Genomic DNA, 130,596 nt, shown 5'->3' with positions numbered 1-130,596 from the left:
GCTTTTGATTTTGCACTCCCTCTGATCCAAACGATTCTATGATCCATGCAGCTGTGTCAGCACAAGAACAACTATTCACTGTATGCATACTATTATGACACAGTGCACCAATGTTTAAACCACAACATGTTTACCCAGTAATGCATCAACAATGACTTGTAAGGGCGGCTTTGCAGGTGTGACACACACTGCAAAACATTTACACAGTACAGGCTCTACCCTCATGTTTCATAGATGTAAAAAATAATACATTTACTGTACATCCCAATTAGTAAGCTAGTTCATAAGAAAGTTGTTCTTATATGTGCAATGAGGTTTCAAAAGCAGATGTTCAGTGAACACAAATGATGTGCGCTGGTGAGCCATACAGCTTGATTAATAACCGTGCAGGTGAAGGAAAGGACTAAGGACATGCTGTCTCAGCCGCAGACAGCCAATAGGTCAAGTAGGTGATGGTGATGACTCACACAATCCAGATGTACAACCTTTTCATATCTCAGTAAATAAAAACGTATAGCTATCTACAGACATTTAAAAAAAAAAAAAAAATTAAAAATAATAATAATAATAATTCAAAAATAATGAAAAAACTTGTTTTTCTTTCAATTAATTTTTTTAACAACTAAATAACATGTAAAATAATCCTGAAATATGTATCAAAACATTGTTATATCTTAATATATATTATGTATGTAGATTTAGCATTGTCCATATTGTCAGTTTACATCTGTCTGTTTTATTAAATTAAGTTAAATTCTAAGAAATTAAATATTCTGAATTAGTATAAAAATCATATCTAAACATCATATCTAAATAAATAAATGTAAAGTTAAAAAATAGACATTTACCATATTGTCAATTGAAATCTTTTCTAAATTAAAGTAAATTAAATCCTGAAATCTGCATCATCTAAACACATAAATTAAATGTATAGCTAGAACATACACTTTCCATATTAACAGTTAAAATCTGTTTACTTAAATTAAAAATCAAATAAAAAGGACAACAAAGATGGTGTTAAAAATTTTTAAATAGATGTTTTGTGACTTTCAGATTCATTTTTCTTCATTTCAGAAATACATGTATTGTTATTCTGTGCATGGTGGCATTAAATTGCTTATTTTAGGTATTTGAGATCTTCATGATGCTTTCCTTCACACCCATAGATGGAGCTACAATCATACTGTTCAGCTGTTATTAAAGAGTCGTACCGCCTGACCCAACAGTCTACATTTGGACAGATAGAGGGATGGTAGGGAAATGATGGGGATGTGTTTCTGCAGTTCTGTGAGTTTGAGGGGTGGGAGAGCACTCTCAGTATGAAGGGAATGTGAGGACAGGAATCACCCTCTGCTAACTTCACCGGCCTGTTTCAACTGTGGCTTATACGCAAACATCAATAAAGCCTTGACTTTCTTAGAAAAGAGACGTACTACACCTGCAATGACGCAGACAGGCAAATGCCTCCTAAAACTATGGCAACAAAAATATTTTCAGTGTGAAATGAGTCTGGGGTGTTTTTCCTTTGACCTGGAACGTTTGTTTTCACTGCAAATGAAGCATGCAGAAATGTACAAACTTATATATTTTGGAGCACAAACATAAAGAGTTTTGTTTTTGTTTGGATTCATTATTATTTTATTATACATTTTGTTATGCCTTAAAACGGTATGTACACAGAAATATGAAATTTAGACCAAATGTCTTTTATGTGCACAGATTCCTTGGCTCATGATCTAGACATCCCGCATACCTTCATTTATTTCTGCCTGGAAAAGTTTTCTGCCATATTGGATTTTTTTGAAAAACATACTTTTGCAGACCAGTCCTAGTTTTTTTTTTGCCAGATCTGCACCAAATTTGGCATCCCATTAAGAGTGCCTGTATAAACAGTCATGAAAACATGCTGAACTTTTAATTTAACATGACTGCCAAACACCAATAAATAATGTTGGGGGTGGCTTATTTTGTTACAATGGATAATTAAAAAGTAACTGTAATGGAATTTAGTGCATGTATGTATAATTTATAAGTCAATTTGTAGTGCCAAAATAATGATAAACATTAATGTCTGTAACTGGGACTATTGGTTCAGTTACCCTGACATTTTGCATGCAATCATTTATCGAGATCTCAGAGAGGTACATGAGGACAACCGAAAACAAAACTTGGGTTTTATGTAAGGACAAAAAAAAATAAAATAAAAAATAAATAAATAAATAATAATAAAAAAAAATCAAAGTTTCATCTCATTTGAACAGAAGGCGGCGCAATAACAGTGGACGACAAGAGATAACATGATTGCGATTAATGTTTATGAATTTGTTTAAACATTAAGTGTCAGTAAAAAAAAAGACAACATCTTTAGAATATGAACAATACTTGACTTTTTAGCTTAAGTGGTGCGTATTCGGACCCTGATAATTTCTTCTTGCAGCTTTATATCATTTAGCTCACTGTCAAAACTAACATTCGTTTTTTTTATTTATTCAGGAATGCAACAGGCACCGTGTAAACCCTTCTGGAAAGGGTCCACATTCAGAAACGCATTAAACTTTCAGCATTCCTCACTGTTCCCTAAGGTCCGTCATTATTTTAATTAACGTCTTCTTGCGCAGTATGTGTTCACTCTTGATTGATGGCTAAATTCAGATAAGTGCAGATGCGACGTGCTGTCAGGTGCCGGCACACGGACTGCACTTTTTATGGCTGCACTCTTTCTCCTTTTTTTTTTTTTTTTTTTTTCTCCAGCCGTTTTTTTTTAACTCATCGCTAAAAATGGATCCCGGTTCCTTCCTCATCACAGGCCTCATCATCAGCAGATTGGAGAACGGGCGATGAGCCAGGATTATTCATCTCTTAAAGGCACCCAGCCCTTTTCTTTTTGTCGCTCTCTCTTTCTTTCATCGTTCACTGTTCTTTCACGCTCAGGTGTAGGCTAATCACGCACAGGAGCGTCTCCAGCCATCAGTAACTAGCACAGGCCCCCCATCAATGTCCCCATATTTTGATGGGTGTTTAAATATCCTATAAATAAATAGCCTAACTTTACCTGCTGTACAGTCCCTCATAAACCGCGTGCACAAAACTGCTTAGTCGCTGACAAATTGATTGACATTTGAAAGTTGTTTCCTACATAGGCCTAGATCGTAAATATCCACTTACTCCAGCGCCCACTTTATTTCTGATTTAAAAATGATTTGGCTGAGAAACCACTGCAAACGAATCAGTGCGTGCGTGAATCGAATGAATCAAACTGAATCGCGAACAATTTCAGATCCCTTTTACAAACCAGATCAAAAGATTGATTGATTCGCGATCAGAAATCGCTAATTCTACACAGCTGATAGAAAACACATTGGTTGCTGAAATTAGATTATATAATCTCCACACACATCCCAGTGTCTTACTAAATGTTATTAGATCGAATGTGAAGAATTCTGGGCTGAGGACGAATTGATAGGCTATAACAAACATTTCTCTCCTTCAATAGCCTAATTGAAAAAAGAATAGGACAGACTGTTAGTGCCAACGCTGAGCTCCAAGAGAACAGGGTTTATGCCACCATTTCATTACTCCATCATCCAGAGAAAAGTCCATCAATAGATAATTTTGGGGTCATTTGGCTGCTGTCCAAATCAGTGGGTCAGGACTCATATTATGTTTGACAGTGATCTACTGCTGCTGACGACACTGAGAACATTCACAGCCCACACAGAGAAACAGTGTAAAGTTTACAACGTGTAACCAAAGTTGTTTGCCTGTTATTCAATTCACTGTCCTAGACACTCTTAATATCCCAGAAGATCATATGAGGAGCAACCTGGTCCGTTCTAAACTATAATTTAATCGTTTAAACCCTCCAGGTTCTGTGCACAGCAGAATCATTCAGTCCTTTTTGCCATGTTTGCCTGCCTTCTTTCACTGCCTCAAATGTTTCCTATTATGTCTTTCATTTTTCCCGCTGTAAATGCTCCACTCTCAAGAGCCTCTGCCAATGTTTGAAATACTCCAAAGTTTTCATTTTGCATCATTCACCCCCAAAGTATGCTTAAGTCAGTCTCCTTCAAACAGTGCCATGAACTGATTAGAAAAATATGGACAATTACAGACAGCTTAACCTCTTTTCTGAAAAAACTGAGGCTGGTTTGTATTTCCTCAGTCTCTAACCTGAGTCCGGAGAAGAGCCAAGGAAAATAAATGTTAATGGTGTATTCCACAGTGTGGGTTTTATATTATTAACATTAAGGACAGCTTCCAAAAAACATATGTGGCAAAAAAACATAAAAACAATCTCATCGACCATGCTGGCATATCCCTAATGCCTCCAAAGGTCATTTTAGGCTGACTCCAATGCAATATGAGTTTTATTGAAATATTTTCAGGGCTTTTGGTGTAAGGAGAAAGCAAGAACAACAGACAAACATCCATTGCTAAGAATACAAAACAATTTAGTTGCCAGTGGTTATTGGACACTTTTATATTGGTGTCCTTTACCTGCTCAGTGATTTTTAATAATATTATTAGTAAGAATTTCAAAAAGTCTGTGTTATGTTTTCTTACGTGTGTTATCTGTGGAGTAAAGTAAGCCAAGGTAATGGTAATATTTTGTGCAGTGCACACTCATTTTTTTTTTGTCTTCTATTTTAATCCATTTTAAAATATAATTTATTTCTCTTATGGCAAAGATGAATTTTAAGAAGCTATTACTTCAGTCTTAAGTGTCACATGTTTCTTCAGAAATCATTCTATAATATGCTGATTTGGTGAATAAAAGAAATTCTTATTATCTTTGAAAAATATCATTTAATATTTTTGAAAACAGTTGTGCTGCTAAAACAAGTACCTGCTACTGACAATACATATGCCGATACAGTGTGCATTTAAGACACTACTGCTGCACAAAAAGCATATAAAATAACCCATAGCAGATCTATACAGGTGGAGCTGGGGAAGGTGTAGGGTTTCATGGATCTCTGAAAGTGCACTGCAAACTGCTCTAGTGAATGCAAATGTAAAGCAGCAAGCCTATTGGCTGCGTACGCAACACGAACTAGTCAGTTTGTGCCAAGTAGTTAACGCTGTAAATATCATCAGTTTGTGTTAAGGAACCATCAGCCTGCGCCATCTAGAGTTGCATCACAGAACTTGGCATTGATTTAATTCATTTCTGTATATCATCAATTACACACTGATCTGTTAGACCAGAAGTTGTTATACTGAAATATCTTAAAAATGATCTTAATTGATTGGTACTGAATACCTAAAATGGATCAGAGTTATAGACAACATAACTGAGAGGAGTTGGATTGTGTAGTATTTAAAGCTCATTACCAGACACAAGAATAATGATGGCTCCAACCCAACAAGGGTTGGGAACAAAGAAGGGAATTGATTTGAGTTGCCTATCCACAAAAACATATGTGACCCTGGACCACAAAACCAGTCTTAAGTAGGTATATTTGTAACAATAGCCAATGTATGGGTCAAAATTATTGATTTTTCTTTTATGCCAAAAATCATTAGGATATTAAATAAAGATCATGTCCCATGAACATATTTTGTAAATTTCCTATCGTAAATATATAAAAATTAATTTTTTGATTAGTAATATGCATTGCTAAGGACTTCATTTGGACAACTTTAAAGGCTTTAAATAGTTGTATCTCAGACAAATATTGTCCTATCCTAACAAGCCATACATCAATGGAAAACTTATTTATTCAGTCTTCAGATGATGTATAAATGTCAATTTAAAAATATTTTACCCTTATGACTGATTTTGTGGTCCAGGGTCACATATCTTGTTCTGCTGGAATATGTACAGTATACTGAGTTTAAATGACACCTGTTAGTAAATACAGTTGTCAAACACTAACTACGTGAGTAGCAAAAGTTTACCCCCCCCCCCATGTGTCAAGTACACAATGTAAATCATCATGTGTCCAGTACATACAGTAAATCATCATGCTCAGTGTTTAAATTTACACAGTTTGTATGTAATTTAAGTCTCGGGTCACCTCTAGCTTTCTTATAAGAGGATAACCATGAGGTTTCTAATGAGAAGCAAAACAAGAATTTCCTGCTTTCCAGAACATTTTTCTCTCCTAAACAAAATTCCGTGATAATTCTAAACAGCTGTGTATCACACCTCTGATACTGACAGCATGCGTGAGTACACACAATTATGTTTTGCACTGGCCCTGACCCAATGCCCTACTTGAGTGTGCCACCTGATTCAAATATTACCCTGCCAGCCTTTTATTTCTTCTTTACTGAGCAACAGAACTGGTGCAGCAGCAGCAATTCATTTCTCTGCTAAATCGTCAACCAGCTGACCTCAGATCCGCATAGTCATATTTCCTCTATTGTGTGATGTCATGGTGCAGATAAGAGTGACAGTCAGGCAGCATTCAAGAGCTTTTTTGGCAGCACATGCTGCCAGAGTGCTCTCAGGGGAATGGACTCAGCCCAAGTACTGGGAAAGCAAACCTGCAAAACAAAGCTGCCAATTCCTAACCCCTCTTTTATCTGTGGTATAGGAGAGGTAGACAGATTTGTGTAGGAAACACAGACACACGAGCAGGCTCATTTGAAATATTGTGGATAAAATAGATTTTAAAAAAAGTTCAAAGGAGTTAAAATTGACTAAATTACATATTAGACACAATATTGACAGTTACTTTGTCTGTTTGTGCTCCTCCAACTAAAATGAAACCAAAGGAGAATCAGGCAAACATTACGAATCTCCCAAGTAATACAAAGTACAGAATACCTAAGAAATCACTCCCAAAATTAAAATCACTTGTCGCCACCTAATGGCTCAATTATGTAACCTGCAAAATGCCAACCAATGTGCATTTTTTTTATTCTAAAGTAATCTATTTGAACTATGAAAATAATATTTTGATTTGTAAACAGCAAACATTCACTCTTAATCATGCATACTTCTGCCTTCTTGCTTTGTCATATTCAACCATTTTCATGAATCATGTAAATCATACATTTTAAAACCAAAGAAGCAAAATTCAACAAAAATAGAGTGGTTGCATTACTTATTATTTCGACCATGTAACATCTGAATCAAATAATAAATGTTTAGCTTCTTACCTCACACTCTTTCACCTTTCAAAACAACAGTCACGTTGAAATTCTCCTATGGCTACCATCTTTGATTGGCCATCTTAGTCATTTTGACATTAATAATAATGGTAATAATAATAATTATTATTATTATCATCATTATTAGTAGTAGTAGTTTTTAGTAAATGTAAAATGTTTAGTATATGTAAAAATGTTCTTTTCAATAGCTAAGCGCTATTGAAATTGTAAGGTGTGTCTTCTGACCAGCCTCTGACGAGACAGCTGACCTAACACAAAATGTATTTCTTTATGTAGGCCTAGCCTATGTAATTTATGCAAGAAATATTAAACGTGAACATTTGGGGCCTGTTAATTCTTCGTAGGCTTATGTCGCTTAGGCTATTACAGCTGATATGATTTGAAAGATTCCAGATCTTCCAATTGTGATAACTAATCTCTGGTTAATTTGGTTCTTCAAATGAATTTTGAAGATTTTATTAAAATATCTGGATTAAGTTGATTACTGAACGTTCTCATCTCATGATTTATCGATGTTTTTGTATCTTATTTGTATCGATGGCGGCAAGACAGCAACGTAATGACATCATATAATTTAAAAAGACACGTGTTTAAAATCTTGACACATTTCTGGATCTTTATCCACCTGTTTCCTCAACACCGAAGTAAGCCTGTGGGTGAGACTTCCATTTTATTAGCCACTATAGGTAAATAATGAAGAGAATAACAATGTGCAGTAAACGGTAAAACTGTTTGCAGTACAAACCAGTGTGTTCTTAATTAAGATAACAGATTAAAATAATATGATAGGACACATCAATTGTCAATATCAAGCAGTAAAACGAACTGTTTTGTACATCTAAAAATAGCCGGACGCAAATGAGACCGGAAGCTAGACCCATAGAATTTACAAATGGCAGCGTCCATTTTTACGTCAGGAAAAAGGTGGATAAGGAAACAAGTTTACTGACCTGTTGCTATGACAGCAACTCCGGGATGAGCTTTGAAGAACCAATCAATAAAAGATCAAGCGGAATCGTCAACAATCAAATCCAGCTAACTGAGTTAGTGACGTACGAAAAACAGACCCAAGGTATTTGTAGCAACAACAACAACTCAATTACAATATTACAATACAAGCCATATTTTATTGTATGCATCATCTCATAAATAAAACATCATGTTAATAAAGTCCATACAGTCAGCGTTTTGTCTGAATACTGTTATATTTCCTGATTGAGCAACATCTAATGGCTCTTTTCCACTGCATGGTACGGCTCAGTACGGTTCACTTTTGGGGGGTTTTCCGCTGGGTACAGTACCTAGTACCTGGTACTTTTTTAGTACCACCTTGGTTGAGTTTCCAACTGAACCGTACCATTACCAAATTGTGACGTGTAAACCCTGCTGATCACGGATTGGCCGGAGAGAATCGTCACTACCTGCGTCCCTGAACTTGCGACACAAACACAAAAGAACCACTAGATTTAAATCAGCACAGCCATCGAACGCAACTGTTTTGAACAAGCGCACCTTTTTTTAACCACCAAAAAGTTTTGTTGTCTTGTGGAAGTACAGACGTTCTGCTTGTTGATAACAGAGGAGCGGATCCAGTGAGAGCTTGATGGGGCAACGCGGAATGAAAACGTTTTTTTAGGAGTCGTGGCAGTAGAGGCGTTACAACAATAACGACATGTGAATAATCCCGCCCACTCTAAAATGATACTAAACTACAGTGGAAATGCAAACCGAGCTGAGCCGTGCCGTACCGTACTGAAGCTGTGCCGAGGAGAGTCGTACCACGCAGTGGAAAAGCGCCATAAGACTCTTCAGGTATGAATTGCGTTTTACTAGAATTACAGTTTCCTTATGGAAACTAGGCTATAGCCTAAGTGTTATGTATAAGCTACGTTGTTGAATTAATGATTTATATGAACAACAATCAAAATATAGTGTTCCTGTGGCTCAGTGGAATAGCATTGTGTTAGCAGCGCAAAAGGTCCTGAGTTCAATTCCCAGGGAGCACACACACTGGTAAAAAATGTATACCCTGAATCCACTCTAAGTTGCTTTGGATAAAAGCGTCTGCTAAATACAAATACATACAAAGAAATTGTGGAGGCAGCAGAACCCTGAAGGTCCTCATCTACACTGAACAAACGTATAAACGCAACATTTTGTTTTTGCCCCCATTTTTCATGAGCTGAACTCAAAGATCTAAGACTTTTTCTATGTACACAAAAGGCCTATTTCTCTCAAATATTGTTCACAAATCTGTCTAAATCTGTGTTAGTGAGCACTTCTCCTTTGCCGAGATAATCCATCCACCTCACAGGTGTGGCATATCAAGATGCTGATTAGACAGCATAATTATTGCACTGGTGTGCCTTAGGCTAGCCACAATAAAAGGCCACTCTAAAATGTGCAGTTTTATCACACAGCACAATGCCACAGATGTCCCAAGTTTTGAGGGAGCGTGCAGTTGGCATGCTGACTGAAGGAATGTCCTCCAGAGCTGTTGCCTGTGAATTGAATGTTAATTTCTCTACCATAAGCCGTCTCCAAAGGCGTTTCAGAGAATTTGGCAGTACATCCAACCGGCCTCACAACCGCAGACCACATGTAACCACACCAGCCCAAGGCCTCCACATCCAGCATCTTCACCTCCAAGATCGTCTGAGACCAGTCACCCGGACAGCTGCTGCAACAGTCGGTTTGCATAACCAAAGATTCTCTGGTTTTCATTGTACAGGGCAGATGGCAGACAGCGTGTATGGTGCTGTGTGGGTGAGCGGTTTGCTGATGTCAATGTTGTGGATCGAGTGGCCCATGGTGGCAGTGGGGTTATGGTATGGGCAGGCATATGTTATGGATATAAGGTGCATTTTATTGATGGCATTTTGAATGTACAGAGATACCGTGACGAGATCCTGAGGCCCATTGTTGTGCCATTCATCCACGACCATCACCTCATGTTGCAGCATGATATTGCACGGCCCCATGTTGCAAGGAGCTGTACACAATTACTGGAACCTGAAAACATCCCAGTTCTTGCATGGCCAGCATACTCACCGGACATGTCACCCATTAAGCGTGTTTGGGATGCTCTGGATCGGCGTATATGACAGCATGTTCCGGTTCCTGCCAATATCCAGCAACTTCGCACAACCATTAAAGAGGAATGGACAAACATTCCACAGGCCACAATCAACAACCTGAACAACTCTATACGAAGGAGATGTGTTGCACTGCGTGAGGCAAATGGTGGTCACACAAGATACTGACTAACCCCATACAGGAAAACTGCACATTTTAGAGTGGCCTTTTATTGTGGCCAGCCTAAGGCACACCTGTGCAATAATCATGCTGTCTAATCAGCATCTTGATATGCCACACCTGTGAGGTGGATGGATTATCTAGGCAAAGGAGAAGTGCTTACTAACACAGATTTAGACAGATTTGTGAACAATATTTGAGAGAGATGGGCCTTTTTTTGTGTACATAGAAAAAGTCTTAATGAGAGTTTGAGTTCAGCTCATGAAAAATGGGGGCAAAAACAAAAGTGTTGCGTTTATAATTTTGTTCAGTGTAGTAAAGCAAAAATGTCACAGTGAGCATACCAACCTACCAAGTCAAGAGAAGCACCCATGCCTGAGTCTTTCCCAGAGGAAGAACCCATGGTAGTGTGTTCCCCAGAGGAGGAACCCATGGTACTGCCTACTACATGGAACTGTGTTCTCCAGAGGAGAAACCTATGGTAGTACATTCCCCTGAGGAGGAACCCATGGTAGTGTGTTTCTTAGAGAAAGCATCTGAGCCAAAGATACAGGCAGTGATACATTGTAGTTTATATACATTTAGGGGGCAGTGCTTAGAAATTGAGACAAAGCACCTGGGTGACGCATGCAAATGAAGTATTCAGTTATAGCAACCTGCCCCATTTCACCAGTCCTAATCCAATCAGCATAACTACTCAAAGACTGGGGCAGAGGCACCAAGAGCCATTACAAACAAAAGGTGATAGTCTCAGTAATCTGGTTCATTTGACTAACAATAAGAGAACAGGAACAGGCCGGAAACTCGTCAAAGACTTTGCTTAAGAGAATCATTTGTCTGATGTCATCATATTTACCCTAAATGCTCAATACAATGTACTTCACCTTAGTTTTTCATGTGATGCTATGTCAGAATATAGGATCATCATATTTTAAACAGATTCTTAAATTTGTAATTCCACACTATCAATAAGTAAAATTAAGAGTTTATTGAGGGAAAATTTTTAGTTAATAGTGAATGTGTGTCCCCTAATTTTTAACTATTGCCAAACTCTTTTAAATTCAATATAAACATTAGTCTGTATCTAGTATCATACCCTTTTAATTCATAGACCACTCATGTTGAAATGGTTGAAGCATTACATGACTATGTCTGTTTTGTTTTTTCAACAGGACAACTTAGATGTATATAAGCTTAGAAGGAGGAAAAATATGAACAGAGGTCAGAGGATTCTTTAACCAATGTCCAAACAGCCATATTTATTTGAGAAGTCAGCAATAAATAAATGAATAAAGCAATGAAGACAAAAAAAACTTTTGTGTTTCGTCAGCTGCCAAATGCAGACCAAATGCAAAGAGCTCATTCGAACCCTTACCCAAGAGCCTGTCCATGGTCCCAGCCCAGTTTGTGTAGACAGCAGAGCCCTCATGCCCCTCGAAAAGGACCGTTGCAACTGTGGCAAAGTCCAACTGAAAACATTCGTATTTTTTTTTTTTTTTTTTTTTTTATTCTATACTTGTATATGTACATTAGTAAGAAATTATCTGTGCATTAGTAAAAATAAATAAAAAAAACTATTCATTTATCAAGGACAATATACATAAATTGGCATCATTGTTATATAAATATGACAGATTGAGCCATTTTCAGATCAAATATCACTATTTTTACAACAATTAAAAAAAAATTGTGTAAAAAAACAAAACAACAAAACCCCACTGTTTTCTCATGAAAATTTCTTGCCTTTTTTATTAGATGAAAATATTTCACTCATAGCTACACTCTAAAAAATACTGGGTTAAAAAGAACCCAACTTGGGTTATTTGGCAACTCAGCGCTGGGTAAATATTGGACAGAACACATGCTGGGTTCATTTGGGTTAAATGTTTTTACCCAACATGCTGGCTTGTTTTTATTTAAGTCAACTATTATTTAAAAATTACTATATTGCTGGCTTAAAATATTGGCTTAAAATTAAAAATCACACACAGAATTACATGAGGCAACAGCAATAATCAAAAGATGACCATTTATTAATAAGCAAGAACACCCATGAACAAAAACATAAGACAAATTTAATTTATTTGGGTGAATACAGCATAATTTACAATATTACATAAATTAACAAAAACATAAGACAAATTTAATTTATTTGGGTGAATACAGCATAATTTACAATATTACATAAATTTAAAGTGCTGGTGTCACAAAAATCTGAGCCAGTGATTCCCGGCTGCTGTTCGAAAGGAATACCGTTGCCTCGCGTTTCACTCTCAGATCCCCTATGAATAGAATACATGGAGTCATGTCTTTATCTCTGTTTTGCATAGTAAAACTACCACATCTCTGTTGCCTAATATCATTCACAATAGCCCCAATCCTTAAGTACTGAAAGTGGGTTAAAGGAATAGTTCACTCAGAAATGAAAATGATGTCTTTACTCACCCTCATGTTATTCCAAATGTTGTTTACATGAACCGAAAGCAAGCGCATACATTGTGATACTCTCTCCACAATTGCAGCGCACTGTTGCAGACAGGATGAAGAGGAGAAGAATTGTTGAATAAAATCATTATTTTTGTTTTCTTTGTGCACAATAAGTATTCTCGTAGCTTCGTACGGTTGAATCCCTGATGTCACATGGACTATTTTACTGCTGTCCTTGCTACGTTTGTGTTGTTGTCGCCTATGGATGGTCTGAGAGCTCTCGGATTCAATCAAAAATATCTTAAAGGGGTCATCGGATGCAAGTTGATATGATTCTTTATGGTCTTAATGAAAAGTCTGTAACATAGTTTGGTTAAAATTTCTCAATAGTAGTGAAAAATAAACCCTTTTTACCCTGTCAAAACAGCTCTTTTCAGAGCAAGCTGTTTTGTAGCACTTTTCTTTAAATGCAAAGAGCTCTGCTGACCCTGCCTATCTCTTCTGAGCTCCTCTCTGAGGTACTGCTTACTTTAGCCACATTCATTGTGAAACTTGCTAATAAGCACATTATTAGGAAAGCCAATTTGCAGAGATTCATTAAAAAAGCTCATACTCACTTCTTCTGTAGAAGCTGGATCACATTTACATTTATGCATTTAGCAGATGCTTTTATCCAAAGCAACTAAAAGTGCATTCAGGCTTACATTTTTTGACCTAACGTGTTCCCTGGGAATTGAACCCACAACCTTTTGAACTGCTACCACAATGCTCTGCCAATGAGCCACAGGAACACCTATTTCATGAATGATTTGTGCGAACATAGACACATTCAGGGAGATCGGGGGCACATTCCCTTCAAAAACAAACATAATCTACTGTGTCTTCAGCAGCTCAGATGTCAGGAGTAAATGATGACTGCTATGTTCATTATTACATTCAACAACAGAACACCTCAATCGCTTAGGAGACATTCTTGTCTACATCTGCTCTGGTGGTGAAACAATGGCGGGCTGATGACAGCTCACTCAGGGTGGGTCTAAGGTAAGACACCAGTCCAGTCTGTGCTGAAACGCAACTGTCAATCAAACTATCATGGGAGGGGCATCTGAGATCGGCTCGATTTGAGAAAGGGGAAATGATTTAACGAGAATAAAAAAAAAAAACACTGGCTGGATTTTTGTCATTATAGTGTGGTTGTGTACACACACTGCCGACACACATTTCAGTTCAAACAACTTGTAAAAGTGCATGTAGCATCCAATGACCCCTTTAATTTGTGTTCTGAAGATGAAAGAAGGTGTTAAGGGAATTTCTACCGAGGGGAACGTGATCGCGATTTCTACCGAGGGGACCCCCTGGAACTTTTACTCCCTTTGGGGAAAGGGGAGTTTTATTTTAGCTCTCAGTTAGATTGACCCAGCCACTAACCCAACTGCTGGGTAACACAAAAACTACTCAGCAAATCACCCAGCAGGCTCAACCCAGTGGTTGGGTAGAAAAAAATAATCCAGCAATTTTTATAAATGACCCAGCAGCTTAGATACAGAAAAACTCTAGCACCTGGGTAAAAAAATATAAAAAAATAACCCAGTAAAAAAAAGACCCAACAAGCTAAACCCAGCATTTGGGTTGGGAAAACAAAACAACAACAACAAAAAAACAAAATAGATGGGGGAAAAATGATTGAGAAATTCACACCCTTCGCATCAGATGCTTATCATCATTCATAGGTAATGATAAAAGGGACAAAAGTCTGTATTGACTTTAATTAGTCAATAACCCCCATTGTTCACTGCTCTACATTAATTAGGGGTATATCTTGTGCAAATATGTTAACCCAAACACCCTTCAACACATATCTCATTTCATAAAAATGATTAAAAGCATTAAAGTCTTTTTATTGGATCAGAAAATACTTTGCAGTGAAAAAAGACCTAGATCCAGATGTCTTTGTTTCAATCAAAGCCGTCCCAGACAGAGCGATAACTTTTACAGCATAATGTGAGACAAAACAGTGTTGTAAAATATAATGACCAAAATTCTAGAGCTTGTCTCATTAATAAATTGAAGCAAAGTCTTAATTTAAAGTATGCTGTTTCTGTCAATTTGCCATTGTTCCATGTTAGTGACTTTAAAGATGTGTAAAGAAAGGCAAATGGATGTTTGAAAAACTAATTGCTGTGAGTGATCTCCATATAGATCGGTTCTGGAGCATTTCATGGATGTTTGTGTTCCACAAAACAAAGTAAGCCATAAATGTTTGTAACAGCATAATTGTCAACATCTTTCAGCACAAAGAGATGGAGCAGGTTATGTCGTCTGTAGCTGCTACTGTTGCCTCAAAAAAAAAAAAGAAAAAAAAAAAGACATTTGAAAATCATGACTGCTTGGGTGTGATGGTTTTTACTGTTTGCCTTTTTTGAAGGGTCTCACAGGGCTAAACATGTCTTTGGGGATTAGAGAGAGCAGAGAGTGATGAGGTGGTCATGACGCTGGAAAAAATATGAGCTGGTAAGGCTCATTTTTGCTTTAACATTAATGCTGAAATTATACGGGGAGAACTATTTAAGCAACTATGCGAGGATAATGGCCCTGTGTCTTCATCGAGTGCCAGGAGAATTCTGGAAAGTAACACAATCCGCTGGAACCCCAGCAGCAGACCTGCATTGTATTTGGGCTGTTTTTCAGCAGCAGTGAATTCTGCGGGTGTAAGCATAGGCTCATAAAAATATCACATATAGGCCCTGGGTACATTTTGTACCACAAACATCACATTTCACACTAAATGGGGCAGAACTGGTGCTATATGAATTTTTTTTTTTTCCTTGCTTTAAATTTTTAAAGCCTTTATTACCTTTAACCATTACACATTTAGAGTTTATATTTGTATCAGGGAATGTGCATTCATTTAAGAGGCAGCCTCAAATCATTACTGTTTACATGTAGTATATGTTTCAGAAGCATCTAATATGCTGTTCATAAAGCTCGCTTTCTCTCTGCATCTTACATGTCTATATGCTGGAAATGAAAAAATTTAAATTACACAATTAATATTTAAGTAATTTATTCCCCTCAGATTAAATTATTATTAGTCAATTAGTTAAAAAAATATAATAATGTATGTTTTATTTTTATTTATATCAAGCAATTGTCATATTTTAATATTAGGCCTGGGCCATTGGTAAAACAATATACATTCAAAGGCATTTGAAAAGTAGCAAAAATTATGATGAAACCACTAGTTAAAAAAGACTACAACAACAAAAACTAATTAAAAAAAATATTTAATAAATATCAATCCCTAGGAAATAATGTGTTTAAAATATTCTTTGGAATTATTGGACATATCTGATTATGGATTAGTTGGATATTTCATTCATCTGACAAATAATTGGTGTAGAAACAAGTTAAATAAACATTATTTGCTTTAATACAAACATGAAAATCATTTCTGGGTAGTGTAAAATGAAATAATGCCACCGTAGCCAGCAGTCATAATGTTGACTACATGCATATGATCCTCATAAGTTTCCAAGTAAATAAACAGCCTGATACAAATAAAGAAACAGCTATTTATTCTCATTTCCTGTAGGCTTGTTTATAGCACTTGTATTTTCACACTAACCACCAGTCTTTAGCAGTAGTGTTTTCTTTCACCAGTTTCCCCAATTGATCCCAGAACAGAGCTGAAAAATAACAAGCTCCACTGCTCGGTATAATTGTTCACTGCCATTGCCTGAGGTCAAGTGCATTTCCAAAACTGATTTGCTTTTCAGTTTTTCCTCTCTTGTGGAAGCCGGGGGAAAATCCCTCAGTGAAAGAGGGACACCCGCTTTGATTTCAGCTGCTGTCGGGCCTCTGGGTGACCTCGTGTGGCTGGGACTAAACTGGCCGCTCTTAAAACCACAAAGCCGCAGTTGTCTCGCTCAAGCCAATTTTACTGCCTACTCAGAGTGGCCTCCGATCACAGGAAAACACAAACACGGTTGGCTGAAATGGCCGGGGCAAATGTGTTTAACCGACTTACAAAGGCCAATGGAAAAAGGATTGTACACGTTCCATTGTTAATAGCATGCAAGACCCAAATCAGAGTACTGTAAACCCCCCACCCCACCCCCGGAAAATGGACTGGTAATTTTCTGCCCAGACATTATCCATTAATTTTACAGATATTTCCATTAACCCTAAAACACAACACAATTGAAGTGCTAAATTCAAAATACAGGTAAAACACCTTTATATATAGTGTATGTGGGTGAAAACAATATGCTTGATAGATTTTGGAAGTATATACACTGATGTTAATGTTTGGGCTTTTATTATTATTATTATTATTATTATTATTATTATTATTATTATTATTATTATATATATTTTTTTAATTTATTAATTCTTTTTTTTTGTGAAAGAAGTTTCTTGTGTTCAGCTGCATTAATTTGATCAATAAATGTTACTATACTTAAAAAAAGTTTTAAAATTTAAAGCTGAATTTCTCCAGAAAACTGAATTATGACATTTTAATTATTATTATTTCATTAATATGAAACTTGCATGAATAAATAATTTACAAAATGTCAATAAAATACAGTGTATATATTTGTTTTTTGTGGAAATATTTGTGATACATATTTTTCACGATACTGTGATGAATACAAAATTCAGAACAATCTATTTATTTGTTTATTACAATGTAAAAGTCTTTACTGTCACTTTAGAACAATTTCATGTTCTTGCTGAATAGAAGTTTTAATTATAAAAATGACTGACCCCAAACTTTTGAACGGTAGTGTGTGTGCAAGGTTTTTCAGTTGATATTACCCACAAACCTATATGCAATGAATAGTTTGTAATGATGCTTTTTTAAATTTCTAAAGATGTAGAAAAGCAAAACAAAACAAAACAAAACAAAACAAAACAACAAAACAAACAAAAGAATGTTGTGATGATGTTGTTGCATTTTTTTTTTTCTCTTTTTTGAACCTAAAGGCAGCAAGAATAGGCTACTGCTCATTAATTCATCTTAAAACTACAGTTACCATGTAAGCACAAGAACCAGGCAACAAAGGGGTTAATGATGTTTTAGTGAGGTTTCATTATTTGTCCAAAATATACATATACTGTATAAATGGAAATAAAAGTCCCTGAGACAAATAGGCCAGAATATTTTATGACTCTATAAATTTCAGCGGTTAAGGTCCTTGCACACTGTCCTATTAAAATCTTGCTACGGATGGGAAAACGCAGAAAAACGAAACCTGATTCAAGCACTTTGACCTCTGCGCAGTAATGTCATCACTAGGAGTCACTACATTATAGTTATCATTTTTATCTGCTGAGGAAATCGCCACTGTTTATTTTGTGTCACCTACTGATGTAACCGTCATTAAATAGGGAAAGCATGGAAGTGTTTGGTAGCTCCTAAATTCATCCCTGTTTGGATCCTAAGGAATGAATGTTGCTAAGCTAAACGCTAGCATAGTGGCGCCACGCGCTACAGAGATTGAGTGCATGCACTGAGATGGGAGAGGTACGTATCAACTTGGCTAAGTTGAGGGAAGAACATAGTGGAATATGGAAAAACTCTGGCGTGTTCCTTTAACACTTTAGTATACGGACAAAGTCTCACTATTAGTTGCATATGAGCATGCCTATTATTAACCTGTTAACTGTCACCCCGTCCCGTATACGGGACGCCTACGTTTACTTCACTAAATCCTTAATCATGACAAACTATATATCGTTGGAAAGGTCTAAGACTCCTAAATAGATATTTTACCAATGTTTTTTGTTAAAAATTATGTAGGAAAAGTAATAGATTAATTTATGACAAGAGTGCACTCTCAAAAATCTACATCATAACAGGAGTTCTGACCTTGTCAAAAGAAAAGTCTTCTTCGTTGCCCTTTTCTCTGTCACACTTTAGAAATAATCAGAAATTATATATCAACTGAAAACTTTAATCCTTTAAAGCCCATTTTAAAACCAGATATTGCATTACCACGAAAATGGTACATCAATATCATGTTATAAAATGTTTTTGTTCATGAATTATACAAATTTTAGTTTGGAAAGTGCACATGTAAGTCTATGTTCAAAAATGTGAGTGACAGTTAAGGGGTTAACATATTGGCTGTTTATTAGTACTTATAAAGTACATATTTTGCATGAACATATTCTACATCCCTAATCCTACCCAATACCTAAACTTAACAACTACCTTATGATTAATATGCTGCAAATTAGTACTGTACTGAGGCAAAAGTTGTAGTTAATGGTTTGTTAATAACGAGAATTGAACCTTAAAATAAAGTTTGACTATTTCAGCTTATGAAAGATGACTGTCACATTTTTCAGTTCAATCTCAGTCTCAATACTTCAACACTTTTTCTGTGTTTAGAAAAAACTGGACAGAGTAAAGAGAGCATAACACGACCTTTGTGTCAACCTAGGCTCAAATCTCCCTTTCGCACAGAGAAAAGTACAAACAGCTGCTGCTTGATCAGACTTTTCCTCTCAATCAGGATTACACACTGGTATTCCACAACATGATTGGCCTGAAATTCACACTTGACATCACCTAAACTGACCAATCAAGTCCTGTATTATATTCCGGTGCCAAGATAACTTTTACTGCATGCAGTGGAATAATCTGAGGTTTAGGTGCACTACGCTCCTTTATGCAATATACTGCACATATTTTTCATTTACTGTTACATTTATCTCATACCATACAATTATGCAGCAGTGCTATGAATGTACTGTAACATTAGCTTTCATGTAGTATATCCAAATACATAACACTATTAAGTGAACTGACACTGTAATGACTAAAGATGCTTGAGGTAATCGCAAAAGGTGTTCGAGTTACAGTAACCCAGCTCTTCCACACTTCCCATTACAATATTTAGAGATGATTTCAGAAATATACTTACAGGAGGAGCAGTTTTATGGATAAGCACCTGCATCAGGTTTCACAAAGCAATTAAACACAAGTGGTACAGTTACATTTCATTAACCAGTGTTTATTTTCTAAATAATACATATCAGGAAAAATAACATTGATGTACTTACTGTTAATAATGCTTGAGGAGTTCATGAAAATATACAGTACACTAGTCTGCTCTGTGACAAATAATATCACAATATTATATATAAAAACAAACAAATGAACAAACAACAGTGGCAAACTGCTCACATCAGAGATAATCATGAAAAATGGTACAAATCAATTGGTTATTAAAATAATATTGTGGTAAGTGCCCAAAACAGTGCATTTAGTATGTATACTGAGCAAAGTGGGTTTATTGAGACTAACCAGTGCTTACAGAGACCGTCAGTGTAAGAGGTCAAGCCTTTTAGGGTTGTATTTGGAAATATGCCAGGAAGGAACAACAGGTTTGTCATCATGTCTGGTCTTGGTTTTATGTCAGTGCAGTCGCAGAAGAATTTGCAAATTTGGAGACCAAACAAAGACACAAAATGGAGCAGGGCATCGAAAAGAAACACTTAGGAAAAATATATATCAAATAACATGTAACATATTTGACTTAGATATAAAGGTTTTGAAAAGAACAATAAAAACAGCACACAGAATAAATACTCAAATGACACATAATGGGGTAAAATATCTCACGTATGATAAATACATCTAAATTTGCTATACTACTCGGATGGAAGTAGCACACCATCAAATTTTTACATCTCAGACTTTGGGAATATGGTTTTGATCATGCAACTGTAATCTTCAGGTTATGGGATTTGAGAAAAGCATGCTGAACTGGCATAATATTAATGTGCAGTCATGTTACTGGTGGCACTGTACAAAACCTACACAGCTGTGTTGAAATACAGAAGCTGTATAAAATCCCACGATGTTAAGTGACCTTCAGGCTATTCTTCAAGAAAACACAGCACTAGGGAAATCTGAAATAGGTTGAAACCTTTAAATCACAAAATTGGATTTACAAAATAGGACACTAATTTGCTGAGGTACAACTTTGTCTGCATGTACGGTAATGAGGACGTGCCTCTTTCTGCGGTGGGGATGAAAATGTAGGGACACGTGTTGGATTATAGAAGGAATCTATACATGAAGCTTTCTATACGTGGCCAAACATCAGCAGCTGAGCCACCACAAGCAGTCTTTCAGTTTCTCTCACCTATTCTACTATTTACACAAAACCACACGAGCCCCACGGCTCCAGACCGGTTCAATGTATCTACTCAGCAATTGGAAACGGAACCTTTCTGACCAATTTCCCCAGAATATACAAACATATGGAATCTAAAACACGGGTGGAAGTCAATACGGCAAAGGAACGCTTTGTACGATTTTCCAAAGGTGATATTTCTATAACATTTTCCTGGTGAATTAGAGACTTTTATTTATTACTCATACAGATTGAGTGGCTGGGAAAACAGGTCATTTCTTACGCCAGACCTTTGCTTTCAAACCGGAACAGAGGAACCGACAGAGAAATAAACAGTAAGGGGGAAAAAAGACTTTTGATCACACCAAGTAACACTGGAGACATATAAAAATAACTTAGATGGACTGTGTAAATATAAATAAAAAGACAACATTCTTAATAAATAATTCTGCTATTTACAACATTGTATATTGCTAAGAGATTTAAATTACTAAAATACTGAACAAGTAAGCAGCAAACATTACAGGCATGAGGTACAGCAAAAAAGATCCTGTTAAGTTTACAGTAGACTGTTTCACCAAACTTCATTTGATTTGATCTTGTTTTTCATGGCTTCAGAAGAAAAAAAGTAACATTGCGTAAGAATGCATTCAGCTTTTCTTAACATTTCCAGGAACAAAAAAGGACAGAAAAGGTTGATCACCCCAGTAAAGAACTGTATGTACTGTGATGCTCAGTAAAGGTCCATCTTCAGTGATGTCTGAAACCGGTCGTGATACTGGTTCATAAGATTGCACATATATTGGTATTTGTTCTAGGCACTCTTTCCAAGTGATAATTGAATAAAAGCAGCAGTATTTTAGCATTTACTATGCAATAATAGCATACAGTTTGATACTAGGAACAAAGATGTCTATAGAGACTAAATATGACATAATCTTTACATCGAAAGAAATGACAACAGAGCTGCTTGTGTACATGGATAAATAAGACATCAGTGACTCGGTCATCTCACTGGTGCCATGTCTCTTGCAGGTCAGATTTGTTTTCCTTTGGATATCATTTGATGGTAGCTGTGTTTTTAACATCTGTATTTGTAATCGGACTACACACATCTCTCTTTAATACTCGCCGTTTTAACCAAAGGGAGTGAAAAGAGAAGAAAACAACAACAACACACAGTATAAAGTACTATTCAATGATGTCATACACTAAACGACTATTTAATTTAACAATTATGATAACCTGTTTGACCATAGCAGCTTTTTTATGGTAAACTTTTTTCTTTTCTTTCTATTTTTTTTTACTATTTCATCGACAAAACGACTGTACAAAGACAAGTGCAGCAACTGTGGTCAAAGATAAAAATATTGATTGACAGAGATACATTTGAATAAAACCACCAGATATAAATATACACACAAGGCTCTTCCTACCTTAAACTCTTTACTTCTGAAAAACATAATATTTATCGTTAGACATTAATGCCATAGAAATAACCTCTTATCATTGGCTGGGCTGACACAACCTGTTGGGATATCCTGGTTTGATAAGTAGCCTCACTTCTGCTATCTATGCTATATTGCTAATGTAATGAGAAAGATGTCATTTATATGTATTTGTAAGAGCTCAGGGAGAATGTGAGGGTGGCTGATAAATGTTTCGAAGTTATTTTGATGTCTCTATACTTTCTAAAAGTGGTTTGTAAACCAATGTGTAGATATTAAAAGGTAATGTGTTTAATGGGGTTGTACTGACTGCCATTGACTACCACACCACCATAGACTACAATCTCAGTTTTATACTGGTGTACATATAAATCTTAACAATGCCTGTTATTACACTTACTATAAAATAACACATTTGCTATTGTGTTGAACTTCAAGCTAGTTGTTACATATACTGCTGTTATGCGCTAATGTTATTGTTAGTTACTTTTCACAAAAATAATGAGCACCACAAAAAGGGGAGCACCGATGGCATATCTGCCAATGAGATATTTTTGTTACAAAATGTCAGATGAAATGGACTGTAAAGGTGGACTCACTGTAAGCCTGAAATGATTTCATCTATTTTATAACCACTCTTTTACAAATATAATGCTACATTAGACTGAGCTAGCATGAACACCTTGATGCTAAATGCTTATTATATTCACAATGAAGCCTAAATTACATTCTTTTGGTCAATACTTTACTCACTTTTCTTATAATTTGGCATTACTTTTGAATGAACACTTGGCTTATAATAAAATGTTATTTTCCTGATTGACAGAGGCCTTTTAGCTAGTCTTCATCAACAAGCAAATGCTGACTGACTGCCCATTTTATTTGAATTATTAATTATGTCTGGTATATGCTGTGTCAGTGTGTATATAATTGTATTTCACTTTTAGTCAATCATCTCAGTGGCCATTGTGTCTCTAACAAGGCTGTCAATCTATTAAAATGATCAGTCTAATCGGTTTCATAGTTATAATGCATAGCATTAATGCATTCACTTCCAAAGAATATGTGTATTTGAGCTTGGCAAGTTATGTGGATGATATATCTATATAATGAAACCAGACAGAGCTAAATTTATGCAACCGTGCTCTTAATTTGTTCCAGAAAGAAATTCTATAGTCAATATTAATTATCAAACTGCACTAAACAGGACAGGAAATACGAATGGAATAGCACTTAATGGATTTGATCTTTCTTAAGTAAAAGATGAATTTCGGTTTGATTAATTAAATTTCACCAAGCATGCAAATGACTTTTGTTAAACATCCCATCAGGGACTGATTATAAATAAATTATCAATTCAACATCTTTCTTCATTTACTGATAGAAACACGGGTGCGTGATCCATTTCAATTAGCTCCCAATGTTCAGCTCAGATGAGTTGTTAGAAAATGACACAGAACAGAATGAAACCATTATGTCAATTAGTGTGTGAACTTTGACAGCCCTAGGGAAGGCGGAGGGGAACCTGTTAGTAGATCTGCATGTATAAAGCTGTTTGCATGTATATGAATATATTTATATATATATATTTCATGTAAAGCTGATATAACTGCATTTTGACCAGAGGTAAAATCTATGGCAGACTGCACTTGCATTAAACTACAAACTGTCCATAGACAGAATTGGCTGCATGGCCACAGCAGCAAAACTAGCAGCAACAGCTGTGCTAACACAACTTCTTTCACGAGCTCTCTCTCTCTCTGGATGTAACTCACTGGATCAACACCTCCTCTGATGATTTTTCGGCATCAGATTTGTGCATTTCTTGCTGATATACAGGATTTGGTGATTTAGGGCCACAGCAGCTGCACTCGTACATCTTCCTATGCCCTGTGAAACGTTCCCATCATCCCTCGATGTTTCATACAGGCTCTGAGGTCGGCAGCCAGATATTTTTTTTTCGTAGTGAGTAAGAGCAGCTCAAACATTCAGAGGAGTGCAAGCCATTCGTGTGACACAAATTTGGATTTGATTTTAAGGTCCATTTCTAGGTCAATTTGAATTGATAAATATAAGAACGCGGAGAACACTTGATATGCGAGGACACAGTGAATGGCTAAACTGTCATCGAGACAGTCTCGGAGGTCAGGCGTTAAGGGGCATCACGAAAACATCAGAGGTCCTCTCATTCATCGATTTGCTTTAGTTTGGAGCTCTTGATTTGACTCGATTGGAATCATCCCATTTTCTGACTACAGGCAAATATTAACAGCTGCATTTTTCCCTTTCCCCCTTCTTCCTCTGGCTTTACATAAGAACAACATTGCCATGGTTGCGTTTTACAAATAATGATCAATGAAAGCAAACATAAAACAACAAAACTGTCAGCCCAGGCTTGTTTGGGCTTTAGTTTGATGACATCTATGGTTGCTATTGCCATAAGTCATTCATAAAACTTCCACTTCTTGTCCTTTGCGAAACCTGTTGTTAATGTGTTTGATTGGTTGCTTGTTTTTGAGTGTCATACCCTCTTAAGTTGTTGCTGTTTGATGAGGAAACGAGGGCATGTTGGAGTGCGGTGTGAGTGGAAAGGCCCTCTTATAAGCAGCATGTAGAGAAGAATGGTTTCCCAGCAGGCCCCCTGGGTGCCACAGGGGGGTACCAAGCTCAACCAATGGACCGCTGGCGGACTCCTTTGTTGTTCTCCTGGGCGTCGGGGTCCCGACACGCACAGTCTTCTCGAATGTCACATGACATAGGGAATGGAATCACCTGGCACAGACAAAATATCAAAAGGGGTTGAGTCCAAGAACTTGAAGTGATTACCATATTCACCATAATACAGCAGTGTTACGACGGCAGAAAAGGTTTCAATGGGTTCAAGTCTATTTTTTTTTATTAAATTCCAACAACAAAGATGATAAAGATAAGCCAAAGGCATGAGAGAGAGAGCGAGATTCACAAACAATACTGGACAAATGAAAAGTGAACAAAGAGGAACTTAAATATACAGTGATAGCAAACTAAAGGGTGAGCAGGTGTGCTGACTGATGAGTGTCAAGGTAACTGATAGTTGGCGGGAAAACTAGAACAAAGGAGACAGGAATGTGATGAGAAACAAACTGAAAGTCCATGGTAAGGAAACTAAAAGAACATAACTGTACAAGCTCAATTTGTTTAATAGTGCAAATTAATAAATGTAAAAGTCAGCAGTTAAAAGAATGAAAATTTACAAGCTCATTTTTTTTTACAGGACAAATGAAAAAATGTAAATGTCACCAGTTAAAAGAATGAAAATTTACAAGCTCAATTTTTTAATAGTGCAAATGAATAAATGTAAATGTCAGCAGTTCAAAGATTGAAAAAAAAGGGAAACAAACCAAGTTTTTTCAAGAACATCATTGAAAACGGTAACAAAAGTCCTTACACTTGACCTTGGTTGATACTGTGTGGTGAGATGTAATCTATCAAACATCAGTCAAAACTATTCTTACACTTCTGACAAATTAGATATGGTGAAAGCTGAATGCGTGTGTGGGTTTAATGATGTCGCTGACCAAAGCACAGCATGCTCACATTTTATAAATAGCATTATTATCCTTTTATTTAGTTCTAAACGTTCTACCATTTGGGGAAAAGAGGATGCGGAACACTGGAGCTGGAACACAAACAAAAAAGTTTGTCAGTGAGAACAACTCCATATATCCACAAGTACCCACAAAATGGAATACATTTTTGAGAATGAGATCCACACCTGCACTTCTATTTGACACGAGCCACTAACAACACAACATGCTCATCTTAGCTTGTTTTTACTTTTGACGTCAAATAGAAAGCGGCATCTTTTCAGTCCCTGTGAGCTATGTATGTGTGCCCTAACAGATCAGTGCAAGCGCACTTGGATCCCTGTGAGTGCAGAGTGAAAAAAGAGGGAACGCAAGAGCGTATATGTGTACAGAGGAACAAGGGATCTCTTGTGTTCGGAGCGTTGAGGGAAGGAATGCCCTCTCCTTGCCCTGTGAAATACACAGGCCTTTCCTTTTGGTGTCCCCATCCACTGTAGGGGATTTTCCCAACTGTAAATCTAGTCCATTCATAGTGCCCACAAACTCTGGCTGACAACATTCCCTCCATTGCCACACTCCTCATTACAACCGACCAACACTTCTCCAGTTGTTAAGTGTGCGTGTGTATCTGTGTCTTCAGAATGTTTTCGTTACCCTCAGCCATCCCTGAATTGTTTCCAGGGAAAACAAGCAAAACACTGCAAAACAAAAATCTTTCGTGAAAAAATACTGTTCATTTTTTCTTTTAAGTTTCAACAACAACAGCACAGTTCAAAAACAAGAGTGAACATTTCATCAAAACTGAGTTGTACCAGGCGTGTTAAATCAGGGATTTTCAAACATTTTGATGCTAAGAACCTAGACTTATTGTAGTTAACTAAAACTCAAACCATGAAATAAAAAAATAAATAATAATAATAATAAAATAAACATTAACTGAATTTAAATATAAAAAAATATTTTTTAAAATCTAATTGTCAAAGCAACAATTCTCATTTTCTTCAAGTTTAACTAAAATAAAACTGAAATAAAATTTATAAAACTATATAGACATATTAGTAGTAATAATAAAAATGGCAACTAAATTACTAACATTTTAACTAAAATGAAAATATGAAAATAAAAATATACAAATTAAAACTAATAAAAACTATTATAGTACATAAATGATAATAAAAATGGTGTAAAGAAAAAAGGAGCTAATTTAAAAGGCATAATTATACTATGAGTGATGAATATTCAGCACAATATTACAGAGAAAACAACAAAAAACTCACACATTGTTATTGTACCAAAGCCAAAAGGAGTGATTAAAATAATATCTAAAAAACATGCATTATAATTTTATGAAATTTTAACTTACATATTATTACTTATTACTTAATAATTACTTATTATTTTTTTTTACTTCTAAAACGGAAATTATATTTATATTATATCAAGAATAATATTAAGTTTATACTCAAGGTATTAGAGTATGAATTTGTCCAGCTACCATTAATGTGCTGTTTGCTTCCAAATAAAGGACTTCTAAACTGACGTTAGGTGACGCCAATGCAAGCAAACTTACTTTTAATGTTCAGTTCATGCCCCTGAGACCATGACATCTGGATAGTATAAATATCAGCATTTCACGAGAGTCAGACAAACTCTGACATAAGCTTGAAAGAAGTGAAGCTGAGAAGTCTGCAGGAAGCTTTTGACAGTAAGCTGAGCTGTCAGTGCTCTTTTCCTTCAGCAAACCTTGCAACCGCTGAATGTTCTCACAACATCTGACCTTTTCCGTATTGATGTCATTGGGACAGTGGTAGAGGAACTGAGATTCCTCCAGTAGCCTCAGTAGTAATAAAAGAAGATTTGAACAATTGCCTACAACAATGTAATGAAGCTCATTCAAAAATAACTGGATATTGCTTGTTTTTGTCACGTAAAAATGAAGTTTAGTGGTTTTCAACTGGGTTTGCTTCAAAACTCTAATTTTAAACCAAGTGCCAGCCTAACACAGTTTGAGACACAAACATAAACAGAAAATGTCCTCTAAAATATACTTGTATACAGCTGCTCATTGTCTTTATAGTTTGACTGTTTGGTTTGTAAATGTCTCTTGAAATTTGACTATAGCCTATAATTCAATGCACAAACAAACCATTTTAATGAGTTAATGTACTCTGCATTTGGGTTGGATGCACCAGTTAACATCCTAAAACTGACCTACCACAATTTTGCCAAAATCCCATTTCCATACGACTCCTCTGTGCTCTCTACACAATGTAAGGCAATGTAGTTTCATATATAGGGTGTAATTCCACGTTTCATAAGCTAAGGATTTCTATTGGGGCACATTTTAGATCTGCGTTCAATAGAAATCTGGAGGCCCTTGGTAGAAAATTGTTTAGCGGCACCACTAAACATCAGCTGGAAGCAAATTTAGTTCTCCCGTCATGACCTCACCTCTAAAATGGAAGACCTCATCATTACAAGGCATGGATTCAAATCCTGGTCATCCTCAAGTCCAACAAACTAATAGGATGCTTTGTGTCAATGTTGCTTTTCTGTCTGCTCGTAGCACGTCAGAGGCCCCGGTTAGTTTTTCCTAATTGCTCTGTGAGGCTTGTGAGGGCAGTTATCCGCTATTGATGGTGCATTTGGGAGGAAAAGACCTTGGCTGTCAAGAACTCTGACAAATACAAGCAATGTATACTGTGAGTTATTGCAACACTAGATTGAAGAACATACAGTCCCTCTAAAGAAACAATGAAAAAAGCCCACCAAAGACCCCAAAGACCACTGAAAACAACACAGAGATCCAGTGGAAGCCACCTAATTCTGTGTTTACTAGATCCAATGAACCCACCAAATCAAATGAGGGAGGAATCAAAGCATAATTTCAGTGCTGTCTGTTATGACCTGATATGACCCTGACGTACAGTAAGTGTCCTCTTTTAGGTCACTGTGGAAGATGATATCTTTGCGGCTCCCACACAAAATAAAACCAAAATACAGGTATCTGCCAAAGAAGGAACAAGTTATAAGAATACGACAACTTTAGCACACAATAAACTTGCCATAAACAAGCATATGTTTATTGGGAGGTTAAAATATTATCCCTAAAAATGCTACTGGCAAGTCATACCTCGGCAACTATAACTGTCTGTCATTTTCTCAGATAAGCCTAACTTGGCTCTTTCCTAATGTACACAACTGTAATTTAAAAAAAGAAGAAGTTTTTTTTTGATAGAAGTCTCATGTTCACCAAGGCTGCATTTCTTTGATCAAAAATACTGTAAGAATAGTACTATTGTGAAATTTAAATACATTTGAACATATTTTAAAACATTATTTATTACTATAATAGAAATGCTGAATTTCCAACAGCCATATTCTCCAGTCTTCAGTGTTACAGTATATGATCCTTCAGAAATCTTCAGAAATTTATTTGATATAGAAATCCTTTGTAATATCACAAAAGTCTTTTTTTCTGTCACTTTTGATCAACTTAATGCATCATTGCTGAATCATATCTGTATTAAACTCTTACTGACCCTAAACTTTTGAACAGTTGTGTAAGTTTATGGTCGTTTGGGTAGTTTTACCCACTAAATCAATCAAATTCATTTGAGCACTCCCAAAAAATAAACAAATAAAATAAAATTGAATGAATGAATGAAAAAACCCCTCCTGAGTAAAGCCTGTTTGTGGTTTAATTAATTTTTATGATGTCCCTTTTTAATCCCTTACTGTACATTATAAACACTTAAAGAATTGGAGTCACTTGCAAATGGTTCCTTTTCTGGTTCATTTAAAGTGAAAGCATCATTTAGTACAATTTTACAGAAACTATACAAAAATACAGTACCCAACTCACTAAATGAGGATGAAACCATAATTGTTTTGCTTTTTAAATCTTGATCTTAAGTTGATGCTAATTAACTACGTGTCACCCTCATTGCCAGATTAAGAATATCAGTGCGAACTCTTATTATTTTTTTCAAGGGAAATGTCAACATGTTTTCGTTTATGTAAGGCTCAAGATCATTGTAGTGTGGATAGTAATTAGTTCACAGTGCCATATTGAATGTATTGTAGAAATGTTAGGAACAGTTCTGTTTACTTAGAGTAATCACTTTCAAATGAGTCCTTTCTCTTTTCAGTTAACTGTGAGAAGTGTTTGCCTCAATTCTGATTTGAAATCGCTAGTTTAAACTTTAAAACAGCTTGTCTGAGGTTGAGAACACAGCCAAGAGAGGTGGAGCTCAACTGTGAACGCAATAGCCATTACATAATGAAAGCATTTATATTATAACTCCCTAAAACTCCTTAAACTGACACGACAAAGATGAAAATTAAGCATTTATTGGCTTCTCCAAATACAAAAATTACACTGGGCAGACGCACTTACCCTGTGGCGGAGCAATTTACTCAATTATTTGCTTTTGGCAGCAACCTTTCAGAATTCATACAAGAATACTGTCAAATTTCTTTGGTTCTAAACTTACAAAGAAAGTCAAACTCCTTGTTTACAGCCACTTATTAGCACAATTCAGGCCTGACAATGAATTGGTCAGCAGCTCAGCTTCTGAGGGGAGGAGGATGTGCAGTCAGTTTTATTATTTGCTTGGGTAATCCTCTGGCGTGACAAAGCAAACGGCCCCCTGAGTTTATACGTTTCTATATGATTTACAGCTGTATTTAAATGTTAAGAGTCCAGCTCCAACTGCCGTTTCTAGACCTTTCACAACAAGTTGTGTACTCTGCCGGGAAATGCGTCATCACACATGCCAACTTTTTTTGTTTTGGCACCACGCGCGGGTAGAGCGATCCAGTGTGCTTCCAGAGTTCGCTGTTGTAACTTTGGAGAAGTTACTTCATTCTTTGTCTGTCAAAAGAGAAGTTCACTTTCTCTGGCAGCCAGGAAAACTTGCTCAAGGAAAAAGCAAGGGAGGATCAAGTGAAAGAGGATGACAAGTCCACTGGAAAAAGAACAGTACACAAGTGTGCAGAAAAAGCCTTTCTAGGGCTATTTACCATCCTCACGGATCTTTCTCTTTGTTGGAAAGTGAGGTGAACGTCCATATGGAAATGCTATATGCAACCGTTTGTTGCCATGGCTTTGGAAAAACACCCAAACATATATGTGCGTGCTTCATCTACAGTGTCTACAATGCATTGTGGGTAGGGTTCAGAGAGTTTCCCCCGCTTCTGTGGGTGTCCTTAAAAGTTTCCTCTCCAAGGAGATAATTATTACAACGCAAGACGTATTACCCTGTCTGAATCTGTAGTAACAATGCAGATTATACAGCTTTTTGCTCTGCTTATTTACCAGTTATTGAAGCGTAAACGAGGAATTCGACTAAGTAAACGTCTAAAGAATAAAAAAAAAACATACCTTTTTGGTTTTAACAGTAGAATGGCAGCAGTCTCCACCATCGTAGCTGCAGAACGCTCGGTTGTTGATGGCGTCGCAGTAATTATCACCCATGAACGGCTGGTGAAAAACAGATAAAACAGCTCTGTAATATGAATTTACTGAATATATAAACACACAAACAACATCAGCAATAAAATGCTATAGAAATGAACTCTTCTTGTGGTTCTTCTTGCGGTTCATTGTCAAACAATAATGAGTTCCCCCATAAACCCCATCAATAAATTCATGTAAAACCAGAAAGCAAGAAATAAAGAGACAGCCATTCACACTTGCATACATCCGCAACTGTGTAAAAATAGACACACAGACTTGAGTCTGTTGCAATTATGTTGCCCTGGAAAAATTGAGTTAGTATTCCCGGGCTTGTGGATGGTGGAGGCCGCTTTTAATGGGGAAACCGAAGCCCTATTAAACTTATATGTGTCTCCCTTGGGAGTTACTACACATTTCCATCTCGACAGGCACAAAAGGTTGCCCAACACACCTGTGACCTTTTCCAGTTTGAAATCATCTCTCTGGCCCGACCCAAAAGCTTTCAGAGGGCTGCTAATTACCACCCATTGAAACTGGGTCAGGATGAGCTGGGTTCAAAAGTCTGCAGCTCTGGCCCGAATAAAAAATGGACCGGTCATCTTTCTGCCACAGCAAGACTTGTTATAAATGAGAGAGAGGTGCAGATTAATCGCACTTTCAGAACAGAGTCACATGTGCTTTGAAGAAATGATGTTTCGTCAAAGAGCAATATACAGTACATGTCAAAATGTCAGTTCAGTCTTTGCAGTGGCAAATGATTTTTCAACAGCTCTTTCTGCAAGAAGACACAGTAGCGGTTTTTTTTATTATTATTCTCACTCTGTGATTTGAGGAAGTTGGGAACATGATACCCTCTAAATGAGTTTTCCAGGTTCGTCTATAACGCAAAAAGAAAACAAACTGCTCTTAAAAAGAAAGGTGGTAACAAATCCCACTTGTCTGCTGTTGTTGGGCCTGTTAAACCTGACTCAGATTAGGCTAGACTGGCCCGAAGAGCAAAGGAGAGGAAGACACTAAGCACAGCATGTTTATTTATGTATTAGACTTCAAAGAGCGTGAGAAGATGGCAGAAACAACTTTCAAGGTCAGGCTACAGAGAACAGACCTCCATGACTGCATAGAGCTTAAAGCTATGGCTGGGAGATTACCTTGAGACAACTATCAGCGGAATAATGTTGTTATCATGCAAACCTACAGTGGGAGTTTAACTGAATCATTTAATCATTTAAATTTAAAATACATAAAATGAAGTTAAATAATAGATAAATATAAATGAAATAATAAAAATGAATAAAATAAATGATTTTCAAAACATAAATAGCAGAAAAATAAATGAATAAAAATTACTATAATAAAAATAAATTCAAAATACATTATTTAAAGTAAACAAACAATAAAATTTAATTATATATATATATATATATATATATACATATACATACATATATATATATATATACATACATAAAAATATGGTAGGGCTTACCTCGCATCCCTTAATACAGTGGAGGGCCTCTGGGTTAGGATACCACTTTAGACCCATGGTGCACACAATATTCTGTGTGAGAGAAAATGACAGAATAACAAAGTTAAAATTCAAAGTTAACAATGTTTAATGGTTTCAGACAATACAGTTCCATTAGAGTGAATTAACAAAAAAAATAGCAGCAACTGTAAGGGTTTTTCAACAACACTGTAAAAAAGATTTTGCACAGTTAAAATAAAACACAGATTATTGGAGTGTGTCTTACAAGAAAATACTACTTCAGTCTTTCCACTTCAAAATTTCATGGTTAATTCTATGAGGTACTTGCCATTTATTTGTAATTAACTGTGAAATGTACTTATTTCAGAGGGAAATTGTTTCTACACCGTTTTCATTCAGTTAAATTGACAAGAAAATGTATGTAAAGCTTGCCTAAACAAAACTCAATAAATGGTTAGCTGCTATGCAGTTGTAAAGGTGTTCTAAGCATTTTTAGCAAGTTTCTATGGTGTTCTGACCTCAAAGTCTCTGTAATATTCTGATTTCTACAAGTAAGTTTAACGGATTTATTGTAACCCTTTTATTATCCTGAGTTTGTTTACCTCTTAAAAAAAAAAAAAAACCTAACAGCCTAGCCTCCCTCAAAAAGACTCATGATTTGAGGTATCATGGCGCAGGATGAGTTACACGCTAAGGTTCAGCACACAGTGTCTTTGGTTTGTTTAATAAGCCTTCAGGCTGGCGGGATTTCAGTTTGAATGTGGAGAACCTTTGCTCTGTTTGTTGACAGATTTCTTTGCCTAACACACAGAACACAAACAAATAAAATCCTCTATGAGCCCAGTGTTCCGGTGGTGATGCTTAAATCAGCTAGGAATCAATGAAAGAGCTCGGCTTGAAGGATTACAGTCTTAAGAGCTTGGCTAAGTAGGGGACTCATTAAACTCCAGGAGTGCTACCCAGCTCCCACCCCTGCTGAGGAGAGCAAAGGGGGGCGGCAGACCTCGGCGGCTCTGCCTCCTGGGTTAGCACAGGTAGAGAGGATGTTTGGAGAGGTGAAATGACGTGGTCTGGGGGAACTCCAGATGCGATGAGGAATGGAAAGGCTGAGCATAAACAGAACATTTCCAAGAAAGCAGGCCTTGGCCCTGCTGGCCAACTGTGACCATCCACACACATACACACACGCTTAGTATTCAGTGTCACACCAAGGACCCAAGCGGCTTGTTTACTCAAGGCCTAATTTAAACCGTCTGCTCCTGAACTTGTGCTTGTTTTTATAGTTTCTCCGCAGGCCTGAGCTGCACGAGTGCAACCTGCCTTCTATTAAATAGACTTTTATACTATCTGTATCAGAGACTGTTTTAAGGTCTTTCATATTTTCCGTCCTATACGGTCAAGACACAACATTTCCTGTTGGTTTCCAAGCTTGTATGCACCACACGTCGGCTGATTTATGGAAAACCAGATGCATACAGACAGCAGGATGTTTTCTTCCAAGTCTCGCCATTTGAATGCTATCAATAAAATTGACAGAAATAAACGGCGTTCCAACAGATTCCATGAAGAAACTCCAAGGACCTTGTTGGGTCAATCCCCATGCTAGGCTGATTTATCCTGGAGAAATCCTATGATATGGAGAATCAGGCCTGAAGGAAACTATAGCAGCGCTCTTGGATGCGGGCGGTAAATTTGTTTGTGCTTCCTAAAGCTCCACTGCAGCTTAAACAATCAAGTAAAGAACCACATGGCACAGACCACAATGAAAAAGCATGAAAGGCACCACCACACCAAAGGACGTCCACAATAGTACAGAGGAGGAAATGCAAATATGGAATGAATAATCCAGACAACCTCATAACCACTAGCGGGCATGACGTCACTCAAAAATGTCATTCAGTAGTCCATATATAAATGAATGACATAGTAAATGCGGAAATGGATATTCCTTGAGACCTGTCTGGCCTCTGTGACCCTAGCCGCAGCTATTGATATACTGTCATATGAAATCACTAGTTTCCACAAAGATACAGAAGAATAAGCCACACTTTTGACTCTTTCCATGAGTTTTAAAGAGTCACAGGCTGTTATGTGGTTGGCATCTGTCAGTAGGACACAAAGCAAAGACCTTACTGTACTGAGATAAAATCACTTGTTTCATCTTGCAGACTTAAAGGACTTTGAAAGTAAGTGCTGGTGAGAGAAAAGACATTCAAATGCTACTACCCGTCTGGAATATGACAATGGTTTAAACAGTCACCATGTTGTCATGGCAAAGGTTTTGCATTCTTTAGTCATCACTGACCACAGTTTGAGGTGAGGAGAATACCATTCGGTTTGCCATTTGCCGTTCTAGACTGTGACTCTCTCAGGAAATATGAAAAGGAAATATGTGTTATTACTGTCTTAAGCTTTTGTTTGTGTCTACTACGTATTTTGTGACAAAAGCTTCCTGAGGGGAAGTGCTCGAGTGCTGGCGATGTCCAAACATTAATGCAGCCACATCGTCATGCTGTTATCGTACAGATGAAATGTTTGTTTGTGGGTCTGACAATTATTTGCTTTGGAGCAGAACCTGCATCTCGTGTTTCTTTCACCTTCCTCTAGTCATGCTCCTCTGGGGTATTCCAGAAAGCAGGTTATGTGACATACCCGGATAAGTTTAGGGATAAGGAAAAGGATAACCTCAACCTGCATATCTGGTAAAAGGTAAGATGATCATTCCCAGATGCATTTTTGGAACCAATAACCATGACAAAGAAACATTTGGGTTAATAAACGGAGAATTTGGGGTTTATGTGAGGGTAAGTTAACCCTGCACACGGGAAAGGGCAAATGTCACCAATGTGAATGAGTGTGTGTGTGTGTGTGTGTGTGTGTGTGTGTGTGTGTGGTCTAGTGCATTTCAGTCAGGTAAACATAATGATACATTGGACTTCATAACAGCCTAGAGCAAAAATTTATCATTCCCATTTTTGTTGTTAATGATCAATCTGGTCATTAATCGTTAAGTAACAACTGCCGACTTCTCTGGTGTGTTTACATCTTAAGGTGTTTATTTTGACTACTTTTAGTGCTTAGGTTACAACCCTTTGCTGAACTATTACACAGAAGATTATTTCTGAGAAGTTATGTCATAATCATGTGTTAAAAGCACCGCATGGTGTTAAATATAGGTACTCAATGTTTGAAGGTTCAGCTCGTACTATGAACAGGTCTCAAACATTTACCAAACAAATCCAGTGTAACATATGAGATAAAACTAAGAAGATAAACCATTTATGATAGTAAAGTGAGCCCACCCAAATCTTCCCATGTTTGGGCTCTCACCTTAACTTTGGGTGGGTTCCACCAGTGGTCTTTCATCACAGCTGTGACACTCGTGTTGCTGGGGAGGAGGACCACACTGCTGCTAGCATCTCTACACGCCACCTCACACTCCTTTCCTGTTGGGTATCACAGACAGGTGTTATTCATGACACTGATATATTGACATCTGCTTCAGGGCAAATTTCTGCCCCACAAGAACAAGACACATTAACTGTATATTTAATCACAATTGAGTTATTACCAAAAATCAGCTCTTCAATACAATGTGACAGATGGGTTGGACTAAAAATTTGAAATCTAATTGAAAACATGTTGTAGTTGCACCGGCCTTTGTGGTAATGTTGAGAATGCAGTGCATACTTGTGTGTGCAGTGTGTTTTGGGCCTAAGAATTGAAAAGCAGATATGCAGAGACCTATGCCGTGTCCGTCCTTGCAGTTGAGATGGATAGTTGGGCTAAGATTTTGTGGAAGGGAACACTGGCCTGTCCGGTTGGGGCAAAGACGGAAAGAACCTGTCCAGTTCCCGTCCTTTCTGCATCGGATCACGTTGTTTGAAGGACCCTGGAGAAAAGGTCAACATTTCTATTAATCATCATAAAGGAAGCTCACTAACCATCACCACTTGGCAAAAAAACAAAACAAAAAAAACATATGTGGTTGAATGTAAGGGTGGAGCATGACCTTATGGTTAAGTTGTCTATATTATGCATTAGAAGCTGTGTAACTGACAAATGATATAAAAGCACATTTAAAATGCAAGATCAGTCTACCAGTCAAGCTGCTGACGAATAGCCAGAGGGATGACGCAGAGCAATCGTGATGCTTAAAAGTGAGTGATAGAGTGTGCATGATGAATGGAAAGCGCTGTAGGCAGTAATGGGAGGTGATGGACTGAGATGTTGATGGTGGAAAAAAGAAAACAAGGAGAGGAGAGAGAGAACACGACAGACCTGCTTGCAGCGGCTGTGCTGTCTCACCGTGTGGTTAGCCCTGTTGCAGTCGATCCAGCAGTCGCTGTTGAACTGAAAGCCATTTGTGCACTTGTAGGTACCGTGGAAAATGGGAGGAGGCGGCTCACATGTGACTGCCACACACTCACCCGACTGCCAGGTTCCATCCTCCGTACACTGCCGCTTAAACGCACGCCTGTGATACATCACAGGCACTGACCTGCAACACATTCATTAAAACAATGAGAGAGAGATAGTATTTGAATACCTGGAAGGCTGGAATACACTGCACTAGTTTGCCCAGACTTTTGCACTCATTTCCAGTATGAAAGAGTCCCAGTCTGCAGATTTTGGGTAGTCGGAGTTGACAGATTTCACAGAAAATGATAGAATGTATGATGGGGCCAGATTTTTTAGCTTCAGTCTGTAATTCCATCCAGTGTGTTTGTGAGTTTGTTGTACTGTATTTGAAATGACTTCAAAGTCTGGTATTCGTGATCTTCAGTTGTTTAGTGTATGATACCTAGTCCTGGTTTTACAGACAGGGTTTAGCCTTAACCAGGATTAGGCCATAGTTCAATTAGGACATTTAAGTTATTTTTTATAAACGTGCCTTGGGAAAAAAAAAAAACATTACTGGTGTGCATCTTGAGACAAAACAAAGCCACTGATATATATATTTTAATATCAGTCAGTGCCAGTTTCTTTCAGTTGAAACAGCTCAGACTTGCACTTTAGTCTAGTACTAGGCTTAAGCCTTGTCTGTGAAACTGGGGGCTAGTGTTTTTAAATCCATATTTTAAAAGTTCTGTAGTGTATTCCAGCCTTAAAACAGCTTTTAATAATCGGCTGTTCTCAGAATAAAAGGTTCATGGACATCCATAGTAAGTTCATGAACCATCTGATGAATACTGCACTCAAAACTGGCAAGCACTGTCCAAAATGACAAGTTGTAATCTGATTGGCTGCCTTTCCACAACTTCTCGGAGTCAGGGTGAGTCAAATTATCACCAAATAAATATCCATCCATCCATCTATCCATTTTCCAAACCGCTTGTTGTACATAGGTCGCAGGCCAAGTAAATATCTCAAGTAGAATATAAAAAGACTGAATATTGCACTTTTCTGAATTACATGAAATATTTGGTTTACATTTACATTTGAACGCACAGAAATTCTGATCAAAGTCCCATTTTCGTTCATTTTAAGTTAAATGACATATTAAAACCAAACTTTGGTTGGTTTCTTTACATGTCGGTAACACAGTCGCTTCCTGTATAAATGGGTTGTTTTTGGCCAGAATAATCTAAATTTGACATTTAAAGTGGATCAGATTTACGACTATAGTCAAATGTCTGGCTACACGTGGCTACGTGAGTAATTGACCAACAGGGTAAATAATGTCTAAGAAATTATCCAAGCTTTCAAACAACTGATACAGCCCTGAGTATTCAAATGCCAAAACATCATTAACTAAATCTGCAATGCAGTAAACAAGAGGACGATACAGTTCCGGACACGGAACTCATTAAAGTTAAGTAATGTAAGTCATAATTATGCATTTAGGTCCGTTTAGTGGTGTCTCACCTCTTGGGCTTGTCTATGTGGGGCACATGGTAGCCAGGCTTGCACTTGTACTTGCAGAAAGACCCAACTTTGAGGCCTGTGGCATTACAGCGTTTGGTCTGCAGGACAGCGTTGGGTACAGGAGGAGGGACCGGACAGCGTAGCTCACATAGAGCCTCAGGGAAGGACCACATGCCATCCTCCATACACGTCAGCACGTTATTACTTCCTGCAGAGACAAAAGCACCAAGAAAAAGGACAAGCTGACTTCAGATCTAAAGTGAACCTACTTCAATCTGATATAAAACACAGGACTGTTTTCTCAGTGCACTGTTTTTTGTAGTTGGTGTCAATACCACATTTGGCATTTTACAGAGCTGACCTCTCAATCCCAAAGGCCTTTAGTTTTAGGATGTGTCAGGGTCTACCCACCCACTAACTGAGCCGGCTCCCGGCACTGAAAAGTGCACTTCTTGCCGTAGGTGGTTCCTTCAGAGAACTCAAAGATAGCCGGGTGCACGTGGTACTTGTCAGGCCGCCCGCAGTCCACAGGTTCACAGGTCACCTGCTTGTTCCATTTCCCATCAGCGCAGGTGAGGGTCACCGTGGATTCAGACTGAAGAGAAGGAAAAAAACAAAGGCAATAGTTCAAAACATGGGAAAAGAACATTTTGTTTTCTCTAGGTCAATTCACTGCAACCGCAACAATCCATCAGACCAGACCATATCAAATAATACACTGTTTCAATAACACTATATAGACAAAAAATACAGCTAAATGAAATGAAATGTATTTATGTATCTCTTGGTGAAAGGAAGCAGTGGGAAGCTAACAGTCTGAGTGGGTGATAATAAAGGGCTTGGGTAAAGCATATAAAGCTGTCAGAACTGAAGACAGAGTGAGTATTACAAGTCAGGTCTGACCTGTGTGATGTCTCCAAAGACATCTGTGCTAATAGCGACCCCCAATAAGAACAAAACAATGAAACTTTCTGTCGAATCACTGCCATGACATAACGTGACTTGTGTTTCATTAGTGATTTGATACTGATTTTCTGTTGGAAAACCCTGAACGAGTCCAAGTGCGCCAAGCCCAGTTCCGTGAAAATGAGACTGACGAAGCAGATCTTCATTTTCACATGAGAGTAAAGTTACAAACTGTCACGAATTCATGATTGTTCATACACTTACGGTAAATTACAATAACCTTGGTGCTGAACACTAACATTTATAATGAACTAGCTGGTGTTTTTAAGGTAATGTTGACCGTAATAGCAGTATTTCCCGCTCCTGTTATACATCCATAGGTAATTTTGCTTGATTTATTACAAAAAGGACAAATTAATTTATTCCAGCATGAGAACAATCCTGGTCATAGAAAGTATGAATCCTTCCTCTAACCAAAATAGACACTGCATATTTCAAAAGGTGCATGAGAACATGCTAAAACAAATAGTAAAAAAGTGAGAGTGCTTACTCTCTCTTTTTCTCTCTCCTCACTCTGTCAAAATCCAGTCCAACAATGAAGACTAGTCGGCCGATAGTTTATTTGGACTATTTAGTTGTCCTTGTCTCTTGAGTAATATGCAGGGACATTTATTATTGACTCAAAACATAAATCACTGCTTTTATTAACACAAATCCCTTACTGTGCCCGCAAACAACCAACGAATCAAACTGTACTGTGTACAAAGCAGGAATAACAGTCATGAATTTGTCACGAGCAGCACAACACTGCATTCTTCTACTAGTTCTTCAATGAATCTTCAAATGTGTGAACCATGTAGAAAGTTTGTGCTTTTATTGCACGGCAGCAAATTTAAGACTTTTCTTAGCCAAAAAAAATTATTGTCATCTAACATGGTGTGTGGGTTATGAGACTGTTGTAATTTTTGTGTGTGGTATTAAGCATTAAGTAAAAAGTGATGTTTAACATAAACCATACCCAGCGGCTTGGAGTCCAGACTGTTTTAATGAAGCACAGAGTAAAACATGCACTTCTCCACAGATTTCTCCTTTTGTTTATGACAAGTGATGAAAGCTAGTTGGTTCCAAAACAGAAAAAAAAGAAGAAGAAGAAAAAAAAAAGATGTCAGCTATGTTTATTGAAACAATTTTTGTGAAGCCAAAAGTTTTTGCTGGCAAGGCACAGATTATTGTGGCAAATTTTCTTTAACTTGCATACACAAAACAAAACATCAAGATGTACGAACAGCATTTCTGTTGCTGCTTTACTGTGACCCAGGCCATCTTTTTTTCTTTCTCTCGTCTCTTTTCTCTTTATTTGAAATTGCAGATTTAAATGGGCTGGAATGTGGTGAGCTTATCTAATGTTCTGTACCCTCTCAGGAAATGTACCAGCACCTAAAACTGAGCAAAGCAGTGGGAAGCATTTGAAATGCAATCCAGACACAGTTACAAAACACTTTTTGCCCCCTTCTTTCCCTCTTCCTTTTCTTGCGCTGAAGCTCTTATTGAAAACAGCTCACCATGGAAGTGTGAGCCTTGAATATTTGAGGTGAATATATGAAAAAAAAAAACAATGCGAAAAAAGCAAAATACATAAAACCAAAGTAAGCACCACAATAAACTAAGCAAAGCAAAACAAACAAAGAAAAGCAAACAAAAACTAAGCAGAGCCAAAAGTTAAACTAAGCAAAACAAAATGAAAACAGCAAAAACAGTAAAAACTAAAATAATAGACAAAAACAAAACAATGTTAAAACAAACTAAGCAAAATAAATTAGGCAAAACAAAAATAAACTAAGTAAAGCAAAAGCTAACACTAAATAAAGAAAAACAAACTAAAGTAACAAAACAATAAAATTAAGTACAATTAAAGACAAACAAACAAACAAACAAACAAACAAACAAAAAAACAGACAAAAAGCCAAGCAAAAGCTAAACTGAGCATAAAACAATAAGACAAAAATAGCAAACAAAAGGAAATTGAGCAAAAGCTAAAAGCAAAAACAACAACAAAGCAAAGCTAAACTGAGCACAAGACAACAGACAAAAAGGATAAAACTAGATTAGGTAAAGCAAAAGCTAAAAGTAAACTGAACAAAATGAAGAGCAACTCAACTGTTTATGAAAAAGTCTCTATTTGACTTCTTCATGTGAGGGCAGCAATGTAATAAAAGACCTCATATCACTGGCTCAATAAAATCCTAAACAGAACGGTAGTCACAATCTACTCAACATCTCCCCCTAGGGTCAGAGAGACCGCCGTCTGTGTCATAACAATGCCAAAGAGCGTGTTAGTCCACATACCTGGCTTCTTTATAAAACTTGCAAGAGGCTACAGAAGTACATAAAAGTGTCATCTAACTTTCCCTGCCCAGACATCTCTGGCCCTCTCAAAGCCATTTCAAAGCTCAATGGCAGCTTAGACACGAGGTTTATTAGCCGGCACTGGCTGCATTACAGGAGCAGTAAAAGAAATGACCACAGTCACATGGGCTGTGTGGGACGAAAAGGAAAACATAAACTGTTGTGGCTGAACAGAAGAAACACACACATGCAGGGGGCTGTTTAAATGCCCACCTGTACGGTACGTAATCCCTGCCGCAGGCACAAACGAAAACATAAACACGTTCTCTGACAGGTCATTCCTTCTGGTGAACATAGGGGAAGGGGACAGCCGTCACATCGGGGGGTGGCAAGTTGCGGAGGGGGGGAGAGGGGTGTCTGCGTGCGGAGTTTCCTTCTTTTAAAACTTTACAGCTGCTGATTCCTCCTCCACTGAGTATTTAACTACCACTGACTACTGTGCCTAATTCAACACAGATGCCTCTGTTGGCTTTTCTTCTACACCCCAGCACCATCCTGTGTTTCTCTCTCCGCGCACTCACACACGCACGCACGAATACATAGTAACACACGTAAGCAAACATGCTCGACACACACGTACGCTCACACACAAACACATAAGCGTTAGAAAAAAAGAAGAGGAAAAACAGGGGGTAAAGCAAACCTCGAACTCTAAGCTTCCCTCTGCTCTGTTGAAATGTTGTTTGCCTAACAGTGATTTCAGGACATGCTCTGCTTTCAATAACACCTTGGCAAAAACAAGCGGCCGGCAGCCAGGAAGCTGCGGACACAAAGACATGACACTGTAGTGGTGCTTGTTGCTGTAGTTATCTGCTCCCAAACTGTCCTCCGTTCATGATGGGTTGCGAGATTACAACCCTCAATGCTTGGCTTGGCCCGCAACCTTATTAACACACATTTATCTCTGTCTGCAACAGCTCCTAATGCTGTTTTTTTTTTTTTTTTTTCAATAGGACCGTATTGGCACCCTCTCCATGATGTTACGGTAACAGGTTAATGATGAAATGGCTAATTTGTCTCTGACTAGAGCCTTTAGGAACACACATTATGAGCTCCCTGGGGATGGATGATAAGCTGTAATGACTTTGCTGGGATCAGCACTTTCGCTCTGTAAAGGTACGAGGGCTCCCTCGCACTGCCGTCATCAGCTCTCCTGCTCACACGCAAGCGAGACTTGGAAATCCATCATGCCAGTTTCTTTTTAACCTTTAAATGGTCAAATTTTTGTAGGGTAAACTCCGGAGCTGTCATAATATAATTTCTAAACAAATGCCCATTTACAATCCCGTGCACGTTTTGATATTATTTAAGCTACTGTACACACTCACACAATATGTCCAGATTTTAGTTCCCCCCATTTCAGTTTATTTCAATTTTGCTGTGCTATAAATGTAGCACTACTACAGTTGGGTAACAGTCGTGGCCATCTTAATGTAAACTCTCCCCTCTTACCTTACATAACTGGACCAGACATCTCCCCAATGGCCCCCGAAGCCCCAACCCCGGACCCCAATGTGCACCGCTGTTAAATAAGCCGAGCCCTCCCAAAAGCAGAGAAAAACTGTCTGCTGCCTTTCCTTCCAAATGCGTAATAACTCACAGGCCAAGCTTCTCAGTCGACTGCGGCTGCTGGCAGAAACCCACCCAACATACAGTAGAGCCCAAGTGCTTACAAAGAACACACAGCACTTTCTCGTCTTTTCTGTTTTTACGTTTGCATTTTCCCTTTTCTTTCTTCTCCTTGTTCTCCTTCTGTCAATATCACAAGAGAACAAGCGCTGGAAAACAGAACAGAGTTGTTTTTGAAAGACCAGAGCTGCAAATGGCCCAAAACGGTCTTTGTGAATGGGTGGGGTGAAGGATGGCCGTGGGCTTGTGGAGTTAGTACAGCGCCAAACCCTTGGCCAGGTGGAGTGGGATAAAGGATTGCCATTGCCACCACTGGCCTTTTGTGTGGGGGACCGGGGTCAATGGGTTGCCGTAATCGCTGCTCGTTGCTTAGCAAGTGTGTACTGGGCCGGTGCCGCTGATCCGTGGCTGTGCCTTAAACTGAGTCCTCGGGGAGTACGGTGGCGGCTGAGCATGGTGCTCCACTGTTTTGAAGTCAAATAGACTCGAACAAATTGCATCCTGACCGACTACACTCTGACACTTTCTTCACACGTTCAAGCAGCGGTGAACCAGAAAATGCAAGCGCAATTAACAGATGTGCATGGCACACACACGCAATACACAAAGACGTACGCATGCAGACACAGATACCAGACAGAGCCTTGGGAATGGACGCCACTGTTCTGTTTGATACTTTTATGACATTAAAAGACAAAAACATTTAACTAGTGAATGGTTCAGCTGCATCTGGTCTGGCAAACTCTACCTGAATCTGAACCTGAAAGCTGAATACAAGTAAAGTGAGTAGCTTTTTGACATGTATCTCAATACTTTACCTGTACTCACCCTAATTACACACCAGTCAATGGCTGAACTCAACGGAATACATTCAAGGGACTGTCCATAAGTCACTGAATCACAGTTTGTAATGTCCTAACAAAAAAAGTAGTGTTTTCAACATCGAATCAAATATAAAAATGTTTCTTGAGCCCCAAATCAGCATATTAGAATGATATCTGATGGATCAAGTGACAATGAAGACTGGAGTAATGTTGCTGAAATAATAAATGAACACACTAAAATGTATAACCGATATTTTAAATTGTAATAATCTGTAAAAAAAAAAAAAAAAAGACCAACCTTAAACTTTTGAATGACATTGCATTTATTAGTACTGCTACAGTATTTCTAATGACAAAATACATTATATATATATATATATATACGCCATAATTATTTTTAAATGAATCATTACAAAGAACTGTACAAAAGGATCAAGTCTGTTTGGAAATTTCCAAAAGCAAGACAAACACCACTGATGTTAAATCACAAAAGGATGCAGCCATATGCTGAGGGGAAAAAAGGGGCATGTTCGTGATAGCCAGACAGTGATTTCTGGAAGGAAACTTCCTTTCCATCACTCACAGATGACTTTTGAGGTTGCTGTTCAGTCAAACTGTTTTCTAGCCTATTACAATAACAACAACAAAACTCTTCCAGTCAGAAGGGAGGGCAAGAGTGAGAATAATGTTTATGAAAAATCTACAGCTTCTCTTTTATTTGAGCCACATGGACCATTCCAGCAGTTCCAGGCAGAGAGAAAGAAATAAAAACAACATCAAGCCAATAACAGAAAGTCCACTGGCCTGAGCGCCAGCTATTGTGACCATTCACTTACCGTCTCACAGTTTGGTTAGCAAACCCTACGTAAGCTATAAATCTTTACTGCTACTTTCTCTGTATGTGGTCAGGGCATGAGTCAATGATTATTGTTTAATGGAATATAAACCACTGTGTGTGTGCGATTGTGCCTGTGTATGTTTGTGTTGTGTGCTTCTCTATCAAACCTGGTCAAAATATTTGGCAAAAAATGTAAGACAGAGAGTAAAGCACACACACACATACAGTGTAGCTTCCACAAATACACATTCAAAAGCAATTAACCAAACTCTATTACCTGTGTTTTAATGATATCATCATCCCGGTGTATCTTCAGTGTATATCCTCGGTTGCAGGTGATAGTACATCGAGCTCCATTGAAGTATCCAGGACTATTGCACTTCATCTCTGCATTACTGACCATTGGCTTCTGACATTCAATGGCGTCACATGAGTAATGAACGCAACTGAGGGATTACAGAAAGAACTTACATTATGACAGTGTCAAATCAATTTTACTGTACAATTTGTTTACTTTAACACTCTTATATTATGAAAGCAAATCTGTGCAACATTGGAAATAAATTCATCAAATCAATCATTGGTTTTTTATTATTGATGATAATAAAACAACACAATAAATAATAAAAATCTAAATCAAAATGCAAAACATGCATCAGCATTTACTCTATGGTAGTAAATCCATATCTTTTCTGCTGTTGAACCATTTTGTTATTTAACAGGAAAACTAATTTATGCGATCTCTCATACCAAACAAATCATTTTTATCACTATAAATTTGTTTAAATTAAAGTTTTCTTACTAACAATTGTGAATCATATTTAATGGGTGAAAAACAAAAGCTTTGCTGATGACTGTGAGGATATAGCGTGACCAAGAAAAGGATTTTTATTGGTTTTGGTTTAAAGACAGCCCTTTATTATTAATCATTTTATTGCCATCTTTTATGCATCATGTGCTTGTAAAGTGAAGTAAATTGATTCATTAAATAACGTTGTGCAACAGGGGATTAAACAAATATATCATCAACATATCTTCCAAACTTGTCACTACTGCAATAGACATCATAAAAAATTCTAATAGTATAATTACAGATCTAAGACCACATCTAAGCGCATTGAACTGGCAAAACGTTTAGTCTCCACACTGATGTGTAGTAATGCTAGATTTATTTCCTCACCTTTGGCCCATGGGGTTATAAATTTCATTGCTCTGGCACCCGCTGATAGTGATGGGGTCAAAATATTGAAAGGAGCGCAGCCCAACACCTGAGATGGCCACCAGAGGAGAGCTGAAGCTCACTATAATGGCTTTTGTCCGGTAGAAAGCCACGCTCAGGTCATGACTCACAGGAATCACCAGTGGATTGTTCCGGCAGCTCAGCCTCCAGTCCCCTACAACCATCCAGCCGTCGCAAAATATACAGCACAAAAATCACCTTCCACACACAGCTTGGAGTAAAAGTTGTGCTTGAAATGTTATTGAGATTGGGGTGAGACTGACCGAGAGGGTGCGTTTGCTCCTTAGTGTCCACCAGCTGAACAGTAATGTTGTGTTGTCTCTGGTCGATGTCGGCTGTCCCGTCAGCAGCCAGGTGGATAATGACCGCAGCAGCCACCATAGGATGGGCGTAATAGGCTTTTGGGAGACAAAAAATAAAAATAAAAAAAATACTTACTCACAGTCAGTTCTATCATTGCTAATTGTGATTTTACCAAGTAACGTGCTCCTAGATCAAAACCTTTTTCTTGATCAAACAAAGCAACAAACTTATTTTTAACCCCAATCTTAGTCCTAACCGTTAACTACTCTTAAATTTTGAGGGAAATGAAACTGAACCCAAAAAAAGACATTAGCATGGTTAGCCATCTCTTACCTTCAACCAATATTGTGAAGTCCAGCTGTGCTGCTGAGACTCGTCACAGGGAAACCAAGCGTACTGAGACACGCCATGCGACAGGTCAAACACCTTCGACTGACAGCTCTGAGCAAACAAACATAAGAGATATTTAGTTTTCCTCTTCCTTAGTTAAACTCACTGAATGTGGCCAATAAAATTGTGTTGTGTGTGAGTGTGTATATATGAAGAGTTCAGATGCAAATGCCTCTAAGTTCCATCTGAAATTTTCTTCTAAAATGAGCATTTTTCTCAGGCTCTTATGTGTAGGTTCAGTAATTTCACTTTAATGACAATGAACAGGTTCTTTTCTTCGCCATTTAAAACAACAACAACAACAACAAAAACAAAACAAAAAGAAACCGCTATACATTAATTTAGTAAGGATGTGTTAAATCGATCAGGAATTCTACTTCAGATGCATAACAGAATGATTTCTGAAAGATCACGTGGCACTGAAGACTGGAGTAATGACTTTGCATCACAGGAATAAATTACATTTTAAAATACATCCAAACAGAAAACAGTTCTTTCAAATTGTAATAATATTTCACAATATTACTGTTTTTACTGCATTGTTCAAATACATGCAGCCTTGGTGAGCAGAAGACACTTCTTTCAAAACCAAGGAAATCTCACCAACCCCAAACTTTACAGCATATTTTGGACTATAAACACAAAGGCACTTAAACAGAGTACTGATGAGGCTACAAGCCGGCAGTCCACTATGAAAATGTAATTTAGACCATCTGGAAGCTCACAATTAGCCTTACAAGTGGCCAGGTTAAAACCAGTGAAATCGGGGTGAACAGGGTGAACTGACCTACTACTCTCTTGAGAGCAAACCACAATGAGACCAAAACTGGCCTGAACTCTAGCGACTGCTGAGTTACAGAATTGCTCCCATGAAGACATTTGACTCTCTGTGTGAGAGTGAAGTTTATCATAAAAGTTGGGTTTCTGACATTAAGGGCAGCTTAGGACATTTTAATCATCAAAAAAGCTCAAAATGACTTTTTTTTTTTCAGGGCAGAGTGAAAAAAATACTTAAATAAACACAGTGCTTTTCTAAGTCCATATTTAGATGGAAAATTCACCCAGTTTTCATGTAAAAGCCTCTTTCTAATAGACCATTTTAAATAAATGCTGATCTAAATGCCTTTTTTAGTGGTATTTTAACTGAACAGCTAACTCCAAGTCCAAGTCTTCTAAACTCTTCGCCCTTGTTTCACGGTGAATTGCATCGAGTGTATTTCATTTCACTGTAGAATAATGTGACAGAGAACCTCTCTGAACCCCCTGAACCCAACTGTGGGGTGACAGTGTTGCAACGCTAGGTGACACTGGAGAGCTGCACGCTTCCTCACAGAGTGAACGGCACTAATTATGTGTTCAATGTTTGTGTATGTGTAAGAGCAGCGGGAGCAGTGCTGTCGCTGGGACTGTCTCTTATCCCTGCACAATAGACATCCCCAGGATTTTTAGGGTGGTATCCAGAGGGTATTTTCTACTCGGTCAGCAGTACAGGTGCGCCGCTAACAGTCTGGCCTTTACGCTGACCTCATTTCCTCTTCAAAGATTTATCTCTCTGTTTAACATCCATTCACTTTGAGCTTCAAGGTGCATCAAACCTAGTTCAAGTTTTTTTTTTTTTTATTTTATTCATTTCAACTTCTACATTTAATGCAAAAGTAAAAGTACTACAGATAAGATATTTTCTGTAATTAAGTTCTCATTTGCTTTACTAAAATGAGTTACTATTAGTTTATTACAATGAAATTATTTCCTGTACCTTATTAGCATGTGTGTGTGGATGTAAATGATACTAAAATATCACTGATCGAGATATAGCTTTTTAATGTTTTGAATTTGTTGTTATTATTATTCTGTTTTCATTTTAATTTTAGTTAAGTTTTAGTTATGTTGTGTTTTTGTAAGTTTTTTATTAATATGTCCATATAAATTGTATTTATTTTATTTCAGTTTTTACTTTTAGTTATTTAAAGTTAAACTAAATAAAAATGATAAATGTTACCCTGGCTACTAGTTTTTTTTTTTTTTTTTTTTTTTACTGTATTACAGGTAATGTTTATTTTTTCAAGTAATGAATGTTTTTATGGTTTTAGTTACTAAAATGACAAAATAGTATATATGTAAGTATTATAGATTTAGAGTGTTTTTTTGTTTTGTTTTGTTTTTTTACTTGGAAATTGGTTATAACAATAAATTAAAGGATAAAATAAAGATATTTGTGTGATTTTCATGTAAATTGCACATTTGGATATTTTTTATGGAAAGAAATTCAACATATTCATAAACAATGACTTTTGCAATGCAGTATAATGTATAACAGTAAATTCTTGGCCAGTAATAGTTTTTTTTTTTTCAGCAGTTGTTCTTACATTTCACATGTACATGATCTTTCAGGACAGAAATGAATTTGTCTCTCGAAATGGAATCATCTTACAGTTCACAGATCTAGAGGTGATGTAATATTACATGAATTAGACTAAGAGACCGGCAATTCACTTCATTCACTACTCTAAGACAGCTCTGCAGGGAGAGAGCTGACTGGAGCAGGGGGATTCATAACATCTTTTTCATCTCTAAATGCCTTATAAAATTTGAATGAAACCATTACAAAATTAGCCGCAAAGCTAGAGAATTCTGATGTAATGCTTAAAAGAGACTTAGAAAGGGAGTATGGGGTGAAAAAATAGAATGAGAGGATATTCGTTTCTGCACTCCTGGCTTAGTCTCATGAGATTCCTCTCTCGCGCGCGCTTTATCGCTCTCTCTCAGCACGCCACAGTAACCTCAGTGACTCCACTCCACCACCTCCCCTCCACTGAGTCAAGTACACTACTGTACGCAGCCTGTCCTGCAACTCCATTGGCCGCTGTGCCACACAATAAGAGAAGAAGCAATTAGTCATTCCAATACGCTGCTAACATTGATCAACACTTTAGCTGTTTCCAACTTGAACGAGGCCTTGATTTACATTCATATAATACTTGCAAAGAGAAACTCCACACAAAGGTGTATTGGCAAGACTATTCAAAGTCATCGTAACCTATGTGCCACCATTTCCCATTACGAGCCACAATACGCATTTTCTAGCAACAATGAGGTTCAAGCACAACTGTGAAAAATGGCCATTTCTCAGTGCCATAAATCCTTAGGTTGCGCACAGCGTGATAGGAATAGTTTTGTGACATGATTAATTCAGGAGCTTGCACGATTTCGGGCGCAAGAGACTCGCGCTCCACAAACATCACGAGAGCGGGGAGAGGAGGAGGAGAAGTGGCCAATAAAACAGTAAAATTACAAATGTATCATGTTGAAATATCCAGGGAGTAAAACAACACAGTTTTTTTAGACGTCCCTCAGAAAGAGCCAATTCTTTACTACTTCCATGTGTGAAGGGTTAGAGCAGTGTCTCAAATCTCTTCTTAACAGAATCTGCTTCTAGTTCAGTCTGACTTCATCATCAGTATAAACATCATATTTTAGATCTGTGTTTTTAGTCAAAACAGCCACTTGTACCTAAAAAATTAGAAATGTTGCCACCTTGGTAACTAATTGAAAAAAAAAGTCGAAGCACAAAAATTACTAAATCTGAAATAAATATAAATTAAGCCTAAATATAAAAAAACTAATAAAAAAACTAACAAAATGACTTAAAATTCAACTCAAATAAAACCAACAAAAAATATAATAATATAAAAATAATGTCATTAACTTTTCATGGGGTCTTCAACACATCCTGACGTATGTGCAGATGTGCAGGTATGCTTGTAGAAGTGCTCACCTTTGTCACTGCAGGATATCCAACAGCCACCTCCGCTGGACAGGATATCTTCTCCTCATTGGACACCTCCACCGCAGTGGCCCACTGATCCAGGAACCCGCTCGGAGTATAGAGACCACAGTCCCTTACGCTCACCTCCCGCTCAAAGTCCTCACACACGCCATCACCATCGTAGAAGTAACATAAGCTGGGCTCATCCAGAGGAGAGAGGTAGAGATGAACTTGTGTGAGAGAGTAGTACTGAACCACTGCACCAAAAGACTGTTTGAGCTGGTAGCAGTTTTTCATGTCCTTAACTTTATTTCAGCAGTTCTCAGACAGTTTCAGGTGGCGGACGATTTCAGTAGTGAAACAATGGCAGACCACCTAAAACACTCTACCCATTGACCTTAAAGCAATTATCTACAATACACACACACACACACACACATGCATACATATTGTTTTCTGCCTTGGATTAAGGGATGATTATATTTCTATAATTTATAATTTGTATGGGGGAAAATCTGTTAAATTAATAATTGTGTGAATAAGTAAATGCTGAAATGATCTCACTTACTATAATTGTTTACATAAAAAACAAAAAGGAACTTGTAGCTAATTTGAATATTTGCTGAATAAATTACACTTCATCAATCAGCCAAATAAATGACATTTATACAGTCTAAATGATATGCAAATAAATAAAGTATCTGTAATAACTTGTTGCCATTTCAACAGTTTAAAATTATAACAACACATCATCTTAGGTATATGTGCAGTTTTAAATGATCTCACTTACTGTTCATTTTGACAAATAAAAAACAGAAAAACTTACAGCTAATATGAATGAAAGCAAAATAAATTACACTTAAGCAATAGGAATCATATAAAAATAAAACAGGAGTCAGACATTTGACTTATTAGTATTAGAAAAAAAGCTGATATTTAATTTAGCTGAGTACAGAACATTCTGTTTAGTTTGTCATACCGTTAAATGTCGTTTAGAGCACTCATTGTTTTACTTGGCATTACTTCACGGTGTTAATACATGGCCTTTTTTTAATGGCTTTCAAACAAGGACAGTCATAAATCAACATTCATGATGACAGACTGATTATCTTTTATGAATGCACTTCATGTATCAGCAGTTCAGACGCATTTTTAGCAAATTAATCACGTCAATTAAAATCCCACTACCATGATCAGATGAAGGACTTTAATAAGAGGTCTAGCCTTTCAAAATTTTGATTTGTATTGTTTGTTCGTTGTTTTGTGCCCTGATGTGTCCCGTTCCTGTCTTTGCCCAGGCCCTGAGGTGTCAGCAAAATCTGAACGCGTATAGCTGACACTAAGGGAACACGCTTTGAATTGCAACGTTCTGTCACCTGTTCAGTCCAGCCATCCCGGTAATCAACAGCTAAGAGGTGTCAATCATTGCAAACAGCAGTCAGGAAACAAGTTTGCAAGATGTGCACTTATCAAATCAAACACTCTTTCCCTGGCAAGCTACCCAGATCTGTCTAAGTTTATATTTCTCAGTGAAATGCACAAGATGAATTTTTGAACACTGCACTGGTTGCTCTTTTCCATGCAGTTAGAATGAATGAATGAATGAATGAACAGAGACTAGGGGTGTTCTATATTGACAAAAGAAATAAGATCTTGATATTTTCTGGGATTTGTTGAGTGTGTTTTCCAAAATTTCATGAAAATGGATAGATTCCTTTAAATGTGAAACTAAAACCGCCAATAGTTTGTGGCAAATCAGCAGCTGCATCCAAAATTGCATACTTGACTACTATATAGTTTTAATAGTTTATTAAAATGATTAAAATAGTTATAGTAATTTCTGGTGAGATTCTAAAGAGCACATCCAATTAACAGGTTACTATAAGGCCACTGGAATGAGCTGTGAATGGCAGTGAAGTGATGAATTTGACACAGAGAGGTCACATGACAAAGAGAACATGACAAATTTAGTATGTCTGGATTACATCCATACTGCACACATTTATACCCTACTGAATGTACTTTTATAACGGTCGATAAGTAATTTCATATTCTAAGGGATTATGTGTTTTCAGAGTCAGAGTCATTGAGTCATTAATTTAGTTGGTTGGTTCAAACCACTGATTCCTTCAGGAACAGAGCAAGTGTCATTATGAATGAGTCATTGACTCATTTGATTTGTTCAAAAATGCAGACTCTTTAAGGAACCAAATATATAATTGTACTGATAAAAACAGCAGACCTGCTTGTGCGATATTGCTTTACTACACTCTTAAGGTTCTTTACTGGCATTGATGGCTCCATGGAGAACCTTTAACATCTGTGGAAACCTTCCATTGCACTAATAGTTCTTTGCAGTGAAGAATGTTTCTTTAGATTATTAAAATATTCTTCACAAGAAAAAAAAAAGTTTTTTAAATAACTATTCACTTAAGAATAGTTACTATTTGAACAATTCCAAAATGGTTATTCTATAGTACTGCTGTGAAAACCCCCTTTTGAATGATTTATTATATCATACAAACTAAATACAATACAAAAACTCATACAAGGGTATTTTTTTCCACATATCTTGATTTTTGAGGACACTGTTATAGGCTACATCATGTAATTAAAGTGTGCACTGTCAAGGCACTGTTAGAAAAAGCTACATTTAAAAAAAGATTCATTCATGATTTCTCTGACATTCATTGTTTTTACTCTCTTTTTTAGCATGTTCAATGTAAATTACTCATTTACATTTTTGTGTGAACTGTTCCTTTAATGCAGTGAAGGATAAACTCATTGAACCTACTCCAAAAAAGAAAAAAAGAAAAAAAAAGCGGAACTGCCAATTAAGCACTGTCGTGTACTAGTGCAACCTCAGACTTCCAGAGGTGTCCTAGAGGTCAGACAAGACTTCAGCTAGATGAATGCTGGCTACATTCAACAGCGAACTTCAAAAAGCCCTTCTTATCTGTTCTTCTTTGCTGCCTCCTTTTCTTCTCTCTGTCTTTTTTACTCTACTCCAGCTCTCCGTCCACACGTTTAGAAGAAAAGGGGATTGTTGCATTACTGCTAACAGGAAGAAGTGCCACAAGGTTTGCTAGTGCTCATTAGGCAGATCTTAGAGCTCTACAGCAAAGAGTAAAGTCTTTTGTGAGGGGACTTAAATGTCTGTAAGAGGGTCCAATTATGCGGCCAATTGTTATGACAGAACTGATTAGCTCACAACTTAAAGCACTCCATTAACATCACAACCAGCTAACAAGTTTTGTGCTATAAAGGGATAGTACAACAGAACTTTCTTGGTCTTTCACACATTGTCGGTGTAGGACACCGGGTGACACTGATGACAGGCTGAAGCCATGAGATTGATGGCTGGGCGACCGGGCAGATCTGACATCAATAGAGCACTGAGAAGTAATGTGCAATACAGCTAAATGCTGCTGGAGCAAAACATCAATCAAACTGATGCTACACTTTATATACCTTTAGTTTATTGTACTTTCTTGTTAAAATAGCGCTAAAAAATCAGCAACCCAAAATGAAAATGTCATTCCAAATACATATGCTTGCATTCTATTTTTTTTTCACCCTAAACAAAAGGAGGTATTTTGAAAAATCATTGTGCAGCTCTTTTCCATACAATGTGTGCCATTGTATAGGAAAAGAGCTGCATAATGATTCTTTAATGTCTATGTTTTCTTACAATGTCTGACCATGTCTGCCAAGCATAAAAAAAGCAACAAAAAAAAGAAAAAAGAACCATAATACTACTGCACTGTATTTCAAGAAGTCATACAATAGCTTTGTATGAGAAGCAGGCTCAAACTGGTCATTGTGAACTTTCACAAATTCAACCTTGTTTTCCTTTAGAAAAAAAAAATACATATATATGTTGGAATGACAAGAGGATAAATAAAGACTTATTCTTTTAAGTTTTCTAGCTATAGATGACGATCACATACCAACACAGTTGAACAACGGCTCTTTCTTGCACTGGTTTGAGCAGCCATCTCCATTAGCGAAGTTCATGTCATCACATTGCTCTCCAAGATATCTGAAAGGCAGACAGACATAAGTCATTGAAACAGTTAAATCACACAAGTAAACTTACTGCCACAAAGCTGTTTTAAATAAATAAAAAATGAACCTTTAGTCAGTCATGGTTCAAAACAGCTGTTACAAGAATAAGCTGAAATAAAGCAAGGTTTATACTTTTCCAATCAGCTAATGGAAATCTGTTCACTGAAGACATAGATAAAGGCTTCTGTAAACAATCTTACACAAACAACTCAATTCAATGAGCCATTCTGTTTATCATGTTTATTTCAGATTGTTTTATTCACAATACGTTACCTATTTTCTAGGGATGTAACGATGCATCTCGAGCTGATTGAAAATCGACTCAAATACGTGACCATTCAAATCGGTTGAGATGTTAAATGAAATGCGACACAGTTTATATAAATGTATCTCTGAGGGAACTGAATGTCTTTAAGAAAGTTTAGATGGTATTTTCTTTCCTTCTCTGTATAATGCATATTATTACACGGCTCTGTGGAATACTTGATTCTGATTGGTCAGTCGCAACATTCCGAGGTATGTTATCCCTGGATAACAACCGGTAAAAGCTAATAGCACAGGATCATCTGGGTACCAGCAGTCAGCGCTGTACTCTTGCTTGAACTATTTTTTCTTGGTGGAAGTTTTGCGTTTGTTTAGCTAATAAAATATTAAAACTAGATTCAAAGTGGTGTACAATTATTTAATTATGTCATCCCGGTATTGCGGACTTGCTCTCGTTTCATACAAACGCAGCTGATGCCATTTTGCTACACTTGTTTTGTACGCTGTAATGGATTATAAGAGAACTAACAAACTGTTAAGGTTTTAAAACATATCGTCTTAATTATTTGATTGCCTTAATTATTTTTGTGGTGAAATGTTGTGTAATAAATGGTTTGACTGCACCGTTTCCCTTAAATGTCCATCTAGTTTGAATATGCCACTTGCTTGCAAATTAAGAACAGCTGTCAAATATTTCAACTCAAATCAATATTTTGCGTCTAATTATTTACTTATGTGGCAAGTAGCCATGTAATAAGAATAAACCCCTTCAGGCTGATACAAGTCCTGATCACCCTATTGGGGTTTATTCTGAGATAACAACTGGCTGGATGTACATTATCCCTTACTTAAAATAGCAGCACTGCTTTGTTTACAGCAGCAACCAAGGAAATGCTGTATTGCTGCTGTTCCATAAGCACCACCTGCTGTCAGAGACTGAATTTGCATCTCAATCAGCCTAACTGCTGCTGTTGTTTCGTTCAGATGTTTTGTTTAGTATGGTTTCACAAAGCGAAAAGCAGACCATTCTGCATTTTCTGCAATCGAAAGTATACAATCTTATTTAGATTAAAAACTGCTCATGCTTGGATCAAGAATAAATACAGTGGTTGCCTCAGAGCACAGGCAAAGCCTTAGTTTGTTTATATAAAGATATTTCTTTTATTTGTATTTACTTAATTATACTTGTTTGTTTTAAAATTTTTATTTAGTTGTGTTATTCTACATATTTTCTATCATATATTCTACAAACCACAAGGATATGTACATTTTTTCATTTCTGTTAGATTTATAGTGAATGCAGTGAAAGTTTAGAGAGTGAACTCACTTTTGGATGAGTCCATCTCCACAGTAGGGTGAGCCCAGCTGGTGAGAGAGAGGAGGAGATGGTTCACTCTCCGCTCTTCTGGACACTGTCAGCACATGGTAGGTGTACGTCTCATCAGGCTTTAAGTCCCTGAAACACATAAACAAGGGCTATTAGTATGTTTTTAAAGTTTTATGCAGGATGTAAGATATGGGGTGGTTTAGAGAAACCCAACTCCACAATGATTGCACTCCTAAAACTGTAGTCAATTAAAAGGTTGTGGGTCTTTACCATTCAAAAGTTTGAGGTCAATGAGAACATATTTATACAGCAAGGACACATTAAATTACCCAAAGTAACAGTAAAAATTTATAATGTAAAAAAGATAAAAAAGAAAAAGAAAAATGTTGTTGTTTAGAACTTTCTATTAATTAAAGAGTCCTGAAAAAATGGTTTCCATTAAAATAAAATAAATAAATAAAATAGAGAAACAGCACAACTGTTTTCAACATTAATGATAATAATTATAAATTTAATAAAACATTTCTTAATGTTTCTTTAAAAAATGCAGTACTTGGTTAGAGACTTCTTTCAAAAACATAAAAAAAATAAATAAATAATAATTAAAAAAAATACTTACCAACCCCTGAAACTTTGGAATGGTAGGGTACATATGTTTCAATAGGGTTTTCAAAAGTTTTATTAAATATAAAAGTTTGATCACAAGTTAGAGTACTGCTGCCAAACAGACAATGGTGAACAGATATATTGCTCATATGCTTTCCATTAGCACTTCAACAAAACATGACAAGAACTCATCATCTATTGCTTTATTATATATTAACACTTTATTATAGAACTGCTTTAGATTTGCACCTGTTCCTGACTTGAGTTGAATGTGCACTTTTCTATATTATATCCACATCACAAACATATATCTTGAAAACCTTAGTATAAAAAAAGGACTTCATGCCTTTAAAAGCAATCTGCTTACTTCTACCTAAATTAACAATGTTTAAATATTTACAACTGAGAGATGGAAAATTGCTTTGGAATGAGTGTTTATGAGACAATTGTAGTGTTTGCCATTATATAAGGCAATAACCACTCAGTGCATTTAATTTAAGGGATTTCGTGTGAAACAAACTGGCCCCTTTCATCTTCAAGCACCAACAATTAGATGCTAAGAAAGGATGGCTATTGTAATGTGACTCTACGTAGAGTACAAAGCGTGCTGTACGCACTCTGAGCTCTCAGCACTCGTCATGACTGTAATAAAACCCCTCAGGTACACGAAGCACAAGACTCAGCAAAGTAAAGCTCTAGTCATCATCTGTGGCTCAGTGATCAGGCCTCTAAGCTCAGCATAGGATCCGTCGCACAGACCACCCAAATGATCCCATAAAATGCATTTCCGCTCTCATTCTATTTGTCTTCACCTCACAATGAAATGGCAAGAATAGAGCGACAGAGAATGGAGGTGGAGGGAGCGCAGGATCAGTCGGGGAGGCAGAGGGGGAGGTAGGGCACTTTTCTCTTGGTCAATACGCCCATCTGTCTGTGTTACTAGTCCTTAAAATAAATAAATAAAATATCTTCCTGTTATCAACCCAGCCGCTTATGGGGTTCGGGTTAACGAAAACATTTTAATCGCGACTCAGATCAACCCTTAAACCTCTGTCTGCACATGTGCTTCTCAGATCCTTTACACCGCTTTAACTTTCTGCCTGCAGGAACACAAACTTGGAGGGATCGCGCAGTGTGCGGAAAGCCTCACAGCTGGTTCAGGTATACTCGACTCAATCAGCTCCACCATGAGGCTCTAAAACCCCACAAGCTTCTCCAGCTGCAGACTTCCCAAACAGTCAAATATGGGTCAGAGAGCCTCAGTGGTGTGAGAACTGCCGAGTGCCAGAGGACACTTTGCTAGAACTGCACGCGGAGTCTGAGCCAACCCCCAAAGGCAAGAGCTGGAAGATCTTGGCCCGCAATGTGGTCTTGTGGCTGTGTTTTTCTAAGACATGTTTGTTGTGGAGAGGCAGAGCAAAGCTAAAAGAGTACTGCTGCTATCCTTAACAGCCACAGTGACTCCTGAGGTAGACCGTTGGCTTGGCTTCCACAATGAGGAAAGGATATTTTGCCCGTTGAATCGACTAAGTATCAATTTAGCCATCAATGTCTTGTGGCTACATTACGAATTTGCGGCGAGGCTGTTTGTTTGTGAAATCATAATAATTTATTGGAGCTTTTGTGCCATACTAAAAACACTCAGAGACGATCATTCTTAAAAATAAACCCGCAGGTATAAAACTTTTTATAAGTCAGCCTGCATTCAAAGACACAAAACAAGAAGACAACATTCAAATGAAATGCCATAGTCACATATGAGTAATAATTCGGAGAAACCCTGGATCTCAAACATTGCGATGTCACAGCACCTTCCTGTCTTCATGTTTTCAGATGACAACAACGTTTTTCGAGCCTCTGTGCTGGAATTTGTGGTAGCTCATGACATCATCACTATTCCCGTGCGGGATACCCCGCAGTAGTGTGGGAAAACATCGCAGTTCTTAAGTCAATAGGCTGGGAGCGTGCAGCACTGACAATGTTCAGGAAGCACGCGGCTAGTTAAGCAAGATGGTAACCAGACACTAAAGCAGCTAAAATCTCTGGGTATAAATATGACCGGTTTCACTTCCTGAGATCATAATGGGTTAGTTTCTATCAACATTTGTGGGTTTTCATTTCTCCAGGGTTTCTTTTCTTTCCCAAATTACCATATGGGTTAATGATTTATAAGGGGCCATTCACACAGAATGTATTTTTGCATTAAAAAAGATGCAAATATATATATATATATATATATATATATATATATATATATATATATATATATATTTTTTTTTTTTTTGCAGATATAAATGATTAAATAATAGATATTGAATTTTGAGTCAGTCACAGTCTGCAGGGTTCCTCTCTATGATGTCATTTCTGTTTTTTTTTTTTTTTTTTTGTGCGATTTGGTCTGCAATTAAATGCAGCTGGACTTTGAAACAAACTAGCAGAAGAGTGAGATATACAGTACAAGTCTGTCTTTTCTGTTGCTTGTAATTGAGCTCTATAGAGGAGCACACTCATTCTCCTTAGTTTTTTTTTTTTTTTTGAAGGTACTCTTCTCTTTCAGCCCAGATGTTGGAAAAATCATATTATAGTATTCGCTGTATACCTTCAATAGAAATCAAAAAGATGCATCTCATACTGCCAAGCTCTCTGTGCAGCTGCTCACTGCTTGAAGTGTTTAGGAGGAGAATGATGATCTAAAAACTTAATTACTTCAAAGGAGTGGAAATAATTTGTCATTTTAAATCAAAATCAGATTTCATATGGCTAAATAAAACAACAACACAACCTCAATCATATAATTTACCGCACCACAGATGTTTGGTCAGACCGCAACTCAACCCAAGAGATCCATCAAGAGATGCTTACTATATGCTCTATGAATGAAAGAGAAACGCGCTGCTGGAATCCATGACAGCTCTGGAGGAAAATGTGAGATTCTTGCAATGTTGACCTTCAAGTAGCTAATACATAATCTCTTCAGATTACTACAGGAAAACAAAGAGACACTGCACAAACACAGATGTCTAACCCAGAATGTCTTGCTTGAGAATGGGTACTATTCTGAAGTCATGAATCATGCATGTTTTTCACAGCTTTATAGCAATTATTCATCAAAGAATTATGCACACATACATACTGTACATTTTCCCTCATGTCATTAAAAAAAGTTATGTCAATATGGAAAAATGAAAGATTCTGCAAAAAAAAAAAAAAAAAAAAAAAAAAATATCTGGATAAAGAATGCTCAGAAAGTTTGCATTTTACAAACAAAAACAGCAGCATATGGCTTTGGAACAGCATGTAGGTGAGTAATTAATCACAACATTTGAATTTTTTGGGTGAACTATAGCTTAAAATGCACAAGACAAAGCTAAATTTGCATATCTTGTGCATGCTTACGACACACAGCACTGATTTGTGGGTTGAGTGTGTTTTTTTACAACACTTTGTCTTGTTGGCCTGTGACATAATCATATTGATAAATCTGCAAATGAAAACAGGGGTGTGTGGAGCACTATGGAGGTTCTCAGAGACCATGCTGCTTAATCACTCTCCATACTGTAGCAGCAGTGATCTATAGCGCTGTTCTTTGGCTGAGATCCGATATTATAGCACATTCCCCTGCTACACTGAAGAGCTCTCATTAGGAAGCCTGCCTCTTTTAGCCAGACACCACTTTGATTGGGGCTGCTTTCACTGGTCACAATGAGTGATTGCCTGCCTCTATTGGAGCCGAACTAGGCTTGCACCTGGAGGATGAAATGGCCATGTAATTTTGCGCCACTCTGGAGCTGACAAAACATTTTATGGCCCTTGTTTTCCTGGACGATATGAAAACGATCTCTAGCTAATTGTCACAAAGCGATGATGGATCAGGAAAGGCCACCCACATTGAGGACTGAAAGGGAGAAGAAGTGAGAAAAACAGATAAAAATAACAATAGGAATCATGCCTGCAATACTTTTCATTTTAGGTAGTAAACAGTTCAAATCTCATCAAATGATTCCTGTTAATTTAGTTACATTTCCTAGGAGTCTTTGAGAAACAACTCCATACCTATAACTCAATTACAGCTTACAGCTTAACTTTTTATAGGAAGGAATCTCTTGTGCTGATACTGAATAATGAATTTCCTGGATTTAGCTTTTAGTTAAAGTGGAAGTCTTTCTGAAATATCTTGTATTACTCCTCACAACAGCTTTCTCAACACCACTTTCACTCAGCGTTTATGAATTTCAGACGCGGGGAGTTTTTCGCAGATCCCAGAGCGGTACAAGCCTGCTGATACACTGATACATTTTCTCACCATCTGGTGAATACAGCTGTGCAGCATTAATACATAAAACAAACCTTTTCAATTAAAAACCACATTATATGAGCAGATTAAGCTGTTGGCTGAACCTGGATACCTTACTAACACAACTTGGACTGTACTACTACAAACTAAACACAGCTTTAATGTATGTTTGGATATGTCAGTATAAATACTACTTTAGTTCTGCAAAGATGTATTAAGACTTTTACAGTTCTAAATATTATATATATTTAAAATATCTAGATATTTATTTGTTAAGATGAAAAGATCTTCATGTCTTTTCCTAACATGCTGCTGTTGCTGCAGCTGTCACTGTATTTACTGTAGTTTCACTTGTCAGGAGACTTTTTGGAAACAAGAAAAGACACTAAAAAAAAAAGCCCAGTGTGAGGACTGTGAAGTTCATCGGGTTCACATTGGGTCTTGTTTATATGCACTGAGTAGATTTTTTGTGAACGCTAATGTACACATTATTGGCAGTCTGCCAACTGAGGTGTGGTCTTGTTCTGTTGGAGGGCCTAGCATTCAGAAGCTCTGGAAAAAAGTCCAATACAAAAAACACACAAAAGGAAGCAGACACAATGCCTGCCTACTAAACAACTAAAGTCTTCATTGATGTCCTATTAATAAGAGGCATACTTCCCTGATCTTTACATGTATATGTCCTTGCAGACTGCACACAATATACAGCAGTCTTATTCAGACACAAAAGACTCTGATGAACTGATTCTTTTTAGTGAATCAAAAACACACAGTACAAGCAGTGTAGTCTGATTCAAAAACAATTGACTCTTATAAACTGATTATTTGTAGTGAATCAAAAACATATAGCATAAGCTGTGTAGTCCGACTATATATATAAACTCCAGTTGAGTCAATCCTTTAACTCAATCATTTTAAAAGACTCACAAAAACAGGATTTACCATTTAAATCATAACCTTGACATAACCTTCATAATATTATATTGTTCAAATAAATATATATAAATATATATATAAAATAGAATCTATCTATCTATCTATCTATCTATCTATCTATCTATCTATCTATCTATCTATCTATCTATCTATCTATCTATCTATCTATCTATCTATCTATCTATCTATCTATCTATCATCTATCTATCTATCTATCTATCTATCTATATATCTATCTATCTATCTATCTATCTATCTATCTATCTATCTATCTATCTAGTTGGAGTCTATCTGTCAGCTTCTGCTGTTATCAAAGAGGCAAAGGCTCTTCAAACACTCTCCAACTGTTTTGTGGCCACTTAGAATTTATGAGCATCCCATGAAGTTAAACTGCCTGGGAGCACTTAAGCATGTATCTCTTAGATGACAACAAGCTGGCTGTGAAATTCTTCGAGCTGACCTGAACCCCCAGCCCAAGGAGTAAAGGATATGTCTGAAGACCTCACACATAGTACCTAAGAGACATTCATACAACGGCAAAGCACATCAACACATGGCAAAAGCTAAAACATCATGTGCCAGTGTTCCTAGAAATGTCTTGAATAGTGTTAGCGCATTCATCCATTATTTGTTTATGTTGGCAGTCATGATGACATGCAAAAGAAAACTTTTCAGAGCCTCTTTAAGAGTTCATACATCTAAGTTTTCCAGAACAAATCATTCATAATAGAGGGACAAATATTTCCTCCTTACTAGGGGCCGCAACGATACACTGATATGGACTGATACATCAATCAAATTAAAGTAAATGTAAAAAGTAAATGTGTTTCCATCGTAGTTTATGCACATTTTTTCTTATCGGATAAAATGTTCATCCTACTCAGCTGTGCGCAAAAGTTTTTATGCGCATTTTTAGAATCTTGGCATTTCCATACATCGGCTTTTTAGGCGATAATCCAAAATGCGCATAAAAATAGGTGAATGGAAACATAGCTAGTGTTGTCATTGCTTATCTCATTGAACAAATTTAAATTAAAATTAAAATTTATGCATTTAGCAGACGCTTTTATCCAAACAGTGCATTCAGGTTATCAATTTTTACATATTATGTGTTCCCGGGGAATCGAACCCCCAACCTTGTGCTTGTTAACGCAATGTTCTACCACTTGAGCTGCAGGAGCAACAAGCCAATGATGAGCTGTCATTAAATGATTAATGATCTCATGTGCAACATGATTTTTTCCCCATCATTTATTGTTCCATATTATTTAAAAAGTAAAGTGTTTTTGTTATGAATATCCCAATTCGGATACAGGATTTGCAATTTTCACAGAGTTAAATTACATGTTCATGTTATATTTTAGTTGCATTTGTGAGCTTTAATTTAAAAATGTAACTGGTTGTGTAAAATAGGCAAATAATATTGTAATATTGTTATCACAGGCCCCTGAATCTAATCAAATGATAAACGTATCAGGACAAGTTTGAGATGCTGTCAATTATCATATATAGGTGTCAGATCCAGGGATATTACATTTAAAACTAAAATTAATTTTAAAAACTAAAAAAAATTTTGATAAGTGCAATGAAGCTGAAATCAATTAAATATATATGACTATTTTAAAAATCTTATGAACTTTTTTTTTTTTTTCAGTTTCCCATTTGTATTTAGTTTAATACTAACTGGAAATAAAATATATAACTAAATAAAAACTAAAACGGAAATAAATTAAACCTTAAAACTAATATTAAAAAGAAAACTAATAAAATAACAAAAGCACACAATAAAATTACAATAAAATTAACTGAAAGGAAAATCAAAAGTGAAAGTATAAAAATAGCTAATTCAAAAATATTTATAAACACTATACTAGTTATAAATAATCCCTAATCCTTACCTGTCCACATATCTCAGAGTAGCTTCCTGAAGGATCAGCCCATATGGTGAATGTGTGAATGGTGGCTGTCGAATCAGTCTATAGCGTAGAGGATGGCACGACCGGCACAGAGGATTGTCTGGCTTTGAGGCAAGCAATGTGGCGTCGATTTCCAAGTGCTGCTCCATGGTGAAGAACTGCACCCCATACACCTCTTCCTTTACATCTAGCTTAAGTGTCAACGGTGTGTCACAGAACACATATTGTGGACCCAGAGAGATGTTGTTACCACTGAGGGTCAGCAGAAGGATGTCGTGGATTGCAGGCAGTCCAGTCTCCTCCGGAGAGAAGAAGGTGACCCAAACAGTGAGGGAGTCAGGCACCAGCGGATAGGCAAACTCGAGCTGCAGCATACAGCCCTGGGGTGGGCAAGATGCTGAGCCAACACTACTCGAGTCTAGGCCGGCGTTGGGGCTCCAAGTGCTGACGCTCGCTTCACAGGCCTGCTCTACATCTGGTGGACCTAAAGAGGACAGCAAAGAATGAACCAAGACTTTTTTCTTTAGTCAACATGTTTCAAACTTGGTAGCACAAGTTAATGTCATTATATCCCCTTATACACTGTGAGGTTATGAAAATGAGAGGGGTATATTGATGCTGCCAGCATGTTAGCGTGCTTTGCGGTTGAAAACCCTTAAAACCAAAATATGAACAATAGTAATGTTGCCAAAAAGAAATAATGTATGTTCAATAGGCCCACCATTTTTACAGATAGTAAGAAGCCCTTTGAAATTGGATCCTGTTTCTTTAAGTTTCATGACTGTTTAGTTATTTCAAGAAGTTATCCTGAATTCATTGCAGAAGTTCACAACTAGGGTTTGGAGAAACAAAACAGTACAAATTTGAAGATTACTTATACGTTTTTATATTTAAATGTACTTGCAGATCTTACAGCGTCCCAAAATGACTCTTATGAAATGATTATTTTTAGTGAATCAGGAACATACAGCCTAAGCCGTGTAATTCACAAACAAATGACTCTAAATGAGTCAATTCCTGTACTGAATCTTTCTATGATTCAGACATAAGAAGGACACCAAATTTAATGGTGATTAATCGGAAATGTTTTTCCATCTAAATGTCCTTTCAGATGGCACACAACATACAGTGCATCAAGTGATTCACACAAAAATGACTCTTATGAACTGATTATTTTTAGTTACTTAAACACATACAGTGCAAGCTGTGTAGTCCAATTTACAAACACATTACTCTAAATGAGTCAACACTTCTACAGAATCCTTCCATTTTTGGTGGACCTATGGAAGACAGCACCATGAGGTTATGAAAATGAGAGGGGTACATTAATGCCACCATGATCCTAGTGTCCTTGGCAGGGTACTGCAATGTGGATAAATCCTCAAACCTAAGTATGACCAATAGTAATACCCATGTTTGCCTTAGCAAGCACTGCTAATTATTTACAGATGAACATAAACAACAACAACAAAAAAATAATAATAATAATCCTAAGCGATATCAATTGCAATGACTTCTGCTATTACATCCAATTATTGGGTTCTTGGATTAATAAATGGCATTTCAAAAACAAACAAACAGTTTCTAAGAGGGCCAAATGATGTTCTTCAGTAAGATGGCAGGAGGTCATGGGGAGAATTCTTTTCCTTTTTAGAATCTGTCAAGAGGTCATTGTGAGGCAGCTGAAGGGGGAGGGGCCCAGAGAGGGGGTGAGCTTGACAGCGAGGCCCCACTGAAGCTCTGCTTAAATGAGACCTACAGCAGTGGCCAACAGCTACAAGCTTGCAGCTATACTAAAAGATAATTATACATTTACATTACAATGATGAGTTTCTGTAGAGCATTATTGATTTAATTCCATCTACCTTTGTTGGCTTGCAGAATAAAGCTGGCATATATGGCTTAAATATTTCAAAATAAATATTTCTAAAATATTTACTGAATAACCATTATTTAAAACACCACTAAGAAGATGCAAACAATACAATTTGGACACTCACTTAAATATGTGTGATTGCATTGGCTATGAAAATACCAAATGGCACCTGAAAATATATGATGCTAGAATTTTTCTTAGAACTAGCCTTATTTTCCTGAACCTTTTTGGCAATGACTTTTAACCAGCTGGTGCTGAAGTGATTTTAGAGGATGTATGAAGTCAGGTCTCCTCAAGTTTAAACGTTTCCTAGCAGAGTAATCACAGGTGTAGCTCATCACATTAACTGTGAATATGTTTCACTAAAGCCGGGCTCACACTACAGGAGTTTTAGGCCGATTTATCCCCAATTTTCTCCTCCCAGGAATCAGAAAAAAAAAATCTTGTTGATGACCTTGGTCAGTTCCGATGTTCGGTGTGGATTATCTGGTAACATGAGGTATTTACAGCACACAAACTAGGGCCTCCATGATCATATCAAACATGTTTAATATTTAGGATTTTAAATCAGGATGATCACAATTACATCAGTATCAATAACCAATGCTTCAGGGCCCGTTGGATAGTGGAGATGAAGGAAATGTCTCACATTTGCCATGCTGAACTTCGGAACCGACCAAGGTCCTCGACAAGAAAATATAAATCGACCTTAAACTCCTGTACTGTAAGCCTGGCTTAAGGCTAATGAATCAAAACCAGAAAGTGTCCTATTACTTTTTTATCTTAATCTTGAACAGCACATCTGTTGTTTTTGTCTGAAAAAAAAAAAAAAAAAAAAAAAAAAAAAAAAAAAAAACTAATAAACTAAAACATGGATAAAACTAATATTAAAAGCTAATATTCTTGCACTAGAAAAACTTCCATGTGGGAGTTTCTTGAAGATGCCCAATGACTGCCATATTAGCCATTATGTATACCTTTGTATTTTACATCTGCTCTGCCATTATTTATTTATTTGGTTTTATTTTGCTTCTGGTCCCATCCAAAATGTGTGTGTATGTATTCGGTATGACTGTTCATCTTGTGATGAGAAAAATGCATAAAACCAAGAAAAAAAAAGAAAAAAAAAACATTTCTAAACAAAAATGTCTCCTTAATTGTATTTACTTTGATGACATTTATACATTTTAAGTGTGGCTTAAGCATCCCTTTTTGAAGCCACTGTTGCTTTTAAAATGCTGGTTTTTGATCTGACTGGTTGCATGACGAATGGAAACAAGGTGAGGTAAAAGCTTCTTTCACGTTTATTTTGGTTGACCTCAGTCAAGCTTCATTTGGAGTCTGACTATGAGTTAAATGACAAATGGAAAAAGTGTTGGGCAAAAGTTTTGTTAATGTTTATTTGGCTGAGCCAAGCATCTAGGTAACCTCCCTCGCATGTCTGACTCAGATATCACCGTTGTTCAAGGGTGGGTATTTGTTGCTCAATTAGATGGCCAAAACAAACTGGGATGTTCTGAAACTAGATGCATTTTTGCAGTATCAAATACCCCAATTTTTGCTAAATGTCTCCCACATAGATCCCCCATGTACCTCAGCTGCTGATCAAGGGAATATTAGAAGAAATATTAGATGGAAAAGGACAAAGCCAGAAATAGTACGAGCCATTAAGCAGAACTGGTCTTTCCAAAATAAACCAATAAGTTATATCATAAGCCTCTCATCAAATGAACTAAACTCACATCAAACAAACCAAAAAGTTCAGATCTCAAAAAAAAAAAAGAAAAAAAAAAAGAAAAAAAACAAAGATGACTGATAGTCGTACTGGAAACTCCTGCCAGTCAGCAAGAATCACTGACACAATCAGGATCTGGGCAAAGGGGGCACAGCAGACAAACGAAGTGTTGAGGTAAGAGTGGGATGGAGATACAAGTCATTCCTAGCATTCCTGGTTTTGTGTCTCACATTCATTCTCATCTTCTTCATGTTTTCAATCAACTGTGGGATCTTTCTCATGAGCACAAGAAACCACAGAGTAATTTGCATAGCAAATCGAGTTGACTTTGCACAGCACTCTCACATCCATCTTTTTGTTGTGCCGGTGTTGTTCTTTTATTGAATTCCAGCAACACGATAAGGGCATTGTTTCCAAAAAGTCAACTAAGGACACTCGAATGAGAGGAAAAATGGCTTTTTTAACCTAGATGACTGAGGACCGGGAGCATACATTGGATGAGGTGAGCACTGCAGGCAGGTGATTTTCTGAGAGCGGTAAAGGGCAGAGGTTCAAACCAGCTGCAGGCCGTCAAAGTCAGGTTTTGTATCCGATTGTAAACAGTGGAAAGATGGCCCGGGCAATGGAGTAAACCAGGGAAGCCATCCAAGTGCAAAGCATAGTTAAAGCGTTGTGGCCATGGCAAGCCTGGGCATGCCTTCTCAGCTGACTGCGTGAAGCCACTGCTGGGCCAACTTGGCTTGGAGGGATACAAGCATGCACTTACGGCTCTACCCGCCACAAGTCTGACTCACCCATTTTTAAAAGCAAACCAAATGAAGTGGTTAAGTAATTAAACAGAAAAACAGCCGGCCTCTGGAATGTAGGTCTCTGAAGTTGTTTTCAACATTTCAATGTCAAGTCCAATTCACTTTTTCAAGAGCTTTTGCAGTTTGAGCTAAAATAGTGGGCATATGTCATGGCCATTAGGGCCTAGTGCTTCTTCAGCGTTTGGGTAGATTATACAGATACTTTGCACTCATAAAATATCAGAATAAAAAAATGGATGCCTTGGAATTTCGATAAGAATAGCTTGACCATGGCAGTTTGGCTTCATTCTGTGATACCAGATCAAAGGTTGAACTATGAGGGCAAGATCATTGATACTGCGCAGGAAAACATGACTCATTCCCCGTGGTAAAAAACATTCATTTATGTGCACAAAGCTCTGTGGACCAATTCTTCCATATGTCCACATTTTTAGCCTTAAAATAAACACATGAGAAAATCGAAATTTACGACAACCCCATGACTAATTTTTTCCACACTTTTTAGTTCTTCTCCTCATAGATTACTTTGCTGTTCCATCCAATATTGGCCTCACTTGGCAAACTGAATTGGGTGCAATGCTTTAATCATTTATCCCACTCAATAAAACTGCACATTAATGGTTTTGAACTGCACTCACCAATTGAACACAATTTCCAAGTGTCAACAGAAACAGGTCTCTTTCAGTTTGCCAAAGTAGCCAGCTTAAATCCAAACAGGAAACCTCCTAAAAGGATTCAAGTAGGCCACTAACAAAACCACTAAATGGCCTGTAAGTCTCATCATATGCAATGAGATTTATTATGACTTAATGTGATAGTGAATTTAACTGTTAAATGTTATTATGCTATTGTTACGTTCTAGAACATTTCATGGACAGCACTGCAATAAAATTGTAAAAAGCTGACAGAGTTAAATCAATAAAGCATCGGTTCCTTTAAAATTAGGTTCTACCTTTGATTTTTGGACTGGCTAACAATGCTGCCCTGGGGTCTCATTTATAAAACTATGCGTAGGATCTTTACTAAAAGTTTACGTGCGCCCAAAAGCCAAAAATGGCGTACGCCAAAAAATATTCCGATTTATAAAACCGTGCGTACGCACACCTGTAAGCAATGTTCCCTTTATAAATCACAGATCACCCGCAGATGTGCGTACGTGAACCAGCCTCATATCCCGCCCTGTACACGCCCATTTTTAACCATAAATAGTCAATGCAAATCACCTCATGATTGCTGATCAGCATGTAAATGAGAGTGGAATCCCATATATACCTGGAAAACTGGCATGCGACCCGCCAATTAATTAATCCAAGAAAGTGAAAACGTGCATTTCTGTTAGCCTAATTTTAATAATGGCGACAGGTGAGAAAAGAGGAAAAAAACGTAATTTCTCAGATACTGAGATTGAAACACTTGTAGGGGAGGTGGAGGCTCGGAAAACTGTGTTATTTGGTGGCCACAGCAGTGGGGTCACTAATAAAAAGAAGCAGTGCGAGTGGCAAAGTATTGCTTCTGCCGTCAATTGTGTCAGTGGGACAGAACGGACAGTTGCAGAATTAAAGAAAAAATGGTCCGACCTGAAGGTATACAAATTTTTTTTTTTACCAACATATTACATTTTGTGTTTTATTAGGCTATATACCTATATAAATAGCAATATTGATTTTCAAAAAGTTTTATTTACATGTGCTTACAGTATGCAAAATATGTGAAATAAAGATTCTCATTCATTCAAGGTGGAGGCAAAGAGAAAACTGTCCTCCCACCGCCAGAGCGTGGCTGCAACTGGTGGGGGCCCATGTACAGCTGATCTCACATCAGTGGACAGCAAAATCGCGGCTATAATTGGGGAGGTCAGCGTGTGTGGTATTGTGTCGGAAAAGGAGGGAGACACTGACGTGACTGAAACCACAGAGGAGCAAGGTTAAACCGATTTTTAATCATTAACGCTGTACATTTGAGTGTGTGGGGGTGATAAATGGATAAATGTTGCCAATTGTTTTGTCCTCCAGTCCTTCCGGAGTCTGAAGCTGTAAATGAACAGGAGGTTCAGGGTGAGGGGTTCTCAGATGCAGATGCACAGCGTCCGGCTCAAAGCAGTGCCCCTTCTGCGTCTGGCACGTCCAAAAGTGGTCGGGTACTCACTGACGCAGTCCTGCAGTTACAGCGAGAGACAATAAACGCTGTCAACGGGGTTGCAGATGAGCTACGGCAGATGAGAGAAGTGATGCAAGAAATTGCACAATCATTAAAAGATGCAGTTAAAACATGAACCTTGAGTTTTGTCTTTCTTTACAAACGCCGCATGACATCCTCACGGATTCTTGCACCTCGTTGATATCCCTCTTGTCGGCCAGGGGGCTGTGGCTCGGGGTCGTAATGCTGGGGTAGAGGGAGATCAGGAGGGAGAGGAATACCGTTTCTCAGTGCTATATTGTGCAAAACACCACACGCCCTGACAATCTTGCACACTTTTGCTGGATGGTATAAAAGTCTGCCACCCGAGGCATCCAGAGCACGCCATCTGCATTTCAGGATGCCGATGGCACGCTCCACAACTGCGCGGGCACGAGAGTGGACCTCGTTATAATGAGTTTCCTCTGCGCTCTGCGGGTTTTAAAAATGGGGTGAGGAGCCAGCGTCTCAGGGGGTAGCCACTGTCGCCTGCAGGTTATAATTATATTAAAAACAATTGTTACGGTTTCTACTTTTTAATATTGTTAAACTCACCAAGAAGCCAGCCATCACGTACTGCGCCTGCATTTAGTCTGTTCCCTACACTGCTATGTGTCAAGATAAAGGAATCATGTGTTGAACCAGGCCAGCGTGCCACAATGTTTGTGAGGGTCATGTTGGAGTCACATATGATTTGCACATTAATAGAATGCACATGCTTTCTATTAACATAAGCAAATTCATTTTCAGATGGTGCCCTTATAGCAACATGAGTGCAGTCAATTGCGCCGATTACATTTGGGAAACCAGACATTGCTGCAAATTGCGTTTTAAATTTCGGCCTGTTCTCGCACAGTGTAGGGGAACCTGATGTATCGACTAACCATATTAAGTATACCATTTAAAACGACAGATATTATGGCACTCAGGGACGGCTGTGATATACCAGACCTATAGGGTGAGATGATAGATTCCAATAGAATTATTTCATATACAAAAAGGTCTTAGAGACAAATTTGAGGATTACTTATAGTTTTTTTTTATATTATTAATTTACCTGTCTGCCAATTCCCGCTGGAAACAGCCGGTTGCCAAGAACCCCAGAGTGGTGAGGACTTGTATTTGGACTGGGATGGCATGGTTCCGGCGTGTTGCCCTCTCTAATACTGGACCCAATTCAGCACATAGATCCAAGAGCACAGCTCTAGGGAATCTAAATCGGCTTATTAGCCAGTCATCATCATGGGCCAGGAAATCATCATGGTCCCTGAAAACTCGTTCTCTCCTTATTCTGCCATTAGCGTAATCCTCCAACAGTGCCAGGAGTGCCATCATGAAGCATTACATACCCGGGTCACCGGAGAATTTATATGTTTCTAGCAAATAGACTGATCGTTAACACCTTGACAAAATCACTTAATTAATTTGTGGGCGAAAATTTAAGACGAAAATGTTATAGTGAACACATGCTTCTTGACGGTTTTGTAATGAACACCGTAATAGTTAGGACCGATGATGAGTAGCGATTGTGCTTCATGACTGTATTTGCAGACTTTGACATTTTATGATATAGGCTATGTACATTAAGGAAAATATTTCCTTTTTACACTGTGTTCTGCAGTTCTCTAATAAAAGGGTATTTCATGCTATTCTGTAGGCTATCACATGTATCGCGCCATGTCCTCCTGTGCTCCCGTTGTGGACAATGTGACTGTAAGGCAGCGCTGATTATTATTTTATTTTACTTTTAATACATTTTGAATTACGTTTGGATTTTACTAGATGTATATAGCCTAAAACAATCGGCACAAATAACACTGTTGGATTTAATCTTCATGATAATGTGGATATAACGTATGAAATGGAGTGAAAATTAAATGTCATTCATTCTTATAATCGTTCTTCTCACATTTATTTTCTACAATCTAACTTCAGTTCACGACCTCACCATCGGTGTCGCCAATTCCCTTTGTCTCCAGAATGTGCGTACGCACGGCTCAAAGTTTGCTTAAAGGTGCGCACATTCTCCCGTCAAGTTTGTTTTTTATAGATCACAACCTTTGCGTGGGAACTGGCGTACGTACGTTTCCAGCCCCGTTTTGTGCGTACGCACGCTTTATAAATGAGGCCCCTGGTCAGTCTGCTTTAAAAAAAATCTGATTTCAAAATGCATATCATTCAAATGAAAAATGCATCTATTGTGGGGTTTATGGATAATATTCAAGGCTAAGGATTCAGCAGAGTCTTACCTTCTGCTTCACGAGGACTCCAGTGGCCGGAGGGAGCGCAGGGTCTGGGAGAAGAAGAGTTCGAGGCATACTGTAGGAGCACCCCAACTTCAGTACATCTGTCACAAACTGATCCCACTTCTCTAGGAAATCAACAGACAGCCAAGGTAGCAACTTAGACACAGCAGCACCACAATAACCTCTTGATGCCTTTAAAAATGAATTAAACAGTTTCTGTGATGACGAGAGAGAAATTCGGATTCAGATGACTCAAACGTCACCCCATTTTGACCTGTGGGTGCCATGTGCACTACTGAACTACATAAACTTTAAATTTTAATCTTTACTGACATGATTGACCTTGACTTGTTTAGCATCTCACAATTCATTTTTATTGGGGTACTTACATTATATAAGAATTTCTGAAATGAACTAATAAAACCTAATTAAACATACAGTATAAAAAATTAACTAGTGAAACAAGCCTTAAAGACACCCAAACCATCACAACATCATTACAAAAAAAAAAAAAAATTGTAGTTTGTACAAAAAAGAGATATATAGTATATAAATATAGATATATAGTATATAAAGAGTATATATATATATATATATATATATACTACACATATTATGCAGATAAAATGTATATAACATTTAACTTGCCCTTTAGTTTGATTTAGTTTGATAAGGCTATGTTTTATTTCTATGAAGTCTATATAAGAATGTTTTTGTTGGGGGATTTCTGCATACAGTTTAAAATCCTGATTTTGTAATGTTCTAAAAATAAACATAAAATAAACATCAAAAATGAACTTTAACATTAAAAAAAAACTATTTAAAAATAAAGTTTCTTTTTTAAACAACATCGGACTGGGTTACAGGTTTTCAAATTTAAATCAAATGTTGTGCAATATATCAATTGCTAAATATTTGTCTTTTTTTTGCCAAATATATATTTTTCTTAATACATTTTAATTCATTTTTTTTCAATAACTTACAATACAAATAATGTTACTTCTTGGTTTCACAATTTTAAGGAATGTTACATTTTAATATATATTTTAATATATTATTATTATTATTAGTTTGTTAGATATTAATAAATATTTCACTAAATAATTTCTTTATTAATAATATGAATTAATAATTATCTAGGAACAGCCTTGGCTCCTAGTTTTTTTTTTTTTTTTTTTTTTTTTCTTTCACCTGTCTAAGTAATGGCCGGTGAGGGCAGGGAACCACTCTAGTGTAATAGAGTCTTGGTCCTGCGCTGTTACTCGAGGAGGTAGAGGAACAGGAGCTGGTTTACTGCCAGGTCTCCAAGACTGGTAGATCAGATCCAGGTAACAGTGCATCCGGGCCACCTGGTTCAGCGTGAAGGAATCTGTGCAGTCATCATCTTTATGAGAACAAAACGAACAAAGAAATCTCAGACGTTATACTCATTTGAAATTTCTTTCACAGATTTCCTGTCCAAATCAGCACAGAAAATGCTAAAAGAGTCTGCAGAAGTCTTCTACTCAGCAGACATTTAGAGTTGATACTGTATACTGTATGTCTCACCAGCATAGCTCATGTAATTGTTGAAGGGGGTTTTAGTGAAATGACGTCTGCCGCAGGTGTCGTTGCCTGGCTCAGGATCTCTGCAGTACTTGTACTTGGGGGTGGGATTTGTATCTATACACAGATCCCCCGTCTCAAGAGACGGCTCAGTCTCTAAGCAGGCATCGTTACAGGACTCCACCTCTGAGATTCCCCTGAAGACATGGTACAGTCCAAGGCTGTGGCCGATCTCATGGATCATGGTGTGAGTGTGGCCAAACGTACCATAAAATAAAGGGTTTAATACAATCCCACCTCAAAAAAGACAGAGCAAGAGCAGGTATTATAAACATCATCCTTTTTGGTACTCATTTAATGTCTTTTTTTTTCTGATGACAATGAAAGTTGATATGCAATGCTCTTCAAAACTATACTAAACCAGTGATTGTTATCTTTATTGTAGTGATACATGCATTTACCTAAATGTGTCAAAGCTTCTTTATCCCAGGGCCAAGTGCCCACACCAGCCACGTCTTCATCAGATGAGTTAGCAAAGAAGATGTTCAAGTGTGTGGATCCATCCAAATTCAAAACCTCTTTCAGCTCTTTCACGTTCATGTAAGCCCTATAGAACAAGAAAGACTTTTTAACACAGGAAATATTCAAAACAGACTGTTTTCAAAATCATATATACTGTAAACCGGACCTTACAATTAAACAAAGAATCCAGTACAAAATAATTTTCAGACCAGTTAACTGAGCTGTCGCTTGTCCTTTCGGGTTTTATGTTTCCGACCATCTATCATTCACTTATCATAATTATTAAAATGGCATTATTGATCTTTTATGCCCATTTACAGTGTTTGTAATGCACCAGGTTTTCCTGTTTCAGAGTTTCCTTCATCAGTTTTCACTGCTCCTCCACTGTTGAATCTTAAGCGCCATGGCAAAAGAAATCATAGTTGTGAATGTGATGCAAAAAAAGTTTTTCTGCAAATAAGACTTGACCAGTGTTGGCTGATACACCAACAAATGACTCTTGTGACCAAATCTTTAAAAGGTCACGCAACTTGTGTTTCTGAGTCACTAAAAAAATAACTTGCTCATAAAGATGCGGTCACATTTACCACTGTTCAGCAATTTTTTTTTGGTGGATGAAATCCAGTCATTTCAATAGAACGTCACACAATCGGGAATTTCGCGTGAGGACAAAAGATATGCCCACACACATTTCACAGACCTTTTACAGAATTGCTACATTAATCAACAGAAAGCTACTTGTTTTGAAATTAACATGAGCTGTGCTTTATACATCTCTATACTATATTGAAAATATACAATGGACCATTTTTGCCCATGATAATTTACCAAAATGTTTGTGGTTGCACGTTTATTAGCCAGCTCTTTTAATGGGCATTATAACTGAAACAAACCCAAATTGAGAGCTTGTGAGACAGAATTGAATCTATATCTATATGAATCATTGGATTTACAAACGGTAATTATTTTTTTTTTTTACTTGGCTTTCTAAACATCTAAGTGTGAATATACCCTAGTGAAAAATAAATATACTTAGATGTATCTAAAATACACTTATTCCATGCTAAGTATACTACAAATACATTTTCATACATAATAAATAATACCATGCAATTGTACTTTTAGTATACTAAACTGGTACTTAAAGTCTCAGGATTAATGGGAATTTTATACAGAAAGTACACAAAGAGTGTGTGTGCATGTGTGTGAGTGTATAAATGTTTGTCAAGAGAAGCAGTGTTCTGTAATTTAACGGCCCTAGTGAGGCTGTCACACAGAGTTTGTATTTGGAAGGAAACCTGAGCCCCGCGCTGCAGCCAGCGCTAAGGTCAGAGGTCACTGGCCCTGTCTAGTTAGGAATGCATTGTGTCATTTGGATAGTTTCAAACACGGCCCCCTTAAAATGCTTATTATTTCACCTCAAACACACTGGCCATGTTATTCCCATGCAAGCCTTTCCCCTGCAGTGATAACTGTCATGCAAGTCAAACAAAGACAAGCCTCTCTGGAGTGATGAATGCTGGCTTGCTGGAGACATACATTTCCATAAGTACAACAGCATGTAACCATGCATATATTCATATTTGCGCAGATGTATAGTATTTCATATCGCCTCTCCGCTAACCTCCTCTGTCTTTATAGGAGGCCCTGCTTAATTCTCTCAAAACATTTCCCTTTTGAAAAACGCTGGAACAAAAATGAACACAAGCGGTGCTAAGTCCCTAACTCCAATGCTTTCAAATGTAGTAAACACCCACCTCCACTATTCATTGAGAAAAAAAGACAGCCAGGTCTCATTCCTCATCTTAAGAGCAACATCTGTTAGCTAGTTCACCATGAGGGCCGATCAAACACGGTATCTGTTGTCATGCTGCTAAGCCCTGGGTTAGCTGAGACATTATGAAAATGTATGTATTACTTTGTAGTTGTTCTTGATGTATTAACCTTCTAAGGAAGGCGCAGGTTAAGGAGACAGGATGACCATTTCCTGGTATTTATTTTCTCGTAAGCCTTATACCGTGGCACTACGTCTTGTAAAGCCATCACTCTCTATCATCAAAGTCTAAGTAAGTCTAGTAAACACACTTTTGCATTTCATTACTGGACTACATTTCCAATTATAAACAGTTTATTTTTAAAGCATGGTGGTTATTGTACATCCCAACACCACTCAGGCAGTTATATTGTTTATATACTACAGAAGTTTGGACTAATTCAGATTATTAATGGTTTTGCAATAATTCTCTTATGCTTATTAAGGCTGTGTTTATTTGATCGGAAATGCAGTAAAACTGGTTATATTGTGAAATGTTGATACAATAAAAAAAAGGCGTTTTTTTTTTTTTTTTTGTCAAATGTAATTTTTACCTCTGCTGGCAAAGCAGATTATGTGATCCTTCAGAAATCATTCTAATAACTGAAAATTTAAAATTAAAACACAAGATTGAAGATTAAAAAAAAAAAACATTCTCATCATAGAAGTGGTGTATTCAAGTCAGTATATGTATGAAATGCATTTTTCAAAAATGTATTTTACTTACATATTTTTGAATACATTACTAGATCTGAAAAAAAATTATAGTTATAATTTTATTGACCCATCTATCACTACTTTGTGTCTGAAGCGAAAGACAGGGATGTGATAATGTTGCACAAATATGAAAAAAAAAAAAACACATGGCAGAGAGTGTGATGTTCTCTAGGCAGAACATTGATGATTAGTTGTGGTGGTGGCGCTACAAGCCAACACAGCTGCCAATGAGATGCAGCACAGCGTGGAAACATCTTGTGTGGTACAGACCTCAAATTACCTGCTTCATTCCACACATATTCAGAAAACAACTCATAACAGAATACATATTCTTACAAGGATCACAGTAAAGAAACATTCACTTTTTGACTTATAAGCATGCATCTTACTGGTTTTTCTTGACTCAGACTAGTGAAAATGCACCAAAGTAAACCTATATAGTGGAAACCTTGAAATGACATCACCTTTTTATAAAAAAAAAAGTCAAAAATGGAAAATGAAAAGAAACTGTTAGGCAGAATCAAAAGGTGGCAGACGTTCGCTTGTGAAACCGTGGAAGCCAGCTCAGGGGACAAATCTAAGGAGAACAGATGATATAAGGTTTCCCTCCTAATAATTTCAGGAATTTCATTATTTCCTATGAAAATATTTGGCTGGCTTTTTGGCTGTACAGAAAGGGAAAAAGGGGTCAGGGAGTTTCATGGGGAGATAAATAAGTCAGCTATAGAGTAAGTGCAAAAAGAACTTGTTTTTTAAAACGTAGGCCTCTGCTTTAATAAAAGTTCCACTACTGTAGGTCAAAGCCACCTAATCTGAGTTCAATTAAGTTTAATCCACTGGCTCACTTGCAAAAACACAACACGAATCAGATGTGGACGTAGGCCTACTACAAAAACAGCAGGCCAAAGTATGCATCTGTCCAGCCAAAGTATGCAGGCATCAGTGGTCATGTATTGCACAATGCTGCTCAGGATCATTTGAGGCTTTTTTCTCCTGATTCTGCTGAGTAGGGAAGTGGGTGACACTGGCAGTACAACGTTTGAAGCCACCTAATGAATCACTAGGCTCACATTCGGAGGTGATCATCTTTAAGAATGCCAAAAGTGTCTTCCAGGATGTCTTAAAAGAAGCCAGTCCGTTCACATCTCCACATGTAGAGTACAGGCTTGTGTCATGGGGAGGCTGTCCATTAAACAAGCAAAAAAAAAAGGGGGGGGAAAAAAGCACAGACGTCACTGCTGATCAGTTCCGCCTGGCTGCACTCAGAGTGCTCCAAGTGGTGTGTTGACGCATTTATATTTAATGCCTATTAAATGCGTGATTATGGCTTCATCCATTTACACCCATGTATTATTCATCTGAATCAGTAAAGACGGCCTTACATCCAGATGTACCGAGTGTGGTTTCGCGTAGAGCTGCTCGGGGCGGGTTGGCATGGCAGTGTTCACCAGTTGGCTGAGAGGGCTATAATTTTCTCAGCCTTTCATGGATCTTTTCATCAGCTCCAAGTACATAAGAGGAGTGATCAATCATCATATATATACAATTAGCATCATGCACAACCAGGCGTGAAGTTCACAGGCTCGTGGGATAATTTGTAGCTGACCTCTGCAGGAATAATATAATTCACAGACAGTTACCATAAAAGGGTCTAGAAGAGAGGAGGATACATTTATGCAAGGTCTACGGAAAACAAGGGATGTTTGATATATGAAGCAATAGAGTAGATAAAACATGGGACATATTGTACTAAAAGAACACAGTAAACAACCACTGTCACAGTTTTAGTATGGATGTTCCTGTATGTACATCTGAGACATAAAGTCATTATAAACATTCATTTCTGAAATGTCTATTCCTACAGTATGTCCTCCATTACTTCCACCTTCTGTCATCTATTACACTACTAATAATTTTTTTTATTTTATTTTTATTTTACCCCCATGATGTTTACTTATACAGTAAGCTTTGTAATTTTATTGCACCAAAAATCTACATTCTACACAAATCTACATATGCACTATTATGTGTATATATGTGTATATAAAAACTATTAAATATAATTACTCCTTGGAGTCTCTAATGGGACATGTTCATGGTTGGGGAAAAAATAAATAAATAAAAAATTATTGGGAGAGAAAATATATTTCACTGCTTTCTTGCAAATCTTCACTTTCCCCCAAGAAACTTTGTGTTACCTTACAAAAGTTTTAATGGAAATAATATTTCATTGTTTTTTATGAGTGAATGTAAGCTAAGAAAAAATAATTGATATAAAATTTTCCCTAAAAAAATCTGCTTTGATCTTAGTGTTATGCATTAAACACTGTAAATCTGTAAACGTGGCAACAGGCAGTTTCAAAAATATTATCCTTAAAAAATGATTTAAAAAAATCAGCCCTTTGAGCTATTTCAAATACATAAATATAGAGATATTGAATATTGAAAGCTGTATCCCCAGGCCTACATTCATGCTGACTCAACATGAGCTGTGTACCACCACATTTGATGCAGACAGCCAGACACACAAACACTGACACTGCAACAAAGCATCAGCATTATCTGGTCCTCATAAATGTCTCCCTTTATTTCAGAAGGCAAATATGTTTGAAATACAATTAAAGCTCTGAAACTAGTTCATTGCAAGTAAGTGTGTCCAGTGCTGTTAATGCGGTGGAGTGGAAGTCCCCAATGAAAAGGGCTCTGCACACAAATGAATCAGCTGGACTCACAGTGGCATGTTAAAGGACTATTTAATTGCTGCAGTTTAAAAAGAGGAAATCCTTCTGCCCCCCGGGCTTAACTCTTTATCCAAACCTACTTCTGAACATCAGAGGTTGGACCCTGTGGTTGTGTGCCTGACGTTGTATACAATGAAGAGAGAGAGAGATCTCCATCGCGTTTTTAGTTTGCCACTTGAGTAGACAGGTGGTTTCTCAAGCCTCCAGAAGAATAAAAAAGGTGCTAAGAGTGTGCTTTTCCTGTCCAAATCCTTGATAAGGTAACTGGCTATTAGCCGACTTAGTTTACAAGCCGAGTGGCTTAGATTGTGCTGCAGAGTGAAGTCTTAAACAGGGCTAGTAGAGATACTCTTATTATTAGAGTTGGATCTCCTCTTCAAGAGAGCCCTGGATAAAGCTGGAGAGCAAAGCAGAAGCAACATACCTTTGACTATTATGAGACAAACAAGTATGCACTCGAGATATGCTGTTAGGAAAGCAATGCATTTCTTTTCTCCCTGCTTGTGTTGTGACCTTTGAATCCTCAGAGATCAGTGAAAGCATTGCACCTAAGCTTAATACTGCAATTCAGTTGAATTTATTCCTGAAATTCATGTCAATTCAGGTAGAGACGACTATGTTTATATCAAATCTGCATAATGTCTGAACCAAAACCGATTAAAGAAGCGATGATGTCACTCTCTTTTTGACTCTGAGAGCTCGCCTGAAGTGCTTGAAAATGAGCCAGATGTACGGGTCTTGATTCATGCAATTATACAGACTTGACTCATTTTTATACTGTCTCGCTCTACCATCATTTCTCTCACCAGCTCTGCAGTCTCGGGGTGACCCAAAAGTATCATTTAAATGCATCAGCTTAAAGTGCATATAGAACATGTGATGTATTGGTCAGTGGCTCCTAGTGAAAAATAAATATAATAAACTGTATTTGAAATACATTTAGTTCATGCTAAATATGCTACTTTATACTTTACAATTTCACGCTCCTAAATATGATACTAAACAAAGCAAACTGTGATTGGTTGCTTTACATGTCTGTCAGACATCATCTTGGGCGGTTTTTAGCCAATTAAAGGAGTCTGAAGTTCTGGCAGTGCAAGACTTAGTAAGAACTAATACTGCTTTATAATAGTAACCTGTCTCTGAGCTATTTGCTTTAAGAAAAAGGCAACTCAATTATTATTAGCTAAAACATATATGACATACAAAGATTACCAAAAGAATACAGATATGAAAAACAGGTTAATAAAACCCAGATGTTCTGTTGAAAGTTGCAGATTTTAAAGTTGTCTGCAACATCTGCAAGAGTCTTAGGCAAAAACAAATTCACCACAGCATTTGATTTCATTGTTCTGTTCTTGCACAACTCTTTGTTCAAGCATTCTTGTACAATCAAAAAGGAATGTCAAATCACTTCGTTATGCAGCCTTCGGCAAAGCTCTCCAGACATACCATAATCAAATCAAAACAAGCAACAAGCTGTAGTGCTCTCCGCTTGACCACACGCTCTAGTCTCATCTCACACACGAACACACACAAACGTCAGTAGGACAAACTACAATTATGGCAACTAAAAAACAAATACAGTGTACTAAGGGTCTGTAACCACAGACGGACAGGAAGCAGTATGATTGTGCAATTTTGCAAGCAGTACCACAATTTCAATGAGGTTACAAACCTGGAACCAATATTTTAATTTATAGAACCTCTCAAAGGTAAGTGATGCCTTTTATATATAATTTGTTCAGATTTACAGATACTGAATATGCAATCATTCAGTTTCTGTTTCCTGAGAATAAAACTTTCATCTTGGACCTTGACATGTATCTCTCTCTTTTAAAAAAAAAAAATAAAAAATCTGGAACAGATCCCTATAGTTGTCCTTAAATACCCTTGTTAGTTCTGATCAAATACACTAAACTGTATTAAACGATAATCAGCAGTTTTGCTTTCAAGAATCTGCTGCAGACATACAGTGGGTTTCACACGTCCACCTGTGAAAATACTTTATGTAATACAGTTTTTTAATTCCAAACACATTATCAGCACAGCAATTTAAGTGATACATTGTATTGGAAAAGTTAACATGAACTTTATAACCATTTGAATGGACACTTGTTTCTGCTGTAGAATTCAAGGTAATTGAGAAAAAAGTTAATGTAATGTGGGTTTGGTTTCATGTTTGGGTTTTGTCATGTTCATGTTTTCATGTCTTTATTTTGTTATTGTTTGATTTCTGTTTGTGTCATGCTTCCCTTGCCCTCTTGTCTTCATGCTATTGGTTCCTCTTGTTCATTGTGTCATGTTTTGATTGGTCTATTGTCTTGTCATGTGATTATCAGTTCTGTTTACTCATTGGTTGTTTTAGTCATGTGCCTTGTTCCCCATGGGTTTTTTCATGTCATGTGTCCATCATTGTCTGTTATAAGTAGCCATGTTTTTGCCATTGTACCCTATCGTATATTGATGTTGTAACCTGCTGTCGGTGAGTCTAGTCTGTTCATGCCTCATCAAGTCTGTTCAAGTTAAGTCTAGTCAAGTCTTTGTTTATTGTTTGGATTATGTTTGGATTTCTGGATCACTTGTAAATAAACTGCACTTGGGTTCTCACTACGCTCACCTTCAGTGGACTGATCGTTACACGACCAACAAAATAAAAGACATGAAAACATGAACATAACAAAACCCACATTTAACTGCGACTTTTACTTCACAATTTTCCCGCAATTATGATGTAAACTGGGAATTATGAGATCACTGTAAATTTCATATGTGAAAAAAATCTTGCAAAATTACGGCCTCAGAAAAATCTAGTTAAGTTTGATCAATATATTCAAGTTTACTCAGAAGCCACTAGATTCATATTCTTCAAGTTCATATCTTGCGACTCTGACTATTTTTCTTAGAATTATTTTTTTTTCTGACATGGAATAAAAAGAAAAAAGTAATTGTGACTTTTATCTTACAATTGTCTTGTATTCCTCTGAATTCCAAGTTTATATCTCACAGTTTTGACTTTCTGAGAATTGCTAGAAAAAAAGTCTGAATTGTGAGATAAATTTTTTTTTTTTTTTTTTTTTTTTTAATCCCGTGGCAGAAACAAGCTGCACTGACCTGCAAATGATCAAACCGCATGATTATGTTCTCCAGTATTAAGTCATATGATCAATATGTAATGTCCTAACAGATGAGGTAGATGAATCCAAAGTAAAATAAAACAGAGTTTATTAAAGAAAGCAACAGAAGGTAATCCAAAATGTACGCCAAGCTTTGAAACAGTGTACATAGTACAAACAATACCAAAAAACTGAGAAGTGAACCCAGAGGAACTTAAATACACAGAGATAACTAAAAGGTGAACAGGTGTGCTGATTAATGATTGTCCATGATACTGATGAGTGAGGGGAAACTAGAATAAAGGAAGCAGGAAGGTGATGTGAAACAACCTAAAAATCCATGATAATGAAACTAAAAAAACATGACTGTAACACAATGTCACAAATGTACTTGATAAATGGTCAAGAGAAGTGAAGAATCATACATTTATTTATTATAACGTATACGCATTATTTGTAACATTCCTTGGTTTATCCCCCCCCCCCCCCCACACACACATTTTAAAACTTTATTTCCAGATTTAAATTCAATTTTGAATCAAAGATTGTCAGTGTAACCTCAGACTTTTGAACCCCACTGTATGTCTTGCAGAGTGTGTATGGCTACAGGAACTGTTGCTGAAAAAGGAGATCTCACCATCCAGAGAACAAATACAGAGCTTTACCCCAACAGTATCCAGTGCCCCCACAACCTCAACATATTTCTGGAAGGTTATTTTTCCTGAGCAAGGCTCCCAGAAGAGTCTCTAATGCTGTAAGTAATAGAGCTGTAGATTCTGCTCTAAGCTGTGATTGGCTCTTCTGTTTGTCCAGGGGGACATAGTTTCCATTCCTAGTTACTCTCTATCAAATCACTTTTATAAGCTTACAAAAAAGGAGAACTATGTCTAGAATCTCCTCAGTCTTCACATCTGGTCACCACGAGAGTAATTCATTTCACCCACAGAGTAAAACGTGATTGGTTGCCGAGCTCTGATTCGGTGCCAAAATGGACACCAGGGACACATGAAACACACAAAAACAGGCCTGAAACTCACTAGTACAGACACACCAAACCATAGGGCCGAGACTCATCCTTCACCGTGTTTTACTGTCCCTCAAACTGCATCCATCCCTGTATATGTTAATTCATGCTCCAGAACTCTGACTCTGGTTCAGCAGTTAAGATGTTTTTAGGACTTCAAGTCATAATACATTAATGGAACAAAATTAAAAAAGCTGAAAGCTTCACACATAGGAATGAAAATTATAGTGCCCTAGAGTTAGTGTCTGGTATTTCCAAAATCTTTAAACAGCTATGAAGATGAAAAAAACTGTTGTGCATGGGTCAATGAGAAACAAGAGTGTCCAAGATAAAGAAAGGTTTATCTTTAAATCAAGTTGTATGATTCATGTTGAATTCATATGGTTTTAACTTTCATAACATTTATAACAAAAGTTCTAAGTTAACGATTGTAAAAATGTTATGTGGTGTACCCATCAAGTAACACCTTAAATTACTTGTAAACATTTTACGCAAAACGTTTTTATATATTATTTGTTCATAAATATCATCATTTTTGGGGATTTACACCAAATGATATTTTACAGCCTGAGATAATCTAGCCTTGCCATAACAAAGCAATGTCAATGTCATTCTTTTGACAAGGTTTATTTTTATTTTTATTATTATTATGACATCCTGAAATGTTTGAATTTATGCCCCCCCCCCACCAAAAAAATAAATTTTAAAGTATTTTTTAATAAATTAATAGATAATATTAACAAATTAAAAAAGCATCTTAAGCTGATAAAGCCTACAGTATCATATTTAGTACACACATTTCTAAGGTCTCTAAATTATGACAATCTTGATCGTTTTTACTTTTTTTTGCAAGTAAAAGGTCATTTAGTAGGCCTATAATTCAAAAATTTTTCCCTTTCAGGTCACGGTTCATGTCTTTTTGCTGTGAAATCTTTAATGATTTTCATAAACTTAACTTAAAAATAACTTTTATATTGTTAGTAATCAAGATGAACACTGAAGCAACTTACGTTTACTTGATCCATGCATCATTTTTAGAATAACTGGAATTAAGTGACATATGATACTAAAGGCTTTTGAAGGACGTTTATTTATAATATATTTGCATTTGTTTTATTTATATTTATATTATCTTTCAACCATCACTGCAATACAATTAAAACTACAGCATGAAGCATTTAAACAGCATCTTACTTAGACATATTATTGGGAGATATAGCGCAACAATTGATATTATTATGAGTTTTATCTAAGTAGTTTGCTACACTGTTGCAATGACTGAACTATATTATGAGTTATCACAATTTCAAAATAATTTCTGGCCATATAAATATCAGCAACTGCACCAAATTACATATTGTTGCTCAGTTTGGGCCTCTAAAAAAATTGAGTATGAGCTCCATTTTCACCTACTGTATATCATACTATATGAGCCATGCAATCTTTATCAGATGTTGTTTTAAATAAACTGCTCCTTTATTTTGAATGTCAGGCTTTGCAGTGTTAAGCTGTATTGGATATAGTCTGTTATTTGCATGTTTAATGCATAACTGAACTAATTAATCTGTTTTCAACATTCTGTGTGTCACTGAATAGGTTTGAAATAGAAGTTGAGAATTACCTGTGGGGTGATGCAGGATTAAAGCAGGTCTTGGTGACATCAGTGATGTTGGGGTTGCAGCAGTCCCCATGATCGTAATAGAAATTGTCCCAGTTACACTCTGGGTCACAAACCCCGTTCCCCTGCTTGTATTCGGGGCAGCGTGCACTCTGCCTCTTACAGTATCCGGCGTCAAAGCCAGTAAGAGTGTGGTTACATTCTGGATCGCACTCTTCATCACCCACTTTGCTGATATCACAGTTGGCCAGTATTAGGCGGTTACGTAAAGACGAGTTGTATACGTTGTGAATGGTGCGCTCCCAGGAAATGTTGTAGACACGGAAAGCATTGTTCAAGTGCTGGTGCTGAAGGTTGATCTGGTGGTCTGTAATCGTCGGCCACCGTCCATCATCGTCGTAAACGTTTATCACTCGGTAGCGCACCGTCTTGGGTTTGCGGAAGCTCCAGAGCTGGTAGTAGTTTGTAATCACTTCCACATTGTCACACACAGTCTGTCCGCAAGGTGGAGGTTTCAGTGCAGCATCACTGAGGACAGCCTCCAGGCTCCGGTCTGAGTCTTCCAACCGGGGGAAACTGCCATCTTTCACCGTCAGCCACCGTTTTGACATGTTCTCGAAGTTCTCATGGATGACCAGCTGAGAGAGGTCACCAAACTGACCCAAACTGTGACCCATGTATCTGATGATCTCACGTTGGCTCAGAGCCCGATTCCACAAGCTCAAGTGTTCCATCGTTCCCCTGTAGTTGTGGTTTAATGCATTGCCACCGATCATGAGCACCTTGCACTTCTTGGTAAGGGGGCTAAAAATCTCACCGGATTGATCTCGACTTACAGCAACCTGCGCCCCATTTACATACAGCTTCATGAAGAGACCATTGTAGGTGATGGCCACGTGTGACCATTGATTGGGAATGTAGGGTGCATTGGAGGTGATTGTGGTGAGCTTGTGAGCTCGGTCTGTCTTGAGGGAGAAGAAGACACGAGGGTCACGGTTGGCTTGGTCGCTGACTGCTTTGATGCCAAGTAACCATCCTCTGTCGCTGGATGCGTAGAAGCATTTATCATAGAGACCTGTAGAAAGATGACAGGTATTAGATAGAAGAAGAAGCAGCAGAGAATTATGTACAGTGTGGTCCAAAAACCAACACAATTTAAATGAAAATGGAAAAATGTACATGAATTTTAGGATTTTACAGTATCTGATGTTAGTGTTGCTTTAATGACAGATGTTTTCAAGCACTGTGAACTCCACATGTAAAATCTGATCTTCATGTTCTCCAGCATGTTTTGAGATCATCCAAAAAGATCCAACTGAAACATGAACATCTGACTAATTAGTGACAGAAATTGTATATATTTCTTATTCATTTTCATCAAAATGTTACTTTGTATTTTTTTCAAAATCGTAAAACTTTATTTCATTTATTTAACTTTATTTCTTTGCCATTCAAACGTTTGTGGTCAGTAAGACTTATTAAAAGTTTTTTTTTTTGAAGTCTCTTATGCTCACCAAGGCTGCATTTCTTTAAATACAGTAAACACAGTAATATTGTGAAATATTATTACAATTTAAAATAACTATTTTCTTTTTTGATACACTTGAAAATGTAATCTATTCCTATGATGGCCAAGCTGAATTTTCAGTCTGCAGTGTCAGATGATTCTTCAGAAATTGTTCTAATATGCTGATTTGGTGCTCAAAAACATCTTTCATTATTATCATGTTGAAAACAATTGCTTAATATTTTTGTGAAAATACATGTGATACATTTTAGGGTTTTGACGTGTAGAAAGTTCATCTTTCCTGTCACTTTTGATCAATTAAATGCATCCTTCCTGAATAAAAGTATCAATTTCTTTCAAAAAACAATATAATATATATATATATATATATATACATATATTTATATTTTTTCATATCCCTAAATATTAAACCTTTCTGATCAGTAAATTTAACTTTGAATTGCAGTTTTTTTATTGTGTTTTTTAGACTTTTATATCTTTTATCAGGTTTTCTGGTCAATAAATGCTAGAAACAAATAACACATATTGATTCATCCAGAAGTATAATGAAAGGTGCACAGTAGTAGTTCAGCAAACTGACTGACGCAACACCACAGACGTAAGTTAGTGCAGCCTAATGCGGAGAGTGACGAAAAACTGTATGTGTTTGTCCAGAAAAATGGGGAACACAACGTGGTTCCCATGATCAAATCATTGCAACAGTCCAGCCCAAGGACTACAGGCCTACAAAAAAGCATCTGCAAGCAATCAGGCCCAGACAGTGTGGTCTTGTATCAACAGAGCAAAGGTTACTTGAATTTTCAGTCTATTTTCTTGAAATGTGCCTCAGCAGTAGGGATGTTTGAAATCAAAAATGGTCCTTTTTCGGCACAGTCCGTATTATGATAGGGGCTCTAAAACCCTTTCTTCCTGTTTCATTTGGAAACCATGTGCTGAGCTACAGAAGGAAACGTATTCAAACATTTAATGGGTACACGTCCTTCATAATCGAGTGCGTAAAAGCGGATTTCATAGGAATTGCTGTATTTCAATAATGCAGAAATCAGATATAGGGCATATTCTACATTTTTAAGTATTACATTTCATTTAAACTGAATCAAACAAGTCCTACAAATCCACACAAGCAGTGCTGCTTAATCCAGCGAGTTGCTGAGCATGAAACCTGAAGTCGAAGACAGACAGTGAGGAACTGTAACCCTCATTCTGTCTTCTGCATGAGGAAGTCTCTCGTCTCCCAGAGCTGAGAGAAGTGTGTTTGTTAAGAGGTAATTGGTGAAACTCAGTTAAGGCGAATAAGCAGTAAAGTGTTACAGAGGAAAATATTACTATGCTAGATTACTACTTACACTATGTAACATAACTCCAAATTTACACATGCCTCTGCAACAGGGAAACACATTTAACCCGAACTGCTTCAATCCATTTACTGAAGCTGAATGCATGAGGATCTTTTGACCGCTAGGACTGACCACTTTAAAGAGATCATTCATTCGGAAGCGCCTTACTAAAGAGCAGACAGGAGCATGTACTTCCCTCTCACTTGTAGGCTGCCAGCAGAACCACTGCCAGCATCTATAAAAATAAATTGTGCCATAAAACTGAGGAAATTACAATCTGTGAAATCCTGGAATGAGACCACTAAGTGGGAAATAACAAACAGGTACATTTCTTGCCAGCACCGAAGTTTAGACATGCAAGGGGCTCAGTGTAGGGAAAGGGATGGGGTTCAGTGAATGATGGATGCACTAGAAAATGCTAATTTTATATTGATCACAATTGAGATTTCATTAAAACCATCAGTGCATAATAAATACCCTACACAGCTCTAACTGAGATAATGCATTAAATACTCATGTATGATCAACAGTGTGGGGAAAAAGTCTTGCACACAAACGCAAATGCTGCTTGCTTTGCAAATTAACTTACTTTATGAAATCAGTCCAGTCATTAAACTAAGTACATGCTGAAGTTAAAATGTAATTTTGGAAATTAATGCAGATAGCTCCTCGTGCCGAATATGGCGTTCCTTCTAATCCTTTCCAATATTTCAAAAAAGCATCCATTTTGAGTTCATTCAATCTCAGTATCCAGCACCATGGACAGTGCACTACAAAGTGAGCATTACGAAATGAAAGACAAGTGCAGCAGCTGTTTGGAAAAATGTATATACACCTGTCTATACTTGTATTAAAACATCTGTATGGATATAGTGAATTTTCTTAGTTGATGAGTTGTTGACTCATTTTATGTTAGATATAGGGTCAATATATCCTTTTAATGTGCAAACATATTTTTTATATTTCCACTCCCACAGTATTATTAAGACAAAATGTTATTTATCAGAACAATATGTAACACTTTAATAAGGTTCCATTTGTTAACATTAATATTGTTAATATTATTTTATGGGCCTCAGCTTACATGAACTAACAAGGAACAGTTGTATTTTTATTAACAAAGATGAATTTCTATCATATATGCACATAAATATTTTACATTTATATAGAATTTGTATTTATTGCTATATTTTTAATAGCCTATATATATATATATATATATATATATATATATATATATATATATATATATATATATATATATATATATATATATATTAATGCATTTAGTATCTTTTACCATTGTAGAAACATGAAATATCTGTTAACAACCAAACATAAATCATCCTGCTTAGTAACATGATAATTGAATATTTAAATTTTTATGGCCATAATTACAAACCTCTAAGTGGTGCTATTGACAGTTTTATGGGGTGCTTATTAAGTTATTGTAATGTGCCATAAAATATCCCATCCCACTGTGTACTACACAGAGACCTCAATGACAACAGTGAAATGCAAAATGTATGAATTTACATTTAAAATCAGACTGTGTACAACTTCAGACGAACAGTTGCCGCCTTACGTCAGCAGACATACTGTAAAACCTCTAGTAAAAATGTAATCTGTCTGAGAACAGGCTCGGCGCCTTTCTGTGCACTCTTATGTCTGAGGATCTGATTGACTGAAACCAGGAGCCCGTTCCATGATGTTTTGTGGCAAGGGGCTGTAATATCTTTACAAGAACAAGCAATAACAAAACCACTTGAAGAAAGGATGGACAAGGCACTAATTTTATAGCTTCCTCCATCTGGACTGACACTTAAAGCATTTCCTTCTCATAATCCTATACCTGAAGAATCCTGATTCCAAAACAGCACATATTTGTGGGTTAAAACCTGACAGCAGATATACAAGGGCCACAACTTGGACGGACCGCAAACATTTAATGCTTTGTTTAAAACGAAATTTGCTGAACAATACTATTAGATGCACAGTTGGAGAAGCTATATAAACTCTGCCAGCGCCCCCTCGTTGCTTCTTAACGTTACTGTGACTAAGGAGATCATTTTGAGGACAGAGGAGTGGACTAATTTTAGATGACTCACTGACAAGATGTATTCAATCAATCCATTATCATGCAGCTCTCTGGAGATATAAAGCTTATTTAAAGACGATGTACCCAAACTGTATATAATTACATTAATTTGCAATGTCCTCAGTCTACAATTTGCAATTTAAATCATGTATCTTGAAATCTATCACTGAACTGCATGTGCATGACTCACTAATTATATATATATATGTATATATATATATATATATATATATATATATGTGTGTGTGTGTGTGTTTGTGTGTATATATATATATATATATATATATATATATATATATATATATATTATATTTTTTTTTTTTTTTTTATTTTATTTTTTATAATATTTTCACATCCCCGGGCTCAATAAAGTGAACATTTTAAATCTAAGACTTGTATGTAAGCCTTTTTGTCTATAATATTTGTGAAAATAAGAACTAAGCATATGGTTCTTTTGTAGATTTCTAATGACATCCATGTGAGAAAAACTAGGAGGGAGTTTGGTAACTGTGGCTATCAAAACTGTCCCTTTACATATTAGCTATTTTCAAAAACAGCATTTTATTTAGCCTTTCAGTGACTACCAAGCAATTTAGAGAGATCATAAAAACGATTTGATTTGTATATCATTACAGTACATTTTCGTTTATGTTCGCACAAAACTGCGTGCTATAGGGGTTCACGGGGTGCACGCAGGATTCATAAACCGACTCCACGGGTATTACGCTCTCTGTTGGCTGGAAAAGGGATGGGGGGAAAAAAATCACATAGATTTGTTTGAAGAAAAAAAAAGATAATACAACCGAGCAACTAACACGCCCACCTATGCTACTCCATCCCCATAAGAATAATGCGTAATATGCGTAAATAGAGATTTTTCAATAATTCAATATTCGATTGTAAACTACAAGCGCTTCGTTAGTGGTACGTGCATACTTTCAAAGCACATTTTACAGTCAAATATAATTATAAACAGGCATACTTAAAGACTAAAGAAAAATAAGCACCCGCTGTAGTGTCTGGTATATAGGGTATATATGTAGTAGGCTATTTAGTGCAGAGCAAAGCACGTAAGGAACACTGTAGCCTATGCATCAAAGGGATGACGTATTTGTTTAAGCGATTTCTGACACAGACCCTTAATCATACAGCATCATACACACAAATATACAGATGTTTTTTTTTCTTTCCCGCAGACACTTTAAAATGCAGTTTTAAAGATTTTTTTTTTAAAAAGTAAAATAATAATAAATAAACAAATCAAAATCTTTAAACGCCATGACTTAAATAGCACACCAATAAATACGATATTTGGGTTACGATACGAGGTGCTTTACTCCACATCACCCCAAAGATCAATAACTAGAAAGGCAGTTTAAATCGGCAACGTTAAAACTACAAGATGCAACCTAAAGTTGCATCTGCCAACCGCATGCAAGAGAGTTTTTCTTTTGCTAGCAAACAACAAGAGTAAAGTCGCATCCATAAAGATTGGTTATTTGTCAACTATTCTCAGTACATGCTCGCGTTAGCTTATAAATAGTGAAAGTGATATAAAGAAGTGCTAGTGGCAAGTGTTTATGCAACTATTCGCACACTGGAGGTGATTTATGAAGCGCGGGCATGCTGCAGTTAGTCTACACTATGAAAGATTTCTGCAGTGAATATAATGCAAGTCATAATTAAGCAAAGCAAACCTCCGATAACAGCTGGAGAGCGCTGCCCACCCTCAGGTTTAATCCACATTTCCAGGGTGAAATTACCCCTTGGCACCTCTGCATTGGGTTTCAGACGCAGTTGGTCTCCTCGACCGGTAAAGTAAACAGCCCTCCGCCGACCTGGGCTGCTTTCCCCCGCCTGTGACAGGCGAGGGGAGCGCCGATCTATCCCGGGAAGTGAGCGTTTGCCCCGAGGCAGGCGTGTGGCACAAGGTCCTGGGAAGGTACTTCTGGCTTCCCTGATGCGTACCAAGTCTCTTTTAGACCTCACAATTCGCCGTGGAGTCCCACACTCAGATCCCAAGCACACGATAAAAAGCAAAAGGCATAGGAGCCAAGTGCAAATGGGCAAAAGTTTCATTTTCAAGTGGAGAGAAGAGATTTTTGTCAATGGATAGGGGATTTGATGATTTCAAAATACTAAATAGGCTAGCGCTCGTCTTTGGAGATCTCTCCCGGTCTTTTGCTTTTACAAAAGCCTGTCAAGACGCGTATTCAACACCAACCAAGACGGCAATGCTGTCTTATTTTTTCCTTTATAATGTTAAGCCACGACCCCCTTTCCTTGCCCCTTTCAAAGACACTTCAACACAGATTGAGGGGGGGGAAAGGAATATGTTAATTCACCCAAGTGCTCCACCTTCCCAATTGAATAGATCCCATTAAACTGCAGGGATGACTGAGTAATCAATCAGTGTGGAGAGGTCAAAATCATTTCCCTTTCACTTTTTCTTCATCCGCATTTCAAATAAACTTGGCAAAAACGCGTTGCTCAAACACATCGCATGCACAACTCTAGTCGTCCATGGACGAGTGTTTGAAGGGGGGCAGTGGCGAGACCGGCGTGTATTTCTATTCTTATGAGGGATTCGAGTAGATTAAAGTTGAAATAACACCTCACATCCCCGGGCTCAATCGAACAGTCCGACAGGGAAACAAAAAGACAGGATTTGTCAAACGCTACATGTTTCGGGCAACTCTCGCTCGTTACGTCACATTGTTTTTATCTGAAAGAAAGCATATAGTGCGAATAGCCGGATTCATTCTGACAGGACTCGCAGGTAACCTGCTTGCTGTTTTGTTTCTCAGTGCGTGTCTGAACCGGGACGGTGTTTTTATTTTGCGCACCGCTGCGTTGAGAACCCTCTAGCGGCTACACCATGAACTCTCAAGAAAAACCACAAGAAAAAAACAAAATATGGTCAAACACGTTAAATATTTTTATTGTTCTTTCCTTTGTCCACATCGACCTATTAACGTGCGCAGCGCTGGCTGAGGAGGCAGACTGTCAGAAAGCCAAACGTATGCTGATGGCGAGAACGAGAAGGTACAGTAGGCTAGACAAAATCTATGAATGTAAGATTTAAAGAAAATTATGCTTTTGTAGGCTTAATGATAATGTTTGTGTAAATAACGACTTTAAAGATGAAAACCTGACACTAAGGAACAAAAACGACATTAATTAAAATAATAATAAAAATCAAATATAAAGGTAAATGTTTGATTTCTTTCTTCAAACGGATGCCTTTGTGACCTGTCTCCATTTAAAATGTTTCGATTTTTTTTTTTTTACTTTTTTTTTTTGTGTATTTATTTATGTTGGATAAATAAATAAATACACTCATAAATGACATCATCCTTTCAGGATGAACTCTAAAGCACAAGTAAATGTTTCTTTTTTTATTATTACTTAATGTTATTTTTGCTCTTTCTAATAAACACCTTTTTGTGACCTTAAATACACAGATAATAATGGATAAATGAACAGTAAAACTGCCTTTAACTATATTGCTTTAAAAAACACAACACTTGAAGACATTCTTTGTTTAACAATAATTTTAGGTTTTAAAATCTTACAGCACTTGTTTTGTGAAATAACCCTCACGTGAGTACACAGATGAATTTAGGGAGGATATTTGGAAGCACTGATGAATCAAAGGAAGCGTACACAGTAGTGACAGATCTGAATACACACGTGACACCTACAAGTATCAAAGCATTTCCAGCCAGACTCTTCTTATTGCTTTTCCTTATTGAATGCCAGCAGCAGAGGGAGACTGGAAAATGACTGAATGCATTTCCTACATTGTCTGCTCCTGATCTCAGTGTTCTGGTTCTCACAGCTGCAGAGGGACTCCTTGCAAACATGTGACGTCAATACTGCTGAATATCAATGGGCACTGGTGCTAAAGGACCAGCGGGAAACCTGGGGTGAGCCACTATAGAGCCCCTCATTCGGCAGGTTCTTACCTCAAAGTTACTTTCAACCATTCTTATTCAGCAGGATGTCCAAATCACTTTAAGCCCTTTGCTCAGGAAGGTTTTACAGGGATACTCCAAAGTACCTCATCTCTTATCACTTAAAATAGATGCAGGCTTCCTAATAAAACTCAGTTGGCAAAGCACTGAACTACAAACATATTTCTGGGGTGCATATACACTTTAGCATAATGCTTCCTGTCTAAATGATAGTATAACTTGTTACTTGTCCAAACCAATATAATAGTTCATTTCAACAGTTGTGCGATTTTTCTAATTTGGTAAAATGTTTATTGTCCCCGCTAATGAACTCATACAAAGCAATCAATTGATTTTACTGTGCAGAAAGAAAGCTGCATTTATTGTTCTTTATTTATTATGAACGAATAAAGGGCAGCAAACAAAACATCTAAAGTTGAAAGTGTGCTTTAATGAGTTTACAGTGTTAATATTTGCTTAGGACACATGCACATAAAAATATAATATATAAAAGTGCACAATGAATGCCCTGGCGCTTTGGATAAAAAACATTTGCAGCATTTTACACTACAGTATTAAATCTTATTAGCATATTCTAAATACAGTTCTCTCCATATCTGACTCAATGCCATGAGAAATGATGAGCAAAATCATCTGATTTTGAAACATAAAAGTTATTATTTTTCTGATGCTTTATCTATTTTATCTCTGGGCTGCTGGCAAAAAGTTAACATGAATTAATTGTAAACCTACTGGAATATCCAAAATACAGTATGTGAAGTAAAAGATTCCATTAAAATATCTGGTTATTTCTTTGTTGTTAGTCATATATAGTCAATATACTTTTAGTCAATATATTTTATTATTAATTAATTAAATTATCATTTTGTGCCCTCTTATGTGAGATAAAGATTAATTTGTTGCCCCAAAGGGTTGCAACTTTGACTTCTAGTATTAAATTCAATATTATGATCACCCCTTTTTCAATGTTAACATATAGTGTAAGAAATATTTTTGTATATATATATAAAAAAAAGGCATGCAGGTTTGTGAGGGTTTTTCAGTATATGCGACAGTATTTGTGCAGTCAGTTATTATTGTATCATATATCTGCTCTGGTTTTGCTATTGCACTGTAGAACACTGACTCACTGCTTTACATTCAGCATTTTTAGTAGGGTACTCACTGCATTAAAGAAATTAAACTTTACAAATCATTCAAAAATAACATTAAGAGAGCTCTGCACTAGTCCTGTATTATGATTAATAGCAGGTTGCGTAGACAGCTGAAGATGTCATCAATGACGCACACATCCTGGTTTTTACTCTCTGCCTGCTCCCTCATCTGCAATCAGGAAATGCAAGTCAGTTCATTTGAATTGATCCTGGCTTGTCTCCTACCTGAAGACCTACTACAACTAAAAAGTCTAAGAGCAATTAACCAAACACTTAATCTTTCTGCTGATGCTGAGGCCTAAGGATTTCGTAACGTATTTGAACACTGGAATTTTTTAGTCTTTTATGCAAGACCATAATTTTCTCACCAACACTGCCTTTGCCTTAACTGCAAATACATATGAATAATCTTTGTGGAATTTTCCAGCACCTGCACACAGGGCTGGGTCGGATAGAAGCTTAAACACAGTATTGTGTAATAACAACTAAACGTCTCTCAAAGTCTCTCATCCCAGTAATTGTCATTTTGGACTCCTGGGCCATTAAGAGGTGTGATATTCACTGGCAGTAAAAGAACAGCTTGTCCACATAAAAGCAAAATGCAAAGTGATCCCCCATAACAATTGTGAAATGAATTCTTTTTATGATTTATCAGCAGATTTCATTGATGAACTGCAATTTGGGAGTACAGAGAGAAAATGCAGAAACTTTCCAACAAACAACTTTCCTAATGTCTCAGCAAATGTAATGCAGAATTAGTGTGCTGATTCATGAATATGAAAAGGTCTGTCGTTGATGATAATTAAAAACAGGCTTGCAACTGAATCGTATGCAAGTCAAACATGTACACGTGTGTATGTGTGAACAAGCGCGTACGTGAACAAGCGTTTGTGTGCGTGTAGTAGGGGAAATTCCACCTGGTGTTTATTGTACCCATCTTTCGAAAAGATAACCATCACAAAAATGGGAAGGGATGCATGTTCTGACATCTATTGTATCTGATCCAATAATAAAAAATGGGCATTTCTCATTCATTCCAGAGATCAAGGTGTTCCCCCAACGGAACAGATCAATTTGTAGTTAGGGAGACTCTGGAAAAACCCTGTACTAATGCCAATGGAACATTTTGTAATGAGTGATGGAACAACGTATTCATTTAATCTCTGCTGCATGAAGTGGTTGTCATTACGATGGTGTTGGCAAAATAACCAAAACGAACATTCTGCAATTAGTCCACATATTTGTTGGCAAACTTGGTTCATATCAACTGAATGGAAGATCTTAATGGTGGAGTAATGGCAGCTGGTGGAATGTTGATATGAATATCTGTATGTTGCTTTGCTGTCCATTAAACAAATAAATAAAGATTTTTGCAGCGTATATTAATCCTTGTCTGTGGAGAAAGAAAAACAAAGTATTGAAATAAAGCTCCCAATTTGTGTCCTCTCAGAATCTTCGGATAAATTATTTGGCTTTCATATTCATAGCGCATCACACAGCTACCTAATTTCATTCACTTCAAGTTTAATTCAGCAGAGATGGACAAAGCCAGCCACCATAACTCAAGCATCTGATGTAGATGAATATTTAACAGAACCCACGGCAAAAGCTCAGTTAAAGTGGGCAGCGATAACCTCATAGTGATGCTGTCGAGAATGAAGCTTGCGTGAAATCAGCAATGATCAATCTAGACTTTTTTTTTGTCATTGTAAGTTAAGCTGATATCAGTCTGTGTCGATTCTGACTCAACTTAAGGGTAAATGAGATATAAATACACTCTTTTGCTTCACGATGCCATAGAAGAACCTTTTTGTCTAAATGGTTCCATAAAGAACCTTCAACATCTGAAGAACCTTTCTGTTTCACAGAAGGTTCTTTGTGGCGAAAGAAGGTTCTTCAGATTTTAAAAAGCTAAGAAAGAGATGGTTCTTTCTGGAGCATCGCTGTGAAGAAGCACCTTTAGTTTTAAGAGTGTAAGCTTAGAAGAGCCAGCTTGCATTTCATAATCACATTCTGACTGTATAAGATACAAAAACAGAATTTCCCATAGGACAGTGGCTTTGCCTGGGTCTCTAATTACTGCTGTAATTGATTCGTGTTTCTAAGCAACAAAAGCTTTTAATGAATCAAATAATTTCTCTCAACTTCTGAATCAATATTTCACCACTGAGCCATTGAGACAAACATCTGCTCCACCCGTTTCCTTTTGCAAAGTTGGCAAGTTTGATCTGTATTCACTCTCTGGATAGGGAAGGAGAGGAAGGAAAAGAGAGAACGGCATATGACATCATTTTGTTTCTAGAACATTTATTCATTCTGGCAGCACTGATCAAGCAGAAGTAACACCTTTTATAGACTGGGCCAAGATGTCACACTAGGAAGTTTTTAAGTTGTCCAATTAAACAAATGCGTGTTTACTCTAGCAGTGGTTTTGTATGTTGGTTTATCATCATATTATCATATTGTTGTAATATGTGTGTTTTTTTAACTAGAGAATACAATAAAAAATAAAAAATAAAAAAAATCTGAAATTGAATGCAACTTAAATATTCATATATATCAAACTCTCTCTCTCTTTCTCTCTCTCTTTCTCTCTCTATAGAACTTATTTATATTTTAGATTTATTTACATTATTTGTTATACCATTTACATTTTTGCTGTTTCATCAAAGGTTTTGTAATTCATAATTGTTCCACAGTTTGCTGAAATGTTTAACATAGTTTCCATCGTTAACTTTTGTGTTCCATGATCTTATTTTGAGCAGTAATGGTAGAGATGTTAAAGAGATTTTAAGATACGTGTCTGTACTAGATTTGATTGAGAATTTGATAAACCAAAAACAAGAAATAATTCACAATAGTAAAGAGTGTGACAACATCCACACTATATCACCCATTTTACTATTATTACTTTTTTATGTTTAAGATAAACTTTTGTTCACAATTTAATGAAAGGAAAAACAATTTTCAAGGTTTCAGCTTCTGATTATATCAGGATTTGTCTGTGCAAAGAACAAAAACTTCCAAATAAAAGCCAAGATGACAAAAAATATTTTGAAAAAAAAAAACCCTTTAAAAATATTAATGTATTTACAGTGACCCTTCACAAAACCCACCCCTCCTTAGTTACTGTTGCTATGTCCGACAACCCATGCCACTCTCACACCACACATCATGTTCTCACACAGTGAAAAAATACACTGCGGAGCAAAGAGGAAACTGACAACATGCCGACAGACAAGACAGAACAGGTTATTTCTGTTATGAAATAAAGTCTCAGCGTTATTCTGTGTTATGACTGGTCAGATTGCCTGTCATTCAAGCTCTTTGCAAAGGATCAATTAACAAGTTAAGCTATGGCACGCTGACAGACGGAAAGTTGTGTCATAGTCTGGACACCCATGTGGCCTTTCTAAAACACAATAAACACAGATTCCCAGAATGAGATAAAGCACACTTTGATAGAGCAGCAACACAAACCCTTTAAATTCGCCATGGACGCTTCATGGTATAGACATGGCTGTACATCAGGTCGCCAACCCATCACTCGCAATCCCAAAAATAAGTACAAAAAAACACAGTTCTCCAGCTACATTTCTCCATGAATGTATCACTGAAGGTAAATATTTCTATCAATTCTTCAGTAGGGATCTTGGGTTTAAAAAGGTTGGTAACCACTGGTGTACAGCATGTGAATGTGTTTGTTTTATACTCTGCTTTATGTCACAACCAGGCCAGTCAATCAGCCCTGAGGGAGGAAAGTTGATAAAAGAGACCAGTAAGATTATGAGCAGTTCCTGGAAATCCCTCCTCTTTAGGGCCTGTTTCCTCTCCCTGCTGCCTCTAACGCGCTATTCCCATTTTACTCACACTATACTATAGTAGGTGTGTTGATTTCCTACAGTATGTCAGTTAGTTTCAGACATGATAATAACTACTGAAAAGACCCAAAGATAATGTAGATTGCAATAATACACTTGAAAAGTGTGATAAAAATAAACTTAATTTAACTTTAAAATCCTAAAGACTTTAAAGACTTTCATTTAATTTATTTTTATTTATTTAATGCAAAATAATTTAATTTCTTTTAATTTCATTTCATTTCATTGTTAATTTTGTGGTCTAGTTTTGTTTTAAAATACTTTATTTTTATCTTGTGGAATGAATTATGTTTTAAAACAAAATAAGAAATACACTTGTGGTCTTTAAATTAAATTAAATTAAAACACAATACATTTATTTGTTCTAACTATATTACTGATACATTTAGAAATATATATGCTTAATAAAAATACCCTGCAATTGTACTTTTAGCATAATAAATTGGAACAACTAATTTTGTACTTAATGTGCTTTAATTGTGCAGAAGCAGTGCTGAGGTCCAACTACAGTTATACTTAAGTATATTTGATTGTGCTAAAGTGGAACTATTGCAAGTATACTTTGTGCTCTTTAAATTAAATTTACAGTTCATCTTAAAATCTTTTTTACTTTTAAGTACAGTTTTGCAGTTATGCTTTAAAATAATACATTTTTATTATCAATAACTACTTGCCACAACGGCAGGTGTCTGATGGACATTAGGCTTAATAAATTATTATTATTATTTTTTTTTTTTACATAACAGTAGAGCATACACTGGCTGACCTAGATTGTGTGTGTGTGTGTGCACAACTAAGGTGTTTGCAGTGAAAAGCCCCCTCATGTGGACAAATGAATATTTCAGTTCTTTACATAAGACAATCCCTCCGAGGGCATTAGATGTCCCCACTTCAGAGACCTGTGTCCTTTGCTCTGGAAGACGTAAGGGAACGCATGAGTCAGGACGTGTTCCTCTGTGTGACAGTTATACTGCTTGGGTACAGCGTGGTGGGAACATTCAGAGCTCAACTCCCTCAGGTCACCCTGCAGTGCGGGTGACAGGTTATCCTTCCGTAAAGAGCGCATCCCTGTGATGTATAGTGCCAGCTCCAGCACTGAGCATAGCACAGATTCTGACTAAAAAAAGTCAAGCCAGCACCTGAAGAAAAAGTGAGCTAAGTACCTCGTAGAAAAAGAGATAGAAAGGAAATGTTTCAAACCATTTAGACTAAGAGAAATATATATACACACACGATTATTCAAATGTTTGCATTCAGAGAGATTTTTTGAATGTCTCTTTTGCTCACCAAGGCTGCATTTGTTTGATCAAAAAAAAGAAAAGAAAAAAAAAAAACTGTGAAATAATAATACAATTTAACAGAACTGTTGTAAATTTTTATATATTTTAAAATATAATTTAATCCTTTGGTGAAAAAGCTGAATTTTCAGCTTTAATTGGTGTTAAAAAAATAAATATATAAATACTAAATACTATATCCTATATATATATATTATCATATTTATTATACCATTATAATCAATATTGTTATATTTTTTTTCAGGGTTATTTGATAAATAGCAGATAATAGCAATTATTTGAATAGAAATATTTTCTAACATTACTAATCTAACATTATACATTTTTACCACAACTTTTCAATGAAAAATAAAGGTATATAATAATAATAATAAGAATAATAATAACAACAACAACAGGAACAGGAACAACAACAATAATAAATGTTTACTGAATGGCACTTTTTTTTTGTTCCCCTAAAATCTGGGTTGCGAATTAAAAGCAGTTGAGAGCTAGTGACGGACAGTATGTGCTAGTAGAACTAATTCAACATACAACATTTACTATGAAGTTTCATCCACATAAATAACCTGCATTCCTGTAGTTTACATAATTCTTGTTAGTTCTAGATTTGTCCTGGTTTTGATTAACAATGCAGAGTAGAACAGTTGTGCACACATGCCTGATGCACAGGTTTATGTATCTTCCACGCAACTAGTACCCTGTGGAACTGTTCTTCATGAACCATGAAATTACAAAAAAATGCTCTTCATTGTTTTCATATGGCTATGAACTTTTTACTCTTAGCCTTTTACTGATCATGACTGATCCCTTTAAAGTGCATTATGATACATTAGCCTGTCAAAGATGCTGACGTCTGGCCATCACGGGCAGCAGTCAATACCCCTCATTCATCAGTCACACAGTCTTTTCATCTCCCTCCTGGATTGACAGAACATCAGAGAATGATAAAACAATGTGGACAAAAAAGAAGCTCCTTGACGCAAGAGGTGCATACTTGTATAACTAGGTCAAGGACAAGGAAATGCTTCCCAATGGTCAGAAGGCAACACAAGCAATGGTGTGTTAGTGCACAGGCTGATCGAACCAGTTTTGAGTTTTTATTTGGCAAAAAAAAAACAAAAAAAACAGGTCTTACATTAATTCAAAACAGCCTATGCCTATTATATAGGGACCTTATGACATTTATAAATCACCAGAATTTAAGCCACTTCACTGGTTTATGCAGAAAACTGTAAAGGCAGCAATTAGATTTAAAATCAGCTGTCATTTTAGTTGTATATGATTGGGAAGTGAGAATGGATATAAAAAACAGAGTGATAGTGATTGAATGATATTCAGTTGGTTATATCTATGCTTTAAAATATGAATTCTCAACAATGCAAAGAGAAAAAGAGAACACTGAGCTATTATGTTTGGATAATTTCCTGCTGTTTATTTCTGTACGGCTGTTCACCATGGATACATTATCAAACATTTTTAAAAGATTTAAAAAATATTATAATATATATTTTATTTATATTTTTGAAAGAAGTCTCTTACTACGGTTACATTTATTTATTCCCATCACAGGATTACATTGCATTTTAAAATATATTAAAAGAGAAATCAGTTATTTTAAATTGTAATATTATTTCACAATATTACAGTTTTACGGTATTATTTTTAATTATGTATCAAATAAATATCAAGTCAAATCAAGTCACCTTTATTTAGTGCTTTATACAATACAAATTATGTCAAAGCAGCTTTACAGTGTTAAACAGGAAAATAGTGTTGTCTATTGCAGCATTGATAAGCACAAGAGACTTCTTTCAAAAGCATTAAAAAAAAAAAAAAACATCCTAATCATACCGAATGTTTGTCTGGTAGAGTATGATACATACAGTACAACTGATGTAATGGTTACTGAATTAATCTGAACTCATTAAGGGATTGTAATCATTAATAAGAACTGAATCTGAAACAGAATCATTAAAATTCTGATGTTTTCCCATCCCTAGGCACTTGGTTCCATGCAATGGCATCAATATAAAACCTAATTGTACATCTAATGCACTTAAGAAGCGATTTTAAATTGGCATGGAAATTGAGTTTAGCAATATTGGTCTGCATTCACTCAATCATTCTGTTTAACAGCAGAGTGAGCAAGAAGTAATGAGAAGCATCACAAAAACCAAGAATAAACCAAAAAAATTGCAGTTACACAAACAGACTTCCAGATGAGCATAACTGAAGTGAAAGTGTTTTGTTATTATCTATATTTCACATAACAACTAGTTTAGAGTGATTCTTTTCCCGGAAGTCTGGATCTGATCTTTCTACCCGATCTGGAGCCTTTCCTCTCAGACAATGAACCAAAGAGGTGGAAACTGGAGCCGTACAGTAGGAAAACTAGTATCTCTCCCTAACATTGGTGCTTTAGTTATGTATTTATTTGCTGAATGGAAAGTAGACTTTTAAAATCTGAAACCATGTTGTTTTAAAGTTGGGGTCCAGGTAGCTCACACAGAATCCATGAGAACTTAAGTGGCCGGTATTAATGAGGGTCATACTCAAGCGTAACAAACAAGTGGTCCTTTTAGACAGCAGCACAGACTTTGTCTGTTTCTCCAACCCTAAGAAGACGGCATGATGGACCTCAGCCAATTTACACAGAGTTAGTTCCCCCCTGTGGTCTGGAAAGTGTACCTATAGGAAACTGTAAAGACTTAACCGAAGCCTTCAGCCTGAGTGCAGTGCAGGACAGCTCCTGATTTCACAAATCAAACAGACCACATAAAAATGAAGGATATACCAGTTCCATATGGAACCCCAGGAATGACATTTAATTCAAATAAACAGTTTCCCCTTCGCAGACAGACAGATCTCAGCTCTGCAGCCCAAACAGGGCAATGTGAGGAAACATTTGTTGAGGGAAAAGATACTGTTACACTCTTAGCCCTGCTACTAACTTCACCTTTAAACCCCATCCGTTCCTCCTCCCCTGCTCCCTTTACTTAGTGCTCACAGCTTCAACCTCTTCTTCTTCTGTTTACGACTACCTCTAATCTTTAGAATTACGCTACAAGATTTTACATTCTCAAGGATGAAAAATGGCTTTTATTTCTATAAACAGCTTGTTTTTATTGTCATTTATTACAAAAGTGCCAAATAAATAAAACTAATAATAAAAAAATTATCATTGTTGTTATTATTATTAGTATTAGTAGTCGAATTAGTAGTAGTAGTAGTACATTAATAATAATTATTATTAATAATATTAAGAATATTTGAAAATACTTAGACTATTATTGTTTTTATTATTATTATTGTGTATGCAATAATAATAATAATGTATAATAAATATGATTTATTATTATTATTTCACAAATCTAATAACAATAGTAAATATTAGTTTATTATTACTATTATGCATTTTGCAAATAATAATTATAATAATAATAATAATGCTTTTTTCAATTATTATTTATTTTATATTTACATGAAAGGCTAAAAAAGACGGAATATCTAAAAGAGAGACAAAAATGGGAAATATACAAAGAAACTGAAAAATACAATTGTGCATTTCATAAATGATGATGATGATATTATTATTATTTCACAAATCCTTGACACATGACAGAAAACATTAAACAAGAAATAATATCTTAAACAACATAGCACATAAAGATACAAAGCAATAGAAAAAAATAAAAGGGTTAGAAACTAGTGCAACCAATTAATTTCACAAAAAAAGAGGCAGCACACATAAACATCTGAACAACACAAAGTAAACAGCACATATTCAATTGAGTTTTGAAGGTGGGAAGAGATGAAATTTCACAGAGATACTGCAGGAGAGAATTCCAGTGTCTAGGGGCCACTGAAAGAACTACCACCCATGGAGGACAATCTTGACCCGTTAATAAATTGGCTCCGGAGGAATTAAGTGTCTGAGCAGGAGAGTAGGATGAATAAGATCTCCTAGATACTGCGGTGCAGGACCATGGAGGGCTTTAAAAACTGTAATTAGAATTTTGTACTGTACATGATAAGCCAGAGGAATTGGCAGAGCATCTCTGTTAAAAAGCCCATTTTGGACTCCAGAATAAGACACTGGTGTGGTTGAAAAGCTTAACCAGCAAGTTGATCATCATCATACTGGTTGAAGATTTTGTTTGTAAACAGCATGGCTATGTTGGTCCACCAGCCGGACCAGAACATAACCAGCCTGGACAACTTTTTAGTGACTAAGCTTTGTGTGTATTGTATTATTTGAAGCAATTTAGTTGGAAAACCAGTTAGAAGTGAGTCACAGTAATCTATGCTTCATGTATTGATGTATTGAGGTAAGAAGGACAGAATGAACACAATATTGGCTTTCCCATCTAACTACTGTAATTGTCATGATGAAGATGGAAGTTTTTATAAAGGGATGTTCTTCATCTTTAATGTGTGCATTGCATTACAAGGCAGTGGGGGAGTGAATCGAGATATAAAGAGGATTCATATAGCTGTCTTTCAAACTGATGAAAGAGCCCAGTCTGCCAACTGATCAATTGATGAATGAGCTCATGGGACAGGTTGCTCTTTTACAGTGACGCACAACTAGTGGCGTCGGCCAAAACCAGAATCAAAGGGACAAGCGTCTCTCAGACTGTCATAAAATGACAACTTTAACCTATTTCAATGAACAATGACCTGATCAGAGTTATCCTTTGGTGATCTAGTTGCCTCAACTACAAGCTCTATAAACATTCTCTGTATACTATAAGTTATCTCAAACAAATCTCATTGAAACTACTCAGATCAGTTTCAATTAAAATCATAAGATTATTCTTGGGGGAGAATTAAATACACTACAGTATAAACAGCGGGAGACGATGTCTGACAGATGTGAGTGAGAGGATAGAGATCATAGCTTATCCACCCTGACAGAGGTCAATCAATGATCTCCTTCACTCTTCCGGAAGGTATTGTGTATGAGACTGACAAAGCCAATGGGTAGAGGTTGACGTCAATAAATGAATTCATTTCACCGCAAATGGCATTTCAGGTCCCTTCTACTCCTCTTGAGTGCTTGTGTATCCCTGCATTATGTTGTTTGTATGCCAAATTGTGGTACGTCATGCTTGTTCAAATGGCACTGACATTTTCTTGCTAGTATTGGTATATTTTGATTCATTATGTGATTATCTGCGGAGTAAGGTCAGATGACTGGCATTTTCTGTTTGTTCAGCTTCGGTGTTCTTCACATTTGATGTTCAGGGTATCTGAGGACAATTGTTAAAGGGACAGTTCACTTAAAATGAACATTCTGTCATTTACTCACCCTCATGTTGTTCCAAAAATGTATGACTTGCCTCTAGTTTTTTAGTTTTTTGCATAGTTTTTTTTTTCTTTTTTCAAAATAACTTATTTTTGTGTTCTGCAAAAGTCAGTCATACATGTAAACGATTAGTAAATGATGACAGAATTTTCAAATTAGAGTGGACTATCCCTTTAAAATGTGATATGAATGTCTGAAAAGTTACTCAATCTTGTAGTGACAGCCTCCACCTCAATCTCTCTCCAACCTCCCAAGATGCACCAAATCCCCTCCTCCACTCTTCCAATGACCTCATACATCCTAAGTTGACCTTTTCAGTTGTCTTTTTGTGCATTAACCATTTTCAAATATGATTTCCCGTGGGCAACAGCAATGATTCTCAAACTTTTTTCTCAAGTACTTGACCCCAGAACAAAATTACACTCTTTGACATGATGTCTTCATAACGAGCAAACGCAATCAAACATGATTCACTACTAATCATCAATGAATAAAATCCTAAATAATATGGTCTATTCCTATTTTGTTTTATAAGAAAATATGATCATGTCAAAATATACTAATACTTAACACAGATTTAAAAACATTCTACTGACTGCCTGCAATAATCTCAGTGGATGCATCTTGTAAACCTTTATCTTTAGTTCTGTTTTCTAAAGTCCAAACTGAAATCTGTTACAATAGATGGTCATAAATTATAGCACTCATTATCCAATACGCCTCCTTATATACTGTATAGATGTGATTGAGTAAATGTTATAACGACCATTTAGCTCTCCTTAAATCTTTCATTTATCAACCAGTGGAGTGAAGAATGTGTGTTGTTGTTGTCAATGTCGCTCCAGTGCGTATTCTAGCCATGCGTTGTTGTAGCCATAGTTACTTAGAGATTGCATCCTAATTTGCCAGGCGTTCTCATGAGACCACCCACTTCAAACACCCCTCCACCCCATGTGTTTCTCCAGAGTACTGACCCCTGTGCCCCGCTCCTCCGTGTTGGCCCCTGCTCTTTCTGTACCCCCATGACCTTCTGCTCAGACATGAGGCATGACGTGGGATGTCTCATTTTCAAATCAATGCTTCCTGGCCCTGCCCACCTTGAACATTCAAAACAAATGCATTAAAACAGGGGTCCCCTCTCCCACACCCTGAAGCCACTGACCAAAACAAGCACTTCGAAGTATTGCAGCGCCGACACAGACCAAATGCCAACAAATGCCTGAAACTTTAGCAAACATTCAACTCTTGGCTTCACACCAAAGCACTGCAGGTTATGAGCCTTACATTCAAATTAAGTTAGGAAAACAAAAAGAAGAGCAATGTCATATCCATACACTGAAAGGAAAAAGTGTAAAAACAATTTTCACTCAGAAATTACTAGTAAATTTCACAATTAAAAAGAAACGGCAAGAACCCCATTGAAATAAACATGGAATTTTGAAGTAGAAAGAATAAAAAATAATTTTCCTGTAAAACACTCCATTAATCTGCTTCATTTCCAATTTTGAAAAATCATTTTTACAGTGTATGTATTTGTTTATGAATTGTTTCCAATGTAATATCTGCAAATAGTTTGTTTTTCCAGTCTTCTTAGTTTTCTAATCCCATCAACATCCTTCCAATTTTGGCATTGTTACCACACCTACGATGTTATTGGTTTCCTGCTTGTCAAAAAGGAAAAGAAATCTGACAGATGCTGAAATATGAAACTAAATAAACAAGACAGAGAGAAGACAGATTTCTTAGAAGCTGTATTTGCATGTCCCTGTTAGAACTTGAGAGAATTACGTGTAATGATTAATAGGAAGGACAAAGAAAAGATATTAGACCTTAGGATAGAATAACAACTTATAAGACAGAACGTAAAAAATATAAAATTACAAAACCAACACATCTGATAGGATGACTGACATCTATATTAATTAGAGTCCTAAAAGCTCTTAGCATACTAAACTTTCTGGCGAGCTGTCAGCTGGAAAATATGGCTCATCTTTCTGGAATGAGCACTTCCTAACTTAGTTAAGCTTACCCATAAATGAAAATTCTGTCATCATTTACTCACCCTCAAGGCTTTACAAACCCATACGACTTTTGTTCATCTTCCAACCATAAATGAAGATATTTTTAATAATACCTGAGAGTTTTCTATGCCTCCATCCCACTAAAACTTTGACGCTTCATTTATTTAATTCATATGATTTGAGCAGTTTAGTCTGAAGAACCATTAGAAGAACCATTATTGCTTTATATGATGAACAGGTGTAATTCAGTCTTTTATGCACATATAAGCATCAACGCACATGTTTGTGTGACAGGCAAGAACAAACTTCATTGGCTTATATGTAAATAAAAGCCTAAATTAAATTCAGTCTGTTCATCATATAAAGTCTCTCTAAAGTGCCCCTATTATGGGTAGGCTAATGAAAGGTCCAAACCCCTCCTTTGCGTGACGCTATTCTGCGTGATTGGTCCTATTGGTCTCATTTTCATTTCATCATGAGCCTGTGATTCCTGATAAAGCAGTTTTCATTTTCGAGTGAACTATACTTTTAAACTAAAACCGAGGTTCATATGGAAATTCATAGTTTTTCACCAACCACTCTCTTTACTGCTTTTACAACATCACAGTAAGTTATCAATCTGGGACTGCTTGTGTGGGATGTTATGTCATAGAGGACACAACACCTACTAAACTGGAAGTCCACATATGGTTCGGCTTAGAGGGTAAAATAAACACTGCGATCTGTTCTTGATCCCCTGCAAACATTAATTCACTTAACTATATCCAAATAACCATATTCAGCTGGCATTTGCAGTAGGTGGGGTCCTTGATCAAATAAAAAGTGATGAATTACTCCACAAAAACACTAAAATTGCCTATGAGTCCACATTTGAGGTGCTTAAAGCTGCCATATATGTCACGCAAAAGAGATTCAACATAAACTTTATTATAAAACAAAGCTTGTTTATCTATCATTCCCTCAAGCAAAGGAAGCTCAAGGAAGCAGCTACACCATAATATCTGTTTAAGAACTGACTTTGACCTCCACCCAAACCTGCTGAAATGGCACAGCAGGCTGGAGCAACCTGTTCCATTCTGGATGGTAACCTAACATATTGATTGTTCTAGGAGCAGAGTGCATTGGCGGTGAGCTGGAGGACTGTGTGTAGAGAAGCAGAGGAGACACCTGACTGGGGAAGATTTTAATGGACTCTGGCAGGTTCCTGTGGCCATGTCATTGTGCATAAAGTCAGCCTGCCGAACCGCTCATCTCCCCACAGGAGCAACACTAGCCTCTGAATCTGACTGACTTCAACCATCGCTCTGTGCTGTCTTCATACGCTTGATTCATTGCGCTCGGTGTGGCTTTTATCAATTGGCTGGTCATAATTTCCTCAGGGTTTGAATATAGCTTCTCAATCATCATACAATGAGTCCTAGCGAGTTCCATATATATGAAAGTGGATATATGTAGGTCATGACCAGATGGGTCTGCTAGGAAACTGTAAATCTCAATGGGAAGGCAATGAAGGCATGGTAGTCCAGCCTGACTAAACATCTTGGTTCAGTCATTTTAATTCTGGTGACCAGACGCCAGAACTACTGCAGAAAATATGTTACAGAATGGATATTGCACAATCCCAGATGTTATGTAGAGACAGAAATATTTTGATATCGATGCCCCCTAGTGATGTTCTAACAATTGTCTGGTATTGACATTTTAGCATCTTTTTGAGGATCAGCCTTAGTGTTGTACTTTCCTAGCTACTAGTTTAGGCTGTAAACACACTTTCTGTATTCTGTTGTATGTTGCTTTAATAAAGAAGAGCATACACATATACAGTAAGTGTTGGGGTAATAATGCCCTCTAGTGATATCACATGCCATCACATCAATTTTAACACCAAACGTGCATTTTCAAAGTGCAAATGCATGTTTGTTCTTCTATGTATCATGATACTAACTGTCAAATGTGGCTGCAAGTCAGTCCTCACGTGGTCATCAGAGAGAGACTTCGTCCTTCTTACAAGACTGCAAAATCTCTGCAACACACAAGCACAGCACACAACTCCAGCCGATGATGTCATCTGTAACTGACCCATCCCCCATCAGTGAGGAAGATTCAGTGCAGATTTGAGGGCTTGTGCACTGAGATACCTCAATGGTACTGATTAAGGTATGCTGGGAACATCCTCTCCTCATTTTCTCAGTCAAAGGGGCCCAAAAGGCATTTCTTTTAAAAACACTAAGGAGGTATTTAAGACGTTTAAATACACTTAGCTCTTATAATGACTTTTGACATTATATTTTGATTATTTATGTCAAATATGCTAAATGTCATAAATATGCATGTCAAATATACAGTATATACATTTAAGATATAATGTCAAAAGACATTTAAGACATGAATTAATTAATAAGATCTACATATTCTAAGGAGGTTTTGATTTCTTCCAAGCGTTCTCTCTCTATCTAACAATCTTCGAGAGTTAAACCAGCTTTGGAACAATATGAATTGTATATATTAATGTTCAAAAGAGTATGAGCTTATGCTCACCATGGCTGAATTTACAATATATATATAAAAAAACATTACATACAGTACATAATCAAATTTATATAATTACATTTTTAAATATCTGTTTTCTTTTTTATTTCAAAGTGTAATTTATTCCAGTGATGGCAAAGCTGAATTTTCAGCAGACAATACTTCAGTTTACAGTGTCACATTTCTGACAATCCTTCCGAAATCATTATAATATGCTGATTTGGTGCTCAAGAAACATTGTTAGTATTATCGATGATGAAAACCATTCTGCTGCTTAACTTTTTTGTGGAAACTCTCCACAAAATCTATATTATTCACTGCTAAAACCATAAACATTTTTGCTACTTGAAATAAAATAAATGGTCATTTAATTTCTGAGATTTCGCCCATAATCTATGGGACGCAGATCTTTCTCTGTTTGGCTCCAAAACTGTGGAATTCATTGCTCTTCGGACAATAACCACACTGCATGAATTTAAGTCTAAACTCAAAACCTATCTGTTAAACCAGTTACAATATGTTTTTTCTTAAACTATTATGGCTCTCTGCTGTATTTGATTGTTTGCTGTATTTGACTGTTTGCGCTACTACTGTGATATGCAACTGCAATCACTGCAATGTCTTGGACTTGGCAAATGTCTATTGTCCTTCTATGTATGAAATGATTGTTTCTTGCTATTGTCATTGTGAAGTATACTTGAGCTTGGGAAAGGCGCTAAATAAATTAAACATATTATTATTATTAAAAAAGTTGCCATGTCACCATTTGTCATTTTTATTTAGTTTACCTTGGAGTGTTAAAATAAATTTAAATTAAAACTAAAAAATAATAAAATTAGTTACGTTATTACAAAAAACACAACAAAATTACTAAAACTTTCAAATTTAAGTGAAAGCAGAAAGTTACATTTTTAAAATCGAATTTTAAATATCAAAACGCTAATACTACAAAGAGACAGAGAGTGAGGCTCATGCCTAATTCATACTAGCTATAGGATGAGCATTTAATGTGTGAGTGAAATACAACAACGACTGATGACTAGAAAAGGAGTCTATTTTGAAATATCTTATACCTTATATCTTTTGATGTCCCTCTCCCACTGTAAGCTTCAGAGATCAGTCTTCCTTAGCACTCTTAGTTCTCTGACATTTAGGATGATATTTGCACGACGCTGAATCTAAGCCCATCACCTCACGTCTCTATTGGGGCCGTCTGAGGAGGAAGTCTCGCCTGCGAGAGGTCTCCACATAAGGATCCTTTTGTTATTTCTCAGTGAACCCGTGCGCTCCAGACTTAAAGAATAAAATATACGTCTGGACATCAATGAATAATAAACTGTTGTTTGAGATAATAAAGATGCTCAAGCTCAGTCTTTAAGGCCACGCTTCCTTGATCATGTGCCAAACGTTCTCTCGAGATCAACTACCCCCAGAATCGACTACAGTTTCACGTCCATTGGTTTCTTGTGAACTTAAACTCGACTGCCATGTGTACGTCCCAGTGTGAACCTATATCCACATGCATGCACAAAAAGAGTCATTAGCTGGGCAGACGTTGTCTTTGGATCCGAACTCAACTAAAACTGTTATCTCTGTCAGTGGTCTTTATGTCCTGAAAGAATGTATAAAAACAACCATACACGTCTCTAAAATAAAACATACTTTGTCTTCTAGGGATGAAAAGAGACAAAGATGGTTACAGCTCAGTCCTGCCAAAGAAAACAGCCTTTATCCTGTGTGGGATAGATTCACTTCTGGGCCTATAGTCGAACCTAAAGAATCAATCTATGATGTTCAAATCCGAGAGGCCTGTCAAAACGACATTTTCATCCAAACCATTCAACAAATAAGAATCAAACTCTGAGGTTTCATCTCACACTTTGGAAAACTGGCCACCTAGAAGCGAAATACACTAAATGACTCACAGGATATTTAACATGAGAGATGTGGCATATGAAAATGGAAAAGGACACATGCCTGATAGACATAATGTGTGTGGTGACAGGAATGAGTATCTGATTGATGGGTGGCTGCTTTCCCTGGGTTTGTTTGGGATGTAACAGAGGGGAAGTACAGATGTGGTGTCAACCGGGCTTGCCAGGGCATTACCTGTCACCATAAACAAACTCTCCTCTCATAAACAATGAAATAAAATCCTTCCTTGGACTTGCCTGTGGTTCTGTTTTTGCTCTCCTGATTGAGCATAGATGGGGAAAATCCAGTGAGCTTCAAACTGCCAAAGCTGCAAGCAAAAGAGTGTTGGTGAGCTGCCATCATAACTGCAAACAGATATAAATCGCACGAAACACGAATCTCATGGACTCACAAGCATTTAAATCTTGGCGAAACTTCTAAGCGCCTAAATTACTCATTTACTGCAGTTATAGATCACAAAGAATGTTGTTATGCAGAGAACATCACAAAAATGTCAGATATGGGAAGACTGGAGGATTCTAGCCAAACATAATGTTAGGATATGAACGACTTTTGTTTATTTTCACAGCATTGATATAATAAGGAAAAGGTGGATTTACAAGAACAAGATGTGTGACAACCACAAGGAAAAGAGCGCAGGTATTTTTCAGAGGTTCAAAGCTGCACAATCTGCCTTCTTTTGACTCTCATAAAGTAAGTAATATGACCCACCAGCCCCCCAAACATTACATACTGATCTATACAGATTCAAGAACAACTTGTACCCTACTAAGCCAATCAATGTTATAGTCTAACCTTAATTACAGTGAAATTGAATGCAGGGCCCAGAACAGCCTAGGGTGCCTATTTGAGGATGTGTACTGATGGTCTGCATTTTATGAATTTGATATGTATCATCTCAAAGAAAATAAGATTGCAGAAATTAATCACACGGTGCTGCTCTTCAAATAGACCATGGTGATTATGCACAGGAGAGAAACCAGAAATAGCCATTATATCGATACTACCTATTCAAAGTTCACACGTTTGATCGTTTTTAACTTAAAAGAAACTGGTATAGGCATACTCAAACTTTTGCAATGCACAAAAGGTTATTTGTAGTGTAAAATTATTGTTTTGAATATATATATCTAAAAAAAAAAATTCACACTCTAATATCATAAAATTAAGTAATATCACACAAGTCACAGAACTGTTTTTCCAAATATTGGTTGCGATTCTCTCTGCGATAATCACAGTTAGGCTAATATTTACCAGCAGTGTTAAAGCGACTGTGATCTTGTTTTGAAGCAACACTTAAAAATTTTTTGATATTAAGGAACTTGAACACACATTACCTTTTTCTGTTTTCACTCCACCTATGGAAACTTTTTTAAACAACGGAAGAGTTTTGCAACTCCGAGAAACTACGTTGTACTAGAAGTTAAGGAATGGTTCGGAGTTCTGGAAGTAAAATAACAAATTACAAATGCAAATGCAAATCTAAAAAACTAAATAACAATTCAGAAAACACAACAACAATTCAGAAAACATTATAATGTCAGAAAACACAAGGACAAATTTGAAAACAAAATATCAAGTCAGAAAACACAATGACAAATCAGACAAACCGGAAGAGGTAGGTATAGTTTGAGACAGCGCCATTGGTTTGGGATTACTCACCGCTGACTGGACAAGACATCTGTCAATCTAGGTATAAGATGGTTAAGCTTGTGACATTGGCTATTTGATACGATTGACCTGGGTTCGATCCCACCTTTTGCTGAACTTTTTTTCCTCCCTTTTCAAATCTCGTATTAGCAATGGATTCTATTTACACTAAGTGCAAATACCTATTTACACTATGTTAAAATAGCAGGATTTTCTGCTATGTACACTACTTGTTGCAAATAGTGGCAATTATCTGCACTTCAGTATTGTAGTACATTATAAAAAAGTATGCAATAATAACGTATTGAGTGTAAATTATAATTTCAATTCAAATTATTAAATCACTGCCACCTTATTGGTACAATAAAGACCTCCCTACACCTACCCTAACCCTAACCAATACTTTATTTTCAACTTTTTGATTAATTCTTTAATTTTCATTAAAAATAAATGCCTTTACAATGTGATACGAGATTTGAAAAGGGAGATAAAAAAAAAGTTCAGCAAAAGTCGTTGTCGTTGTGTTGTCTGACTTATTTTGCTTTCGAATTTGTCATTGTGTTTTCTGACTAATTTTGTTTTCGAATTTGTCATTATGTTTTCTGACTTGTTATAATGTTTTCTGAATTGTTATTTTGTTTTTTAGATTTTCATTTGCGTTTGTAATTTGTTAGGCTATTTTGTTTTCAGAATTTTTTTTTGCATTTCTCTGCCACCATAAGAAATAGACATCATCAACGAATGAATCAGTGTTTTCTGAAGTAACTGGTCGAATGATTCATGTATAGCCCTGTTTGGACGGTAATTGCTTCTCATGTGGATGTCTGTAAAAATACATTTACAAAACTCAAATTTGGATGGTGATTTATTCGCAACGGAGAAGAGTTCTGAGATCCTACGAACCCTGGAACGCGCTGCCCACGTGGCAGTCTCATGATTGTCTGCTGTAAGGTAAACATAAAGCTGCTCGGTTTATATTTTTATGTATTTAATTGTAGGCCTATATAATACATATTTTAAAATTGAATTCCATAGGCCTACCTGTTGCTGCCATTATAATGGCACATTTCAGTAGTTTACATGCTTTTCCTTTATTTTTTATTTTTATTCTTAACAGCTCCTACTCGCTGTAGTGGAGCAGATTGAAATATTGTTCTCGTAAGTATTTTCTTTCCCTGATGTATACAAGCATGCACATTACAGCGAAGTGCAGCAGTTACCATACAGTGCTCGGCAATGGTCAAATAGGATTTAGACCAGTGGTGCCCAACCTAGTTCCTGGAGATCTAGGCCTACCTACCTGCAGAGTTCAGTTCCAACCCTGCTTCAGCGCACCTGCCTGTAATTATCAAGTGCTCCTGAAGATCTTACTTAGCTGGTTAAGCAGTGTTTGATCAGGTTTGAAGCTGAACTTTGCAGGAAGGTAGATCTCCAGGAACAGGGTTGGGCACCACTGATTTAGACATTGAATTTTTAATCGATTTCTTCTTGTAAACTCAGAGAAAAACACCCTCATTAGGATTCGGGCAGCAATTCAATTATCGACTAACCCCTACTGTTTAAAAATCGCTGACGTCCCCATGAGAAACAATTACCATAAAAATCAGGCTAAAGACTCAACCAGTAGTAGGCCTACTGTTGAATGAATCTTTTTTAATTTTTAAAAAAAAAAATTTGAATGAAATTTAGTGACTCATAAGAAGAAGAAGAAGAAGAAGAAGAAGAAGAAGAAGAAGAAGAAGAAGAAGTTTTATTTATATAGCGCCTTTCCATAGCCAAGGTCCAAGGTCACTCTACATAGTGCTAAACAAAATGAAACTCATGAAAACGTATTCATTGTTTAACGGCCTAACAACACCGGAACTGTTCATTATTTGTATTACTCCGATTCTTTATTTTAAATGGGTCATATGATGCTGCTAAAAAGAACATTATTTTGTGTATTTGGTGTAATGAAATGTGTTTATGCGGTTTAAGGGTAAAAAACACATTATTTTCCACATACTGCACATTATTGTTTCCCCTTTATTCCCCGCCTTCTGAAACGTCGATTTTTACAAGTCTCGTCGCTATCCAGCGTGTTGTGATTGGCCGAATGCCTCAAGTTTGTGACGGAAATGTTACGCCTCTTAACATATTATGATACGGCCGGAGCGACGAGACATAAACATAAAACCCATTATAAATGTGATATAAACATGATTTCTTTTGGAATGCCAAACAAAGTAGTTTTGCTTTCTCAACGAAACAGTGTCACACACCGTGGCCTTGAGTGAGCTGCGGCAGGCTTGAGTGAGCAGAGGCGGGCGACTTGAGGCGGATTATATGAAGGAGCGTACAGTACCTTGTGCTTGCGGCAACCACATGTGACGACCCCGGGCTGGACTCCACTTCGTCCACAGTGAAAGCCGATTTGTCGATCCACAGTGCAAAGTTGATGTATTTCCTCAGCGACCAGCACAGATCAGCTCCAGGCATGACGAAGCGGATATCATCCTCTTTTGGAAGGCCAAACAAAGTAGTTTCGCTTTCACAGTGAAACACACTATATGACATGGCGGCAGCAGCAACAACAATACTACAACGAGAATAAAAGGTACGCCTTCTTACTTTGCGTGAACACCAGGGGGCCTCCTTGCTCTCAAAGATGATTTAATTTTAGTTTCATTTTTGAATTTGGAGCAGTTATGGAAACCGCTTATGTAATTTCATTTTAGGCAGTACACTGTCGCCGCCCCCCACAAAAATAGACAAGCGCAGTGATACAAACAGTGAAAAGTAGTGCTGTTGGACACGATGGCTGTGTTGGAAATTGCATAATCTCTGATTAGTTACTTCTTTTGAATTTATAACTACTTAAAACGTACACACACTTAAATCACATTCACCCTGCTGGGTACAAACATCTGATAAACGTCTTTAAAAACTACATTTTACGTAGGCCTACATTATAAATAATTAACATCCTAACAACATTTTTTAAATATCAATTATTTAATAGCTGACAGATGCAGATAAACAAATGCAAAACCTCTTAAAAATGCTCTCCTGTGGCCATTAGAATAGTAAAATATCCATCAAACACTTCAGAATCTCAGAAAATGTTTACTCTGGGACTTTTTACCTACTATTTTGTGAATACTGTAAATTCAGACAAAGGTTTTTTTATTTTTTTTGCCTAGCCTACTGTATAGTATGCACTTTCGTATGCAACCAATATGCCACACAGCCAAGCTAATCCGAAAATTATAACTAATGGTTACATAGGTTGTTTATGGCACTAAGAAAAAAATACTTAAAGGACATCACTCCCAAAACTCCTTTTTTGTTTTTTGCTGGCCCTTTTATTTTTAAGAGTAGGTCTACGTACTGTAGATATTACCTTCCTTCTTTACACACATCTGAGTTTTACATCTCAACAACAAGAAAAAAAAAAAAAAAAATCTCAGACGAAACAAAATTTGGATGGTTTTTATTTGATGCTTTCCAAGACATACAGACAAGACATATTTTCTTTCAGTGTTTTGACAGTTGCCATTTAGAGTTCCAGTTTCATTCAGCAATCTTTGCAGCTCCGGCTCACCCAGAGAGGATGTGCTTGATGAAGGACGTGTAGTTAATGCAGCCATTGGCGTCTTCTTGTCCGGCCATCAGACGGTCCACCTCATCTTCTGTCATTTTCTCCCCAAGTGTTGCCAAGACATGACGGAGCTCAGCACCCATCACTGTTCCATTTCCTTCTTTGTCAAAGACTCTCAGACCTTCAACAAAGTCCTCAAATGTCCCCTGGTCCTTGGTTCTCGAGATATGCTGCAGCATGGGCAGGAATGTCTCAAAGTCCAGGTATTTGGTGTTCATCTCTTCAGCCTTGGGCTTCCCCAGCACAGTCAGGACATCAGCGTTGGTAGGGTTGTGACCCAGAGCCCTCATCACGTCTCCACACTGGGCGTACCTTATCTTCATCTCGCCCGTTGGCGTCTCGTCAAAGAGAGTGAAGGCGTCCCTGAACTCTTCAATCTGGTCAGCTGTAAATTCCAGTGGGACACTTTTCAGGTCCAGCTCGGGCTCTTTGGGGGTCTCTGGAACTGGGGCAGGAGCTGGGGCTTCTTCTTTCTTAGGCTCTGGTTTTTTAGGCTCTGGTTTCTTGGGTTCAACTTTCTTCGGTGCCATAATGCCAATGTTAAGAGTGGAGATGGAGAGAGAGTGGAAACGCTGGGAAGTGTGTTGTAAAAGCCCCAGTTGGGCTTTTATATTGATGTGTCAGAGAATGTGATAAACCTTATCAGAACTGGAATAGTGACATACTATATAAGGAAATGAACTGGTACAGACTTGAGTGCTGCTCATACCATGTTGAAATGCTTCTGTCTAGTAGATAAAACCAGACCGACCGCCCTGTTACCTCATTGGAATGAACAAATTCAATAAATGTTCTTAAATAGCCTATACCCTGTAGTCAGCTTTAAATGAAACCCTGTTAGTAGGTTTTTTTATTTATTTATTTATTTATTTGGCTTTTTATCAACAGGTAAATTATGCTAGCATATAAAGAAGTTAGAGTAACCTAAAAAATGAACATTTGTTAATTCACATATCTTTATGTGAGAAACAGACCAAGATGTAAGTCATTATTTACTGATAATTTCCACTTCCAGATGATTGATCAATTTGAGTGAATTGAACTTAAAACCGAAACAGTTTGACTCACTAATGAATGATTCAGTTTTGTTAACTGGATCAACTGAAAAGCACTAAAAATAATGATTTGTTGAATCAGACAAGGGTATTTATTTCATAACTGTGCCAAGGACAGCTACTGTGTTTGGGAGAATACCAATTTAAAGCTATCCAACCTTTTTTTATGGCATGAGTTTGAGAGCGAGTAAATGATAACACAATTTTCATTTGTTGGTGAACTGTCCATGAACTAGTTTATCCAAAAATGAAATTTTCTCACCCTCATATTGTTTTAAAACCTGTATGACTTTCTTTCTTTCATGGAACACAAAAGAAGATATTTTGAAGAAGGTTGGTAACATTTTTGGTGACCATTGACATCCATTGTATGAACAAAAACATTTTTTCTTTTATGTTCAGAAGAAAGAAAATATGAAAAAGAAAATAATTATTAAGAGCGGAAAAGCTCAAGAACATACAGCAGAACAGAGTTAAGAAGAGTGAAAAATGCACCAAGGTTTTAGAGTTCAGTGATATTTTTTGGTTCAAGCTTTAAACTATGTTAGTCCAGAACATGAAAGAGAACATTTTCTGAACAACATTCAGATCATAGTGCATTTATGTCATATGTAGATTGCAGTAATTTAAATTCTACTTCTGAAAACCTGAAGCTGTATTATATGCAAGCAAAGAGGAGTATTCTACCCGTGCCACGAAGAGCTGAAAGTAATTTGCCATGCAGGCAGGTGATAAGGGTGGATCTATTCTGAGAAGCAGCACATACCAGCACTCTGTCAAAGTGATGCTGTTGATAACACAGTATTCTAAGCACACTTGGCACAAAATAAAGATATCATGGTCTTTGTATGGTAAATGTTATATAGTGTATAGTTAAAAAGCAAACTCAAAGCTCATGTTTTTCCAAGCAATTATTTAAAATATTTTTTTTTCTTTATTAATCAGTTCACAGATTCAAAAGTTAAAAATTCATAATATTAATTTCTTAAAATGGCATAGGCTGGTATAATTGTGGATGGTTATAAATGAACTCTTTCAAACCAGGGAGGCTATAGAACAAATAATTTTTAAGGAATAAAAGCCTGCCATCTAGTGGCTCAATTGTGAATTTGTGTTCAGAAAATGCACAAGCAATGTCAGTGTAGAGATTACATGAAATAGATACTGATGTTAAATATAGACTTTACAACTTTTCCCACTAATTTTTCAATACTCCTCAGTATTTAAAGTAACAGCATTTTGGCACTTGCGTGATTGGTCAAGGTCTGTCAGCAAGGGCAGGGAGTTATGTTCAATAATGTCCTACTGTGAAAAAAATTACACAGCTGGAATGAAGATCTATTAATGAGAACACAGCCAGAGGACATGTCTGTAGTGCCCCTCTCTCTATCTCTGTCTCTCTTGAATGTGCTCATATTGTGGAGTAAGATAAAACCAGAAACACTGCGTTCATAAGGAAATTAGTTAATAATCAGTAATTATTTAATCCATTTAATGTTGGATTAAGGAAGGAATAGGTGAGGTAAATTGTTTGAAAACATTTTATATTGTTATTGTATTTGATATTATTTTATACTTTGGTGGTTTTTTTTAGCAACTCACGTTATTTCTGGCTTGAGCTCCAAGCATACATGAATAATATCAAGTCAAAACATTAAAATTCTGAAACAAAAACAGAAAATGTTGGAAAAATGTCTGCTCTAAAAAGTTATTCTTATTAAATTACTAGAAAAGTTGTACAGAGAAGATTCACAGTGAAGTACAAATAGAGGCAAAAACAAGTGTAAAATATACAGTATATTATATTTCTTCCTTGACTCTTTTTCCTGACCCTCGACTCTGACCCACAAGTTTATTGATGAAAACTTATGGTAAAATAAAATGTTTGGCAGGCTGCTTTTGACATTTTGGATTTAATGGCAGCAGTTGGTTGGATGTTTAGACGTCCCTCTAAAGATCTTCACAACTGCTCTGCAGGGAGAAAAATAATGTTTATGAAATATGAAGCAAAACTGTGGCTTAAATTGTGGCTTATAGTGTAACTTTTGTTTAAAAACCTACTGCATTTGTGTCGCTAGGGAACAGTCTCTCCTTGACAATGGTACAAATGTCTGTGAAAATGTCATTTTCTTCTCGATCAGCATCGACCTGACCAAGCACAGTGAGACAGAATTGTGTTTCATAACATAAACTAGACAGCAAAGCAGCATCTGTTATAATCCACAGAACAGTCCATGCTGTTAAAACCAGCTGAATTCAACAGTTAAGATAAAAATAAGCAAAGAACAGCATCTTACCCTTACAATAAGTCCTTTCTCCTGGTAGTACTTGGCAATGAGTGTGATATTGTGTTTAAATGTATCTAGTCTCTTCTCAATAGCGTGAGTATTGTCGTCGGGACGGCCCTGCTGGGACGCTCTTTTCTCTAGACGCTGCCGGAGTTGCTGATTGGAGCAGGCAAGCAAGATCACCAAGTCTGGGGAGCCAATCTGAAGCAATACTGTATGAGTGTTATTCATAGCATACAAAGACTTTATATACTATATAGAGTAGACCATCAGAATGCTGAATATCTGACCTGCTCCTCAAAGGTGAACACCTGTGAGATCTCTCTGGGGAATCCATCCACAATGAATCCTTTAGCATCCTGCTTTTTGATAAACTGATGTTTCAGCTCTTCAATAGTTGTCTCCTGCAGGATACCATGCCAGAACAACACTAGGGTGACTAAAGTACCATGGATTGAAGTAGTGTACTTAGATGTTTGGGGAAAAAAAACTTCACTGTCACACGATCCTTATATGCAGATTTGGTTCTCAATATGTTGAAAATATTTGTGTTGCTTAAAGAGTTCACACAAAAATTTAGTGGAAATGTTTTTACCATCAGGCCACCCAAGATGTGTGTTTCTTTATTGGAACAGATTTGGAGAGACATTTGGTAGCATTACATTAATTGCTCACCAGTGGATCCTCTGCAGTGAATGGGTGCCATCAGAATGAGAGTCCAAACAGCTGATAATAACATTACAATAATCCACAAGTCATCCACACGAATCCAGCATGTTTGTAATAAACAAATTCATCATAAAGATATCTTCCATCATCCATGTTTTAACTTCAAACCATTGCTTCCAGCTAAAATACATGAGACTTCTATCCATAATATTGCTATATTCACTGCAGAGGATCCATTGGTCAGCAAGTGATGTAATGCTAAATTTCTCAAAATCTGCTACAATGAAGAAACAAACTCATCTACATCTTGGATTGCCTAAGGGTGAGTAGATTTTAGGGTGAAATACTCCATTTACAGTATATATATATATATATATATATATATATATATATATATATATATATATATTTGTTTTTGTTTTTGGGTGAACTGGTGAACATAATATAAAAATATGATTTAAATAATTTAAAATTATTTCTTTAAGAAAAAAAAAATTGTACTGACTCAAACCTTTGAATTATAGTTTATGTTATTTTAGTAATTAAGCAGATGTAAATATACCATATCTGTGAAATTCACACATTTGGTGGTCAAACTGCCAAACCTGGGGTGCCAGTTCTCCATTGGCAATAATCTGAGCAATTAGCTCCCATTTCCTGTCACTGGGGGCATGATGCAGCAACTGGTTCCTTAAAATTTCCCCCACAGACACATGCTCGTAATCATAGTGATGTGCAAGTTTAGCTGTCTGAGTGCCCTTCCCACTGCCCGGTCCACCTGGAAAATATTATAGCAAATCCCACTTTACACAGCAATAGCACAATAGAAATGCTCATTTCAAATTAATTAAGGTCAAGTTCTACAAGAGTTGGAATTCAGAATAAGATGAATTCAGAAAATTGATTGAAATAGACTGAAAATGACAAGCTGACAGTGATGACCACTCACCTATAATGAATATGATGTGTGGTCGTGGTTTTGATGGGTCAAAGACATCATATTCCTGTATGAGTCCTGAGGACTCCGTCATATCTGAGTCACTTTCTATGGAGAACTGGGCCTGGATTGGTGGCAGCCTGTCATATCGACGGTAAGGTCCGGGGCCTGGACCAGGACCACTATCTGTGGAAAGAAACAGATTACATTCACTTTTTTATTACCTCAGATGCACTCTTAATTCACCCATTTGATAGAAGCCCACACAGATCTGTGGTGAGACTTTCATTATTGAGATATTTAGGTATTTTAAACACTTGAACCATGTTTAACATTCCTAAATTTCTTTGCAATGTTCTTTAGTTTTCATTTCACAGCTGTCCTTCAGATTCACACAATGGTTCCTTCGCTGCTGGCTTAATATAATTCATTTTGTTTTCTGTTCTGTTTGACATTATGTGTTTATGAATCATTAGAAACTAAATGAAATGGCAATAACTAAAACAGCCATTTTCAAAAACCAGTGTCATTTTACTGCATCCATCGTGTATGACAAGACTTTTTTTTCCAAGCAGACATTTTGTTGCTTGCTAAGATAATGTGCCTTCAAATTGGCTGTATTACCGAGTTTGGAGGGGGCTTTCTTTCCCTGTGCCGGGGTGATTGGTGGTAGAGGTTTTCGATCAGGTGTAATGAAAGTGTCCCAGGCCACACATTTAGGACCCCCGAGGTCTCGCGTTTTCTGCAGGCAACTCTCCAAGAATGCCAAAGGGTCCTCGGGCCTGTGGTACATCAGCCCTGTTAACATGCTCTGTGAGATACACACAGAATTCATGTAGTTTTGTTTTATGAAATGCTTATAGTTGAGTGTTTCTGAAATATGACTCTTTATTTCAGGGTGTAGAACATATTTTGTTTATTAGCCAAACAAAGCTAAACGATTTCTGAATGGTAAGACAGGGAGAGAAAAAAATTAATAACATCCAGGGGAGAAAATAATAATCCCACACGTGTTAGCATTTCATACAGCTAGTAATGACTAGGGAATGTCCATTCAGAGGGACATGGAATGGAAAATCTGAGCTCTAAATAATCGGCTGTTTGCTTCTTTTGATGCAAATAAAGCTGTTTGAGAATTTACATATCAATCCTCACAGGTATCTAAAGACACATTCAACCCCTGAATACAGCAACAGTGTCCAAACAGAAACAAAACAAAGGCTGAATTTGCAAGCGGTATCAGTTTAATAATAGACCACAGCATTTTTAAGGACTAATGCAGTATTGATATGGCAAGCCCTGTTGAAAAACCAGCATATGCTGGTTAGGTTTTGAAGCATGGCAGCTGGTTTAAGCTGGTCCAAGCTGGTCCTGAACAGGAACTAGTTGTTTAGGACCAGCTAAGGACTAGCACATGATCAGCTTAAACCAGCTCATAACCAGCTTAAACCAGCTCATGATTCTTGTTAGGACCGGTTTGTTTAGTACTTGTTTTTAGCAGGATATGGTTTTTTTTGATCAGGTTAGCCTGTTTAATTTGTTATTTTTTTTGGCATGGTTTGATTATATTGTGAGTTGTTAAAAGTAGTAACCTGCTTTGTTACCTTAAGGTGCAATTTATGCTATTCAAAACCTTAAATTTAGTATTATTGCTGTAAGTTAATGTGTTTAGCTTGAGTCGAAGATGGTAAAATAACATTTTAGATGTTATTAAAATCAATTCATTTAAAGTTGATTAATTGTGTCATATTTACTACTCCAAGGTCTCCAAATTGTCAACATGATCAAAAATGTGCTGAAAAACCAGCTGTACACAATATACTACGCGCTTTCTGTCATCTAACTGAAGGTTATACTGTTTTTTTTATTATTATTATTTTTATAAAAAAGCAAGTGCGACAGCAAGTAAAAGGTATAACAAAAAAAAGTTTTCTTTTTTTCTTTTTTGCTATGAAATCTTAACTAATTTTTAGTACATAAAATAACTTTTATATTGTTAGTAATATCTCAAGAACTTTCACTTTTTTCACTTTTTTTTCTTTTCACTTTCACTTTTTCACTTTCAAGATGGAAGTGAAGCAACCTAGGTGTACTTGATCATTTTTATATGTTAAATGTTTCTGTTTAAATGTTAACAGAAACATTAATAAGTGAGTATAAAATATGATACATCAAGTCTTTATTTGTACATCTCTCAATCGTCATAGTATTGCATTGCAGTTTTACACCCACAATAAAAACTACAGAGCTTTTTTGAACTTACTAAGACATATGACTGGCATATAGAGTGACAACTGATATTTATATGCATTTTAAGTAGTCTGCTATACTATTATAAAGATTTTTATTGATTTGCATTATAAACTAACATAATTTAATCTTACTTTCTGGGCATATAAACATCAGCAACTGCACCAAATTGCATTTTTTGTTTTTTTTCGTCAGTTGAGGCCTCTGAATGATACTACAGAGCTCAATTTTCTCCTACAGAGATAGCTGATATACTTGCTATGATGACAGATTAAATAATAGTTATGCACAGAAATGATGTTCACTACTTTAGATGCACCTTTCTAACTACTCCTTATATGCAGTCTCAGTCGGAGGAGTTTGAGAGATGTTATGTAGGCTAAAGTATGTCTAGAGGTATGCACACAAACCTAAACCTGCGTGTTTGCATTTCTCAGTGAACTGTGTGTTCGGGCACATGCAAGAATATTATTGTTTCAGTCCTTCTCTCCCTCTTGCTCTCCATTGTCCACATTTCCAAAGATGAGTCACATAAAGTAAATTGAAGTGCGTAGCTTGTTGCCTTGGTGACAGTCAAAGTGTTGATGTGCTGAAACTCGCGTTTACAACCTTCACCATTTATGTATTGCCTGAGGAGATACAATATTGAGCTTCTTTATATATAGGATCAGTTTAAAGATGGATAGCCAGTCAAAAGTGTGTTCTGTGATCCTCTGTGGACCACATGCAGCTACATATCTCCCACACATGCACAAGCACTTGTTGACGCTGTCTGATGAGAATCTTCCCTCTTGCTGACAGGCTTGAGACCCTCCGCTTTGCCATTACAGCAACCTACTTGAGAATCACCATAGAGACACTTTGAAGTATCTAATTTAGCATGTAACTGTGCATGCTAAACAGACACAGACTTTTGATTAATACATGCTATCAGCTCACATCTGATGTACAGCTCTAGTAAAGCCCCATAACCCCCCCCCCCCCCATATAAAAACTGTTGACAGTATAAACAGCCATCATTACCAATATGTCATCAACTCTTTAAAAGAAGAACTGGAAGGGGCATAATATTCAAAACAGACTTCACAATCAGATTCCATAGTGGCAGATGTTTCCAGATGTGTACGTTGTTCTCTAATTGACGTTGCTATATTAATGTTAAAATTTATGAAAAGGCTTCTCCTGGAGGTGATTCTTACCTCAAAAAGGTGTGGGATCTGTCGTTTGGAGAGGTACTCCTTCGCGTCGTTTGTGTTCATTGTTGTCGGTTATCCAGAACAGCGTTTGTAAGTCAGTAGAGCAGCAGCTGTGTCTATCTGCTCATCTGTTGCGCTTCACCCTCAGAGCAGCTGTGCTGTCTTGCACCATCGCATTGGCTTGTTCCCCACTGCTTTGACGCCGATGACCTCCGGGCGATGTTTTTATTCATCAGTTGTTATAGTCACGCTCATGAATGCTGAGCACAAAGTGACCCTTAGTGTGTTGTCGCGAGTAATAGGCTAATCGACTAGTATCGAGTATCCTTACCGCATTAAAAAGATAAAGAGATTGTGTGTGTGTGTGTGTGTGTGTGTGTGTGTGTGTGTGTGTGTGTGTGTGTGTGTGTGTGTGTGTGTGTGTGTGTGTGTTTGTGTCTGTGTGCGTGTTTGACAAAAATTTACCTGCTATCTAATTTGATAAAACATAAAAAAATGCTGGGCTGTTTCAACCGAGTTTTGGGTCAAATATGGACTGACCCAACCGTTGGATTAAATTTTTACATTAAACTTTTAACCCAAAAGTTTGGTTAGTGAAAAATAATTTGAGGGTTGCCTAACCATAGTTAGCTTTTTTTAAGTCTTTAGTCAAGTGAAAAATAATGACAATGACAAAGCATCAAAAATGAGGTGTTTATGTGTCACTATACAGAAATGAATATTTGCATGAATAAGTAAATAAATACTTTCAAAGTGCTGGGTAGATTACAGTATTTACAAACTGTAGTCTAGACTACAAATTACATGTAGCTAGTAAAGTAATCTGTTGGTTTTACACATAAGATTAGGTAATATATTTTGATTGTTTTTTGATTGCTTTTAGATTACATTTCACCTAACTTGTCAGAAAATGTTTCCAATGTTTCCATTCTTTTGTTATCAACATCATGAAGTGCATTAAACATTAGCCTACATTATGCCAGGGTTTCCCAAAGGGGTTCCTGAAATAACTGCAGGGGGTTGCTGAGGTGATAAAAAGCTAATAATTAATTAAATCATAATAATGACAAATTAAACTAAATTGTGTGACCTCTCAATTTTCCATGTAAGTTACATGTACAGTTCCATAAAACTGGAAGACTTATATGCAAGCAGTAGGATTTTTATAAAAAGTAAATTCAAAGTAGAAAAATTTAGAAAGGGAAAAAAAGAAGATTTAGGACAAATACATCTAATTAGTAACTACCCAGCAATGATCATTCATGACTTCATTCCTTCATTTTACGTCAATTGGGGCCAAATTGTCCTAGGCTACTTTATTCCTCGTTTTAGTTAAATCCACAATTTAGACATACTGAATTAAACAGGGAGAGGTATTAGTGCAGTACAGTCTGGCCACAAAATATAAAATAGTGAGAGCAATTTCAATAAAACAAGATCAACAAATTATTAAGTTGATATCTTTTTTTCTGCATGTCATGTGGCTCTGTACAAAAATGATGGTTGTTCTCAAACGAGTTTTAAACGAAAATAATCCCACCTCAAATTGATTGAGGCAATCTTGTTGTGTCTGCACAAACAAACAGAATCCATTTGATTTTTATGTGTGAAATTAAATGCCGTCTCGAAATTGTGAAATCTGACTTGTGGTCACAGAATATTTAAACCTCAATCTGTATATATTTATACTAAAAGAGAATGTATATAGCCTTGATTTAAGACAAGTTCAAGCCAACCTTAAATGAATAGTTCACCAAAAAAATTGTTCTCCCTCAAGGTGATCCAAACCTGAATGAGATATTATGAAGAATTGTTGGTCTCCATTGTCTTCCACATATGGAAAAAATACCAGAAACTTGTTACTCATTAAAACTGTCTTATTTTGTGTTAAGCAGAAAAAATATTTTTGGTTACACTTTATTTTAAGGTGTCCTTGTTACAGTGTAATTATACATTTAAATACTGAGTAATATTTATTAACTACACATACTTACTATATATTTAGGGTTAGGATTAGGGTTTGTCTTAGGGTTACTTGCATGTAATTATGCATAATTAATTGTTATTATAATATAAATTACATGTATGTGTAACAAGGACACCTCAAAATAAAGTGTTAAATTCATACAGGTTTGGAACAACTTGAGGGTGACTAAAAGATGACAAAATTTTAATTTATAGGGTGAACCATGCCATGTATTTTTTACACTGTTTGGAGGAGATAGCATATTCATAAAATTTTGCAAGGAAATCATACTATCATCCCCACTGAAAAATAATATTAAAGACAAACTAAATTCATACTAAAACATCACTTTTATTCCAATGAAACAAAAAGCCATGTTAAACAGTGCACCTTAAAATGAGTCTATCCACTTTTCACAGACTAACAATTATCCACTTTTTAAAATTAGCCCATGTTTTACTCACCCTCAAAGCATCCTAGGTGTATGTGACTTTCTTCTTTCAGACGAATCCAGTCGGAGTTATATAAAAAATTGTTCTGGCCCCTCCAAGCCTTTCAATAGGGCTAAGCGGGTGTTGGTTGTCTACAGTTTAGAAGACGTGAAATAAAGTGCACACATCTGTAGTAAAACGTACCTCACATGGCTGCGGGGGGTGAATAAAGGCCTCCTGTAGCAAATCCATGCATTTTTGTTAGATAAATATCCATATTTCAAACGTAATAAACACTTTTTTCTCACTTCCACTGTCTGTGGTATGCGTTTTATGTCATTTGTACTTATTTTGATGCAGGGCTGTATCTTTTGAGATACAGTATACAGGTCTAGCAAATTTTTCTTATAGGAGCAAAGGAAATAAAGTTTCCTTACTTTAGCAAAGGAAAACCAGTCTCCTCTTGGCTTATATCGAAATCCTCTGACATTTTTCTTTACAAATCCTCGTTTTGTGCTTCTAAATTTGTTTTGTCTCCGCGCTCGTCACTAATCCTGCAACACCAACGTATTATGTCATCCGCCGGAATGGCTTGACAGAAGGTGGAAGTGATAGAAAAGTGTTTATTACGTTTGAAATATGGATATTTATCTTACAAAAATGCATGGATTCACTACAGTAGGCCTTTATTCACACCCCCGGAGCCATGTGAGGGATGTTTTATTACAGATGTGCATCATTACGTTATTTCACGTCTTCTGAACTGTTGACAATCAACACCTGCTTAGCCCCATTGAAAGGCTTGGAGGGGCCAGGACAGTTTTTAGTATAAGATTTGTCTGAAAGAAGAACATCACATACACCTAGGATGCTTTGAGGGTGAGTAAAACACAGGCTAATTTTCATTTCTGGGTGAACTAACCCTTTAAGTCTGTTACTATTAGTATTACTTATATTACTTATCAGCAGAATTAGACAACCACATGAACTAATCCATGAGCCATACAACTTC

General features: G+C 36.7%; 5 protein-coding genes and 1 long non-coding RNA gene across 10 annotated transcripts in view; 1 reads left to right on the top strand and 5 right to left on the bottom strand.

The window, feature by feature from the left end:
* Nucleotides 1-19,823: 19,823 nt before the first annotated feature.
* On the bottom strand, nucleotides 19,824-93,698 carry LOC109062165 (pappalysin-1-like). 2 transcript variants are annotated; one of them, XM_042724802.1, is made up of 22 exons: nucleotides 93,094-93,698; nucleotides 86,437-87,508; nucleotides 75,344-75,489; nucleotides 74,886-75,179; nucleotides 74,529-74,721; nucleotides 73,341-73,462; nucleotides 64,479-64,980; nucleotides 56,745-56,873; nucleotides 55,036-55,127; nucleotides 51,095-51,291; nucleotides 47,263-47,370; nucleotides 46,890-47,025; nucleotides 46,567-46,780; nucleotides 45,664-45,832; nucleotides 39,195-39,378; nucleotides 38,784-38,991; nucleotides 37,197-37,416; nucleotides 36,660-36,807; nucleotides 36,246-36,361; nucleotides 32,916-32,987; nucleotides 31,355-31,453; nucleotides 19,824-25,174 (listed from the first exon to the last, which is right to left on the bottom strand). In XM_042724802.1, exons 1-22 carry the CDS (start codon nucleotides 93,473-93,475, stop codon nucleotides 25,070-25,072), a joined length of 4,908 nt encoding a protein of 1,635 aa, XP_042580736.1. In that variant the 5' UTR covers nucleotides 93,476-93,698; the 3' UTR covers nucleotides 19,824-25,069. The 2 variants fall into 2 exon arrangements, with proteins under 2 accessions (XP_042580736.1, XP_042580737.1); XM_042724803.1 differs by having other exon boundaries at nucleotides 37,224-37,416.
* On the top strand, nucleotides 69,907-71,189 carry LOC109080427 (myb-related transcription factor, partner of profilin-like). The gene is made up of 3 exons (XM_019095491.1): nucleotides 69,907-70,499; nucleotides 70,653-70,839; nucleotides 70,929-71,189. Exons 1-3 carry the CDS (start codon nucleotides 70,269-70,271, stop codon nucleotides 71,186-71,188), a joined length of 678 nt encoding a protein of 225 aa, XP_018951036.1. The 5' UTR covers nucleotides 69,907-70,268; the 3' UTR covers nucleotide 71,189.
* LOC109080430 lies at nucleotides 70,836-71,919 on the bottom strand. The gene is made up of 3 exons (XR_006154889.1): nucleotides 71,647-71,919; nucleotides 71,191-71,523; nucleotides 70,836-71,071 (listed from the first exon to the last, which is right to left on the bottom strand). It is a non-coding gene; the product is annotated as an uncharacterized LOC109080430 (long non-coding RNA).
* Nucleotides 93,699-118,608: 24,910 nt separating the features above from the next.
* cmlc1 (cardiac myosin light chain-1) lies at nucleotides 118,609-119,392 on the bottom strand. Its single transcript, XM_042724801.1, has one exon. The coding sequence runs from the start codon at nucleotides 119,320-119,322 to the stop codon at nucleotides 118,732-118,734; it is 591 nt and encodes a 196-aa protein (XP_042580735.1). The 5' UTR covers nucleotides 119,323-119,392; the 3' UTR covers nucleotides 118,609-118,731.
* Nucleotides 119,393-121,307: 1,915 nt separating this feature from the next.
* Nucleotides 121,308-127,542, bottom strand: LOC109086426 (adenylate kinase isoenzyme 5-like). Its single transcript, XM_042724800.1, has 8 exons — nucleotides 127,191-127,542; nucleotides 124,366-124,552; nucleotides 123,754-123,927; nucleotides 123,410-123,582; nucleotides 122,426-122,539; nucleotides 122,145-122,336; nucleotides 121,909-121,995; nucleotides 121,308-121,818 (listed from the first exon to the last, which is right to left on the bottom strand). Exons 1-8 carry the CDS (start codon nucleotides 127,248-127,250, stop codon nucleotides 121,798-121,800), a joined length of 1,008 nt encoding a protein of 335 aa, XP_042580734.1. The 5' UTR covers nucleotides 127,251-127,542; the 3' UTR covers nucleotides 121,308-121,797.
* A 2,401-nt stretch (nucleotides 127,543-129,943) lies between these two features.
* Nucleotides 129,944-130,596, bottom strand: part of LOC109089764 (G-protein-signaling modulator 1-like) — a 17,404-nt gene continuing 16,751 nt past the window's right edge. For all 4 annotated transcript variants that reach the window (XM_042724799.1, XM_042724798.1, XM_019103737.2 and 1 more), the window contains exon 3: nucleotides 129,944-130,596. This exon is cut by the window's right edge and continues 699 nt beyond it. The gene's annotated coding sequence lies outside the window, so the exon portion shown is untranslated.

The sequence above is a fragment of the Cyprinus carpio genome, chromosome B5 (genome assembly GCF_018340385.1).
Source record: "Cyprinus carpio isolate SPL01 chromosome B5, ASM1834038v1, whole genome shotgun sequence".
NCBI lineage: Eukaryota > Metazoa > Chordata > Actinopteri > Cypriniformes > Cyprinidae > Cyprinus > Cyprinus carpio.
The sequence above is the reverse complement of the archived record's forward strand: the minus strand, read 5'-3'. Positions and strand labels throughout refer to the sequence as shown.

Excerpts from the sequence above, each read along its gene's own strand:
- LOC109086426 (XM_042724800.1), bottom strand. The coding sequence starts at position 127,250 with ATGAACACAAACGACGCGAAGGAGTACCTCTCCAAACGACAGATCCCA. Across the intron at positions 123,583-123,753 it reads ACACATCATATTCATTATAG|GTGGACCGGGCAGTGGGAAG; the intron begins GTGAGTGGTCAT and ends AATATTTTCCAG. Across the intron at positions 122,540-123,409 it reads ATGGAGAACTGGCACCCCAG|GAGACAACTATTGAAGAGCT; the intron begins GTTTGGCAGTTT and ends GGTATCCTGCAG.
- LOC109062165 (XM_042724802.1), bottom strand. The coding sequence starts at position 93,475 with ATGAAACTTTTGCCCATTTGCACTTGGCTCCTATGCCTTTTGCTTTTT. Across the intron at positions 73,463-74,528 it reads ACCGGCCATTACTTAGACAG|AGAAGTGGGATCAGTTTGTG; the intron begins GTGAAAGAAAAA and ends TTGATTTCCTAG. Across the intron at positions 25,175-31,354 it reads CTACTGTTAAAACCAAAAAG|GTGATTCCATTCCCTATGTC; the intron begins GTATGTTTTTTT and ends TGTCTGTGCCAG.
- cmlc1 (XM_042724801.1), bottom strand. The coding sequence starts at position 119,322 with ATGGCACCGAAGAAAGTTGAACCCAAGAAACCAGAGCCTAAAAAACCA.
- LOC109080427 (XM_019095491.1), top strand. The coding sequence starts at position 70,269 with ATGGCGACAGGTGAGAAAAGAGGAAAAAAACGTAATTTCTCAGATACT. Across the intron at positions 70,500-70,652 it reads AAAAATGGTCCGACCTGAAG|GTGGAGGCAAAGAGAAAACT; the intron begins GTATACAAATTT and ends CATTCATTCAAG. Across the intron at positions 70,840-70,928 it reads TGAAACCACAGAGGAGCAAG|TCCTTCCGGAGTCTGAAGCT; the intron begins GTTAAACCGATT and ends TTTGTCCTCCAG.